This window comes from Macaca thibetana, chromosome 5, assembly GCF_024542745.1.
Source record: "Macaca thibetana thibetana isolate TM-01 chromosome 5, ASM2454274v1, whole genome shotgun sequence".
In the NCBI taxonomy this organism is placed as follows: domain Eukaryota; kingdom Metazoa; phylum Chordata; class Mammalia; order Primates; family Cercopithecidae; genus Macaca; species Macaca thibetana.
Window position 1 is genome coordinate 152566781 of NC_065582.1, and position 144179 is coordinate 152710959.

The following is a 144179-nucleotide window of genomic DNA, read 5'->3' on the forward strand; positions in this document are numbered from 1 at the left end:
TAAATGAAAGTGTATCTTTCACAGAGAAGTTTTGAAAATGACTGATCTAAATAACATTATGTAAAATGATAGTAAAATTGTAAGTTAAATAAAAAGAAACAAGTTCATTTCTTGCAGGACTTTACAAACTCCATAAAATGGAAATTCACAGTGTGAATCTCCAGATAACAGTTAATAGAATGGTTTATTTTCTTTTGGGCGTAGACCCAGTAATGGGATTTCTGGGTCAAATGGTAGTTTCATTTTAAGTTCTTTGAAAAATCTCCAGACTCTTGTCCACAGTGGCTGGACTAATTTACATTCCAACCAACAGTATATAAGCATTCATTGATTTTTCTCCACAGCCTCATCAGCATCTGCTGTTTTTTGAGTTTTTGATAGCAGTCAACCTGACTGGTGTGAGATGGTGTCTCATATACACCACTGAATACTGCAGTCAAAAACAACAACAACAACAACAAAAAAAACCAGTAAAATCGTATCCTTTGTAGCAACATGAATGGAACCAGAGGCCATAATCCTAAGGGAGTTAATGCAGGACCTAAAAGCCAAATACCGCATAACCTCATTTACAAATGGAAGCTAAGGTCTAAGGTCAGGCGCGGTGCCTCACACCTGTAATCCCAGCACTTTGGAAGACCAAGGCGGCTAGATCACAAGGTCAGGAGTTCGAGACCAGCCTGACCAATATGGTAAAACCCCGTCTCTACTAAAAATGCAAAAATTAGCTAGGCGTGGTGGCGGGTGCCTGTAGTCCCAGCTACTCTGGAGTTTGAGGCAGGAGAATGGCATGAACCCGGGAGGCGGAGGTTGTAGTAAGCTGAGATCACAGCACTGTGCTCCAGCCTGGGTAACAGAGTGAGACTGCATGTCAATAAAACAAAAAGAAGCTAAATATTGGTGAGCACAGACAGACATAAATACAGGAACAATAGACATTGGACTACTGGAGTACAAAGGAAAGGAGGAAGGTAAGTTAAAAAAAACTACCTTTCAGGTACTATGCTCATTTCCTGGGTGATGGACTTCACACCCCAAACCTCAGCATCATTTAGTATTCCCATGTAGCAAACATGTAGAAGTACCCCAGTATCTAAAATTCAAGTTGAATTTTTTTGAAAATTTGAGTAGACAGTGTTTCTAAATTTATTTGAATACATTTTTTTTTTTTTCTTATTCGGCATCTCATGATCTCTTGTAACTAGAATTCTTCAGAACCTACAGAAAATACTTTTTCAAAAATCATTAATGGATGCATAAGAAATGCCATTTTAGTTAGCACATATACATGCAGTAAGCATATTCCAGAAAATCTCTAAGTGCTCAATTTTCTAGAGAAAGAGTAAATTAAGTACTAGGAAAGGAAATATTCTATTCAGTTAACTAAACAATAAGTAAGATATAAAAATACACAAGAAGAAACTAAATATGATTACCTTGTACCTTTAAATCCAATAAATATAGATTTGTTGAAGACTTACTATGTGTTCATTTTTATTCTCACATAGCATCTATTCCAAGAGCAAAAATTGAGGCAGTAAACCTGCTTACAACCTTCCTTGAGGGAAACCCAATTGCTAATGCAAAATAGTCTGTGTTTTGTTTCAGAGGCAGTTTTATGTGCAAAATATTTGAAAATGTATTTTATTTGACTTTTATAACTTAGAAGAGTCCTAGAAGTTGATAAACTCTATTTTTTTTTCATGAGACTAGAAACAAATTGACTTCAATATATTTCACATATTTAATAGGATAGAAACAAACACAATACCTTATGTAAGAAAAGGCTGTGCAGTACTATAGGCTATTGAATAAGGATATTTTCAGTCCTGCCTGAAGAGCCTGAAGGTACTTTTTATCTCAGAACAGTTCTCTGAAGCACCAGCTTGTTTATTAGATTTGCCTGTCTGTTATCTACTAGTGAACCAAATAATTCTGCATTTCTTACTCATGGCCCTAATTCTTTAAAGAACTTTCTAGGGGTCATACCTATGCCTTACTGTCTCAGTTTATTCAGGTTGCTCTAACAAAGGCCCATGAACTAGGTGGCTTTTAAAAAATAGAAATATATTTTTCACAGTTCTGAAGGCTGGAAGTCTAAGATCAGAGTCAACCTGATCAGGTTCTAGAGAGGACTCTCCTTCAGGTTGCAGATTGTCATCTGCCCATTGTATCCTCATATAGCAGAAGAGGGCAAGAGAGCTCTCTGGCATTTATTTTATAGTGGCACTAATCCTACCCATGAGGGTTACACTCTCATTACCTAATTATTTCCCAAAGGCTCCACCTCCTAATACCATTGTACTAGGGTTAAGCTTTCAACATTTGTTTCTGATTGGGACACAACCATTCAGTCCATTGTACTTACTAAATATCAAATCTCTAAAATAATAACACTGAACATCGATGATATTTGTTTTAAAAATATGCATGCAAATTACAGTCTCCAGAGCATCTAAATGCATATGTTACAAATGCTCTAATAATGAGATTTTACATATTTAATATGAAGAGAAAAAACAAACACAAATAAAAACTGTGAAATCACAAAGTCAGGGCAATATATATTGTGCGTTACAAATGAACATTATCACCGAGTCTGTTACCTTTCAAGATTTAGCTATCCCTGTGGATTATACTACTTTGGTAAGGTTTCATGAAAAAGGAATTTGAAGTGGGGATTGAAAGAGAATCAGGGCCGACAGAATAGTATTTTAAGCAGGGAGAATATAGATTCAAAGGTGGAGAAAAATGCATGGCACATTGAAGGCATAGCAGGTGGGCCAGCAAGGCTCCTTCAGTAATATAGAAAAACCATAGAAAATACTTTTACCTAGAAATTATCTAAGATTGTTCAGAGATTGATTGTAAGTTATCAAAAATATGAAGCTAAGCTGAATAGATATCATATCATAGGCAGTTCCATATCACTGAAGGTATTTATATAAGAAGGTCAAAGTAGAATTTTAGGAAATTTAATCTGTCTGGTATGTGAATCTTGGCATTGAAGAAACAACACTTAGAGACCATACAAAAGTCAATTTGTAAGAGGCATCAATTGCTAAATTATTGGTAATTAATCAGGTTACATAATTAGTGAATGGTAGAAGCCAGACCTGCCTAATTAAAAAGTCTACATTCTTAAGTTAGATACTGTAATGTCAATTATTACTGGTCAGGGAAGTGAAGCAGAACTGTTCTTATTGGAGATGCTGCAAGTATTGATGCTATTAACAGCTAAAAACTGTGATAGCTCTGTGGGTGGGAAGTCAGTATACAGAAGAGTGTTAAATTTATTCTCAAAGTATCAAGTCTATCCTTATAATAGACTCTCTGATGGAATTTTTACAAAACACCGTAAGAGATGCCCACTAGTAGATGTTAAGATAGACCTATATAGATGTTTATACAGATAAGTCGATCTTTATATAGACAAGGACTTAAAAGTGGGACAATATCATACAAACATGGTCTAGTCTGTATGTAAAAGGAGGCAGAAAATTAGAGAAAAGATCATAATAAAAATTTAACATTTAGATTAAAGTGTAAGCATTATATATGAAAATGTGACAATGAGTAGTATATCTGAATGAATAAGGGTAGACTAAAAATTTCAAGTAGGTCTAGAACTGTATTTTTATATGAATCCACATTGAATGGGTGAGAATTATATAAGTTTATTCTGTTAATAAGACAGAAAAAAATGCAAGTAAGAGGAGCTCTAGAAAAATATAATGCAAAAGCACAAGTGAAAACTAGAATACAAAATGAACCATGTAAAACATACATAAGTCATAGCTTTGCAAAAATAAGAAAGGAATCCATGTGTCAAATGCAAATAAACCTTTAAAATCTGAAGCCATATAATTTTCTGTCCATGTGTTAAACAATATTGGAACCAGATATATTTCCTGGTCCGTATGTTAAACAATTCTTGGATGAAGCATAATTTCGTGTTCTTTGCTAAGCAACACTGAGAGCAACAAAAATAACTCCAATGCTTACTGAAGGAAGTACCAGTTCCTAGAAGGTAAGAAACCAAAACAACTGAACAACTTACTTATAGCTCATTTAAAGATTTTCATCGTGCTGTATGCTTCATCCAAACAATTGTCGTAATAGTAACCCATCTACTTTCTAACCCTGTAACAGGCATCTCAAAATCCTTCAACTCAAGCCCTCAAACTGCAACTAAACCATGCCCATATTTTCCATTTGGAGACACTACTAAGATTTTTGTTGAGATATGGCACTACTTTGCTTCTAATAAGTCTAATAAGCTGTGTTATGTCTAATCAGCAGGTTTTCTCTGGTTGTCTTTTAGGAAATAAACAATTGATTTTTGATGAAGAAGCAGAAAACCATGAGAACATTCATATTCATTAACCTAATGAGTACTTACAGGGTGCCTACCAAATGCCAGGTGGATAGAGTGGCACATGATAAAGTCTGTCCTCTTTGGACAGACATTGGATTTGGGAACTAATTATGAAATAGTAAATAGATGAATAAACAAGATAATGATTACAAATGCTAGAAAAAATAAAATAGGGTAATGAGATAGAATTCCTTGTTAGGACTAATTTAGATTACTAGTACAGAAAGGCTTCTCTGGGGAGGTGAAATTTGAGGATAAGAACAGGGTCAGGGAAGCTTAAAATTAAATAAGATGCTACAATTGCAGATTTATATTTCTATCATAAGCCTGACAATGATGACAGCCATGACCACAAAGAAGAGGAAGGAGGAGGAGGCAGACACAATGTCTAATGTGCAAATTGTGTTAACTCCATTATATGCATTTTTTAATACTTTAAACAACTTTAAGAAATAAGTATTGTTATTATAGCTACTTTGTAAAAGAAATAATGGAAATGTATATGGTTTGGTAATTAATCAGGTTACATAATTAATGAATGGTAGAAGCCAGACCTGCCTAATTAAAAAGCCTAAATTCTTAAGTTAGATACTGTAATGTCAAGAGTTCATTAACACATAAAGAATATAGAGAATTAATTTTCATATAAGGAGTAAGGAAAGGATCCAGTTTCAGCTTTCTACTTATGGCTATGGATTAGAGACTTAAATGTTAGACCTAATACCATAAAAACCCTAGAGGAAAACCTAGGTAGTACCATTCAGGACATAGGCATGGGCAAAGACTTCATGTCTAAAACACCAAAAGCAATGGCAGCAAAAGCCAAAATTGACAAATGGGATCTCATTAAACTAAAGAGCTTCTGCACAGCAAAAGAAACTACCATCAGAGTGAACAGGCAACCTACAGAATGGGAGAAAATTTTTGCAATCTACTCATCTGACAAAGGGCTAATATCCAGAACCTACAAAGAACTCAAACAAATTTACAAGAAAAAAACAAACAACCCCATCAAAAAGTGGGCAAAGGATATGGACAGACATTTCTCAAAAGAAGACATTCATACAGCCAACAGACACATGAAAAAATGCTCATCATCACTGGCCATCAGAGAAATGCAAATCAAAACCACAATGAGATACCATCTCACACCAGTTAGAATGGCGATCATTAAAAAGTCAGGAAACAACAGGTGCTGGAGAGGATGTGGAGAAATAGGAACACTTTTACACTGTTGGTGGGATTGTAAACTAGTTCAACCATTATGGAAAACAGTATGGTGATTCCTCAAGGATCTAGAACTAGAAGTACCATATGACCCAGCCATCCCATTACTGGGTATATACCCAAAGGATTATAAATCATGCTGCTATAAAGACACATGCACACGTATGTTTATTGCAGCACTATTCACAATAGCAAAGACTTGGAATCAACCCAAATGTCCATCAGTGACAGACTGGATTAAGAAAATGTGGCACATATACACCATGGAATACTATGCAGCCATAAAAAAGGATGAGTTTGTGTCCTTTGTAGGGACATGGATGCAGCTGGAAACCATCATTCTCAGCAAACTTTCACAAGAACAGAAAACCAAACACCGCATGTTCTCACTCATAGGTGGGAACTGAACAATGAGATCACTTGGACTCGGGAAGGGGGACATCACACACCGGGGCCTATCATGGGGAGGGGGGAGGGGGGAGGGATTGCATTGGGAGTTATACCTGATGTAAATGACGAGTTGATGGGTGCAGCACAGCAACATGGCACAAGTATACATATGTAACAAACCTGCACGTTATGCACATGTAGCCTAGAACTTAAAGTATAATAATAAATAAATAAATAAATAAATAAATAAATAAATAAGTAATAAAAATAAAAATAGAATATAGAGAATTATTTCCCAGTTCTAGAAATATTTCTTCTATACCAGACTCTTCCTCTAGTTTTTGTAGGTTTTGTTTGACAGGTTAAAGAAAGTGAAAATTTATTCATTTATTACCTAACTGATAGAGAAAACCTATACAAGTTCAGAACAATGTGTAAACAGTTTTCCTTTATTAGGAATTTCTTGTCGTATATCTGTGACCAATCAGGTTTTTTAAAATGCTACAATCACTTTTTAAAAATTGACACCAGACTGTAATTTCCAGTGTATATCTAAAGACACTGGCTCTATTGACAAGATACATTTTGCCATTCATAATGTGTGGTGGCTGTAAGGAGACTGAAAACTTCTCTCAGGGATACTAGTAAACATATTCTGGAGTACTCTTTTCAGTTTGGTTTTTTTTCTTACACTGAAAACTGTTTATGGCAACTTTTGCCTTAGGGGCTGTGTGGAGCAGTGTGTTCATTGATTAAAGAAACTAAAGACATATCAAGACAGAGTGAAACACAAATAAGGAGTTTCAAAGGCATCTAATCATGAGATTTCTTCAGGGCACACACAGTATCTTAAGCTTCTAAACTTCACATAAAATGTCTTTATATAATCGCAACCTCATTTAATTTTTAGAAGGTATAATCACTCGTTGCAGGCTGCACTAAAAATGGAAGTTTTTCAAATGTATGTTGAACAAAGAAAGAATATCTTAGTGAGAATAAAACAAAAATTTAACTTGGTTTTACAAATACATATACATATGACTAATCGCCATATCTTTGTTTTATCTTTCAATGTAGATGACTGAATTTGCTTATTACCAGAGAATATTAAATAAAAAATTTGTTCTTAAATACTCCACTCAAGATTAACTGAGACAACCAAACTTTCCCTCATGTCTTATCCAAATTACAGACTTTAAGTAAAAATTACTTCATCAGTATTGCACATCTCCATTACCGTTGATTTTGATATAACATATACATATAAAATAACAGTCCTCTGGATTTAATGTTATATCATGTACTATATTCTTTGTAGTTATGAGCAAAAGTGCAATCACTTTTTTATTTTAGATGACATATCCTAATATACCCATGACCACAGAACCCCTAAACAGGTTAATGATGTAATGTGATATAGTGGTTTTCTCAGGGTACATCTCCCACCCTCTAGAATGGATGTGTCAGCCAAGCCCTCCAATATGCTAGACATTTCTTGCTCATTTAGACCAATTAGCACAATATTATCCAGATGGTCCATATCACTTTGGACAATGTTATGATACATAACCATATAATTGACATCATTCTACAGCTAAGCTATAAATGTATATTGTTTTCTGTTCTATGTGAATCTGAATATAAACTGTTCAAACCAACGTCTTCATACTGTGTCTTGGAGATCATGTAAATGTGCTGTAACAAAGATATCACATTTGATATAGAGTGAGAATTTGGTGCCACTAAACTGAATTTGTGAATATCTGCTGTCACTAAAGATTTAGAGCTTTACTGGAGGATCCAGCCTGGTGAATTATGTGTAGATATCATAGGAATCCTCACCTTTGTGTTATTTATATATTTAAGGGTGGCATTATTTTAATAATCCCTTTCCACAGCTCCAGAACACAATTGCGTTTTTTATTTACTATCTTGACTCCTGAAGGGGTTGTTTCGGTGGCTATCACTTGACTTGCACCACAATGATAGCCTTATGCCACAGGACAATCATGAAGTAGGCGGTGTGAGTGATTGTGTCAAATCACAAGTATGGTTGTACCAATCGTATACATGGTATATTTGTTTCCCATTGCTATATTAGAAATTATACCAAACTTAGTGTTTAAAATAACACACATGTATTATCTCACAGTTATCAAGGGTTGAAATTTCAAAAACAACTTAGCTCAAGTTTTTGTTCAGCGTCTCATAAGGCTGCAGTCAAGGTGTAAGTCATACTACATTCTCATCTGAAGGCTTGCCTGAGGAGGAATCCATTTGCAAAATCTCCAGGTTGCTTGCAAAATTCATTTCTTTATGGTTCAGAACTGAGGTCCCTGTTTTCTTTCTGGTCATTGGCCGGGGACAATCTCATCACTTCTTGACCACCTCATAAGCCCTCTTATAACATTGCAGTATACTTCTACAAAGCTATCAGAAGTTTCCCTCTCTCTACTCTGACAGAGAGGGACCAGCATCCTATTGCCTTTGCTCCACAGCATAACCTAATGAAAGGAGTGATAGCTCATCACTTTGGTAATATTAGTTTAGTTAAGTTCAAGTCACAGGTTTCACTTATACTCAAGGGGAAGAGATTCCATGAGAGTCTAACTCACTGGAGTCTTCTTAGGGTATATCTGCCACATTTAAAGATCAGATAAATCCCCCTTGCCCTGCACAGGATAGTAAATATATCTTAAGGAAGTGGCCTCTGTATTGTTTTCCAGCAAATACTGAGTGATAATCAGGAGGATTAGGGTGATTAGGGTGTCACAGATATAGTCTATCACTGGATATCACACATGGGGAACAGTGAGGTAAGCAGTTATAATCATAGCTCCTCTCCTCTATGCCCAACTTGAATAAAACAGAAATAAATGTGAGAGTCAAACAGAGATAAATTTTTATTAATTTTTCTTGTGAAAAACTGCTTAGAAAAAAGTTGTTTAGTTTTAATGCCAAACAAATTTTCTGACACTATTTGAATTGAATTTAGCCCATCTCAAAAGGTAGCCTGCTATGCTTACTGCAGGCCAGTGGGACTCAGCAGCACACGTTCTCTCTTCATGCAAGCAGAAAGGACTGCACATGTCCTGTATGTTCTCCCAACTCACCAATAAGCTAATGCATCCCTTTCTTTTTGGTACTAATTGATTAAGGATACATAGCAGGAAGATAAGCCAGGAAAGTGAGTTATCAAATATTGGTTCTTTAAGATTAATAAGTATTTCACCTAATATTCAGTCATGAGTAGAATCAGACAGATACAGATTTAGAAGTTAACACTATTATAATTAATGTTTTTTTTCACGTTGATCAAGTTATATAATTATTCTGCGTTTTGGTCTCTTCTAGCCAAAATGGTGATAATAATAAATATATTTATTTCATGGAATTTTATTGTATTAAATAACTATAATGCATATAAAAATACTTGTCAAGAATAGTGAGTGCTCAAAAGATTGACAAGTAGTTATTATTATTGCAGGTGTATAAACATGCTTTTAATTTGTAATCTCTTTTTGTTTCTGTAATGAAACAGTGTCTCGCTTCTGGATCCATATCTTGGACACATTTCATTTTCTTTTCTTTCTTATCATTATCTTTTCTCTAAGTGAGAATGTGGTGAAAAAGATTAGGCATCATATTTTGCTCATTCTCTCTGAGAGCACAGGTAGTATCATTGCTTTGAGAGAGGCAGACACATTAAAGCTAGATTCTGAGCATCTCTCTTCAAATTCCAAGTATCTGATCCTGAAGAGGGCTATATCATCTGCAATCTGTCTTGTTAAACCAAGTTCTCCATCTTCCTCTATAGTCCCTCTTGCTTTTCCTGTTATGCCACAAACACATGATTCTTCCTTTCTTTCATTTCACAAACCTAAATTCATCTTTGACTCCAATTGCTTCTCTTTCTATTTCTGTATAATTTTTGTATTTAACCTATAAATTCTTCTCAATTTCTTAGATCTATTTATGTTTTTATTTTATTCTCAATGTCTCATCCATGGTTCATCCCTTCACTGGCTGTTTATCTTTCTTGGACTGTTGCAAAGTTTTCTAGTTTGTCAAGATGACACTCATCTCTTCTTGTTTTAGCAGTTTCTCTATGATTATCAGGATAACTGATAATCATCCATGGTTCATAATCTTTCTTGGACTGTTGCAAAGTTTTCTAGTTTGTCAAATGACACAAGCAGTTTCTCTATGATTATCAGGATAACATTTGTAAAACACAATTGAAAACATGCTAAACTATAATGTAAGACCATCAAAATCATCCCAATTATAATAAAATAAATACCATACTCCCATTTGACACTTGGTATTTTTCATAATCTAGCATATCATTAATTCAAGCTTATCACCTGATTTTTTCTTAAGCAAATCTACACTAGAAATAACACAAGTTCTAATGTGTCATGCTTTTTCCAATACCTTCCCCCTTTCATGAAGCGTGCCCTTAAGTCAGCTTTTCCTAATGGTTTTTGCTTTGAGTGAGCATAACGTTCATTGGTATCTCACTAGGCATTGGATACATATAATTGTATCTGTTTCCTATTATAAGAAATGAAGAAAATATCATTCATTTTACAAATGGTATAATGTATGCAAATTACCAAATATTGTGCTTTTAAAATATTAAATAGTGAAAAAAGTAACTTTTTTATTATTTTTAATAATTACATATACGTTTACTAATAACAATGAAGATAATGATATGAGTGATGAAGATATTGAGGAACAGGAGAACACAAAGGAGTAAAAAGAATAAAAAAGAGGAGAAATGTAGTTATTGATTTATTTATCAACAAAAAATAAGTTTTCCTTGCCCTTTATATTATGTGCACACAAATTTTCTATACTCTTCAGACTGAGAGATGTTTATTGCCGAAGGATGAATACAGTTGTTTTATATTTAAATATGTGTGGCATTTGCAACAAGATGATAAATTAATAAATATCAAGATTATCGAATAAAATATATTTTAGAAGGACAAATGGTTTCAATATGTCAGCTATAGTCTATGGATCAATATGAATGCTAAGAATAAAATCATCTATAATATATTTTCAGCTTCTTTTTTAAGGATTCTCAGGTTATAATTTGTGGGAGGTAGCATCATCAGAAATTTAACAGTAGTCATTTATGTTAAAATAAAATATTTATGATAGGTATATTTTTATTCATGAAATAAGATAAATTGAAATTATCCATCATTACTGTCTAGAAGTGTTTGGTTTATTATAATTTATTTTATAGAGTATTCTGTAGGAAATAGAGTTGGCTAGCTTACATTTTATTATTAGATTCACATCATTTTTAATCCATAAATACCAGCTGACAAAAACTTAATGTTATGGGAGAGATAATCAAAACCTCTTAAGAATAAAACCTTTTATTTTAGTATTTGCTACTATTTTTGTGGTTAAAGTCAAATTCTGAAAATCCATTAAACAAACACAGATCTGAATTATTCTCTTTATTGTTAAAAATCACTTTATAATACTAAATATTGACATCATAAAATGTTATTTATTCTTTCATTCATTTAAGCAAGCATTTTTAACATCTATAACATGCCTGAAATTCTGCCAGGAACTGGCAGGAACAAAAACAGCAACTACAAAATGTACATTAATTAGGATTTAGCTGTATTTGAGGAGGCTTTGTTCTATTGTGTTAGAAACATGAAAAACGCACACACAGAAATACCCAAACATATGCACACACATTGAATATGTGGTATGGTCGATGTGTGTGCACTGTGCAATGCACTGAGAACTCTTCTCATTCTTCCAAAACAACATGAATTTCCAAAGACAAAAAGTAGAGACTGTCATTCTGGGCAGGAATAATCTGATGTTCAAAGACACATGAATTTGAATGTGCCTGAGATAGTCTGAGGGATGTATGATATTTCACATGGCTAGAGATAATGCTTGATTTGGGGATAAATGAAAGAAAGAAGAAGTGTTCAGATTTGTAATAGTCCATGGCAGAAACACATTTTGAGAGTTCTAATTTCTCCCAATATACAGTGTTAGTTATATACTGAGTATTATCATCTGTATTCAGAAATAATATTTTGAAATTCATTAGACTTACCTCCCACTGGGTCCCTCCCATGACACATGGGGATTATGAGAACTACAATCCAAGATGAGATTTGGATGGGGACACACTCAAACCATATCAAATGAAACTGAGATAACATATTTAATTTATACCAGAATGTTGGCTATGTATCACGCATAGCTGTATGATACGCGCTAGCACAATTTATATAATTATAAACCAAAGATGTTCTCTTCGCAAAAGCAACACAATTATTGTTTTAGAAAAATGAAAGAAAAATCATTAGTGATGAAAGATGTGTGTGTGGGAGGAGGAGATGTTCAGGAAGACAACTTTAAAACCTCCTGATAAATTCTGGTGAGAAATAATATAAACATAAGAACACCACAGTCTAACAAAGATGTGATACATTCAAGCGATGTGCAGGAGGAATTGGTAGGAATAGAATGAACCAATTACTCTCTTGAGCTGAGTGGATGATAAGGTTCTTTAAGCCTAAATATTTTGAGGACAACAGCAATAGCATTATCTTATTAATACTTTAAAATTATTCATTAGCATATATAAAATGATTTATAATAAAAAGAACAAGACAATTTATATTGTTCTTGGTTGAATATAGTATGTTATTTAACCCTTGCAAAGAACCTCCAAAATAACTTCTATTATTAACTCCCTTCTAAAAATACGGAAATTAATGCTTAATTAGCTAGTAAGTGATGCAACCTAGAGCTCAAACTGAAGTCTGTTATATTTTCAGAGTCTGAATTCTTTTTCTTCTTTTTTTTTTTTTTTTTTTTTTTTTGTATTTTTAGTAGACACGGGGTATTGCTGTGTTAGCCAGGATGGTCTCGATCTCCTGACCTTGTGATCCACCCACCTCAGCCTCCCAAAGTGCCTGAATTCTTAACACTCATTTTGCTGTATTGGTATTTAGACCACATTCAAATTGTTTAATGATGACTTTAAAATTCAAAGGCTAAAAGATTTAATACCTAATTAATTTATGTTTCTGTTCACTGACGTACAAAACTCTATTGAACCAGATTACATTTCTACAGTCTAACTTTTTATATAAAAGTATATTTTTAAATATAAGAAGTTGTTGAAAGCTTCAAGTTAATTTTTTTTTGTTTTCATTGTATTTATCGATAATTCTTTTCCTTATTATTTAATGTTGCTTTTTTGTGGACTTATTTGACTACTTTATGTTTACAATCTCATTGTTGCATGTCTCACTTTTTGACTTCTTAAAATTAGACAGACTTCAAAGAATTGTCATTCTTCAGTAGGTGACCTTCCTTCTGATGGACATTGCCCTGAAACATTCCTGGCATCCCCTAGCATCTTGGAGAACTTGACAACTTTAGAAGCAGTTACTTGGAGTGCCAGTCATAATTCATTTGGCTGGAAATTCTGATGTCAGATGTGATTAGGTACAAGAGGGCAAAAATTCTCTGCCTTTACAGTTTGCATTTTGGTGAATTAACTAAAGAGCAAAAATATTGATGAATGATGTGACACATCTATCTTTATACCTAGGTCAAATTAGAGGAAATATAGACTACTAATGTATGATTTATAGAAATAAATTTTGAGTAATATTTTACCTTGAATTGTCCTTGATTTCAGTTTGTTCACGGAGCACAACATGTACATTATCTTATATAGCTACAGATATATCCTGTTATTATATTAAATTTATTATGTAAATAGACTATTAATATATACTACAAATACAATAGAAGAATCAAAAAGGTACGGCTATATTAAGACAAACTCACTCATTCTGTGGTAATTTGGTTTGACTATATCTCCACCTAAAATCTCATCTTGAATTGTAATTCCCGTAATCCACATACTCCCCACGTGTCAAGGGAGAGATCAGGTGGAGGTAATTGAATCATGGAGTTGGTTTTCCCCATGCCATTCTCATGAGAGTGAGTGATTTCTCAAGAGATCTGATGGTTTCATAAGTGTCTGATAGATCCTCCTGCATACATTCTCCTTCCTGCTGCCTTGGGAAGAAATTGCCTTGCTTCCCCTTTGCCTTCCTGAGGCCTCCCTAGACATACTGAACTGTGAGTCAATTAAAACCTTTTCCTTTGTAAATTACCCAGTCGTGGGCAGTTCTTTACAGCAGTGTGAAAATTAACTAATACATGTGAGAAAGCTTGGATTACTCCATCTTCACTCAAGAGAAAATGTTAGAAATTGTGAGGTGGTTTCTAATAGTTTGAATGTCATGTGTTCACTAGCTCCCCTCTCCATGCACACACTACCCCCTCCCCCAAGCCTCCAGAAACTCAAGATAGATTCACACAAAAAAAAGTTTTTAAAATGAAGTCACGTCAGAAGAGATGACAAAATTCTCATTAAAATAATACATAGAAGTAATGGTAATTGGCACACACTCAACATCCTCTGATAGTCTACTGTGTGGCCTTATCCTTAAGATGATCTAATCACTCTTCCTTTCAACAGAGCATCTAAAGTCAGTGAGCCCCATCTGTCAGTGGAACATCAAACATACTGACAGTTTGACATTCTTCCCTGGAGTCTATGCTTGAGATAAGACAAAAACTAGAGCTCAATGTGGGATGAGAATGAAAAGTTCAACGATAGAAAAGACTAAAGGATCTCTTGGTTAGGAAAAGAGAGGTAACAGATCAACAGAGTGGACATCAGAGATACAAAGAGCCATGCACAGGCCTATTATTCAGAACCCATTTTACTATCCCTCTCTTTCTTTCTCACTCTGTGTTTCTCCATCTTCCTCTCCTCTTCTGAGAGGAAGTACAGAATTGTGTTTTAGATCACGCAACTATGAAGTAAAACTAACTGTATTTGTATTCCAGTTTCACTGCTTCTTAGCAAGTGTGGGTAGCACATAACCTCTACTTACTTCAGTTTTCTGCTCCATAAAATGCCCTGGTTCAAATGTTTATCCTCACCTAGTATTGGAGGTTTCTGAGTATTCATGAGAAGTACTCTAAAATTTGCTACTAAGATAATTAGTTCAGGTAGGAAGTAGTGCTGCTTGTTGTTTTTTTAAGAAAATAAGAAAGATAACTTTAAGAAAATAGACCCACCGAATATTAAATTCCACAGGATCTGAAATTATATAGATGTGAGTAACAGTAAATAACCCCCAATATGCTCTGGAATTTGGCAGTCCTGTTTTCTCTTACCACAACCTGCTTTTGTTCTCAAACTTCCCTCACTAATACCATTTTTGGAATCCATGGGGTGACCATTTTCACTTTTTCCAAACTGAAACAGTTTTGAGTATAAAAGGGTACATTGTAAACAGTTACACTGGCCCAACTGTGACTATTAGCTATCCTACCTTTATTGTGAGATATCACTATGGGGTTAAGTCTCTCTCTCCAAACATATTTATTAAAACAAAAATATGATACATGTAAGGACCACCCATGATATGGTTTGGCTGTGTCCCCACCCAAATCTCACATTGAATTGTAATACTCCTCCCATGTCAAGGGTGGTTCCAGGTGGAGATAATTGAATCATGGGAGTGGTTTCCCCCATACTGTTCACATGATAGCGAATACATCTCACAAGATCTGACAGTTCTATACATTGGATTTCCCCTGAACGAGCCCTCTTGCCTGCCCATGTAAGATGTACCTTTGCTCTTCCTTCACCTTCTGCCATGATTGTGAGGCCTCCCAGACATTTGGAACTGTAAGTCCGTTAAACCTCTTTCCTTTATAAATTACCCAGTCTCAAGTGTGTCTTTATTAGCAGCATGAGGACAGACTAATACAATCTAATTAGCTCACTTGTTTTATATAATTTATTAGATTGAATCATCAATGAGTAGGACTTGAAAGAACCAAACTATGGAATAAGTAAGACTAAATTTGGAGGAGAGGGATTTGATGAAAATAAAAGTGGTGATGTCGGAAGATGGTAAATTCATGTAAAATGTTTATGTGAGAGATTCTGAAATAAAGGCTGCAGCCAGGGATTATGATAAGGAAGAAGAGTTGAGGAAATAATCTTGAAATAAGAGAGCCTGAAATCAGCCTTGAACCACGTCACATTTTAGCCTAGGGAAGATCCTGGTTTTGGTAGGCAACTCTAACCAAGATCTTTCCCTGCAGCAGGGCCTCACCCTAAGGACATTTCCAAATACATATGTCTCAGACTCAATGTTTGAATGAGTTCTTTCCTAAGTGGGTTAACTTATTTGTATTTTATGTAATACATTTTAGGTCAGGTCTGCGGAACTCAAATTGCTTTCCTCATTTAAACTGCCTTCAGGCATGTACTCATATGTATTTCCTGATAAATTCTACACATCCCAGAGCCTTATTTAAGGATCATTTTTTTTTTTAAAGAACTTGGTTTAAAATAACGATGAATTTTAAAAAGAGAGTTTTTTTTTTTTCCCCACATATTTTGCTTGAAACAGAAATGAGACAATCTGAATACTAATTCCAAATTAGGAAAAAAATTAAAGTAGAATAATAGAAATTATAAAGAGTGTAGGAATGGTGACAGAATTTTGTATATTTTTGGACTATAGACCTTGTGTCTCTTAAGAATGCTCAAAGAAAGATTATACCTCACCAGTTTAAATGGGAAAGGAAGGTTTTATTTATACTAATGTAGTTGGAGAGAGAGATTAACTTAAAAGATTAAATTCAACTCCACTGAAACAAAAGGCAGGAAGATTTTTAAACACTGACTGAATTCATAAAAAAGGACTGCAATATGTTAGCAGAAGTTTGTTTAACGTAATTAGGCCATTAGGCTCCTACACTTCTACAGAGATGAGGAGACAGGGGCCCTATCGTTCTTGATTATTACATTTCAAAGTGGTGGCTCTTGGGGCCTTGAGAAAGATATCTCTGAGTTTTGGAATATTTACATCTCAAAGAGGCAGGAAAGGAATTTTTAATTGGAATTTTTTTTAAAGAAAATCATCTAAGAAAAAGGGAGATCAAGAATATTAGCCAGGAACTAGGGAGATTTTAAGTTGGTTTTGGTCAGTCTGTAGTGTGTTTAAACAGCAAACTGTCTATAGGCCAATGTTGCTTCCCGTTTCCTCTCTGATGAAATGGAAAAGTAAAAGGATGAGGCAGGGACAACAAATGTAAATAATCCTCTAGCCACATGCTCAGTTAAGGAACTATTAGCATTTTTGTACTATTTTAACTGTCTCCACATTTTGTGGCCATCTTCTAAAATAACCTTCCTAAACGAGTTTCCAATCAGTCTCTTCCTCACCCTACTTGTATCCCCAATTTCAGTTGTATTCCTTGCTCTTTATTAGCAGGGCTTCTGTGCTTGTGAACGGCTATGAAAAATAGACACACTAAAGTGAGTCTCTCATAATAAAACTGTTTGTCAGAAAAAGCAAACATATATAATTAAAATGAAAGGAATAGTACTACTACAGTAAAGGAACCTAGCATAGATATTCACAAAGGGATTACAAAGATAAATTTGCATATTGTTCAGACTTTGAAGACTACAAAAAATCCTTAATTCTTCAATGTCCAGACACTGATGAACATCCAAAAGCATCAAGACCATCCAGGAAAACGTGATCTCACTAGATAAGTCACCAGGGCCCAATCCTAGAGAGACAAAGATATGTCATATCTTAGATAATTCAAAATAGCTATTTTGAGAAAGCTCAGTGAAATCCAAGATAACATAGAGAAGGAATTAAAAACCCTATCAGATAAATGTAACAAAGAGATTAAAATAATTTTTAAAAATCAGTCAGAAATTCTGGAGCTAAGGCTGGGCATGGTGTCTCATGCCTGTAATCCCAGCACTTTGGAAGGTTAAGGTGGATGGATCACCTGAGGTTAGCAGTTCAAGCCCAGCCTGATTAACATGGTGAAAACTCATCTCTACTAAAAACACAAAATTAGCCAGTCATGGTGGTGTGCACCTGTAATCCCAGCTACTTGAGAGGCTGAGGCAGAGAATCACTTGAACCTGGGAGGCAGAGGAGGCAGTGAGTCATGATTGCACGACTGTATGCCTTTCTGGGCGAGGGAGTAAGATGCTGTCAATAAAAGGAAAGAAAGAGAGAAAGAGAGAAAGAGAGAAAGAGAGAAAGAGAGAAAGAGAGAAAGAGAGAAAGAGAGAAAGAGAGAAAGAAAGAAAGAAAGAAAGAAAGAAAGAAAGAAAGAAAGAAAGAAAAAGAAAGAAAGAAAGAAAGAAAGAAAGAAAGAAAGAAAGAAAGAAAGAAAGAAAGAAAGAAAGAAAGAAAGAAAAAGAGAGAGAGAAAGAAAGAGAGAAAGAAAGAGAAAAAGAGAGAAAGAAATTCTGAAGACGAGAAATGCAATTGACGTACTGAAGAATACATCAGATTGCCTTAACAGTATAATTGGTCAAGCAGGATAAAGAAATAGTGAGCTTGAAGATGGGCTATTTGAAAATACACAGAGGTGACAAAAGGAAAAATAATTAAAAAGAATAAAGCTTGCCTGCAGATTCTAAAAAACAAATGTCAAAAGGGAAATCAAAGAGCTTCATCCTGAAAGATGTAGAAAGAGAGACGAGGACAGAAGTTTAATTAAAGGGATAGTAACAGAGAACTTTCCAAACCTAGAGAAAGATAACAATATTCAAGTAGAAGAAAGTTACAAAATATCAAGCAGACTTGATCCAAATAAGACTAACTCAAAATATTTAATAATGGAACTTTCTAAAGGTAATGGATAAAGAAAGGATCCTTCCTTTAGGATTCTGAAGGATCAAGAGAAAACCAGCAAGGAAAAAGAAACAACAACAACAACAACAAAAAAAAAAAAAAACAGATAAACGAGCTCCAATATATCTGATGTCACATTTTTTAATGGAAACCTACTGTATTAGTTCATTTTCACACTGCTCTAAAGAACTACCTTAGAGTTGGTAATTTGTAAAGAAAAAAGGTTTAATTGACTCACAGTTCCACGTGGCTGGGAAGGTCTCAGGAAAGGTACAATCATGATGGAAGGTGAAGGTGAAGCAAAGCACATCTTACATAATGACAGGAGAGAGAGAGAGAGTGGAACTGCCATACACTTTTAAACCACCAGATCTCGTGAGAACTCATTCACTATCATGAGAACAGCATGGAGGAACCACTACCACGATCCAATCACCTCCCACCAGGTCCCTCCCATGACACGTAGGAATTGCAATTCAAGATGATATTTGGTGGGAAAACAGAGCCAAACCATATTATTCTGCCCTTGACCCCCTTGAATCTCCTTCTCACATTAAAAAACAAAATCATATCTTCCCAACAGTCCTCCCAAATCTTAACTCATTCTAGCATTAATCCAAAAGTCCAAGTCCAAAGTCTTACCTGAGACAAGGCAAGTTCCTATTGCCTATGAGCCTGTAACATCAAAAGCAAGTTAGTTAGTTCCCAGACACAATGGAGGTACAGGCATTGGGTAAATGCTTTCATTCCAAATTGGAGAAATTGGACAAAATGAAGGGGCTACATTCCCCTAGCAAGTCCAAAACCCAACAGGGCAATCATTAAATTGGAAAGCTTCTAAATCATCTCCTTTGACTCTGTTACTCCTACCTGATAGGCAAGGAGAGTTGGGCATGACATATTTAAAGTGCTGAAAGAAAAATACTTTTATGCTAGAATAGTATATCCAATGAAAATATCTTTAAAACATGAAGGACAAATAAGACTTTTCCAGATAGACAAAAGCTGAGGGATTTCGTCAATCCAGACCTGTCCTGTCAGAAATGCTAAAGGGAGTTCATCAGTTGGAAAGAAAAGGGAATTAACGAGCAATAGGAAATCATCTTGGTATAAATAAGCACATGGACATATACAGAATATTATAAAACTCTGTGTTGTGCAAACTACTCATACTTTGAGTAGGAAACACTAAAAGAGGAACCTATAAAAAAATAACTGGGATAACTTTTCAAGACTTAGGCACTATAATAAGATATGAATAGAAACAACAAAAAAAGTTAAAGCTCAGGGGGAAGTTGGTAACAAGTACAATTTTATGAGTTTTCCCTTTGTTAGCTTGTTAATTTGTTTATGCAATCAATGTTAAGTTGTCATCAGTTTAAATTAATGGTCAAAAAGCATACATCAATTGCACAAAATACAAAAAGCAATAAATTAAAACATTCCACCAGAGAAAATAATCTTCACTAAAAGGAAAACAGAAAGGAAGGAAAGGAGAGAAAACCAGAAAACAAGTAACAAAACAGCAGAAGTAAGTTCTTACTTGTCAACAATAGCATTGAATGACAATGAACTAAACTCTATATTCAAAAGATATACCACAGCTAAGTGGATAAAAATAAGATCCAGTGATCTCTTGCCACAGGAAACAAACCTCACTCATAAACACACACATAGACTGATGATAAAGGGATGGAAAAAGATATTCCATGTCAGTGGAAACCAAAACAGACCAGGAGTAGCTATACTTCTTTCAGAAAAATAGATCTCAAGATAAAAACCATAAAAAAGTGAAAGAAGGTCATTAAACAATGATAAAGTAGTCAATACTTCAAAAGAATATAATATTTATAAATATATATTCACTGAACACTAGTGTACTTAGATATATAAAGCAAATATTATTGCAGCTAGAGAGAGATAGATCCCAATATAATAATATCTGAAATCAATAACAAGAGGAATTTTGGAAACCATGCAAACACGTGAAAAGGAAACAATATGCTCTTAAATAAGCAATGGGTTAAGAAATTAAGAAGAAAATTAAAAAATGTATTGAAACATATGAAAATGGAAACACAACATATGAAAACCTTTGGGATATAAGAAAGCAGTACTAATAGGAAAGTTTACATCAATAAGAGTCTACATCAAAAAATTAGATAAACGTCAAATAAACAACCTAAATATGCATCTCAACTAGAAAAACAAGAACAAATCAAACCCCAAATTAGTAGAAAAAAATAAATAATAAATATCAGAGCAAATAAATGAAACAAAAATTTGTTTTTGAAAATATAAGGATAATCAACACTTAGTCCATCTAACTAAGAAAAAATGAAGATCCAAATAAATAAAATAAGAAATGAAAAGGAGACACTACAAGTGATACTACAAAACTTCAAAAACTCATTAGAGTTTACTGTGAGCAACTATAGGTCAATAAATTAAAAAAAAAAAAACCTAGAAGAAATGGATAAATTCCTAAACACATAAAACCTAAAAAGATTAAACTACGAAGAAAACCAAAACCTGAAAATATTAATAACAAATAATGAGAATAAAGTTGTATTGAAAAGTCTCCAGGTTAGGAAAAAAAAAAAAAGGAAAGAAAAGGCTTGGATCCAGTGGCTTCACTGTTTAATTTTACCAGATATTTAAAGAAAAACTACCAATTTTATTCAAACTCTTTGGAAAAATAGAGGAGGAGAGAATACTTCCAAACACGCTCTACAAGGCTGTTATTACCCTGATATGAAAAACAGAAAAAGACACATGAAAAAAAAAAAAAAAAAAGATGAGTAAACTAAAGGCCAATTTTTCTAATGAATATGATGCAAGAACATTTAACAAAATGCTAGCAAACCAAATTTGACATTGTATTAAAAAGATTCTTCATTGTGATCACGTTGGATTTATATAAGGGATGCAAAGATGTTTCAACATATGCAAATCAATCAATGTGATACTTCATATCAATAGAATGAAGGATAAAAATCATATGATCATTTTGATAAATACTGAGAACAAATTTCATAAAATTCAACATCCCTTCAGGATAAAATCCCTCAAAAATAGATATGGGAGAAATATACCTCAATACAATTAAAGCCATATATGACAGATCCACAGGTAATATCATACTGAAAGAAGAAAAACTGAAAATCTTTTCTCTAAGATCTGGAACATACAAGAATGCCCACTTTCACCACTGTTATTCAACATATTACTAATGGTCCTAGCTAAGGCAATCAGACTGGAGAAAGAAACAAAAGGCATCCAAATTGGAAAGAAAGAAGTCTTATTACCTTTGTTTGCAGATGATGTGAGCATATGTTTGGGAAAAAACCCTGAAGACCCAAACCCAAAATTATCAGAAATGATAAACTAAATTCAGTAAACTTGCAAGATACAAAATCAACGTACAAATATTAGTAGCATTTCTATCTATTAACAATGAACAATCTGAAAAAGAAATCAAGAAAGTTATTCCATTTATGTTAGTCACAAATAAAATTAAATACCTAGGAATAAACTTAACCAGATAAATGAAAATTTTCTACAACAAAAACTGGACACAACCATGCACACGCAAACACACACAAAGGAAGTATTTTCCACATTCATTGATTGGAAGAATCAATGTTGTTAAAATACCCATACTATATAAAGCAATCTTTAAATTCAATGCAATCCCTATTGAAATACCAATGACATTCTTAACAGAATTAGAAAAAAAAATCATAAAATTTATATAGAAACACAAAAGAACCAAAGCCATCCTGAACAAATAGAAAAAAAAAAATGAAGGAATCACATTATCGAACTTCATTCACATTACACTACAGAGCTATTGTTATCAAAGTGGCATGGTGCTCTAATAAAAAAAATAAATATGCATAGACCAATAGAATAGAATACAGAGCTCAGAGATAAATCCATACATCTACAGTGAACTAATTTTCCACAAAGGTGCTGTATTAGTCCATTTTCATGCTGCCAGTAGAGACAAACCTGAAACTGGAAAGAAAAAGAGGTGTACTTGAACGTACACTTCCACATGGATGAGGAGACCTCAGAAGAATGGCAGGAAGGAAAAGGCACTTCTTACATGGCAACAACAAGAGAAAATAAGGAAGATGCAAAAGTGGAAATCCCTGATAAAACCATCAGATTTTGTGAGAGTTGTTCACTACCATGAGAACAGTATGGGGGAAACCGCCCCCATTATTCAAATAATCTCCTACAGGGTCTCTCCCACAAAATGTGGGAATTGTGGGGGTACAACTCAAGATGGGATTTGGGTGGGAACACAGAACCAAACCATATCACTCTGCCCTGGGCCCCTCCAAATCTCATGTCCTCACATTTCAAAATCAATCATATCTTCCCAACAGTGCCCCAAAGTCTTAATTCATTTCAGCATTAACCCAAAAGTTCACAGTCCGAAGTCTTATCAGAGACAAGGTAAGTCCCCTCCGCTTATGACCCTGTACAATCAAAAGCAAGCTAGTTACTTCGTAAATACAATGGAGGTACAGGCATTGGGTAAATACAGTCATTCAAAATGCGAGAAATTGGCCAAAACAAAGTGGTTACAGGGCCCGTGCAAGTCCAAAATCCAGCGAGGCAGTCAAATTTTAAAGCTCCAAAATGATCTCTTTTTACTCCAGGTCTCACATTCAGGTCATGCTGATGTAAGAGGTAGGTTCTCATGGTCTTGGGCAGCTCTAGCTCTGTGGCTTTGCAGGGTACAACTTCCCCCCCAGCAGCTTTCATGGGCTGTCATTAAGGGTGTGACTTTTCCAGGAGAATGGTGCAAGCTGTCAGTGGATCTACCATTCTGGGGTCTGGAGTATGTTGGTGCTCTTCTCACAGCTCCACTAGGTAATGTCCCAGTAGGGATGCTGTGTTGGGACTTTGACTCCACATTTCCCTTCTGCACCATCCTAGCAGAAGTTCTCCATGAGCTCCCCATCCTTGCAACAAACTTGTATCTGGGCATCCAGGCGTTTCCATACATCTTCTGAAATCTAGGCGAGGTTCCCAAACCTCAAAAACTGATGTGTGTACACTGACAGGATCAACACCACATGGAAGCTGCCAAGGCTTGGGAATTGCACCCCCTGAAGCCATGGCCTGAACTCTACATTGGCCCCTTTGAGCCATGACTGGAGCCACTTCAATGCAGGGCACCAAGTTCCTAGGCTGCACACTGCACAGGGTCCCTGAGACCAGCTCAAGAAACCATTTTCTCCTTGGCATCTGGGTCTGTAGTGGGAGGGGCTGCCTTGAATGTCTCTGACTTGCCCTGGAGACATTTTCCCCATTGTCTTGGGGATTAACATTCAGCTCCTCATTACTTATATAAATTTCTGCAGCTGGCTTGAATTTCTTCTCAGAAAATAAGTTTTTCTTTTCTATCATATTGTCAGACTGCAGATTTTCCAGACTTTTATGTTCTGCTTCCCTTATAAAACTGAATGCCGTTAACAGCACCCAAGTCACCTCTTGAATGCTTTGGGGCTTAGAAATTTCTTCTGCCAAATACCATAAATCATCTCTCTGAAGTTCAAAGTTCCACAAATCCTTAGGGCAGGGGCAAAATGCTGGCAATCTCTTTATTAAAACATAAGAAGAGTTACCATTGCTCCAGTTTCCAACAAGTTCCTCATCTCCATCTGAGACCACCTCAGCCTGTACTTTATTGTCTATGTTGCTATCAGGCTTTTGGTAAAAACCATACAGTAAGTCTCTAGGAAGTTCCAAACTTTCCCACATTTTTCTATCTTCCTCTGAGCCCTCCAGACTATTCCAATGTCTGCCTGTTACCCAGTTCCAAAGTCGCTTCCACATTTTCAGCTATCTTTTCACCAATTCCCCACTGTATAGATACCAATTTATTGTATTAGTCTAGTTTCATGCTGCTTGTAAAGACATACCCGAGACTGGGAAGAAAAGTTTTAATTGGACTTACAGTTCCACATGGCTGGGGAGGCCTCAGAATCATGCTTGGAGGTGAAAGGCTCTCCTTACATGGTGGTAGAAAAGAAAATGAGGAAAGTGGGCCAGACGTGGTGGCTCACGCCTGTAATCCCAGCACTTTGGGAGGCTGAGGTGGGAGGATCACAAGGTCAGAAGATCGAGACCATCCTGGCTAACATGGTGAAATCCCGTCTCTACTAAAAATACAAAAAAATAGCTGGGCGTGGTGGCAGGTGCCTGTAGTCCCAGCGGCTCGGGAGGCTGAGGCAGGAGAATGGCATGAACCTGGGAGGCTGATCTTGCAGTGATCTGAGATCGCGCCACTGCACTCCAGCCTGGGTGACAGAGCGAAACTCCATCTCAAAGGAAAAAAAAAAAAAAAAAAAAAAAAAGAGAAAAGAAAAGAAAATGAGGAAGATGCAGAAGCAGAAACCCCTAAAAAAACCACCAGATCTTGTCAGACTTATTCACTACCATGAGAACAGTATGGGAGAAATTTCCTCCATGATTCAAGTTATCTCCCACTGGGTCCCTCCTACAACACATGAGAATTGTGGGAGTACAATTCAAGATGAGATTTGGGTGGGGACACAGAGCCAAACCATATCATTAAAACAACATATGTTGGAAAATTGCCAGCCTCTTAAATAAACAGTGCTGGGAAAACTGGCTATCTATATGAAGAAAAATGAGACTAGACCCCTATCTCTCACCATATACAAACATTAAATTATAATGAATTAAAGACTTAGATCTGAGACTCTAAACTATGAACTACTAAAATAAGACATTGGAAAAGCTCCCCAGGATATTGGATTGGGCAAAGATTTCTTGAGTAATACCCAACAAACAAAGGCAAACCAAGCAAATATAGACAAACTGGATCACATCAGGTTAAAAAGCATTTCATAGCAAAGCAAACAATCAGCAGAGTGAAGAGACAACTCACATAATGGGAGAAAATATTTTTGCAAGCTACCCATCTGACAAGGGACTAATAACTAGAATATATAAGGAGCTCAAACAACTCTAGGAAAAAGTTTAATAATTCAATTTAAAAATGAGCAAAATATTTGAATAGACATTTCTCAAAAGAAGACATATAAATGTCAAACATGTATATGAAAAAGTGCTTAATAACATTGATCAATAGGGAAATGAAAAATCAAAACTACAATCAGATATTATCCTACCCCAGTTAAAAATGGCTTTTATCCAAAAGACAGGTAATAGCAAATGCTGGGCAGGATGTGGAATAAAAGGTACTCTCATATACTGTTCTGGGAATGTAAATTAGTACAACTTCTATGGAGAACAGTTTGGGGGGTCCTCAGAAAACTACGAATAGAACTGCCAGATGACCCAGCAGTCCCATTTCTAAGCATAAACCCAATAGAAATTAAATCAGTGTGGTGAAGAGGTATCTGCACTCCCATGATTATTGCACCACTATTCACAATAACCAATATTTGAAATCAACCTAAGTTTCCATCAATAGATGAATGAATAAAGAAAATATAGTAAACATATATAATGAAGTGCTATTCAGCCATAGAAAGAATAAGATTCTGTCATTTGCAACAGCATGAGTGGATCTATAAGTCATGATGTTAAGTGAAATACGATAGGCATGAAAAGACAAACTTCACATGATCTCACTCATTTGTAAGAGCTAAAAATTAAAACAATTGAATTCATGGATGGAGAGTAGAAGGATGGAACCCAATGCTTGGAAGTGTAGTGGAGATTGGGGAATGAGGATGGTTAATGAGTACATAAATATATTTAGATAGAATGAATAGGAGCTAGTATTTGACAGCATAATAGAGTGGCTATAGTCCACAATAATCTATTGCACAGTTAAAAATAAGTAAAAGAGTATGATAGGATTGTTTGTGATACAAATAAAGGATAAATGCTTGAGGTAATGGCTACCCCATTTACCTTGATGTGATTATTAAGCATTGTATGCCATTATCAAAATATCTCATAGGCCCCATAAATATATACACCTACTATGTACCCACAAAATTAAAAATAAAAACAAAAAAATAATTGAAACCATATAATATCTGAGACACGTTCTGGCAGGGATGAGGCTGGAGAAAAAGGTAGGAAGCATGTTATACCTATCCCCATGTGTCAAATTAAGGAGTAACTTTTGGTTTAGGATCTGCCAGAGAAGGAGAAACCAATAAAACAGTGAGAAACCTAAATAATCCATTCTCAGGTGACTAACTTTCAATTACATCCCTAAAGTGGGGAAAGCCTTCTACAACATGACTGAGATATAGATTCTTGTGTTATCACTATCATGCAGCTTCTGCGGGGTATAGATGAAAAGGACAGGAGTAAGGATCAATGGTTAATGAATCAGGGCTGAATAAATCAGGGAAGTTAGGCAGCCAGACTAAGATACTAAATAATAAATAGAGGAAAGGGGAGATGGTGCTTTCCTTTCCTTAGTGGTGGAAGTTACAAGATAGAAGGTGAGGTTAGGACTCACCTCAGTCTCCCAAGAGTGGTTCAATCATTTAATGATCAGGAACTAATAACATTTGAGTCATAGAGGATGCTAAATGCCAGAATGAGGGACTTTGTTTCAAATACCTTTGAATAGAAAATGTGAAGTCAGATTTTAGAGGACATTAAAAGAAAAAACAAACACAATCACAAGTGCTAAATTGATTTGACATTTATTACAGGGCATATGTTCTTTTATTTTTTATGCATATTAAATTATTTTATTCCTGCCATCACTCTAGGGAATAGGTAGTATTATTTCTTTCATTTTACTGTTTAAGGAATTTGGTACAGAGCTGATGAGCAACTTGCCCACGGTCATACAGGTAGCATGTTTTAGAGCTAGGATTTGAACACAAAGAGTTACATTAAAAACAATGTAGTTTTAAACATTATTTCTTGCTTCACATGGAAGAAATTTTAAACTACCCTTTTCTCTGTTAATAGAAACTCAAAAATATTAAAATTTAAAAATGGATTCACTCCCTTCAGTTAAAACGAAAGGATTTTTCTCCCTAAAATTGAAACCTGAATTACACATTCAATTCACCATGTGAGTCCTACACCTTGCAAAACTCTTTTATTCTGATTGTGTTTTAAGCATCTAGATATACATTCAAAATCATACATGCACAAAATCTTTATTTGCTTCTTGTTAAAATGAACATTGCAACAATGATGGCTGCTAGTGGAAAATTTCAGAGTAGGAATGGAGGGCTGCTTACTAAACCAAGCTTTCACATACACAATGGGATATACTATGTTTTAGGAATTTACTCTCCTCTGTCACATATAGCAGTTGCTTGGGGTTATGTCAGTATATTATTAACGACATGGCTGCAATAGCTGTAAGCATAAAGTGCACCTTGCTTTGCAATAAATTTTCTACACTCTGTGAGGTAGTCAGCAGTATAGTTGAACTTAGACTGATGGCAAAAAGACTGGCTTTGTCAACTGTGACTGTGACAGGCAATAAAACTAGAGCAAAGCTGCAGCTCATGGTACATGACATTTTCTAAAACAAAGAAAACCAGAAAAGATATAGTATTTCAAGACAACATTGAAAATGACATCTGGTGTACTTTGCAACCCCAGAGATTATCTTTGTTTCCTTTTCCCCCCTTCTTCTTCCTCTTATCTTCCTATTTTTATTAGCTTTTTAAGTGTGGTGCTTAAATGATCAGTTCATGTTTGAACACTATGTTATGAAACCCGAAGAACACACATATATTCCATACTTAAGGTTTTTAAAATATAAAATTGACTTATAATTTTGACAGATTTTGTCAAGTTTCTTCATTATAATTGATAGTCAAATGATACATCTTTAAGATTCTTGTTCAACATTCAAGCACTTTCTAAATGATGACTCATGTTTTCCTTTGTGATGTATTAATTAAGAGAAGGCGAATTTTTCTAAACTGAAAAAAGTCGATTTTTATAACCCATTGACATTCATTGTACTAAACAATGTTAATTTGGGAAAATAATGAATAGAACACTTAGTGTTAGTCATTTTTAAAATAAGGTAACTTCCACAGGTCAGTTTTAACTTTAGAAAAATGTATGGTCTTTTTAGGAGTAAAATAAAGGCTAATATTTAAAATGTCCCTTTTAACAGAGGAAATGTGCAAGAAAGAAGCCTGAACGGTCCCACTCTTTCTCTTTAAAGAAGAGATATATAATTTAAAATGTCATAACCCTGTTATATTGTCTTTACTATCCCAGTTATAAGATGAAAATAATGTGAATATGTTATTTTTATTTTTATTTTTATTTTTTTAACTTATATACTGGTATTTGTATTTTTATAAAAGAGTCTCCAACGTGTAATTTCTGAGTCAACATGTAGGGATGCATCTGTTAAATGCCATTGTTACTCTGCCAGTTGTTAATCTGAAGCTATTTGATTTCTTCTGTGGAGTGATAGAGTCATGGAACTTCTAGGAATGGAGCAACTGTTTATAAGAGTTGACTTTCTTTGTTCTAAGAGAACATTTTGTAATGCTCTTTTCCTGCCAACATTTATAACATTTCAAACATACAGCAAAGTTGAAAGAATCTTATAGTGAACATCCATAAACCCACCACCTTGGATGTACCTATCATTAACATTTTATTATATTTGCTTTATTACATATCTGTGCATCTATCCAAACCTCCAAACTTCTATCAAACCAGCCGCATTAGTTTCCTAGAGCTGCTGTAACAAAGTACCATAAATTGGGTAACATTTATGGTACTTTGTTGTAAATTGGGTAGCTTAAACAACAGACATTTATTGTCTCATTTCTAGAGGCTCAAAGTCCAAATTTAAGAGGCCAGCAGGGTTGGTCCTTTCTGAGGGTTATAAGACAAGATCTGTTCCAGCATCTCCCACTGGCTATAGATGGCTGCCTTTTCCCTGTGTCTCTTCACACCGTCTTCTCTCTAAGTTTGTCTCCGTGTCCAAATTTCTTCTTTTAACAAGGACACTAGTCACATTGGGTTTGAGCTTATCCTAATGATGTCATTTTAACTTGATTACCAGTGTAAACACCGTATCTCCAAACAGTCACTTCTGAGGTACTAGAGTTTATAATTTCAACATATGGCAGGAGGTGTGGCGGTAGACAATTCATCCCATAAATCCAACTTATTTTGTAATTTGGATTCAGGGTAATTATTTTATTTTTATTTTTTACCATAAGTTACTGGGGTACAGGTGGTATCTGGTTACATGAGTAAGTTCTTTAGTGGTAATTTGTGAGATTTTGGCTCACCTATCACCTGAGATGTGCAGAATCTCTTTAGTTTAATTAGATCCCATTTGTCAATTCTGGCTTTTGTTGCAATTGCTTTTGGCGATTTCATCGTGAAATATTTGCCCATGCCTATGAACTGAATAGTATCGCTTCAATTTTCTTCTAGGGATTTATAGTTTTGGGTTTTACATTTCAGTCTTTAATCCATCTTGAGTTATTTTTTATACAATGATTGATGAAAGGGTCCAGTTTCAGTTTCCTGCATATGGACAGCCGTTTCTCCCAGCACCATTTATTACATAGGGAACCCTTTCACCATTGCTTGCTTATGTCAGGTTTGCCAAAGGTCAGATTAGTTTAATCACTGTGGAAGACAGTGTGGCAATTCCTCAAAGATCTAGAACCAGAAATACCATTGACCCAGCAGTCCCATTACTGGATATATACCCCCCCAAATATAAGTCATTCTATTACAAAGATACATGCACATGTATGTTCATTACAGCACTATTCACAATAACAAAGATATGAAATCAACCCAAATGTCCATGAATGATAGACTGGATAAAGAAAATGTGGTACATATAAACCATGGAATACTATGAAGCCATAAAAAGGAATGAGATCATGTTCTTTGTAGTGACATGGGGGAAGCTGGAAGCCATTATCCTCAGCAAAGTAACACAGGAACAGAAAACCAAACACCACATGTTCTCACTTATAAGTGGGAGCTGAACAGTGAGGACAAATGAACACAGGGAGGGGAATAACACATGCTGTGGCCAGTTGGGAGATGGGATTGGGGGAGGGAGAGCATTAGGAAACATTGCTAATACATGTTCCATTTAATACCTAGGTGATGGGTTGATAAGTACAGCAAATCACCACAGCACACATTTACTTATGTAACAAACCTGCATGTCCTGCCCATGTACCCCAGAAATAACAATACAATTTAAAAGGAAAAAAAAAAATGTAAGTGCTAAAGCTATGACATTCTTCAAAGAAAACACAGGAGTGTGTCTTCATGTCCTTGAATTAGACAATGGTTTCTTCAATAGGACATCAAAAGGACAAGCAAAAGGAAAAAAGAGGTAAATTGAGCTTTATCAAAGTTAACATCAAAGGGCATCATTAAGAAAGTTAAAAAAAAAAAAAAGAATGAGATAGGATGGAATTTTTTTTTTTTTTTTTTTTTTTTTTTTTTTTTTTTTTTTTTTGCAAATTGCTTATCTAGTAAAGGACCTAACATTGAGAATTTATAAAGAACTCTTAGAATTCAACAAAAAGACAACCCAATTTAAAAATTAGAACATTATTTAAGTAGAATTTTTCTAGAAGGAAGGTATATATACATTGCCAATAAGCATCTGAATAGATGTTCAACATCATTAGTCATTAAGTAAATACAAATCAAAACCATAATGACATACCACTTCACATTCATTACAATGGCTATAATAAAAAATGCAGACAATAGCAAGTTTTGGAAACCTCAGATATTGTTGAGTGAACTTAAAATGGTGCATTGACTTTGAAAATGTTTGACATTCACTCAAAATGCTAAACTTGGAGATAGTCACCTTATGACTCAGAGAATAAATTTCTAGTTACCAAAGAGAAATGATAACAAATGTCTACAAAGAAATGCATGTGAATGCTTATAACAGCATTACTCATAACAGCCAAAAAAGAAGATAACCTAAATGTTTATCAACTAGTGAATGGATAACAATATTTAGTACATATATATAATGGAACATTTTTAGACAATAAAAAAATAAAGTGTCAGTACATTCTACCTCATGGGTAAACCTTGAAATATTATGCTAAGTGAAAGAAGCCAGTCACAAAAAATTTCATCATGCATTAATCCATTTGTGTGAAATTTCTAAAATAGGCAAATGTACAGAGAAAGAATGTAGATGAGTGTTTGCCAAGAGCTGGTGGTGGGTGAAAGGAAAAGTTGGAATGAGGTTGAGGGTAAGGAATGACTGCTAATCTCCTCAGAATATCTTTTGAGGCTGTTTAAATAATCTAAACTTAGGTTTTAATGATGGCTGAGCAACAACTCTGAAGATACTGAAAACCATTGATCTATCTGTGCACTTTACATGGGTAAATTTTATGGTATGTAAAATATATCTCAATAATGCTATACAATATTATTGTTTTTGATTATTAAAAATTATAAATGGTCAATTTTTACTTTTTTATCTCTTTATCCCTTTCTTCCTTCAATACATATGTATTTATGTATGTATAGAATAACACTTACATTTAAATGACTTGGTTATTTGCACCTTACTATTAATCCTTATCTTTATCACTGTCCCTTCTAAATATTTGTGATAGGGTCTTTCAGACTTCTCAGAGTGAAATATTTCTGCTTAATTGTTCTATTTATTTATGTATTTATTTATTTATTTATTTATTTATTTTGAGACAGAGTCTCACTCTGTCACCCAGACTGGAGTGCAGTGGCGTGATCTCGGCTCACTGCAAGTTCCGCTTCCTGGGTTCACGCCACTCTCCTGCCTCAGCCTCCTGAGTAGCTGGGACTACAGGTGCCCGCCACCACGCCTAGCTAATTTTTTGTATTTTTAGTAGAGACGGGGTTTCACCGTGTTAGCCAGGATGGTCTCTATCTCCTGACCTCATGATCCACTCACCTCAGCCTCCCAAAGTGCTGGGACTACAGGCGTGAGCCATCGCTCCTGGCCAATTATTTATTTTATTTTTATAAGTAATCGCATTCTTCTAAAACTAGTAGTCATATGAAAATTGAAGGGCATACAAAAAATATTACAGTCTTCATTAGGTTATTATAATTTGCTTTGACTTTCCATGTATAACTTCTATGACAATGTGGCTTGAATATTTTGAAGACTAGCATCTCTGATCAAGGTCGAAAGGTACATAATAATAATATTTAAGTGATGTTCATTTTGTAATATGTGAACCCAGATTAAAGTTAGTGCTGGAAGTGTTAAAACGTTATTTGTAACAAAATATCACATACAGCATTATCTAGTTGACAGAGGTAGAAGACAAAATTTAGAGAAGCTCTATTTAACAAGTTATAATTTATGAAGAGATCCCCATTAATATTAAAATATTGAGCTTATTAGTTAGTTACAAGTCTTTATGAATGATTCAGAATAAAACATCACAGAATTATCTCTATCTGCACATATAGATATTTACAAAGTCAACTGAGTTGACTTACTATTTTTTTATTTTCAAATTAACACATAATCATAGATATTTTGGGGGGTACAATGTGATGTTCAGTGCATGTATACATAGTACAATGATAAATCAGAATAATTACCATATTCAGCACTCTAAATATTTATCATTTTTTGTGATGACAACATTCAAAATATCTTTTATACTTAGTAAGTTTCTCAGCTGTAAGTTCACTACAATAGTTAAAATAGAATAGTTAACCTAGCGTCCTATCAATAACATTCCTTATTTAACTATTTATTTTCTTGTCTTCAATTTCCTTTCATTTTCTCGGTTAATCAGACCTTACTGTTTTTTTAATTCATTTTGAATGGCCTAGCATTTAGAGATTAAACATAATTTATAACCTTTCCAAAGAAGCCATCTTACAATCATGTGGTGGCAATTAATCAGCAGATTATTAATGACCCTGGATGCATATAACCTTAATTAAAAATGTTCTTTGGCATAGAGAAATGAGGTAATAAGAAACAGTAGAATTTCAATGAAGCTTTAAAAAAAAAAAAAAAGAGTATTTTGGACTGCTTACCATGGTCTCTTCATTAAACTAAAGAGAAAAATCTAGAAAAAAATCTAAATTATAACATTGTAATATATATTACATAGATATATACATACATATATATTAGTCAGGGCTCACTAGAGGGACAGAACTAATAGTATATATGAGACTTTATTAAGAATTGTTGACTCACACAATTACAGGGTGAAATCTCACAATAGGCCATCTGCAAGCAGAGGAGAAAAGAAGCCAGTCTGAGTCCCAAAAACTCAGAAACAGGGAAGCTGGCCGTGCAGGCTTCAGTGTGTGGTCAAAGGCCCAGGGGCCCCTGGCGAATCACTGGTGGATGTCCAAGAGTCCAAAAGTTGAAGAACTTGGAGTCTGATGTACGAGAGTAGGAAGTATCCAGCACAGAAGAAAGATGAAGGCTGGAAGTCTCAGTGAGTCTGCTTATTCCACTTTCTTTTGCCTGCTTTACTCCAGCTGCACAGGCAGCTGATTAGATGTTGCCCACCCGGATTGAGGGTGGGTCTGCCTCTTTCAGTCCACTGAGTCAAATGTTAATATCCTTTGGTAACGCCCTCACATACACATCTAGGAACAGTGCTTTGCATCCTTCAATCCAATCAAGTTGACATTCAATATTAACCATGGCAATACACATATGCAAATATGCATTTGTATAAAGCAAAAAGTTACATTGCAACATTTTAATGTCATGGAAGAAAGGGATGCATGCCTGGGAGTAAGGAGGCTTTCTTCTAAAACACACCTGGAGGGGGGCGGATCACGAGGTCAAGAGATCGGGACCATCCTGGCCAACTGGCCAACGTGGTGAAACCCCGTCTCTACTAAAAATACAAAAATTAGCTGGGCGTGGTGGCACATGCTTCTAGTCCCAGCTACTCAGGCGGCTGAGACCGGAGAATCGCTTGAACCCGGGAGGCAGAGGTTGCAGTGAGCCAAGATGGAGACACTGCACTCCAGTCTGACAACAGAGGGAGACTCCATCTCAAAAACAAACGAACAAACAAGCAAAAATCACCTCAATCCCTCTAAAAAGGGTGAGCTTGTAAGAATTCATCTTTAAAATGAACTGTGTGGTTTGCTTTGGTAAAACCTACTTGCAATTGCATTATACTTTCCTACTATGGCCTCCTTTTCAAACAAAGAGTATAAAATATTTTTAGAAGTCAGCTGAAGCTATGCTGGTCAAATCCTTGCTGTGGAATTAGACAAGTCCTAGATTATTTATCAAGTCTATGAGGATATGAGGAAGTGAAAACAAGCTACATTTTTTTTTTTTTTTTTTTTTTTTTTGAGACGAAGTCTGGCTCGGTGGCCCAGGCTAGAGTGCACTGGCACAATCTCGCCTCACTGCAAGCTCCGCCTCCCGGGTTCACGCCATTCTCCTGCCTCAGCCTCCGGAGTAGCTGGGACTACAGGCGCCCGCGACCGCGCCTGTAGAGACGGGGTTTCACTGTGTTAGCCAGGATGGTCTCGATCTCCTGACCTCGTGATTGGCCCACCTTGGCTTCCCAAAGTGCAAGCTGCGTTCTTAAAAAGACTTTGTAACTTTACGGAAAGCTACCCAAAGTATACGCATGAGAACGAATCAGGAGGAAAAATTCTAAACAGATCTGGCTCTATAAGGGGTCTATTTTCTTTCATTATTTCAAGTTTTGAAATACCAAAGTAGTTTATTTTTCCTGCAGTTACTGGAACACAGTAACTGAATGAATAATAATAAAAAAATTAACTTTAAAAAACACAATGGATATATTTACTACATTTAAGTGGGCATCTAAAAAATAAAATCTAGGGTAAAAGTACAGTTAAAATTCTAATAACATAATTTTGAAAACAGTAGTATATAAATATTTTGCTTTTTTTTTTTTTTTTTTTTGAAATAGTGGCCTAGAAAAGCAAGCACAAAAAATAAAAGTTGAGACAAGGAGATGGTGGTCAATCTCTTACATTAAAAAAGACTGATAATATTTAAATATCTTGCATTTTATAAAAGAATACCCTAGTTTTAGAGATGACATTTATAATGTCATCAAATGGCAATAAACATAAGTTCTTATTTAACATTGGTGCTACTGACGTACTTATTGTGATAATTACAAATAGATTAAATTGTGATATTGCAAGCTATAATTTTTTATCTTTTCAAGACCAGCATTTTAACAGAATGTTCAAATTGAATCTTAGTGTGTTTACAAAGCCCATTACTAAATAGTGGATCTGAGAGAGCAACTGAAATAAATGATGAAATTACCCTTATTTCCAAGTCACTTATCTATATAACTATATTTATGGGGCCAGCTTTGTTACTACAATAAACAACAAAATCTTTGAATTTCTAATCTTTTGGCATACAGATGGTCTCTTCCTTCTATCGGCAGAAGAGCTAAGGTAAATATTTAATTTACCTACTAAATGTTGTAGATATTTTTATTATCTGTCGGTTGCAGAGCAGTAAGAGAAACAAACTCATACTTAAATTATTTTTATCTGAATTATCAGTTTTGTTATCAGATTGTGATTCTTTAATGCTGCTATTCACCAGCATGATTGACAAGCATGCTTAGAATATAAACTTCCCCTTTTCCCACTGTCTGCTTAATTTCTACTGACTTTCCGTATTTGCGCACGTGCATGTGTGTGTGTGTACATGCGTTTATACGTATGTGTATGGTGGGGGTATTGTCCTTTTTATCCTAATATGTCAACCCTTCATGGCAATCTGATTTATTTTTCTCTTCTTGTTTTTTACCTTCCAATTAAATTCTGTGTCAGGAATCCAAAGAGAGCAGTCTTCTTCAAAAACTGTGAAATTTTTAACAAATTTACAAAGTCTATTTTGATTAGAGTAACCAATTCACAAAACAAACAAACAAACAAAAAAAACCCAGCATCTCCTTAGGAAGATGACTAATTAGCACTGAAGATTCATTATTATTGACTTTTACTAGGAAAATATACTGCTATAGAAAAGCCTCTTTATATATTTTTATTAGTCCATTCTCATGCTACTATAAGGGCACACTCGAGACTAGGTGATTTATAAATGAAAGAGGTTTAGTTGACTCACAATTCCACATGGCAGGGGAGGTCTAGTGTCTGCAACTTTTCCAGGCACACGGCAAGCTGTTGATGGATCTAACTATTCTGGGATCTGGAGGATCGTGGCCCTCTTCTCACAGCTCTACTAGGCAGTGCCCTAATGGGGACTCTGTGTGGGGGCTCTGACCCCACATTTCCCTTATGCACTGTGCTAACAGAGGTTCTCCATGAGGGCTCTGCCCCTGTAGCAAAGTTCTGCCTGGACATCCAGGCATGGCAATATATAATCTGAAATCCAGGTGGAAGTTCCTGAACCTGAATTCTTGACTTCTGTGCACCCACATACTGAACACCATGTGGAAGCTGTGAAGGCTGGGGGATTGCATACTCTAAAGCAATGGCCCGAGCTGTACCTTGGCCCTTCCAGCCATGGCTGAAACTGAATCTGCTGGACAAAGGGCACTGTGTCCTGAGGTTTCACAGCCCAGGGGGCCTTGGGCCTGGCCCAGGTAACGATTTTTTCCTCTTAGGCCTTTGGAGCTGTGATAGGAGGGGTTTCCCAAAAATCTCTGACATGCCATTGAGACATTTTTCCCATTGTCTTGGTGATTAATATTCTGCTCCTCATTATTTAAGCAAATTTCTAAAGCAGGCTTGAATTTTTCCCCAGAAAATGATTTTTTTCTATTGCATCATCAGGCTGCTAATTTTTCAAGCTTTTATACTCTGCTTCCTCTTGAATGCTTTTTGATTAAAAATTTCTTCCACCAGATATCCTATATCATTTCTCTCAGGTTCAAAGTTCTACATATCTCTAGGGCAGGGGCAAAATGTTGCAGTCGTTTTGCTAAAGCATAACAAGAATCACCTTTATTCCAGTTCCCAAGAAGTTCCTCATCTCCATCTGAGACCACTTCAGCCTGGACTTCATTGTCCATATCAATATCAGCATTTTGGGCAAAGCCATTCAACAAGTCTCTAGGAAGTTCCAAACTTTCCCACATCTTCCTGTCTTCTGAGCCTTCCAAGTCTCTAGAAAATTCCAAACTTTCCCACTTTTTCCTGTCTTATGAGCTCTGCAAACTTTTCCAATCTCTGCCTGTTACCCAGTTCCAAAGTCATTTCCACCTTTTCAGGTATCTTTATAACAGTGCTTCACTCCTGGTACCAACTTACTGTATTAGTCTGTTCTTATGCTGCTAGAAGAACATACCTGAGACTGGGTACTTTATAAAGGAAAGAGATTTAATTGACTCATAGTTTCACAGGGCTGAGGAGGCCTCAGGAAACTTACAATTATTGCAGAGGGCACCACTTCATAGGGTGGCAGGAGAAAGAATGAGTGCCACCAGGGGAAATGCCAGACACTTATAAAACCATCAGATCTCATGAGAACTCACTCACTATCATGAGAATAGCATGAGGGTAACTGCCCCCATGATTCAGTTATCTCCACTGGGACCTTTTCACAACATATGGGGATTATGGGAACTACAATTCAAGATGAGATCTGAGTAATAACACAGCCAAACCATATAAATATTCATTAATTTATTTGTTAAATCCACTTTGAAAACTGATATTTTGAAATATTTTCATTTGTCAGACATAGTTGAATTACAACAGAATATGGCCAGGAGGGCTTTTTCCCTTTCCAAGAGATTTGATGGAGAAACCTTTTAACAGGTGTCTCATGAAATTTGGCTCGGTGAGCCTGAGGTCTCTCAAGAGCCTACAGTATTAATAGAAAGTAGAATACTTATGGAGGAGGAAGGGAGGGGAGAACAAGAAAGGGAACTGGTTCTTATATGCCTGTCAACTCTCATAATAAAAATAACAGCTTGACAATATATGCGATCAGACAGAAGCATTTAGGACTACTGTGAATCTTTAATTTAGTTCTTTTAATTGAGGTGTTTTGCATTATAATTCATTCACAGAAAGTAAAATAAGAAAAAACAAAAAACAAAAACAGGCAGATGTTATCCCCTTTATTCAATTGGAAGAGAGAACTTCCTTTCCCTGCCCCACCCCTTCCCCTGTGTATAATTATTTAGTTAAATGGTTCATATGTATTTCCACTCTTAGGGAAGATCCACTTTTACGAAATAATATTCATTCTGACCCACTCAGTAGAAATTAAATTTTACTGTTCTACCATTCACATTTTAAAGACACAAGACTAAAGATTATTAAGTCAAGCAGCTCACAGATAACTCCTAGATGTATGACTAGAAATCAGGTCATCTTATCATGATATAGAACTTGGAATTACAAAGAGACAATATGTAGCATAAATACTCATAATATATTATAGATATATAAATATGCTAATTAGCCATGTGAACTGCACATTTTGAAGTGGAACCATAAGGCAAACTTATAAAGGCACATGGTGTGAAGTTATGCATTCATTGTAACTCATCACAGCAAAGCTTCAGAGCTGGATTGGGGAAGTGCTGCTTTGCAAAACTTCAGTTGTACTGCTTCCTTAAGATGGGAAAACAAATCTTTGTGAGACAGTAGTTATTTTTCTTTTCTTGCTAGATGTCTAGTGCCTAAACCAATGTTTTTTCTATCATTGGCACTCAATACAAAAATAAATGAATAAGAGGCACAGAGTATAAGTCCACTCTGATTTGTTCTTGCCAGGGTAACTGAGCAATGGAATAAAAAACATGATAAATTGTGCTTAACTCTTTTCAGCAGTATTTCCCTGCTCTTTGCCTGCAGCACTTCCCCTCAACACACTGCCTCTTCCTCATCTAGCCCAGGGTTGTGTTTGAATACTAGCTTTGACTGCCAAACATTAGCTAATCAAGTAATCATGCATAATTTCCAATATTTTTACCACTCACTTCCACCAGCTCATACACACTACACACATTAACTTACCCCTAAAGTTATCTTTAGAAGAGAAAGAGGAAAGCAGATACCATGCAGGAAGCTACTTTTTTTCAATAAAATCCTCATATAGGTCATACGTAGGAATAAAAATGATAAACAATAATATCAATAATTGATATTCATAACCCAGATCATAAAAAAGTTTAATAATAAATAGTCACACCACATTTATTTGTGGGAAGATTATTTTGTTCCATGATAACAGCAAAAACAACAGCAGAAGAACAGGAAAAGCCTTTAAGAACAAAATAAAGCTATGTTAAACAATCTAAATTATGACTGAATATCTAAAAATGTATCATAAAGCTATGATCTTTTTTGGAATTTCATTATTGCTCTACAATTTATAGTATATTTTTATAATATTTTGATGTTACTTTCAACAAAATATATGACAGTTCATTAAATATAATAGTGACTACATATCTAGAATTAGCTTTTTGAAAAAACTTTTAGTGGTCCTTATATTAAAACTTCACATGTATTGTCTTTCAATAGCCTGAACATTAAATAGAATAAACAAACATTTTGAGACATTTTTCTCTCCAAAGGCATATCCTGTTTGCCCTGGTCAGAAAAATCACATACTGATGCAATTAAACCAGGCAATTGTTACCTGACTAAATAGATGAAATACATACGATTGCAAAATGAACTTTGTAAAACAGGTGGCCTAGTTTAATCAGCTTCAAGAACTCTTCCAGAATCTTTTGCCAATCTTATTATGTATCTTTGCAATCTGCATTGTTTTGGTACAGTAGTAAAAGCAGTCTCTTGGGTAGTGAAGTTCATTAAAACTTTGCAAGTTTTTATTCAGGAGGCTAAATTTTGGAAATGTTTTTCAGTACTAGAATTCGGTTAGAGTAATTTGCAAAAGAAAAAGGCATAGGCTGCGTGTTCCATTTAGATATGATAGAATGAATAACATAAGAATTAAGGAATTGTCATACAACTTTAAACTGATCAAAAGTAGATGGAGAACTGAAGATATACAAATAGGAAATTAAAAGGAACAGGTATGAAATAATGTTGGACAGAGTGGTAATCAGGTTCATGACAATAGCATGAATAACATGAAACAATAGCATGAAACACAATGTGGTGACTAATGAAATAAGCAGGGCAGGACTTTCCTATCTCTGTGCCTCCTCTGACTTGCGTACCTGTTACTACCATCCTTACCTATCAGAGGTGGAGTTCTGCTCAGTTTCTAAGCCATTACTCTTGACCTGGGCAGTGAATGCTTTAATGGTGTCAGTCAAATCACACTACCATTTCCATCTCAACACAATTTTGTGGATGTGGTCCATAAGTGCTGCACTGGGTTACTTGTCAGACATTCCTAGGCCAAAAACCTGTGAATGCACAGGCTTTTCTAATACGATTTGTCTTCTGTTTTGGTTAATGGGGCACGCTAGTTTCTAGTGAATATGGGGCCCTAGGTATTTATTATTTCACTTATTTGGTAACATAGTAAAAAATATTAATAAACAGCAAATATGTGGTAAACTCTGTGCTAGATACCGGGAGATAATAATGAACAAGACACAGAGCAGGCCCTTACGGAGATTAGAAATGTAGATGTAATGAAACAGGCATTTATACTGCAGTCAGAATAACTACAGTCAGGCTAGGTATTAAAATCTGTGTAAGCTGTGTAAAGGAAAAAGAAAAACAGACATCCAATTCAATCACATGCATCAGAGGACTCTTTCTAAAGTATATAAGTTGAGGACTGCAGTAGAATAAATTTTCCAGGAGAAAAAGGAGAAATGAGTTGAGGACCTTCCAGGCAGAGTTCTAGAATGTGCAGTAATAGGTCAGACCTTCGTGTAAGAATTTTATTCTTCGATTTATCACTTCTTTAGGGTAACTACAGATACAGCAAAAAGACAAGGGAGACAAAAGAATGAGAGGAGAAGGAAAGAATGAGGCAGACTCATCACTGGGACTGTCAAAAACAAGTCCAGATATAGGTGATGATTTGCCCCAAAAGACTTGCAATAGGGAGGAAACACTAATCTTAGGATCTGCAAATGTCTTATACAAAAACAGAAAAAGCTTTCTTTTATGGGGAAGGATAAGCAGGGATAGCAGGAACTTGAGAAGAACCTGGGTGGGGGTTGGCAGACAGCATGATTGGGGTGGCTCAACCAGACACGTTTCTCTTTGTGTGATAGTTGTTGGAAGGAGCTGTTAACGGGGAAAGTTCTGTACCTTAATGCTTGCTTAGGCTTGGGGTTGAACCAATTTTGGTTCAGGGGTCTGTAAGGAGAGGAGAAGCATGATTAAAGTTTGCTCAAGCCAAGTCACTGTGTACTCAATGGACAATTGGATTGGACAGGATTTAAGCAATATGCCTGCTGAGTATTTGCCAGTGAATTCTTCTTGGTAACTGATTCCTATTCTCCAGCTTTGTAATGAGCCAGCCAACTCTGAATAGACTGATTCCTCGGGCCCACAGTGCCACCACACATAGGACTTTGATCTCTTGCATCCAAGCTCTACAACAATTGATTTCACAAGTTTGCATGCCCTTGTAACACTGTGCACTGGTAAATGTGATGCCTCAGCGGTAGCTTTCCTGCCATACACTACCTGGCTTGACATGATCTTGCTTCAGCTCTCAGCCAACCTTTGCTGCTAAATTACCAGCCTGAATCAAGTCATGCCAGGGACATGCTTCTCTGCAGCTCTCTATTAACATATCACTTTATTGTGAGTAGTTTTGGGAGGCCCTAGAGATCCTCTTCCTTGCTGCCAGAATTATTGCAGGGTTAGTAATTATAATGGTAGAAATAATATTGTATGCGCTGAAATGAGATTTCATATTTATATATGTTGATTGCATATTGGTCTGGATTATAGCTGAAAAGAAGATTCAGAAAAATGTATGCTAATCCAGAGTTAATTTTTTTATATTATCTATTTAATGTAAAAGTACATTTAAGTCTTAATTATTCAGACTAGGTTTGCATTTTGAAGTCATATTTTATCTAAACCTCAAGCTTTTCCCCAGGCCAAGATAATCAAACTTTGGGTAAATACTCAACAAAACCTATAAATTGCAATTTTATTCTGAATTTTTTTAAAGAATTTTTTAAAAGAAATAACACTCTGCAAAAACTAAGGTAATTTTTAAAAGTCTTATTTATTTTTAATAATTCTAGTAAAGTTTATTCTCAGTAGAAAAATAATGACCAAATAATATACCGTATTTTGAAAAAATTCAGTTTTGTTAATGCACGCTCTGACTAAACTAGGTTAACAAAATATTGCCTAACAGAGGAAAACTGCTTTAATGATCAAATAAGAAAGGGTTGTAATTAGCTCTGAAAAACTTTTACATTATTAATTTGTTTGGCAAACCATTTCTTCCTAGGGAAAAATGTTCAGTCTTTCAGACTCCTTTTCTCTGGAATTAGTAATTTTAGATATTATGCCAGTTCAGTTTAGCCTGATACGCTTACGTATTAGACAAATCAAGAAGGGCAAACTAAATATCAATTTGCTGCAGTTGTGTATAAGAATGGCTATTTTGTTGTTGTTGTTGTTTTGCCTTTTAATTTGAACCTGGCTTAAGGTAAACAGTAAAACAAAGTTTATCTAATTTCTATACTTGAAGTTGAGGAAGTAGTTTTTGAAGAACATCCAGAACGAAGAACCATTTGCGGATAGAAGCCAGGACAGAGTGGTGGAGGACAGAAGCCAGGGTGGCGGGAGCAGGGAGCGATAGCATTAGGAGATATACCTAATATAAATGACGAGTTAATGGGTACAGCACAGCAACATGGCACATGTATACATATGTAACAAACCTGTACGCTATGCACATGTACCCTCGAACTTAAAGTATTTTTAAAAAAAAAAAAAAAGAAGAAGAAGAAGAAGAAGCCAGGATAGAGCCATCACTTCTGAAGGCAGAGACAAAGAAAAGGCCAGCTGTCAAGGGAGGGCAGAGCAGGGAACGACCCATAACAGAGAAGCAGGAAAGGCTTCTGACTACATCTCCACTGTAGCTGCTGCCTTCAGAACTTCATTGTCAGTGATAGAATGATAGGAGGGATGAAGAAACATGACTGGAGGTGCTGTTAATATCCTTTCAAATTACAGTATAACATAAAAGGGACTCATATCTGACATAATCCTTACAGACCCATAGCTAAAAGGTTTCAGTTATGCAGGATGAATGAGTTCTGAGGATCAAATGCACAGCATGGTGACGATAGTTAACAATACTGTATTGTATACTTGAGATTTGCTAAGAGGGTAGATCTTAAGTCTTCTCACCACAAACAAATAAATAGTAACTATGTCAGATGATAAGCTAATAAGCTTGCCTGTAATATTCATTTCACAACATATATATCTATCAAAACATCAAATTCTATGGCTTAAATATATGCCATTTTTAGTTTTCAATCATTCCTCAACAAGGATGAGAAAAAAAAAACAACCACCACCAAAATGTAATACAAGCCACATAGGTAACTTCACGTTTGCTAGTAGCTATAATAAAGAAGTTAAAAAAAGAAACCTAAGAAATTTATTTTAATAATGTTGTGTTTAAGTCAATAAATCTCAGTATTATCTTTTCAGCATGTAACACAAAGTATTAACAAGAGAGTTTACATTCTTTTTTTTTTTTTTTTTGGCATAATATGTCTTCAAAAGTTGGTGTGTGTTTTATACCTGAGGCACATCTCAGTGTGGACTAGCTACATGTCTTTGCATAGTAAGCCATATGTAGCTAGTGTCTCTCCTATTGGAAACTCAATGGAGATTATGGCAAGATTTCCCCAAGGTTATGCACTACATTGTGGTTTATTTGCAGAATACTGTTTTGACAACTGCAAAGAAACAAAGCCAAGGTGGGACTGAAATTTGCAAAGAATTTACTAATTAGCAAATTAATTAGCTGACCACTAATTATCTGGAGGACTCTACATTGTTTGATGACTGCTTTTTCTGTTCGTTTTCTATTTTAACTAGGAACATGTCTCGTATTTGCAAAGAAGCACTTCTCAAACTCTTTTATTTTTACTCCCAATACATTGATTTTCCTTAGGTTTTCTTAATGTTCTCAAGTTTCTTTTTCTGCTAAAATATTTCAGAAATATTTTAATATTATCTTTGCAGTTGTTAGATATTTTGTATGAGGAAAATAATATATTCATGTTAATTTTTACAGAGTGGTGGGATTAGTAGGATTGTTCAAAATATATGAAAAAGTTCATAAATTATGATTTCTCTAATTTGGGTATACTATAAGAATTTTATAATATGAAGGAATATTATGGCTGAAGATATTACAGAACGAATCTTTCCCTAAAATGTTCTGTTCCTATTTTCAAGAAGAGAATGCAGCTTCCAGAGAGAGTATAAACACATAACAGGAATGTAGAGTTGTTTTGCATCCTTTGTTTCTCCTAAAATATTGTCTTTAATCCACCTGAAAAGTACAGTGGATTTTAGGGAGAGAGAGAGAGTAGAATGAGAGATGGATTGATTCTTGGATATCAGAGTAGAAGTACTGAATCAGAATCTCTTGAGATTGGGCTCTGCAGTTCTGCAATTTGCATTTTAAATAAGATTTTCAATTGATTCTTATGTGCTTTAATGTTCGAGAACCTCTAGTTAAAGAGAATATTCATGGACATCATTTAGCTATATTTTTGCAGGTCCAGAGAGGGGGTTTAATTTAAGTAGGCAGCCGTAATTTGCAGAACATGTTCTGAGTTAACAAAGACTGATAATTGATTCTGTACTTATAGTACTTTAAGCACTTGCATAATCAAAGACTAAAGAATTAAATGGAGATGCCATGTGGTGTCTTACTGAGGGAATTTCCAAAGCCTTAAGATAAACAGTTTAGTCATCATGATATCTCTTGCACACACACACACACACATATATGTGTATATATACACACACACACACACATGTGTATATACACACACACACATATATGTGTATATATACACACACACACATACATATGTGTATATACACACACACATATATGTGTATATATACACACACACACATATATGTGTATATATACACACACACATACATATGTGTATATACACACACACACATATGTGTATATATACACACACACATACATATGTGTATATATACACACACACACATATGTGTATACACACACACACATATACGTGTATATATACACACACACATACATATGTGTATATACACACACACATATATGTGTATATATACACACACATATGTGTATATACACACACACACATATGTGTATATATACACACACACATACATATGTGTATATATACACACACACACATATATAGAGATCTATAAATAAATAGATGTATTTACTTCCTCCCATCCCTCATCTTTTACATTTATTAGTAACCAGAAAAAAGATCTTTATGTATAAATAAACAATTGTGCTTGTTCAATAAATACTTTCTGGCTTGAGAGAACAGTGTTTCTTATCTTCAAGGAGTGCTACATGGGAGGCATGGGAAGTTAAAATACATTCCATTTAAAGTCATTCAATGATACCTATTGCCTGTAGCATTTAAAACAAACTGTTCTAACATTGACACATATTTCACAGAACAAGGCCCCAAATGGTCTTTCTGAATTTTCTTCTCATTATTCCTTTCATAAACCCTGTGTCTACTTAGCTGCAATGGGCTTGACTACTTCTTAATTAAGTCTTTTTTTTTTTAATTTAGGATACATTTATCAATTGTATAGATACACAATATTTTAAAAAATCAATTGATTATACAAGGATTTAATTGAAAAAAGCAATCTTTCATGATCCTTCCCCCATTTCCTGATCACCAGAAGCAAATGCTTTGGACAATTTAGATTTCTTCTTTTCGTTATGTTACATCTCTAGTTTACAGTAACATACTTATTTGTTCTTTACTTTTATAATGGTGTAGCACTCCTTCACAACCTGCATTCTTCTGCCATCACCATTCAACATACTACTGTTCACCTATTTCCACAGAAATAGTTGTATCATGATTTATGATTATATATTCTCCTTATTATGACTGTTCACATAAGAGGCATGTATAACATTTTATCCACAAGTAACACTAAGTCACATCCCAGCACTTCATAATCCCATTCCAGAAATAAAATCAAAAGGCATCTCTAGAACTTTCTGGCCTGCTGGACAGGCTGCTCTCTCCATTTCTTGCACAACTCTCAAGGTTTAAACTCCGTATATTAACTTGGAGATTGCTCCTGGTGGCCTTGTGTATTTGATCCCCTGATTTCACAGTCCATGTAGTTTCTTTTAATACCATCCCATTTGTTGCACATGTCCTTCTGTACCTTCCTAAAATGGAAAACGCTTTGATACCTATGCCCGAAATGTCTTCATTTGACCCCTATTATTACAGGGACAGCTTAGGCGGGTACAGTACTGGAAATTATTTTCTCTGTGAATTTTGAATGCATTGCTCCACTTTCAGCTCCTCACTCATTTCCTATTATCAATATGATTCCTCCCATCTCAGGTATTCTAGCATTTCTAATACAAAATCCCACCAATGTATCCTCTCTAGAAAATATATTTTAATCTTCGTCAATATGGGAAAGATCAATTATCTAGCTGAGAATGGGACAGGAAATCTGGTATTCTGATGCTTTTAAAACGCTTTTGGCTTGCCTCCTGTTTTAAGCACTACCTTTCTACACTGTCAAAGATAAAAGTTCAGCATGCCTTATCTTCAGACCCAAAAATTAACGGTTTTTTATTTCTTTGTTTTCTTTGTTCATTTTTATAATGAGTTTGGAAACAAACTATGACCTTACTATTCTATATGTAGTCTTTCTTTTTCCTCACTATGAATTATCTATATGTTTCATTGCAGTATTAATATGTGCTACATGTTATCTAGTATATGCACCATATTACCTTTCTAAAATCCAAAAGTTCTGAATTTTGAAACTCATCTGTTGCCAAGGAATTGGAAGAGATGTGGACCTGAACCTAGTGCCATAAAACTTTGAGTATTTGTAGGCTCCTATGTAAGAAATAAGTTGTGTCTTGGATTCCTACACAGAAGGTTTGTGTTTCAAACGTGTCATATATGCTATATCAGTGATTTTTTATCTCTCTGTTTTTCACTTCTTTAATTTTGATTGTTTTTCCCCTACCATTTTTTTTTAGTCTGTGTATATACACACACTTATTGATATAAAAGATAACATTTCAATGTTATTCTGGTAAATATTCTGAAGGGAGACTGGTTTAAGATATTTCAAAGCAAACAAGAATATTTTCTCTACAATGGAAGAAAAGTTAGCAACTGTTGGATAGCTTTTAAGACAAAAGCTCTGAATATATGTATTAATAAATGTTGACAAGTCTAGGTAGACAGATCAATAGATATCATAGATATGATAGATCTTATTCCATTTTTTCCTCAAAATTAAAAAAAAAATCAGTAGAAATCACAAGTTAAAACAAAACTTTCTTCTAATGTTCATTGAATATGTGTATGTAGACTGAGTATTTCTGTCATGACAATTGGACTAATATTCTGTTGCTGAGCTAGAGAAGACAATCAAGTAAATAGTATCCAAACGAATTTGGCCTCATTTTAGCTTATGCCTTTTTATGCAACATTTCATATTAAAAGCACTTAATAGCCAGGCTGTGTACCTAAAACTTAAGAATATGGAGTAATTGATTGTAGCACCTATCGCTACCACTACAGAGGACAATCTATCAATGATTACTAGCAAAATATTATGATAAATGTTTTGTTGAGTATGCATACTTCTAACATCTCAACTGTGGTTGGAATAGTCAGCAGTGTCTTCTTGTTCCCCATTTCATATGTAAAATAGTTTCAGTCATTATTTAACTTGTTACCTATGTTACAAAAACAAACTTTTGTTGTAAAAGGCAATATATATTCTAGTTTATGCATAAATATTACTGTCTCACAAAGAAATCAGTGATCATTCTTAAACTATGTGACCATGAGTAAAGCCCCACCTTAGGTGTTTCATAGCCCTTTATACTTAGTCAACTCTTTTGATAACCTGTAACATTTTACCTACCATATTCTATAGTTTACTCCATAATCTATTGTTAAATAATTCCATAGTTATTCCATACTATAATTACTCCATAGTGATTGCTAAAAATTCTATCATTTACATACTTTGTAAATGTATATTCTTTGCTTACATTATTACTCAAAGGTGATTTTAGCATATTCTTGATTGTGACTTGTATAACATTGTACTTTCTCCAATATTTGTTTTTATTGTGACTCTCAGGCCTAGATTAGAATATTTTGTTGTTATTTTTACATTGTTTCTTAGTATTAACCTTCAAGATAACATCCATATTACAGCTGTTTCTTTCCTTTCTATGTTGCTACCTATATGCAGGGTTTGAATGATAATAAGGACATTTCTTTTACATACTTGTAGCTAGATTTCCTGAGGCAATATAGGGTCAGCTAATGAGATGCACTTGAACAGAACCAGGAAGGTTGACCATTCTTCCTACAGCAATGAAGGCAAATGCACAGGTTTCCAGAGGCACGAATATTTCAAGGTGCTAGACCTTATATTGCATTGTCTAGCTGTCAATGTATGAAGAATAGCCTGGTTGTGATGGCAAGAACAATGATAGCAATGACAAAACCATTCTCCTGATCTTAGAGATTGCAGCCACCAGATTAAGGAATGAACAATCAGGAACAGTCCCCTGAAGACATGCATTATTAGGAAGACAAATAGTAAAGTGGAATATAGTTGCAATGATAAAGTAGAAAGTAGAAAGTAAAGTAGTAAAGCACAGAAATGAAAACAAACATTGTTGAATACTAGTGCTGTCTAGGCTACAACATTCCTTAGTAATGAGTAAATACCCTATATCCTCTGATCTTTAACAATTCACAATGTACAAAAATATTTCCCATTAGTTATTTTTAAGCTTTTCTACTTAAATGTACCAGATAACATAGCAGTACTCCAAATGGAGTGAAGTGGTGCTATATCTGTGGTCTTATCCAAAGTGTGAAGGGTATTTTCCATCTCATGTTTTTTACATTAAAATGAATTTATTTTAAATTATACATTATTCACCATGATGTTCTGGGGTTCCCTTTGCATGAAGTGTGATTCTAATTATACATAATTCAAAACACCTCCATATTACAGGAACATATGCTCCCGAAAAACGTGGCATCATTTGCCCATGGGGCTGTGTATGTCATGGTATACTATCCCATATCCCTGGTGGAAAACATTTAAGACCCTGGTACTAGAGAGTCTTAAATGTTTTATTTTAAAAATCCTATTCAAAGATAATATACATACTAACTACTGATGAAAGTCAGATTTTTTAAAATAAGTTTTGTTATTATTGTTACTATAACTATACTTCATATAACACATTTGTAAGAAATATAGTTAAATGTCTTTTTTATTGTCAGTATTATCAGAGGAATATTTCAATAATTAGTTATAAGAATCATATCATAGTGTAAAATAAAATATGGAAATGTTAGAATTTCTTTTTTGTTCATTTTATTCATATTTTATATTAAAGAAACCAAGAGTATCATATAAAGAGCACCATATATATATATATACACACACACATATATATATAGTTTATACCAGATACACACAAAAAAATAGATAACAGAATGTCTCATGGCAAGATTCTGGATCACAGTAATAGAATTTATCTCCTGGACCCACTATGCAGGAGCTGTCTGATCTTGGACAAACTGTTTACTGCTCTGTTGCTCAATTTCCTCACCTGTAAAATGGAAATAATAGGAATCAGTAGCTAGAATTATTTTGAGGATTAATCCATAGCACATGCTCAGAACAGTGACTGGCAGATATTAAGCTGTAAGGTATTTAACTGTTACTGGTATCACACAAACTTAGATATATTGTACAAACATTTATGTCTTTGGGGATGTGATGACAGTTTATATGCTATAATAATACTAAAATATTAGTACTTTTATGAGATCATAATTTATAAACCAAATGGTACTCGTCAGGTTTTTGCAGGTTTAACACTTGAATTTAATACTTTTGCTTTTATAAACCAAATTTCAATCATGCATAATTGAGTGCAACACAATTGTTACTTTGGAAAATTATCTGTGATTAAGTAAATAAACCAGATAAGATACATGAGTAAAAACATTGACAGATTTTATTTAAATGGCCTAAATGCAAATTCAATAGACTTTTCTTAATATACATAAATATTAGAATAGAATACATTTCTATATAAATGAAGATCCTTAACATATATGCATACTAAAAAATGTAAAGTAAAAATAATATGTATTTTTTTGGTCGTTTTCAATTCATTGCAATTTCTCACTTTTTAAATCACAAAAAATATACTTGTGTGGTACTAATAAGATGCATCATGCCCTGGTTACCACTTCAGCTCACTGCATCTTGGTCTGCAATTTTACTGCTTGCCAGAGTCCAGTGAGATAGAATATTCACACTAGTTGTATGAAGCAAGTTTGTTGCTTACAGATATGCAGTAAGGAACAGCAGAGGCCTAGAATTCACAGAAACCCCTCCTTCAAGGCTAGGGAAATCTGCTCAAGGTGAATGGAGTCTTGTCTGCCGGTCCTTCACTTATAACACCGCTGAGGGACCCTGAAAAGCAGCACACCTGGGTTATATACCCCAGAATTACTGGACTCAGTGGGCTAAAATGTTGTAGGACACTCTTCTCTTGGAGGGAACAGAAACAGAGGTTAGGCTGTTCCAGCCAGTTCAACCTCATCTCAAGATGTTGCATTCCCAGCACAATCTATAGATATTCTCAAGAACCACAAGTGAGAGTGGGGGAGAACATGGTCAGTTCAAGTCCTCCCAGAGATCTATTCTTTGTGTAGCTTTATAGCCCAATAAATATATATGCCTAGCTTTTGAGATCTCATTTTTGAGTTTTGAGGCTAGGTTATATGCTTATAATTTTCATCAATGTTACATTCTAGAGATAGAAGAAAAAGTAGGTTTAACTGCAGGAGGAAGAAGAGATAGACTAATGGAGTGTTAAAACTTACAACAAAGTTAGAGATAATTTAAATCATGTGCTTCATTTTACAGATACCAAAACAACGTATAGAAAAGGTGATGAATGTCCAAGAGATTATATTACAATTTTAATGGAAATGGGCTGGGCACCATGACTCTTGTCTGTAATTTCAGGACTTTGGGAAGCCAAGGCATGAGAATTGCTTGAGGCTAGGAGTTTGAGACCAGCCTAGGCAACACAGCTAGAACTGGCCTCTACAAATAATAATAATAATACTAATAAATAGGTAGGCATGGTGGTGTGCACTGTATTAGTTTGTTCTCACACTGCTATAAAGAAATACCTGGCCAGGTGCGGTGGCTCAAGCCTGTAATCCCAGCACTTTGGGAGGCCGAGACGGGTGGATCACGAGGTCAGGAGATCGAGACCATCCTGGCTAACATGGTGAAACCCCGTCTCTACTAAAAAATACAAAAAAACTAGCCGGGCGAGGTGGCGGGTGCCTATAGTCCCAGCTACTCTGGAGGCTGAGGCAGGAGAATGGCATAAACCCGGGAGGCGGAGCTTGCAGTGAGCTGAGATCTGGCCACTGCACTCCAGCCTGGGCGACAGAGCAAAACTCCGTCTCAAAAAAAAAAAAAAAAAAAGAAAGAAAGAAATACTTGAGATTGGGTAATTATAAAGAAAATAAATTTAGTAGGCTCATGGTTTTACAGGCTGTATTGAAGCATAGCAGATTTCACTTTCGAGAAGGATTCAGGAAACTTACAATCATGGTGAAAGGTGAAGAGGAAGCAGGAATGTCTTACATGGCTGAATCAGGAGCAAAAGAGAGAGAAGCAGAAGATGTTACACACCTTTACCCAACCAGATGTCATGATAACTCACTATCACGAGAACAGAACTGAGGGGATGCTACTAAACTATTAATAAAGGATCCAACTTCATAATTCACTCACCTCCCACCAAGCACCACCTCCAACACTGGGGATTGCAATTTGACGTAATATTTGTTTGGGGACAGACCCAAACCATTTCATTTTCCCCCTGCCCCCTCCCAAATTTTATGTCCTTCTCACATTTCAAAATATAATCATGCCTTCACAACAGTCCCCCAAAGTCTTAACTCATTTCAGCATTAACTCCAAAGTCCAAACTCTGATACAAGGCTAGCCCTTTCCACCTATGATACCGTAAAATCAAAAACGAATGAGTTACTTCCAAAATACAATGGGGGTATAGGCAGTGGGTAAGTACTCCCATTCCAAAAGAGAGAAATCAGCCAAAAGGAAAGGGCAATAGGCTCCATAAGAGTCTGAAACCCAGGAAGATGGTCATTGAATCTTAAAGCTCCAAAATAATCTCCTCTGACTCCATTTTACTCATCCAGGGCATACTGGTGTAAGGGTTGAGCTCCCAAGGCCTTCAACAGTTCTCCTGTGGCTTTGCAGGGCTCAGCCACCACAGTTGTTCTCAAGGGATGGCATTGCAGCTTTTCCAGGCACATGGCACAAGCTGTGGGTGTCTCTCTACCATTTTGTCGTCTGGATGATGGTGGCCCTCTTCTCACAGCTTCACTACGCAGTACCCAGTGAGGACCCTGTGTGGGAACGCCAACGCATTTCCCCTCTGAACTGCCCTAGTAAGGGTTCTTCATGAGGGCTCTGCCCCTATAGTAGGCTTCTCTTCTGCCTGGACATTCAGGATTTTCTATACATTCTCTGAAATCTAGATAGAGGCTTCTAAGCCTCAATTCTTGCACTCTCTGTATCCACAGGCTTAATATCACCTGGAAGTAACCAAAGCTTATGGCTTGTACCCTCTGAAACAGCAGCTTGAGTGGTATCTGGGCACCTTTGAGCCATGTCTAGAGCTGGAGTGGTCAGCATCCAAGGAACAGGGGCCCAAGGCTGTGCAGGGCTGTGGACCCTGGGCCTGGCCCACAAAACTAGTTTTTCCTTCTAAGTATATGTGCCTGTGATGAGAAGGTCTGCAGCAAAGGTCTCTGAAATATCTTCAAGGCCTTTTCCCCATTGTCTTGGCTATTATGACTTGCCTCCTTTTTCCTTAGTAAATTTTTGCAGCATGCTTGAATCCCTGGCCCCCAAAAATGGGTTTTTCTTTTCTACCTTATGGTCAGGCTGCACATTTTCCAAACTTTTATGCCCTGCTTCCCCTTTAAATGTAAGTTCCAGTTTTACATCTTTTATTTGCTCATGCATATGACCATATGCTGTTCGAAGCAACTGCGTAAATTCCTGAATGCTTTGCTGCTTAGAAATTCCTTTCTCCAAATACCTTAAATCATCGCTCTCAAGTTCAAAGTTCCACAGATCTCTAAGGCAGAGGCACAATGCCTCCAAGTTCTTTGTTAATGCATAACAAAAGTGACCTTTACTCCAGTTCCCAGTAAGTTCCTCATTTCCATCTGAGACCTCCTCATCCTGGACTTCACTGTCCATATCACTGTCAGCATTTTGATCAGAAACATTTAACAAGTTTCTAGAAAGTTCCAAACTTTTCCTCCTCTTCCTGTCTTCTTTTTTTTTTTTTTTTTTTTTTGAGACAGAGTGTCCTTCTGATGCCCAAGCTGGAGTGCAGTGGTGCTATCTCATCTCTCTGCAAGCTCCACCTCCCGGGTTTACACCATTCTCCTGCCTTAGCCTCCCGAGAAGCTGGGACTACAGGCGCCCGCCACCATGCCGGCTAATTTTTTTGTATTTTTAGTAGAGACGCGGTTTCACTGTGTTAGCCAGGATGGTCTCGATCTCCTGACCTTGTGATTCACCTGCCTCGGCCTCCCAAAGTGCTGGGATTACAGGTGTGAGCCACCGCGCCCGGCCTTTCTTCCTGTATTCTTATCAGCCTTCTAAACTCTTCCAACCTGTGCTTGTTACCTAATTCCAAAGCCACTTCGACATATTCATGTATCTTTATAATAAGCACTGCCTCACTCCTGGGTACCAGTTTTTTACATTAGTTCATTCTTGCACTGCTATGAAAATAAATAAGGAAAACCTGAGACTGGGCAATTTATAAAGAAATGAGGTTTAACTGGCTTACAGTTCTGCAGGTTGTAGAGGAAGCATATCAGCTTCTGCTTCTGGGGTGGCCCCAGGAAACTTACTATTATAGTGGAAGTAAAGGGAAAGCAGTCATCTTATATGGCCAGAGCAGGAACAAGAGAGGGAGGAAGGGCTAGACACTTTTAAACAACCAGATCTCGTGATAACTCACTTACTCATTATAAAGAGAATAGCACTGAGGGGATGGTGCCAAACCATTTATGAAGAATCCACTCCCAGTCACCTCCCACCAGGCCCCACCTCCAACATTGAGGATGACAACATGATATGAGATTTAGGTAGGGACACAGATCCAAACCATATCAGTGTTTGTAGTCCCAGCTACTTTGGAGGCTGAGGCAGGAGGATTGCTTGAGCCAGGGATGCTGAGGCTGCAGTGAGTCATGATGGTGCCACTGCACCCCAAGTGAGACTCATACTCTGAAAAATAATAATAGAATAAAACATGATTTTAATGGAAATTCTGAAGCATACATAAAGTTACTTGCATAGTATTAAATAATTGAAAATCGCTGGATTTGTGTTATATACTATTACATATCACCATTTCTAGAAATGTCTTCTAAATTAGCAAATAAATGAAAATTTCCTGTGTGGATTAATGTGCACAGTCAAGATTTTTTTTTTTTTTTTTTTTTTTTTTTTTTTTGGTGAGACAACTGAAAAAATTATGTAGGCACATGTGAAATACTCAGCAGCCACAAAAGTCAGGCTTCATGGTAAATTGGATCATTTCAAAAACATGTCTGGATTTAACACCAACTGATGTAAAACGTTCAACGTTCTTTGAAGTTACTGTCAGTTTAGCGTTATTGTTAACATACTATTCTATCAGAGACAGCATCTAATGCTATCTAATCATGTACGTGACTTAGGTTCTCTCTCTTACCTTATACTATCTCTTCTACTCTTCCTAGCGTTTTTGTTCCCTCTTTGTGCCTTCTTCTTTACTGACCCCTGAGTAAGGAATCAGAAATTCTACCACTATTTAGTGACCATTTTATGCAGAATTCTTATATCTGCCACCTTAATTTATTTATACCCTATCAGTTGAGTGGAGCACAGTCTCAACTGTGACATGAATTATAAATAATTTACACTACAAAACATTGATGGCTGCTTCTCATGGAAAAAGCAATAGGCATGAGAGATACTTACAGTGTCATGAACAATCTGAATCAGTGTGTTATGCACCTGACTCAATATATTATGCGCCTTCTCTTGCACAAACATTGTCCCTCCAAAAGAGTCTCTTGGTAGTCTCATCAGCTTTACAAAACTACAGTTTTATTTGTTGATATTGCAAAAGTGTTCAGAATATGGGACCCAAAATGACATTGTCTGAATTTCAATATTGGTGGTACACCATGCTAGTTAAGTTATATTTTCAAGTTACTTGGTTTTTCGATGTCTTGTATCAGTTATTAAATAAGGAAAATGATAGCATCTACCAGGTAAGGTTGCTATGATTATTAATTGCAATAATACAGGGAAAGATTTAGTGGGGATATAGTAAGCACTCAATAAATACTAGTTGTTATTAGGATTATTTGATTTTCTATAACGTTCACTTCATTTCACATGCCTGGTACCCATATAAATAAGTAAAAGAATCACTTGTCTCTTAAAAATAATTTTAAATCATCAATTTGAAATCAGTATGGAATTATAAATAATAAAACATAAAGTCAGAGAAGCAACATAGCCTATCTTAGCATGAATTTCTATAATACTTGAAGTCCTAGATATTCCATTTGTGATTAGTGTGGCAAGTGACATTCTCTATGATTTTGCTACAGGAAATATCTAAAGGGTTCATAGTATTCATTCAGAGATTAGTAACTACTACAGATAGCTAAGAAACACATATACACATAATCAATGGGAGAGGGTAAATAAGAAGCGTGCGAGAGTAGAATCCTAAAGACCACTCTAATGGGCCTTTTGAAATTGAGTATGGAGTAATGCCAGGGTAGGCAAACCCACTGAGCTTGTGGCCAAATACAACTGCAGTCTGTTTTTCTAAATAAAGTATTACTGGAACACAGATTCATTCACATAACTTCTACAGCTGCTTTCTCGCTGCAACAGCAGAATCGAGCAGTGGTGACAAGGACCACATGGTCCACAGATCTTACTCTCTAGCTCTTTAGGGAAGATGTTTGCCAACTCTGAAATAAAAGACGATATATTGAACCTGATTTTGCTCATGTTGAGAATAGGATACAGGAAGAACATAGAGGAAACTGTTGTCTCTAGTTGAACGGAGTAGAGAAATGAAGTTGAATAAGAACTGAGGTAATGTCATTATGTTTGACAATGGGCTAACTGTAATTTCGCTATTGGTTTTAGAAGGCAATCTTGTTAATAAATAAAGCAAATAAATGTAGAATCTAAGATTATGGATGTTGAAATCAGACTGCCTTGGTTTAATCCTAATTGTAACTTACTCTGAAACCTTGGTCAAATTAATTAAGTTCTTTTGCCTGAGGTTCTTCATTTGTAAAACTGGAATAATAATAGCATCTCTCATAAGTTGTTTGTGAAAATTACATGAGTTTATATATGTAAAGAAAAAACCTCTGGCAAACTTATTATGCCAGCAATTTCTAGCTTCATTTATATAAGCATATTTAATGTTATTCATTCACAATTAACCTATCATTATTATATCAATGACTTTTTAGTGACATTTAGTAATAAGAAATCTCATTTAAGAGATTCAATGATAATAAAGCTTTTCAGCAGGAACAGAAACCTAACATACAGTTGTCCCTCTGTATCCTTAAGGAATTCATTCCAGAACCACTGAGGATAACAAAATTCTCAATGCTCAAGTCCCTTATACAAATGTAATATTATTTGCATATAACCTTGTGTGTACTTTAAACTATCTCTAGATGTCTTATAATAGCTAACACAATATCAGTGTTACGTAAATAGTTGTTATATATTTCTTAATTTGTATTCTTTTTAACTGTATTATTATTTTTATTTTTTTCCAAAATATTTTAAATTCATGGTTCATTGAATATGCAGATACAGAACTTGTGGATATGGGGACACTAACTATATTTAGAAGATTAGGTTCAACCTGAGAATGAGACACTAAAGCTTTTTTCTAGTACATTTAATACTTTAACATTTAAATAATACTATTATTCTTACAAACATCTTAAGGAAAGAGAGAGATGAGAAAAATAAATTTGCTGATACTTACTTTGTTTTCTTGTGATGACAGGGGACAGGTTAAGGATGGAATATCCCCTAAATGTCAGTCTGAAGCCTTGACCAAAGTACAGTTGTGGGAAAAATTAAGTTTGCAGAAGAAAATAAATTATTTTATTCAGAAAACAGGAAGTGACAAAAAGATGCTGTTCTTTTTACCCTGTATATAAACAGTTCTGAAATATAAAGTGACCTAAAAACCAACTCAGAAAAATATTTTAAGGATAATATTCAGAGCAACAGATTTAATAGTGAAATGATGACAATTGTTTAAAAATAGAAATGTATGACAATGTAGGGTTGATCTGATTAATTCATTTGACATTCAAAAACATCTTATTGAATATCTGCCATGTGGTAGTAATTATACAAAGCAATGAGTCTAGTCTGTTATTTACAATGAATTACTATAGAAAGAGTAAATGACATATAAAGAGATACCTGCTCTAGGTGGGAATGTAGAAAGTCACAAGAAATCATTAATAATTTCACCATATATCTGATATCAATAAGGTGAATGAGAGAGAAATTTATATATTTTTAAATTTTTATCCTATAATGGAACTGAAGATATAACAAAAGATAACAAGAAGTTAACTAAATGAAAACAAGTCCAGAAAGTGACACATGCTTACTGGGGGAGAACACCAATAGTTGCTTTCATTACTGGTCAAGGGGTGGAAGGAGAAGAAACCTAGTGTAAATAACTAGGTTGAAGAAGCCAGCCGCATCATTGAGAAATCTTTAGCCGTGCTTTATATATAGGCTGTTATGATGGTTTGGAAACTTATGGAGTCCAGCCACAAGGTTTGCATGCCCTTGCAGACTATTTTTTGAGTCTGCTAGGTGGGTGGCAGTAGCACAGTAAGGTTGCACACCTTTTCAAGTGGAAGACAGTGGCCTGTTGAAGGCTTAGGGGACAGGATAGAGAGAGGAGACAAATTCACACAAGGAAATGGAGGTTTTAAGTGAGCAAAGAAGCTGCTGTAAAATGCTGGGAGGGGGACAGGAGAAATGAGGGAAAGCTTTCTCAGGCATGATGATCTTTAACTGCTAAAGCCTGGGAAAAGCCCAGAACACATGAGAGAAATTTTTTTTCTGTTGTTGTTTGTAAACGGTTTTATTGAACTTGAAGGGCGTTATGCTAAGTGAAATAAACCAGTCACAGAAGGACAAATGCTGCATGATTCCACTTACATAAAGTATCTAAAATACACAAACTTATAGAAGAGTCTAGAATGGTGTTGACAATGAACTGGGAGAAGAAGGAAATGGAGAATTTTTCAATTGATATAAAGTTTCAGCTTATGCAAGATGAATTAGTTCTAGAGATCTTCTTTACAGCACAGTTCTTAAAGTCAACAATTCTACATTATGCATTTGAAAATGTGTTAAGTGAATAGATGTCCTGTCAAGTGTTCTTATCACAAAAGCAAGCAAACAAAACAAAGAGCAACAATGACAACTAAGGGACAGAAGGAAACTTTTACACGTGATGAATATGTCTGTTACCTTGATTGTGGTGATGGAATCATGATGTATGCCTATGTCCAAACTCATCACATTTATATATTAAATGTGTGCAGTTTTTGTATATTGGTTATATCTCAATAAAGCTCTTCTTAAAAAAGATAGAGAAAGAACGTGTTTTCAGCTGTACTGGTGTTCTGTTGCAAAGTGTCAGCTGCTGCATGTAGTGCAAGTTAGGGAAGCTCAGTTATATTCCTACAGGCACCTCAGTGTGTCTTCACTGAGTGCAAACAATGACTACTCACATGGAAAACAATGAAATAAGTTCTATTTTATTTCCACTCATTTTCCTCTTTGGAATCTAGTAAAACACAATGAAGGCAGCATTACCACTTCCTTTCCAGCAGAGCTTGGGACATGAGCATGGTAAAGGCTCTGGACATCTCTTTGATTTATAGCCCTGACACCAGCATCAGAATGAGGAATTCCCTTTGCTCCTCTGCTGTACTCACAACTTTTGGTGCCTTAGGCAAACTCTCTCCCCATTGCCTTGACCAGCCTGTAGCAGTCGTTTACCAAGCACTAGATGAAACCTAAAGTATTGCAGAGGACATTTTAAACTGTCGTCTAAAGACATTTAATCTAGAAAAATTTCCATGAAGCTATTTATAGAATCTTTATTTGTAACAACCCAAAACCGTAATACCCAAATCTCATCAACAGTGGAATAGGAAAAACAAATTGTGGCATGTTGATACAATGAATATTATTTAATAAAAAGCAAGCACGCAATTGACATATGCCACCATATGAATAAATCTCTAAAATATCATGTTGAGCAGAAGAAGTCAGAGACAAAATAATACATCACATCTGTTTTTTTTTTTGTTTTTTTTTTTTTTTTTTTGAGACAGAATCTCGCTCTGTCACCCAGGCTGGAGTGCGGTGGAGCCATCTCGGTTCACTGCAAGCTCCGCCTTCTGGGTTCACGCCTTTCTCCTGCCTCAGCCTCTCGAGTAGCTGGGACTACAGGCGCCCACCACCTGGCTAATTTTTTGTATTTTTAATAGAGATGGGGTTTCACAGTGTTAGTCAGGATGGTCTCGATCGCCTGACCTGGTGATCCGCCCACCTATGACTGTATTTATGTTAAGCTTAGGAAAAAATTAAGAAAATCAAAATAGTGACCATAGTGGTGGTGGTAGTGATGGTGATGTGAAGAGAAAAGGCACAGGGAAGCATTCTTCCTGTGATAGAACAGTCGCATCTTTTAATGGTGTTTACATCGGTGTATACAATTGTTAAAAATGTATCAAATGGAACATTTTTGTTCTCTACATTTTATTATAAATTGTTGACTTCAGACAGTCCTTGAAGTCCACATAATAAATGATAATTGTGAAAGCAAACATTCTGATAGCAAATTGCAGGTTTTAATGATAAAAAAAAAGAATGGTTCTGCAGAATTAAAAGTCTCCAAAGTAATAACGCATAGATGTAATGGTGCCCAAAGTATTTTATAAGGCCTATAGACCCAACCCTAAAGCAATCCAGATAAAGGAGGAGTTAGATATGACATGACTTGGAGTATTGATGAGGGTAAACACATGCAGACAAAGCATAAACAAACTGCCTAGAACACGCCAAGAGTAGCCTAAAACATAAAAGAAGACTTAAATTTAGTGGCACATATATTTATAAGTCCTGCCTATTGTTCTCATATCATTTACAGGAATAGTTCCTTCCCTGACCCAGGGTTATTTACCTTGATGGGGATTTATTATAGGATACTGACATGGTTTGGCTGTGTGCCCACCCAATTCTCATGTTGAATTGTAGCTCCCATAATTCCGACATGTTGTGGGAGGGAGCTGGTGGGAAATAATTGAATCATGGGGGCAGTTTTCCCCATACTGTTCTCATGGTAGTGAATAAGTCTCATGAGATCTGCTATTTTTATAAGGGATTTCTCCATTTACTTGGCTCTCATTCTCTCTTGCTTGCCACCATGGAAGACATGACTTTTGCCTTCCCTCTTGATTGTGAGTCCTCCCCAGTAACATGGAACTGTGGGTCCGCTAAACCTCTTTTTTTTTTTTTTTTAATGTATAAATTACCCAGTCTTGGGTATGTCTTTATCAGCAGAACGAAAACAGACTAACACAGACACTGATGACCTTTCAAAATATTTAGGATGACTAACAACAGACCTTAGGTTGACCTTCTCCCATTAACAACTTTCAAAACTCACAGTACACATTCAGGATGCTGAGACAGCCAGTGCTCCTGCTGCAATCAGGAAACGGTCTGCTGATTCTGAAAGTTACTGCAACACTGACCAGATCCTAAGTCTACCACCTCTGCTTTTCTCTGAACCAGCCAATATTTCCCAGAAGTGAAATGAATGACATAAACCAAAATCATATCTAGATATATCAAGAGAACCTGGAAAACTGTATGTGGGCTGACTTTTGTTTTTTGTTTTGTTTTGGTTTTTAGCTTCTTAGCCTTTGCAATATAAGAAAGTACACAATAAGCAGGTTTGAATGGATGTTGAGCAAGCCAAACCAAATATATTATTCCTCACACATATTTTCTTCCCATTCTTAAGCCTCCAAACATCAATAAGAAGCAAACAAAAAATACTCCTATGTAACGAAACCTGGTGATCCTAACATAAACAACATGCTCACCCTCATGTGAAAGGAAGAACAAAGCTCTTAAGTACTGCCTTCATTTCTGAGTAATGTTCACTCATCCTCAGTTAGAATCCATCCTGACATTGTGCAATCAATGACAATGAATTTTCATTTTAATAGCCATCAATATTCTATTGTAAAAGAGTAAGAATAGAGAATAAAAAATGGGAAACTGAGTACTTATAAATATATAGAAACAAAACAAAAGATTAATAAGAGTAGCCAAGGAAATCCTTATTTCTACAACTGAACAATCGTTCATAATCAATATTTAAAACTTGACACTCAGGGATGGTGACACCATGGAGTTTGCTATTCACAATTGACATAATTAAATTTTGCATTTGGTTTTTGATAGTATCAGCCTTATGACTCTAATAAATAAGATAGCATTTTAGGACTGTTATGAAATCTCTCTGGTTTAGACATGAGTTGACATCTAAATTCCTGAGCTTTTCATTTATTTCTGTAAGCGTTTCAAGTCACTCAGGAAATTCTGGCCACATCATAGTCTTTGAAGTCACTTTCTGTACATTAAATTGTGGCAGACATTGGGTTTCCATGGGATGTGATTGAGTCAGCACTCGATCACAATCAAGCACAGGTGATGTCTTGATTAATTTGGTATGCCACTACATGCCATAGATTACTTAGCACTCTGTTTCCTTTTGGCTAAGGACTCACCAATATGCTTAAGCCCAAGGGCATGAGTAAACCAATGTCCAAATACCATCTTTTCAGATCTTTCTCCAGGAACCACTCTACTTCCTCATACCACAACTGTTATTAGTCAACATTCAACCCAGACGCAGAAACCACAGAATAATTTGAACACAGGAAGTTTAATATAAGGAATGATAAACTCTCATAGGGAATTAGCTACTATGGGAAAGAGACAACTCTACAGAATTCAGAAATAGCATATCAGTCACAACCTTTGAGGCAGAGGCAGACCATCTAAAGAAGGAACAGATCTGGAAGAACCCCCTACCTGCGAAGGACTGAGATGCAGAAAGTTCAACTATGGCCCACCAGAGTATGAAATTACCTTAGATGCTGTATAGAGGAAATATCTTGAAAGCTTTCTTCAAACATACTGGAAGAAACTGCCTCCTGAGAAGTATGTTATACTTTAGGCAGTCTTTCACTGCTGGTTGTGATATACTGTTGGTTGTCACGTCCTGGAAGAGCATGTCCAGAGATGTGTCCTGGAGTGAAGAAGAGTAGACCCTTTCATCCACAGTGTCCCTGCAGAGTCCTCTATTGACAAAGTTTAACATCATGCCTCCTGGATAAAAAGAAATGTTTACCAGGTTTAACTCAATTATGGATTAGGAAATGAAAGGTGGCTAGAAAGAAAAACTACCTTTCCAATAAACTACTTGAAATACAAAGCTTGTGTTATTAATTGCAGAAAAAATACAAATGAAGTATAAGTTCATATACCACCTCTAATTTTTTTTTTTTTGTAAAAAATATTTCAATGACAATATCTCCCAAATTAGAATATGCGAACTTTGATTCTGGCAAACCTTTAATGATAATGTAGTAGAAAAAGAAATGAGGCAGGAGCTTTAAGTCCAGGTGTCATATTTTTCTGTCTATAAATAAGTGATTATGGCTTATTTTGAACAACAGAGTATAATTAGATGGTTCCTACCTTTTCTAGGAAATTTCTGGAAAAATAACATTCTCAAATTAAAATATGACAACTAAAATGATACAAAAAATAAAACTTTTAAGTTGCTTTATCAAAGAGGCATGAATAAACTCAGAACATAAAAATGAGTTTGAATGATCATATTTAAAATAATTGCATTAAAATAGATTGGTATCAGGTGCCTTCAATTGAATAAGCCTTGAGCTGTTTGTCGCAATTTTTTTTTTCAGTATTGAGTTAAAGAGTGGATATTATGAAAAACCTATCTACTGCTGATGTACAAAAGGAGTAACAGACTTCATAAGTTATGTTTGTTTCCATTCATTTGAAAGAATATCCAACATTACTTATAAGTTTCCTATAAACCTTCAGTGATTGTTAATAATTGTTGGGATTTTTTGAACTAATATTATGTTTCATAGTATATTCATGTATTCCTAGAGCTTTATGCAATTAATATATTCAATATTCATAAATACCCAGTAAGATTATTTATTCAATGCTAAAATAAATTATCATTGTCATTTTAGAGATGGAGAAATTTACCAAAACCTGACTTTTAAAAGTCAAAGAGCTATGTACTGAGACAGCAATTCCACAAAATTTGGTTCCAGAATTTGATATTTATGCTATTACTATTTCCATGATGAAAAAAAAAAAAACTGAAGACATAAAAAATTTGGAAGTATATTTCTATTTTGATTATAAATTATTTCTTCTAAGCACTACATGGTTAGAAGGGCAAAGTTTTGCAACCTATGATAGTATATTTTAGGTGTATAAAATAATCCGCTTTTGTCTATTGGTAACTATTTTGACAATTAAATTTTGTGTGTAATAACTGGGGCAAAATCTATGATTAGCATTTGCAGCATCAATAAATTGCCTAATTGCAAAGTCTCAATTTAGCTATTGCTGATTCTGTTTAAATTTTTTAAATTCCTGCATATTGAAGAATATATGCAGTCTGAGTCATTTAAAGTGGGATTCGTGTGACCAATGTTTGGATTTCATGAAATCAATCAAAAACATGTTTTATTTCCCTTTGTATTTTGAAACAGATTGAAAATAAAGATTCCCTAATAACAGTGAGTATATATAAAATACCAGAGGGTCAATGCAGTCTGACTGAGAGTACTCAAATATGTTGAACAGAGCATGTTCTATTTATTCTCCCATACTCACCATGGGAACCACTCACTTTTCTTCTTTTTTGTTGAAGCAACTGAAGTATTAGAGTAGATATGGAAGATTTCTCACAATACTTTTCCCCATGGAGTGTAAATTTTCTTCCATCAATAGAAATACTATTGTCAGGCTATGAATATTTTTTCAGAATTCTAACTCTCATTTTCAGATTTCTGATGTTCTTCCAAAAATGAGCTAGTACTGACAACTTTTGAAGTACACGTAAGGCATGCCCTTTTAAGTAAGGACAGACTTCATATAAATATATAAAGATGTATCCATTACATGTTATATGATTATCTATCTACCTATCTATCATCTATCTGTCTATCTCCCTATCTATCTATCTATCTATCTATCTATCTATCTATCTATCCTCAGTAGAACTAAGATAAATTATAGAGAATGGTGACTGGCTACAATAGTTGCCAATAATTTTTAAATGTATTGCAAATCAGTCTGCAACCATTGAATCAATTGTCCCTTTCCTACCAGATTCATGTACCGCAAATTGGAGCTATTTCACTGTAACAGATTTATATAATTAAATATATATATTATATAAAATTATATTAAAAATACATAAACCTGTTGCAGTGAAATAGCTCTAATAGGAGAGAACATATTCTCCACAGAGGTGTAGTGCAAAGTTTGGGTTGTTTCTAAGGAAGAAATTCTTGCATATTCAGTAATCTCCACCTGAGCCAAAATGGAATAAAGAGTTTCCCAGTGAGCTAATCCAGAGCCACAGGCATCCAAGGGGAAGAACTACCTGTTTATCACCCAGGTAGTCATATTTTTATGGTGGCTCTACAGAAAATAATGTGTCATTAATAAAGTGCAGTACTGAGGAATGGCAATGTCCAGTTTGAGGAGAACTAAGCTGGTTGATGTTTTCAGGAATGTCTTTGATCAGTGAGGAAACAATAAATCACAACACAAACTAAACTACCTTTATGGCACAAAATAATAGATGTGTCCAGCTCAAATGTAAGATCTATGCACATTCCACCTAAAGAGTAAAGCTGCCCACATAACAGTTTACTTGGGTTATATTCGAAATTTCAAATTAAATAGCATACCTAGACTTTTTGCCCTTGGAACCCTATAGCCAGAGCTCAGGATAAGTCACTCATCCAAGATCAGAATAAATAACAGAGTTATTTAAGAATATTGGGAACAAATGAGAATTCTTGCTAGAATTAACTCAAATTAAAGTGAGATTTTGAATGTCACCAACCTCAGAATATATTCCACATAAGTATAGTATTGCAATGAAAACCTGTCCCTTAGTATCCACAAAAGAACACGGGTAAATATGTTGGCAACAGTTTCTCCATTGCAGAAAGGACCAGTACAGAAAGGGGTGAAGAACTTCTAATTCACATCTATGATATTATGAAGACATATATTACCGGTTTTTCTCATTATTTCATTGCATTGCAACCTATTAAGTTCGATGATGCAACTTATTTGAATGACATATTTGTTTTGGTGGTAAAATACTATTTCTTTTCTTCACAAATATTTTTAGTTAACTCTGTGGTTTTACCGTCACACTGCATGAGTAAAGAGAATACTTTTAGCATGGTAATTAGAATTTTCAAGAATAATTTATAAAGTAGAAACTGGATATTGTCATAATTGTCAAAATACATACACATGCATATGTAGAAACAGGATTTGAGCTTTTTCTTCCTCCTATCTTCCTACATGGAAGATTACTAATTAAATAGTTCCCTTCCAAGAGCTCCTTTCCTGGTCACACTAACTTTAACTTGTTTCCTTTGCTCTCAGGTGTATGCCCTTATTAATCTCTAAGAGAGTGAAAAAAAGATAGTTGCAGACATGAAGATGAAGATGTTTGTCTAAAGCATTCATTGTGATTAGAGTCTGGGCTCCTGAATAGTGATAGCAATTAATACCTAAGTCTAATGTAACCATTGCTGGACAAGAGTTCTAGTTTTCCAGGTTCTCTAGTATACTTGGGTTCTTCCAGGGCAAATTTCCTTTTTCATGTTACCGGTGTGATATTCAGGCATGAGAGAATAATAAATAAATTATTTTATTTTGAAGTTACTAAGCAAACATATGAAAATTGGGTAGGAGCAGGAAATAATTAGAGCAAGATGGGGGGGAGAGTGAAGTCGAAATCTATGACAAAAGATAGACAATATTGCTCATCCCTAGGAAACAATTTTATTCTTATTTTATTTTATTTATGTTTATTTAACTTCTATTTAGGTTCAGGGTACATGTGCAGGTTTGTTATGTAGGTAAATTTTATGTGACTAGGGTGTGGTGTACAGATTATATTGCCATCCAGGTGATAAGCCTAGTACCCTAGAGTTGGTTTCTCAATCTTCATCCTACTCTCCCTCTCTGCCCTCAGTAGACCCCAGTGTCTGTTGTTCCCTTCTTTGTGTCTATGAAGAGTCAATGTTTAGCTCCCACTTAGAAGTGGAAACATGCAGTATTTGGTTTTCTGTTCCTGTGTTAGTTCACTTTGGATAAAGTTCTCCAGCTTTGTCCCTGTTGCTGCAAAGGACATAGTCTCATCCTTTTTTATGGCTGTATAGTATACCATTGTGCATGTTTACCACATTTTCTTTTTTTAATCCAGTTTACTGTTGATGGGCATTTAGGTTGATTCCACATCTTTGCTATTGTGAAGAGTGCTGCAGTGAACATACATGTGCCTGTGCCTTTACGATAGATTTACATTCCTCTGGGTGTATATTCAGTAATGGGATTGCTGAAGAGTGTTGCAGTGAACATACATGTGTGCATGTGTCTTTATGATAGAATGATTTATATTCCTCTGGGTGTATATTCAGCAATGGGATTGTTGGTTCAAATGGTAGTTCTGCTTTTAGCTCTTTGAAGAATCACCATATTGCTTTCCACAATAGTTGAACTAATTTACACTCCTACCAACAGTATATAAGTGTTCCCTTTTCTCTCTCTGCACCCACACAAGTATCTTTTTTAAAAAAACTTTTTAATAATAGCCATCATGACTGCTGTGAGATTGTATCTCATTGTGGTCTCAATTTGCATTTCTATAATGATTAGTGATATTCAGCATTTCTTCATATGTTTGTTGGCCATATGTATGTGTTCTTTTGAAGTGCCTGTTCACATACATTGCCCAATTTTAAATGGGGCTGTTTGTTTTTTGCTTGTTAATTTGTTTAAGTTCCTTATAGATACTTATTATTAGACATTCATCAGATGCATGATTTGCAAATATTTTCTCACATTCTGTAGACTATTTATTCTGTTGATAGTGTTTTTCTTTTTCTTTTTCTTTCTTTCTTTTTTTTTGTGCCATGCAGAAGCTCTTGAGTTTAATTAGGTCTCATTTGTCAAATTTTATTGTTTTTGCAATTGCTTTTGGTGTCTTCATCATAAAATCTTTGCCAGGACCTATGTCCAGAATGGTGTTCGCTAAGTTTTATTCTAGAGCTTCTATAGTTTTGGGTTTTACAGTTAAGTTTTCAATCCATTTTAGTTGATTTTTGTATATGGCCTAAGGAAATGGTCCAGTTTCATTCTTCTGCATAAAGTTAGCCAATTATCCAAGCATAATTTATTGAATAGAGTGTTTTTTCCCTATGCTTGTTTATTTTTTCTACTTTGTTGAAGACCAAATGGTTGAGGAGTGCAGATTTATTTTGTGGTGCTGTATTCTGTTGCTTTGGACTAAGTGTCTGTGTGTATACCAGTACCATGCTATTTTGGTTACTATAGCCTTTTAGTACAGTTTGAAGTCAGGTAATATGATGATTTCAGCTGTGTTCTTTTGGCTTAGGATTGCTTTTGCTATTTGGGTTCATTTGGGTTCCATATTAATTTTAGAAGTTTTTTTTTTCTATTCTATGAAAAATGTTATTGATAGTTTGATAGGAGTAGAATTGAATCTGTAATTTGGGCAGTATGGGCGTTTTAACAATATTGATTGTTTCTATCCATGAACAGGGAACATTTTTCCATTTGTTTGTGTAATCTCTGAATTCTTTGAGCAACTTTTAAAAATTCTTATTGCAGAGATCTTTCACCTCCCATTAGCTTTATTCCTGTGTATTTTATTCTTTTTTGTATATTTTGAATGGGGTTTTGTTCTTGATTTGGCACTCACCTTGGATGTTGTTGGTGTACAGAAATGCTACTGAGTTTTGTACATTGGTTTTGTAGCCTGAAACTTTGATAAAGTTGTTTATCGGAGCTAGGAGCTTTGGAGCAGACCCTAAAGGGTTTTCTAGGTATAAAATCTTATCATCTGCAAACAGATATTTGACTTCCTTGCTTCCTAAGTGGATGCCTTTTGTTTCTTTCTCTTGCAATTGCACTGGCTAAAACTTCAGGTACTATGCTGAATAGCAGTGGAGAGAGTGGGCATCCTTTTGTTCCAGCTCTCAAGGAGAGTACTTCTAGCTTTTGCCTATTGAGTATGATGTTGGCTGTGGTTTTGTTATAGATGGCTCTTACAATTTTGGAGTATGTTCCTTCTAGGTCTACTTTGTTGAAAGTTATTAACATAAAGAAATTTTGAATTTTAGCAAAAGCATTTCCTGCATCTATTGAGATGATCATATGTTTTTTGTTTTTAGTTGTGTTCATGTGATGAATCACATTTATTAATTTGCACATGTTGAACCAAACTTCCATCCCAGGGATAACGCTTATTTTATCATGGTGGATTTACTTTTTCATACACTGCTGAATTTAGTATGCTAGTATTTTGTAGAAATTTTTCGAATCTATGTTCACTTTTTGATATGCTGCTGAACAGTGTACTTGTACTTTGTTGAGAATTTTTACATTTATGTTCATCAAGGATATTTGCTTGATGCTTTATTTTTCTGTTGTCTCTGCCAGGTTTTGGTATCAGGATGATGTTGGCCTCATAGAATGAGACAGGGAGGATTCCCTCTTCAATTTATCAGAATAGAAATGGTAACAGCTCTTCTCTACAAATCTGGTAGTATTTGGCTCTGAATCATCTGGTAGAAGGCTTTTTCTGGTTGATAGGTTTTTTATTGATGATTTAATTTTGGAACTTGTTATTGGTCTGTACAGGGTTACAAATTTTCCAGGTTCAATCTTGGGAAGTTTCTTGTTTCCAGGAATTAATCCATTTTGTGTAGTTTTCTAGTTTGTTTGCATAGGGGTGTTCACAATAGCCTCTAAGTGTTTTCTGTATTTCTGTGAGGTCACTAGTAATGTTTCCTTTGCCATTTCTGATTGTGCTTATTTGGATCTTCTCTCTTTTTCTTTATCAATCTAGCTGAAAGTCTATCAATCTTATGTATACTTTCAAAGGACAAACTTATGATTTTGTGTTCTTTTGTATACTATTTTGTGCATCTCATTTTTTTTTTCACTTCAGCTCAACTCTATGCTATCTTCAAGAGACCCATCTTGCATACAATAAAACACCCACAGGCTCAAAGTAAAGGGATTGAGAAAAATCTACCAAGCAAACAGAAAACAACACAAAAAGCAGAGGTTACCCTTCTAATTTCAGACAAAACAGAGTTTAAACCGACAATAATCAAAAAAGACAAAGAAGGGCATTACATAATGGTAAAGTTTCAATTCAAGAAGAAGACTTAAGTATCCTAAATATATATGTACACACAACATAGGAACACCCAGATTTATAAAACAAGCTCTTAGAGACATGCAAAGAGACTTAGATACCAACACAGTAATAGTGGGATACTTCAATATCCATGGACAATATTAAATAATTCATGGGGGCAGAAAATTATCAATGATATTCTGGACCTAAACTCAAAACTTGACCAGATGGAACTGGCAGACATCTACAGAACTGTTCACCCAACAACAAAAAAATATACATTCTTCTCATCTGCACATGGCACATGTCTGAAATCAACCACACAATTGGCCATAAAACAATTTTCAGCAAATTCAGAAAACCAAAATCATACCAACCACTCTCTCAGACCACAGCACAATAAAAATATATATTAATATTAAGAAGATTGCTCAAAACCGTACAGTTACATGGAAGTTAAGCAACCTCCTCCTGAATTACTTTCAGTTAAACAATGAAATAAAGGCAAAAATCAAGAAATTCTTTGACGCTAATATAAACAAGATATACCAGAATCTCTGAAATGCAGCTAAAGCAGGGTTAAGAGGAAAGTTTATACTTTCCTCATAACTCATACATCAAAAAGTTAGAAAGATCTCATATTAAAAACCTAACATCACACCTAGAAGAAGTAGAAAAATAAGAGCAAACCAATCCCAAAGCTAGCAGAAGACAAGAAATAACCAAAAAAAAAAAAAAAAAAAAAAAGAAAAAAAAAAACAGAACTGAACTGTATGAAACTGAGTTATTGAAAATATTTTAAATGGACACAAACTATCATAGAAAATATTTTAAATGGCCACAAACTGTAATACTAATAGTAAAAAAATAAGCAATGTAAACATTATTCAAAAATAACATTTGAATTTCAGAATCTCCAGCACCTTATTTTGTTAGTATATTGCTTTTTGCTGAGGATCAGAATATTGAAAAAATGCCAGTGATTATTAACAGATGGTTAGGTACCAAGCTCAAACATAAACAACACCATTCTTTAAAGCTGATGTTGACAGCCATGAACCTATTGATACAGCTATTTTTAAAATGGAGTATTTGAAGAGAAATTTTTCAGCTATGTCATAGTTGAAATATGTTTACTTTCTATATTAGTTGTTGAAATTTCTGAAAATTAATATAGTGATATGCAAGAACAACAAAGACTGAGTCTACAGCTTCACAGTGTAAACAGGGGAGTGGTTTAATCAGGAAGCAATCTTTCATACTAGTTTAGAATCTCTGAAATCAAATTATCAGGATATAGACTTGGCTGCTCCATTCACTAACTGTAAGATATTGGAAAAGATTATTCATTTTCTATACTTGAGTCTCTTCAACTCTAGAATGGATATTATAATGGTTCCTACTTCATGGGTAAGTTTTGAGTATTAAATGTGATTTATTATATAACCTGGGACTGTGCTTAGCAGTCCTAGATACAGAATAACAGTGATTTAAGTGATGTAAACAAACAAACATGCAATAAAGCTCATTTATCTTTCATGTAGAAACTGGAAATCATGTGGAATCTGGCAGTCCAGTACTAATATGGCAGTCTGCTTCATAAACTACTTGTCTATCCAGGCTTTTTTGCTCAGGAACAAATCATGGTGCATACATCTACTCCTTCTGCCTCTGTGTCTACATATCAGGTTACAGGAAGGAGATAAGGGAAACAGGACAAAGGATCCCCAACTACTGTCTTTTAAGAAAGGTTCCGGAAAAGGTCCATGTGACTGCTGCCCAACTTCGCTTACCCCAGTGACCAAAATTTGGTCACATAATACACTTCTCTGCAAGAAAGCTGGACAGTGTGATATCTGTTGGTTTGTTTATGTGCCCAGCTAAAAATTGGGAGTTTAAATTCCATAGACTACAAAGAAAATAGAAATTTAGGGAATACCAGTCACTGCAATACAATAGCTTTCAGCAGAAATTAAGCACTCAATTAGATGCTTGTAAAATAAGTATAAATTACCTACTCACATTATGCTGGACTAACATGTAGTGAGTTAACTATTTGAATTAGTCCCTTTTTGTTAATTACACTAGTTAAACTTGCTAAAGAGTGAAAACAGCATCTTTTTTATTCTCTCTTTTTAGCCTTAAAAATATTAAAAAAGAGCAGTTACCTTATATCTTTAATGATGAACACATACTTAAGTTGAGTATTGACGAGAAGTTTTGGAGGGTAATATCTATTAAAGTAATAAACAGATGTAGATGTGAGAAATGCATTGCTCTCTGGAATTCAGGTTCCAAAGGGGAGTTCATTTAGGAAAAAGAACTAAAAGCATATTCAATCAGACTTTTCAAAGAGATCATCATGAGCAGAGCTATATCTTAGTAAAAAAAAAAAAAAAAAAAAAAACCAAAAAAAACAGGTAGTCATTATTGCAGAAAACTGAGTTTAGAAGAATAGTACATTAAAATGGATACCGATTTCCCCAGGTGTATATAAGTTATATTGTGATGTATCCTTGTATGTGTGACAATGTTTTGTAGCCTAAAATAATATAATACACTTCCATCAGAGGGCTATCTTTTTCACAAGAATTTGATAATCATATTTGATTATCCAAAATATTTGGCCTTTATATTTCACATTGTGAAATCAGATGACTGGCCCTCACTTGATGATTCTTTATTATCCTTAACCACTGCAGAGGAGGACAGAAAGAGGGATGTGATTAATGTTTTAGTCAATGAAATGTCACATAGCAGAAGACAAGCATAGTGATTGCAAAGCAAACTGTTATTTCTATCTTAGGCTTTCTATTCATTATTTATGTAAGATATAGGTATTCTATTGGCTTATTATTACTCAAAATTATTAAATGTTAATAGTGAAAGACAATGAAACCAAGCTATGATATCTATGATATAATTGTGTATATTCATACATAATTTATATAGATGCATCTCATATTGTGGAGTGAATGGTATAAAGAAAAATATAGAAGGAAAGCAGTAGAATAGAAAACAAAGAGCTTGCTAGCTGGGACTAATTTCCAAAATTCAGATTTAAAAAGAAAAAGCTTTTATTCCAAAAGTTTAGCAACCAAGTCATCTGCTGCTAGAAAATGGAAGAATGGGTGTGTTTCTAAAAAGACACCACAAAAAATTAGACGCTTTTTATATGAAAACAAAAAAAGAAGTGGCAGATTTCGGCATCTCTGCATAATACCACTTAAACTTTCAAGAGTACATTTTGGGCAAAAATCTGTTTCCTTAATTAAGGGCAGATATAACATGTGAATAAATGATAATACTCTCAAACTATGGGATAAATAAAGTTAACCAGCTGTATTTAACCTAGTCTTAAAAGGACAAAAGAGATGAACATCTGCTAGGACATCAGTTAAAGTCTAGATTCCAGCTATGGTGATTTTATTAGGCAAGCAGGATCAAAGATGACTAAGTCTAAGCAATATTCTAAATGAAGCTGCCCACAGATGCTCTAAATTAATCAAAATATCCTGTGTTCATTTTTGTGAAACCAAATGCTTACCCACATAAAAATAAAAGAGAAACCAACCGTACATTCATATCTAACATATATTTGCCCTAGAAAAAATGTTTTTAAACCATCAGGACAAATGATGTAATTTTTTAATGTAATTTGACATTATGATTATATTGTACAAGTGTAGCTTTAAACAATTGAATTGGGATCATTGTGAATAATACATATATTTTTAAATTACTAATCTCCAACTCAGACCAAAGGAATAATATTTTTTTAGAACAAGGCCATTAGATGCAGATTTTAATAAATTTTCTTTTTTTTTTTTTTTTTTTTTTTTTTTTTTTTTTTTTTTTATTTATTATTATTATTATACTTTAAGTTGTAGGGTACATGTGCATAACGTGCAGGTTTGTTACATATGTATACTTGTGCCATGTTGCTGTGCTGCACCCATCAACTCGTCATTTACATCAGGTATAACTCCCAATGCAATCCCTCCCCCCTCCCCCCCTCCCCATGATAGGCCCCTGTGTGTGATGTTCCCCTTCCTGAGTCCGAGTGATCTCATTGTTCAGTTCCCACCTATGAGTGAGAACATGCGGTGCTTGGTTTTCTGTTCTTGTGATAGTTTGCTAAGAATGATGGATTCCAGCTGCATCCAAGTCCCTACAAAGGACTCAAACTCATCCTTTTTTATGGCTGCATAGTATTCCATGGTGTATATGTGCCACATTTTCTTAATCCAATCTGTCACTGATGGACATTTGGGTTGATTCCAAGTCTTTGCTATTGTGAATAGTGCTGCAATAAACATACGTGTGCATGTGTCTTTATAGCAGCATAATTTATAATCCTTTGGGTATATACCCAGTAATGGGATGGCTGGGTCATATGGTACATCTAGTTCTAGATCCTTGAGGAATCGCCATACTGTTTTCCATAATGGTTGAACTAGTTTACAATCCCACCAACAGTGTAGAAGTGTTCCTATTTCTCCACATCCTCTCCAGCACCTGTTGTTTCCTGACTTTTTAATGATTGCCATTCTAACTGGTGTGAGATGGTATCTCATTGTGGTTTTGATTTGCATTTCTCTGATGGCCAGTGATGATGAGCATTTTTTCATGTGTCTGTTGGCTGTATGAATGTCTTCTTTTGAGAAATGTCTGTTCATGTCCTTTGCCCACTTTTTGATGGGGTTGTTTGTTTTTTTCTTGTAAATTTGTTTGAGTTCTTTGTAGGTTCTGGATATTAGCCCTTTGTCAGATGTGTAGATTGCAAAAATTTTCTCCCATTCTGTAGGTTGCCTGTTCACTCTGATGGTAGTGTCTTTTGCTGTGCAGAAGCTCTTTAGTTTAATGAGATCCCATTTGTCAATTTTGGCTTTTGCTGCCGTTGCTTTTGGTGTTTTAGACATGAAATCTTTGCCCATGCCTATGTCCTGAATGGTACTACCTAGGTTTTCCTCTAGGATTTTTATGGTATTAGGTCTAACATTTAAGTCTCTAATCCATCTTGAATTAATTTTCGTATAAGGAGTAAGGAAAGGATCCAGTTTCAGCTTTCTACTTATGGCTAGCCAATTTTCCCAGCACCATTTATTAAATAGGGAATCCTTTCCCCATTTCTTGTTTCTCTCAGGTTTGTCAAAGATCAGATGGCTGTAGATGTGTGGATTTATTTCTGAGGACTCTGTTCTGTTCCATTGGTCTATATCTCTGTTTTGGTACCAGTACCATGCTGTTTTGGTTACTGTAGCCTTGTAGTATAGTTTGAAGTCAGGTAGCGTGATGCCTCCAGCTTTGTTCTTTTGACTTAGGATTGTCTTGGAGATGCGGGCTCTTTTTTGGTTCCATATGAACTTTAAAGCAGTTTTTTCCAATTCTGTGAAGAAACTCATTGGTAGCTTGATGGGGATGGCATTGAATCTATAAATTACCTTGGGCAGTATGGCCATTTTCACAATATTGATTCTTCCTATCCATGAGCATGGTATGTTCTTCCATTTGTTTGTGTCCTCTCTTTTATTTCACTGAGCAATGGTTTGTAGTTCTCCTTGAAGAGGTCCTTTACATCCCTTGTAAGTTGGATTCCTAGGTATTTTATTCTCTTTGAAGCAATTGTGAATGGAAGTTCATTCCTGATTTGGCTCTCTGTTTGTCTGTTACTGGTGTATAAGAATGCTTGTGATTTTTGCACATTAATTTTGTATCCTGAGACTTTGCTGAAGTTGCTTATCAGCTTAAGGAGATTTTGGGCTGAGACAATGGGGTTTTCTAAATATACAATCATGTCATCTGCAAACAGGGACAATTTGACTTCTTCTTTTCCTAACTGAATACCCTTGATTTCTTTCTCTTGCCTGATTGCCCTAGCCAGAACTTCCAACACTATGTTGAATAGGAGTGGTGAGAGAGGGCATCCCTGTCTTGTGCCGGTTTTCAAAGGGAATTTTTCCAGTTTTTGCCCATTCAGTATGATATTGGCTGTGGGTTTGTCATAAATAGCTCTTATTATTTTGAGGTACGTTCCATCAATACCGAATTTATTGAGCGTTTTTAGCATGAAGGGCTGTTGAATTTTGTCAAAAGCCTTTTCTGCATCAATTGAGAGAATCATGTGGTTCTGTTTATATGCTGGATTATGTTTATTGATTTGCGAATGTTGAACCAGCCTTGCATCCCAGGGATGAAGCCCACTTGATCATGGTGGATAAGCTTTTTGATGTGTTGCTGAATCCGGTTTGCCAGTATTTTATTGAGGATTTTTGCATCGATGTTCATCAGGGATATTGGTCTAAAATTCTCTTTTTTTGTTGTGTCTCTGCCAGGCTTTGGTATCAGGATGATGTTGGCCTCATAAAATGAGTTAGGGAGGATTCCCTCTTTTTCTATTGATTGGAATAGTTTCAGAAGGAATGGTACCAACTCCTCTTTGTACCTCTGGTAGAATTCAGCTGTGAATCCATCTGGTCCTGGGCTTTTTTTGGTTGGTAGGCTATTAATTGTTGCCTCAATTTCAGAGCCTGCTATTGGTCTATTCAGGGATTCAACTTCTTCCTGGTTTAGTCTTGGAAGAGTGTAAGTGTCCAGGAAATTATCCATTTCTTCTAGATTTTCCAGTTTATTTGCGTAGAGGTGTTTATAGTATTCTCTGATGGTAGTTTGTATTTCTGTGGGGTCGGTGGTGATATCCCCTTGATCATTTTTAATTGCGTCGATTTGATTCTTCTCTCTTTTCTTCTTTATTAGTCTGGCTAGTGGTCTGTCAATTTTGTTGATCTTTTCAAAAAACCAACTCCTGGATTCATTGATTTTTTGGAGGGTTTTTTGTGTCTCTATCTCCTTCAGTTCTGCTCTGATCTTAGTTATTTCTTGCCTTCTGCTAGCTTTCGAATGTGTTTGCTCTTGCTTCTCTAGTTCTTTTAATTGCGATGTTAGAGTGTCAATTTTAGATCTTTCCTGCTTTCTCTTGTGGGCGTTTAGTGCTATAAATTTCCCTCTACACACTGCTTTAAATGTGTCCCAGAGATTCTGGTATGTTGTATCTTTGTTCTCATTGGTTTCAAAGAACATCTTTATTTCTGCCTTCATTTCGTTATGTACCCAGTAGTCATTCAGGAGCAGGTTGTTCAGTTTCCATGTAGTTGAGTGGTTTTGAGTGAGTTTCTTAGTCCTGAGTTCTAGTTTGATTGCACTGTGGTCTGAGAGACAGTTTGTTATAATTTCTGTTCTTGTACATTTGCTGAGGAGTGCTTTACTTCCAATTACGTGGTCAATTTTGGAGTAAGTACGATGTGGTGCTGAGAAGAATGTATATTCTGTTGATTTGGGGTGGAGAGTTCTATAGATGTCTATTAGGTCTGCTTGCTGCAGAGATGAGTTCAATTCCTGGATATCCTTGTTGACTTTCTGTCTCGTTGATCTGTCTAATGTTGACAGTGGAGTGTTGAAGTCTCCCATTATTATTGTATGGGAGTCTAAGTCTCTTTGTAAGTCTCTAAGGACTTGCTTGATGAATCTGGGTGCTCCTGTATTGGGTGCATATATATTTAGGATAGTTAGCTCTTCCTGTTGAATTGATCCCTTTACCATTATGTAATGGCCTTCTTTGTCTCTTTTGATCTTTGATGGTTTAAAGTCTGTTTTATCAGAGACTAGTATTGCAACCCCCGCTTTTTTTTGTTCTCCATTTGCTTGGTAAATCTTCCTCCATCCCTTTATTTTGAGCCTATGTATGTCTCTGCGTGTGAGATGGGTCTCCTGAATACAGCAGACTGATGGGTCTTGACTCTTTATCCAGTTTGCCAGTCTGTGTCTTTTAATTGGAGCATTTAGTCCATTTACATTTAAGGTTAATATTGTTATGTGTGAACTTGATCCTGCCATTATGATATTAACTGGTTATTTTGCTCATTAGTTGATGCAGTTTCTTCCTAGCCTCAATGGTCTTTACATTTTGGCATGTTTTTGCAATGGCTGGTACCGGTTGTTCCTTTCCACGTTTAGTGCTTCCTTCAGGATCTCTTGTAAGGCAGGCCTAGTGGTGACAAAATCTCTAAGCATTTGCTTATCTGTAAAGGATTTTATTTCTCCTTCACTTATGAAACTTAGTTTGGCTGGATATGAAATTCTGGGTTTAAAATTCTTTTCTTTAAGAATGTTGAATATTGGCCCCCACTCTCTTCTGGCTTGTAGAGTTTCTGCTGAGAGATCTGCTGTTAGTCTGATGGGCTTCCCTTTGTGGGTAACCCGACCTTTCTCTCTGGCTGCCCTTAAGATTTTTTCCTTCATTTCAACTTTGGTGAATCTGGCAATTATGTGTCTTGGAGTTGCTCTTCTCGAGGAGTATCTTTGTGGCGTTCTCTGTATTTCCTGGATTTGAATGTTGGCCTGCCCTACTAGGTTGGGGAAGTTCTCCTGGATGATATCCTGAAGAGTGTTTTCCAACTTGGTTCCATTTTCCCCCTCACTTTCAGGCACCCCAATCAGACGTAGATTTGGTCTTTTTACATAATCCCATACTTCTTGCAGGCTTTGTTCGTTTCTTTTTCTTCTTTTTTCTTTTGGTTTCTCTTCTCGCTTCATTTCATTCATTTGATCCTCAATCGCTGATACTCTTTCTTCCAGTTGATCGAGTCGGTTACTGAAGCTTGTGCATTTGTCACGTATTTCTCGTGTCATGGTTTTCATCTCTTTCATTTCGTTTAGGACCTTCTCTGCATTAATTACTCTAGCCATCAATTCTTCCACTTTTTTTTCAAAATTTTTAGTTTCTTTGTGCTGGGTACGTAATTCCTCCTTTAGCTCTGAGAAATTTGATGGACTGAAGCCTTCTTCTCTCATCTCATCAAAGTCATTCTCCGTCCAGCTTTGATCCGTTGCTGGCGATGAGCTGCGCTCCTTTGCCGGGGGAGATGCGCTCTTATTTTTTGAGTTTCCAGCTTTTCTGCCCTGCTTTTTCCCCATCTTTGTGGTTTTATCTGCCTCTGGTCTTTGATGATGGTGATGTACTGATGGGGTTTTGGTGTAGGTGTCCTTCCTGTTTGATAGTTTTCCTTCTAACAGTCAGGACCCTCAGCTGTAGGTCTGTTGGAGATTGCTTGAGGTCCACTCCAGACCCTGTTTGCCTGGGTATCAGCAGCAGAGGCTGCAGAAGATAGAATATTTCTGAACAGCGAGTGTACCTGTCTGATTCTTGCTTTGGAAGCTTCCTCTCAGGGATGTACTCCTCCCTGTGAGGTGTGGGGTGTCAGACTGCCCCTAGTGGGGGATGTCTCCCAGTTAGGCTACTCAGGGGTCAGGGACCCACTTGAGCAGGGAGTCTGTCCCTTCTCAGATCTCAACCTCCGTGTTGGGAGATCCACTGCTCTCTTCAAAGCTGTCAGACAGAGTCGTTTGCGTCTGTGCAGAGGTGTCTGTGTGTCTTAGTTTACTGTGCCCTGTCCCCAGAGGTGGAGTCTACAGAGACAGGCAGGTTTCCTTGAGCTGCTGTGAGCTCCACCCAGTTCGAGCTTCCCAGCAGCTTTGTTTACCTACTTAAGCCTCAGCAATGGCGGGCGCCCCTCCCCCAGCCTTGCTGCTGCCTTGCCGGTAGATCACAGACTGCTGCGCTAGCAACGAGGGAGGCTCCGTGGGTGTGGGACCCTCCCGGCCAGGTGTGGGATATGATCTCCTGGTGCGCCTGTTTCCTAAAGCGCAGTATTGGGGTGGGAGTTACCCGATTTTCCAGGTGTTGTGTGTCTCAGTTCCCCTGGCTAGGAAAAGGGACTCCCTTCCCCCTTGCGCTTCCCAGGTGAGGCAATGCCTCGCCCTGCTTCAGCTCTCGCTGGTCGGGCTGCAGCAGCTGACCAGCTCCGATTGTCCGGCACTCCCCAGTGAGATGAACCCAGTACCTCAGTTGAAAATGCAGAAATCACCGGTCTTCTGTGTCGCTCGCGCTGGGAGTTGGAGACTGGAGCTGCTCCTATTCGGCCATCTTGCTCCGCCCCGTGATCAGATTTTAATAAATTTTCTAAGAGATTCTTATTCTCATCAAAGTCTGAGAACCAGTTTGTACACTAAAGTACACCTGATATTCTATTATCACCTGATATTATGCAATTTTGGTTAAATTGCTACTCTTCATAACAAATCATTGTCATGCATAGTTGTTATATGTATTAGAGAGTTATTGCTGCAATAACACTGCATAACAAATGACCCCAAATGTCAGTGGCTGTACCAAAACAAACCTTCATTTTTTTTTTTATTTTCATATAGGTGTATTTGGGACCCAGGCATATTTGCTTTAAGGTCTGGATTGGCTGGGCTTGGTTCCAGCCTTCAAGTGCTGTCGAAGTCTTTTTCATGTGCCCACTCTGGGGTCCACACTGAAGGGGCAGCAAATCCTTATCCTATGTAGTTTCAGAAAACAGAGGCACAGAAAAATAAGTGTGTATGCACACACAAATTGAGTGTCTCCTATTGCTTCACAAGTTGGTTTTCTTGTCTGTTCCATCACACTGCATCTGTTGGTCTAACTGCCTACTATCATCCGCACACCAGGATTTTTCCTGTTGCCTCTCTCTTTTTTTTCCAATTCTTTTGTAAAATTTTATCTCCTCAGAGATGTCCCCATCTTCACCCATTCCAATTTGCTCTTTAGCCTATCTTCTAATCATATTTTCTTCTTATATTTCTTCTCATGACTTATAACATGTTTCATTTTTTTTGTGGGCTAAAATATAAATTAATATATAATTTATACAAATTTATAAATGTTTTTATTTGCTTTTTTCAACTTCTCATGCCAAGGTTTGGATGATTGATTTTAAAACTGTTTTCCCCAACATAAAATTAATGGGCTTTGAGGTTTAAAAATCCCTTTTAATCACTACTTTAACTGCATACAAACATTTTGTTAGGTTTTTGTATTCACTAACATTTAGAAAAAATATTTGCTAATTTTCACTGATTTCTTTTTCACCCATACATATTTAGAGGGGAGTTTTGTATTTCCAACTTTTGATAGATTTCTAGTAATTTGAAGTAGTTTTTCAGTTTGTTTTTATTCATTCAGATTGTGATCTCTAATTCTTTGAAACTTATTTTATGCTCCATCTTGTAATGTATTTTGGTGAATACTCCTTGAGTGCTTTAAAATAATGTATCTTATTCCATTGTTGAATGTAGTGCACCATATCCATAAATGTTTATGTGGTCATGTTAGATAATGTAATCCTTCTACATCTTTAATGATTTTTTTGTCTACTCGTTCAAGAAATTACTGAGAAATTAAAATTAGTGATATTATTATTATTATTATTATTATTATTTTATGAGACATGGTGTCACTCTTTTGCCCAGGCTGGAGTGCACTGGCACAATCACAGCCCACAGCAACCTGGAAGTCCTGGGCTCAATCCTCCCACTTCAGTTTCGTGAGTAGTTATAACTACATGCAAACACCACCACATCTGGCTAGTTTTTACCTTTTTTGTAGAGACTGGATTTCACCATATTGCACAGGCTAGTCTCAAACTTCCAGTCTCAAGTGATCCTCCTACCTCAGCCTCCCAAAGCACTTGGATTACAGATGTGAGCCACTGCACCTGGTCAAAATCTTAAATCTAGTTATTTTTCTTTTAGCACATTTAATTATTCTCTTATGCATTTTAAACATATGCTATGAGAGGCATACATATATAACACAGTTATGCCTTCCTGATGAATTGACCCTTCTATCATAAAATCTCTCTGTCTCTCTAACATCTACTTTTTAGATATTTACATAGGGTTCTCTCTATAGCTTTCTTATCATTACTATTTGCATTACATACTGTTTCTCATTCTTTAACCTTCAATTTCCTGGTATCCTTATAATTAAATTTTGTCTCTTGTAAACACAGTATTGTTGGATGTTGTTTTTTCATCCAGCCTGGCAGCCTTTGGCTTTCAAATGTAGTGTTTAGTGCCTTTGAATTTAATGTAGTCAGTGAAATGACTGGTATTGTCTATAATTTTATAATTTATTCTTATATGTTTCCTCCAGTCTTGTATCTTTTCCTGACTTTGCTTGACTTAATCAAGTATTTATTTACTTATTCAATAGTCTCATTCCATTTTCAAATCAATTTTTAATTTTTGTGGGTACATATTAGGTGTAGATATTTATAGGGTACATGAGATATTTTGGTACAGGCAAGAAATGCATAGCACACATCATGGAAAATTGGGAATCTATCCCCTCAAGGATTTATTTTTTGTGTTACAAACAATCCAATTATATTTTTCAGTTAGTTAAAAATTTACAGTGAAATTATTATTGACTATTACCCTTAAATACTAGGTCTTATTCATTCACTCTGCATATTTTTTGTACATATTAACCATCCCACCTCTCTCCTGCCCCCTCACTACCATTCTCAGCCCCTGGTAACTCTCTATTTTCTATCTCCATCGTTTCAATTGTTTGATTTTCAGGTATCAGAAATAAGTCAGAATATGTGATGTTTGACTTTCTGTGCCTGGCTTATTTCACATAGCATAATGACTTATGGTTCTATCCATGTTGTTCCAAAAGACTGAATCTCATTTTTTTATTGCTGAATAGTACTCCATTGTGTATAAGTACCATATTTTCTTTATCCAGTCCTCTTTTAAGTGTTTAATCCATATTAATTTGATTTTTGTATATGGTGAGAGATAGGAATGTAGTTTCATTCTTCTGCATGTGAGTATCGAGTTTTCCTAGAACCATTTATTGAAGAGACCATCTTTTCCACCAATGAATGTTCTTTGCACCTTTATAAAAAATGAGTTTATGTAGAGTTCGGATTTTTCCCTGTGTTCTTTATTCTGTTTCGTTGGTCTATATGTCTGTTTTTGTGTCAGTACCATAATATTTTAGTTACTATATCTCTGTAGAAAAATTTGAAGTTGGTTTAATAGATTCCTCCAGTTTTGTTATTTTTGCTTAAAATAGCTTTGGCTATTGGTCTTTTGTAGTTCCATATACATTTTAGAAGTGTTTTGTTTCTATTTCTGTACAGAATATCATTGGTATTTTGTTAAGTATTGTATTGAATCTATAGATTTATTTGAGTAGTATGGATATTTGAACAATGTTGATTTTTCCAATCCATGAATATTTTTTGTTTGTCTTCTTCACTTCCTTTAATCAATGTTTTATAGTTTTCATCATAGAGATCATCCATTTCTTTGGTTAAGTTAATTGCTAGCTATTTAACTTTATTTGTAGCTATTGTAAATGAGATTCCTTTATTGATTTTTTTCTCACCTTGTTCACTGTTGGCATATAGAAATTCTATCGGCTTCTGTATGTTGATTCTGTATCCTGAAAGATTACTGATTTTTTTTGTTTGTTTCTAATAGTTTTTTAGTGGAGTCTTTAGTTTTTTTCAAATATAAAATCGTATCATCTGTCCACAAGGATAATTTTTATTTCACCTTTTCAATTTGGGTGCCTTTTATTTTTTTTCTCTTGCCTGATTGCTCTAACCAGGACTTCCAGTACTATGTTGAATAAAATTGGTGAAATTAGACAGCCTTGTACTGTTTCAGGTCTAAGAAGAAATGCTTTCAGTTTTTCCCCATTCAGTATGATACAATTAATAGCTGTAGTTCTGGCCTATATGGTTTTTATTATGTTGAGGTATGTTTCTTATCTATGCATTTTTTGAGAATTTTTATCATGAAGGGATGCAGAACTGTATCATATGCTTTTTCAGCATGAGTTGAAATTACTATATGGTTTTGCCTACATTCTGTGGATACATCACATTGATTCATTTGCATATATTGAACCATCCTTGCATTACAGGGATAAATCCCACTTGATCATGACAAATGATCTTTTTACTGTATTGTTGAATCAGTTTACTAGTATTTTTTGAGGATTTTTGCAACATTATTCATCAGAGATATTGGGCTTTTCTGACAGTGTTCATTTTATTAATTATTGGTCTGTTCTGATTTTGGATTTCTTAATGGATAAATCTTACTAGGCTCTACGTGTCTAGAAATTTATTCATTTCTTTTAGATTTTCCAACTTATTAGACTGTAATTGCTCATCATAGCCACTAATGATTCTTTGAATTTCTGCCATATTATTTGTAATGCCTCCTTCTTCGTATCTGACTTTATTTATTTGAGTCTTCTCTTGTTTTCTTAGCTATTCTGGCAAAAGTTTGACATTTTTTTCATGGATATTTTATATTGTTTTCTTTGTTTCAAATTTAATTCTGCCCTAATCTTTATTATTTGTTTTCCTCTACTAAATTTAAGTTCACCTTGCTCTTGCTTTTATAGTTCTTTAAGATGCATTATAAGGGTATCTTTTTGAAGTTTTTCTTCTTGTTTCAATTAGGCACTCATGGCTATAAATTTCCCTCTTAACACTGTTTTTCTGTATCCTACAGGTTTGGTTGTGTTGTGTTTCCATTGTCATTTGTTTTAAGACATTTTTCAATTTCCTTTTTAATTTCTTCATTGACTCAATGGTCATTCAGGAGAATATTGCTTAATTCACATGTTTTCATATAGTTTTCAAAATTTTTCTTGTATTGTGGTGAGAGAGGATGCTTGATATTGTTTAACATTTTTGAAATGCATTAAGACTCATTTTGTGACCTAACATATGATCTATCCAAAAGAATGATCTATATGCCAAGAAAAAAAAATGTGTATTCTTCAGTCATTGGATGCAATGATCTATAAATATCAATTACGTCCATTTGTTCTACAGTGACGACTAAGTCCACTTTTTCTTTGTTGATTTTCCATCTGGAATATCTGTCCAGTGTTGCAGGTGGGGGTGTAGTAGTCTCCAGCTGTTATTGTGTTAAGGTCTATCTTTCTCTCTTTAGCTCTAATAATATTTGCTTTCTGTATTGGGGTTATTGGGGTGCTGCAATGTTGGGTGTATATTTATTTGCCATTGTATTATATTCTCTTTCTGAATTGAGCTCTTTTTTATTATATGATAATCTTCTTTGTCTTTTTATACAATTTTTGTTAGAAAATCTATGTATTTTCTCACATAAGTATAGCTGCTCTTTCTCTTTTTTATTTCCATTGGCATAAAGTAACATTTTCCATTCCTTTATTTTCACTTTTGGTGTATCTTTATAAGAGAAGTGTGTTTCTTGAGGCAAAATATCATTGAACCTTGTTTTTTCATCTTTTCAGCTACTATATGTCTTTTAACTGGAGAGTTTCTTCCATTTACATTAAATATTTTTATTGATAAGTAGGGAGTTACTGTTGTCATTTTATTATTTGCTTTCTAGTTGTCTTGCAGGCTTCTCTTTCTTTCTTTTCTTTCTGTCTTTCTTTCAGTGAAGGTAATTTTCTTTGGTAGTATGCTTTAATTTTGCTTTTTATTTTTTTGTGTATTTGCTATATCTTTTTTTTATTTGAAGTTACCACAAGGCTTGCAAATACAGTTTTATGACCCATTATTCTAAACTGATAACACTGATTCTATAAACAAACAGAAAAGAGAAAACAAATAAAAATTCTACACTTTAACTTCATGCCCCCACGTTTTAACTTTTTGTTGTTCCCTTTTATGTCTTATTATGCTATCTATGAATTAAAAAGTTATTATTTTTGATTGTTTCGTTGTTTAGTCTTTGTACTTAAGTCAGGAGTATTTTAGGTGTCACAATGACAGTGCTATAGTACTCTGTTTTTCTTTGTGGTTACTACTATCAGTGAGTTTTGTACCTTCAGGTGATTTATTTATTTATTTTTATTGCTCATTAACATATTTTTCTTTCAGACTGAAGAATTTTCTTTACCATTTCTTGTTGAACAGGTCTGGTATTGATAAAATCCCTCAGCTTTTGTTGGACTGGGAAGGTCTTTATTTCTCTTTCATGCTTAAAAATATTTCTACCAGATATACTATTCTAAGGTAAAAGTTTTAATTCTTTAGCACTTCAAATATATGTCATGTCATTCTCACCTGGCCTGTAAACCTTTCTACTGAAAAGTCTGCTGCCACACATATTAGAGCTACATTGTATGCTATTTATTTCTTTGCTTTTACTGCTTTTAAGATCCTTTCTTTATCCTTGACCTTTGGAAGTTCGATTATTAAATGTCTTGAGGTAGTCTTCTTTGGGTTAAATCTGCTTTGTGTTCTATAACCTCCTTGTACTTGAACGTTGATATCTTTCTCCAGGTTTGGGAAGTTCTTTGATATTATCCCTTTGAACAAACTTTCTCCCCCTATCTCTTTCTCTACTTCGGATTTTAGGCCAATAACTCCTAGATTTGTCCCTTTGAAATTATTTTCTATACCTTGTAGACATGCTTCATTCTTTTGTATTCTTTTTTCTTTTGTCTCCTCTGACTGTGTATTTTCAAATAACTGTCTTCAAGCTCACTAATTCTTCCTTCTGCTTGATCATTTTTGCCATTGTGAGGTTTTGATGAATTCTCCATATGTCAATTGCATTTTTCTCCTCTAAAATTTCTTCTTGATCCTTTTTATTTTAATCTCTTTGTTAAATTTATCTGAATACTTTCACTGTGTTATCATGAATTTCATTGAGTTTCCTCAACACAGCTCTTTTTAATTATTTGTCTGAAAGATGATATATCTCTTTTTCTCCAGTATTAGTCCATGGTGCCTTATCTTGTTCATTTTGTGGGCTTGTGTTTTCCTGGATGGTGTTGATATTTGTAGGTGTCTGGTCATTAAAGAGTTAGGTATTTATTTGTTGTAGTCTTCAGAGTCTAGGCTTTTTGTAACTCTCCTTCTTTGGAAGGCTTTTCAGGTTGCAGAGAGATTTGGGCCCCAAACCCTATAATACTGTGTTTTTTGCAGACTTGTAGAGGTACCGCCTTGGTGGTCTTGGATAAGATCTGCAAGAATTCTCTGGATTATTGGGCAAAGACTCTTGTTATTTCCCCTTATTTTCTGCCAAACAAATAAAGTTCCTCTGTTTCTGCTGAACCTGGAACTGGGGATGTGGTATTTCAAGCACCCCTGTGGCCATCAACACTGGGACTGTGCTAGCTCAGACCTGATGCCAGCACAGCACTGGGCTTTGCCCAAGGCCAATTCCTTCAGTATGCTGAGTTCCCCCAGCTTCAGTCATGTTCAGAGATATTTTCTGGTAGTCAGGGATTAGAGGGAAAACTTTAGCAATTTACTTGATGTTATATACCACTGCAGCTAAGCTGGCATTCAAACCACAACATGAAGTCATTCTTACTCTTCCCTCCCATCCCTTTCCACAGGCAAAGGAACCTCTCCCTGTGGCTGCCACCACCACCATCAGTACATGGGTGGTTCTGCCAGGCCACCAGTAATTGTTCACTTAAACATCAAGGGGACTTCTGTCAGCTTGTGGTGAATGCCGTCAGACCTGGGACTCACCTTTCAGGTCAGTGGGCTCTCTGGCCGAGGTCACGTCCAGAAATGCTGTCAGAGTACAGGCCAAAACTGAGGGACCTTAACAGACTTCTTGTTGCTCTATGCCACTGGCAAAACTGGGTATCTGGTACACCAGAATACTTCAGCCCACAGTGGTGAAGCTTGCTAAGAATCTCAAATTCTGATGGGTAGGATGGGTGATTCCCCTCTGGCTAGGGCTGGTCCAAATGGTCCTCCATTCACAGGTGCAGGCTGAGCCCAAGAGAGCTTTTCCTCCTCTGCAACAGGGCAGCACAGAGTTCAATGTGAAGTCCCCCAGTCATTGTGTTCTTCCACTCCAAAGTCCAAAATTCTGCCTTCATGTAGCATGGCCACTGTAGCATGGCCACTGCTGGGGTGGAGTAGGGGTGGTGTCAGTGATTCAACACTATCTCTCCTGCTCTCCTCAATGCCTGTTTCAGTGATATAAAATTAAGACCAGGTACTGTAATTGTTCACCTGCCTGACTTTTGGTTCTTGTGATGGTGTTTTCTTTTGTGCAGATAGGTGTTAAAATTTGGGTTCCAGGAAAGGGAGGAAGGACAGGTGGACTAACAGTGTAGGTTTCTATTCCACTATCTCACCCTACTTCCTCTATTTTAACTCTTATTCGATGTTTTTAGCTGTCACTCTTTTTATTACATGTTTAGTGGTAGATCAAAGGATTATAATACACATTCTTAACTTATCTGAGTCCATCTTAAGTTAATATTCTATTACTCCCTGTATAAAATAAGATCTTAGAAGATACATAACAACACAATGAATAAGAGCATACAGACAATTCTTGTTTTGCACAGTTCTGGTATGTAAGAATTTGTTAACACAATTTCATTGACATCAAGTGACATTAACTAAACATTTAATATTGTAGATATTACAGTATATTGACTATGAGTAAGCTACACATTTAGCTGGCTCTTTGTTTCACAAATCTCTATGTAAATAGTATATGTGCTTCATGCACATATGATGTGCACTGGTTATAATAAGTTATAACCAGTCTTTTCACTTTTTTCAAATTATTTTTGTGTTTGGTCACTGTGTATCTGTTATTCACAGACAGCAAAGCTTATAGTCAGATTGTCTACTTATATTCTTGCAATAAGCCCACATGTCATTTCTGAAAAATAAATAATCCAAAGAGTCATTTGACTAAGAAGTTGAAAAGGCAGCAAAAAACCAAATGTGATAATGTGGCAAATATACTTTGAATAAAACAAAAATAAAATTATAGAAGAAATAGCCAGTTATGGGGATGTTGACATTGCTACTGTTTAAGAGTCTCAATCTACAATCAGAGAAACTTGAAAGTGAATTTATTAACAAAAATGAAGAAAAGTGTTTGAAACAAAAAGGATAAATGTATCTCAGAAGAAGAGACACTTACAAAAATATATTTTTTAAAATTCTTACATTAAAGAAACTCTTGGAGATAACTTACAATATTGAACTTGCAAAGATTAAAATGTTGAAGGCTGATCCACACTTAGAAAAAGAGTATGACAGTTTGCCAAGACATAGGAAAGATTTTCATGGCATATAAAAATAAGATATGTGACCAGAAGACAAGTGACATTGATACTCTTCTTAATACCTTTGTTTCTTACGAAGAAATAAAACACTTTAGTGTTTCAAATCACAGTGTAACAAATATATGTTGTTTAAAATTTTTAAGTTCCATATGCATATCTGGTTCTAAGCAAGTTTTTAATATTTTGACACAATTTTAAAAGGTCAGAGAATAGTTATTTTTTTCCCATTGATTTTTAAATTCATGTTGCACAGTTTCAGATTGCAAAATTAGTACTGCATTTAATTCATTTTACTCCCACTTCTAGACACATTCTATGTGATTGTTGTTTTATTTCTATATGACTTCATTTAATTTATTTTAATCCCTTATCCACATACATTTTATGCTGCTGTTGTTTTATTTCTATGTACATCATATTTAGTGCCTTATTATTATTTTTGCATTAGTGGAATTACTTTTATTATCTTTTAAACATGTAACATTTAACAAAATTGTAATGAAACTGTGTGTTTATCAACATAACTACTATTTGGGTTTCTCTTCATTTTTTAATGAGATCCAAACTTTTATCTGTGAACGTTTTTATTTAATCTAAATTTTCTTTTTACACATGAACAATTTCTAATTAAATTTTGGAGAAAATTTTTACTAAATATGGATATCTAAGTTGACTTTTCTCTTTTGGCACTTTAAAGATGCCATTTATTGTTTTGTGACCTTTACTGTTTTTGATGTGAGTCATTGTTCATAACCTTTTATTCCTATGAGTATAATGCCTTTTTTTGTTTGTTTGTTTGTTTGTTTGTTTGGAAGAGGTTTCTGATATGGTTTGGCTCTATGTCTCCATGCAAATCTCACCTTGAATTCTAATAATCCCCATATATCATGGGTAGGTCCAGGTGGAGATAATTGAATCATAGAGGTGGTGTCCCCCATGCTATTTCTGTGATAGTGAGGGAGTTCTCCCAAGATCTGATGATTTTATATTGGGCTTTCCCCTTGGCTTGATACTCATTTTCTCTCCTGCCGCCCTGTGAAGAGGCACCTTTTGCTATGATTGTGGGTTTCCTGATGCCTCCCCAGTCATGATGCACTGTGAGTCAATCAAACCTTTTATCTTTATAAATTACCCAATCTCCAGTATTTCTTCATAGCAGCATGAGAACAGCTAACAGAGTGACTTAGCAGGTTTTTTTTTTAACTGTTATATTAAGCAACTTAACTGTTTGCCCAAGTATGCCCTCTATATTTATCTTTCTTGGACTGTACTGAGTTTCTTAGACTTGTGGGTTTTTATTTTTCACTAATTTTGGAAAAAATGTGAATTATTTCTTTAAATATATATCCTTCTCTATTTAAAATTTTTTTCTTCTTATTCTTCACTGTCCATCGCTCAATGTATGAAATTATTCTATATATTTTTCCCATTGTTCAAGTATTTATCTAGGGAAGTCCTAAAGTCTAATATTTAACAAAATTTATGTGTTAAAACCTAATCCTCTATGTAATTAGGAGGTGGGAAATTTGGAGGTAGGGCATTTGGGAGGTGATTAGATAGTGAGGGCAGAACTTGCATGAATGGGATCAGTGTCTTATAAAAGAGACCTTAGAGAGTTCCTTTGCCCTTCTATCATGCCAAGTGATAGTGAGAAGACAGCCATCTATGAGGAAGTGGATCATAATCAGATGCAAAATCTATCAGCCTTTTCATCTTGGACTGTCCCTCATCCCAAATTGTGAGAAATATATTTTTGTTGTTTATAAACCATCCGGTTTATGGTATTTTGTTATAGCAGCCAAAATGGACTAAGATAGGGAGTTATGTCTGATACTAGCTGCTCCATCATGGCCAAAAATAATGTTTATTTGATTTTACATGGTTTTATTTTCTTCTTCTCCCCTTTAGAATGTATGACATACTAAAGGGGGGAAAATCATCTATCTTATTTTCAACTATTTTCTTGTCATCAATATCGATGAATAATACATATTAATTGATTAAAAGGATTTTAAGCCATTATTTGAGGACATTGTTTTATGATTCCATTATCAGTTGATCCAAAGTATGAGTAAAGATATTAAAAATACTTCAAAATTCTCTAAGTATCTGTGCTGAAATTCATTTAGTATCGTGTTAAAGCTGTTCTCATTGTTCAGAACTGATATCTATTTATATTTATGGTGTACATTGCATTCCAATGATTATTAAATATTCAAAATATCAACTTTGGCTGTAGCTACACCTAAAATATTGTGCTAAAGTTAAAAGAAAAAGTCAAGAAAAACTTAATAGAACTGGAAAAACTGTTACAAAGAAATTTCAATTATAAAACATTGGAAGATCTTTATATCGGTGTAGACTAAGTCATGTTTATCCTGTGAAGATGACTGTGAAGGAAGATGATTTAAAGGTGAAAGCATATTTGCAAAATTCATGACTTACTATCTATGATATAAATCTTCATTTATTAAATCTAATAATAGATTTGTGAAACTGAAATTATTTTATAAACCTCAAAAAAGGGGTTTTGAGAAACTTAAGGAAATCCAGTGCAGGAACAGTCCAGTAAAATAGCACGAGTTCATTTTATTTTTTGGTTAAATGTAATATATATGTGGTTATATTTTATGAGAAGTGAGTAGTCAGATCCAAAAATATAATGTAAGTTTGAATTTTTAACTATTAATGAAAGGAGATAACTGAGTAGTTGAAAAAATAGAATGGAACTATTACATATTTCATCAATAATTGCAAATAAAAATATTTGAATTTTTTGATTATAAAACATTCTAATTGAAAGCTATAGTCCAGTATCATATTTTCATATTTCCTCATCAATTATAGAAAATATATAGGAAATTTTATTTTGTTTTTTATGTTGAATTTATTCAGAAACTATATGTAATAAATGATTCAGAAAATATATATTTATATATTATGTGAAAGATTTATATATATATATATACACACATATATAATATTTCAAATTTTATTCTCCTTTAAAACTCTCATGCTGTGTATCTAAGATCAATGAATTCAGGGTACCTTTATAAATTTTTATAAATTATGTATTAATTTATATTTTAGCCCACACAAAAAGTAAAACATGTAAGTTTATTTGTTTATTCTAAGATTTTTTTATTATATTCATTAGGCAATTACAGTAAAGTAAATTTTAAATAATTCTATTGTCTTATAGTATACCAATTTTTTTCAGCCTTACGTATTTTTTGATATTTAGCACTTACGATTTTAAATCAAGGGCCTTTTCACATGAAGTTAGGTTACTTAAAAAATATATATTTTTTATTTACAGAAAAATCAACTTTTTAATTTAATGGAAATTAAGTTAAGAACTTAATGTAATTTCAGTGTATGTGTCCCTTTAAAATTCGTATGTTGAAATACAATAATAAATTTATATTATTAAAAGGTGGGGCCTTTTGGGAGGTGATTAAGTCAGGAGATCTCCACCGTCATGAATGGACTAGTGTTCTCATAAAAGGAGTTGAAGGAATCACTCTAGTGCCATTTTTGCTGTTTTGTCTTCTGCCATGTGAGGACACAGCAACCAGGCTTCAACTTTGAAGCAGAGAGCAGCTCTCTCCAGACATTGAATCTGCTGGTGCCTTGAGCTTGGACATTTCAGCCTCCAAAACTGTGATAATGTAAATTTCTGTTTATATTATATTTATAAAAAGTCTAGTCCCATGTACTATTGTAGCAGCCTGAAGGGACTAAGATACTATATCTACATTCTATTATTTTTTCAAATTGTGAATTTGAGAAGATTTAACTAAAATTTAGAATATATAATTACTATTGTTCATTGTTGAGAATAAGATAAAATCTTATAGGTAGGTACGAATATACAGATAACAAATTTTTAAATATCTCTATACTACTGTACATTGAAAGAATCTGAATTGTCTTAGTAGTCAATAATTTATTATTAGAATTTTGAAGCACTTTGAATTTTCTCCTGCTAGTACTGATATATCTGTTCATTCTCAAGTTGCCAGTAACTTTACATTTGCTTTTCTGTTTATAAAACTTGTATGTAACTGAGTGCAATTATGCACCTTTGTCATCCCAGCTACTCGGTAGGCTAAGGAAGGAGAATGACTTGAGCCCAGGAGTTCGTGACCAGCCTGAGCAACATAATGAGACACTCTCCCAAAAAAATTAAAAAATAAAACCTCTAGAAACAAAAAAGTGTATGTATTATTGTATATAAAAGTTGAAACAAAAAAAAACTATAATATTCCAAAGAAGGTGAGCCTGTAAAGAGAAAAACACCATATATGTCAAAACTTAAAGATACCCACAGTTAACACATTTTGCTGCTACGCATAATATATACACACACCTGAGCAACTATTCATTTATTCAGCTTTTCCTACATATAATAGATATTTCTTGAGTACCTATTCTATGATAGGTATTGTTCTCAGTTATAGAGGTATAGCACGAGTTAATCCTCCTTAAGCTTACATTTTAGTGAGAAGAGACAAATTAAAAACTAAGAAGTTCATGATAATAAAGAATGATGTAACGCCTGCCAAAAAGTTAAGGAAGGGATGGATGTGCATTATAATGAGGTAGGAAGGGCTAACATAAGTTGAGAATTTGGAAGGCTTCTGGGACCTAGGTGAGTAGAGTAGAACTTGAAAGATGAGAAGGAGCGAGACATGTGAAAAACGAAAGACAGGCAGTTCAAGGCGGTGTAATTGCCCATCATCTCATTGTACCATAATTTATTACACTATCACCTATAAATACTCACATACCTCACACTCTTCTCAGAGATATCTGTAATTACTTTTGTAGAATCAATTCTTAGAAGTGGCCTTTCTTGCCCTAATGGGATTTAAATTTAGAATTTTAAGCACATTTCACTTCAAACAGTACATTCATTTTTATTCTACCAATTTCAGATATTTTGAGATCAGTTTTAGCATGAGGTTGTAAACATTATATGTTACGAGTCATTCTTTGTAGTTTAATCTGAAAGGTCAAAACTGATTTCTCATTGGTTTAAATTTCGTTTATTTGTTTATGAGTGAGATGGCAACCCTTTATAGATACATGGATTACAAACAGCTCTGGAGCCAGCCCTTCTTGGTTTAAATTCTAGTCCCTCTAATTACAGGATGAATAACTTGGATAATCTGTTTAACCCCCATGCCTTTTTGTCAGTAACTGAAAATTAGAAATAAGGGTAATAGTAGTGCTACATCACAGGATCATTTGTGAGTAAAAATAAAACAATAACATTAAAATATTAAAATATTAGAAGTACACTTGGCTGAAAGTAAGCATTAACTTATGTTAAAAATGCCGTAGTAGTAGTAGTAATAATAATAATATTAATTGAAAATCTGTGTTTATTCTTTTACTTCATATTGCTTCTTTTAGTTCTGTATTTTGCTGGCTTTTTTTTTTTTTTTTTGAAACATAGATCTTTAAACTTACTTTAAATATTAATGTATTGGTTTTAAATTTTCTCGAAGCTGCATCAGTTTTCCAAGTTGGTTTTTCATTTAAAACATTAATTATGGAGTATTTTTTCAATAAAATAAGTTTATAGTTTCTAAGTATCAATATTTTCATTTGTAGTTTCTGACTTTAACATTTTAATAAGTACTATGATACAATTTTATTTCTAAACTTCTTCACTTGACTTTCTACTTAATGTTTTTATAAATTAAAATATAAGATTGTTGGAAATCCATATGGATCATATTTTTCTGCATGATCTGCTTCAATATCTATGACAATCATTTCAAACTTATTTCATATATTATATGATTAATTGATGGATATTTTCATAATGAATTATTCTTGGATTTTTAAAATGATACCATTTGTTAAGGCAGAAAATTATTTTGTTACATAAGTTTATTTGCAAATTATTTAAGAATGGAATAGATATATATAGATATATGTGTGTATTTATATATACATATATGTAGTCATACATTTTAATGGTCCATAGTATTATTTTTTCCTTTGCTTTTTAGCAAGTTTTAATTTTATACTTATACTAACCTTATAAGTAAAAAAGCTGTCTTTTTTTCTATTCTAAAGGTGTTTTAAAAGCCTGGAAATCTGTACTCTTATAGAAGATTTGAAAATACTCTTCAGACTCTAAATAGTCTCTTTTATAATCTTTTAAAGTATATTGGTAGTTGACTAGCCTAAAATATCTTCTGAATTTTATTCAAAGAAGTCAACTCAACCATGACTTGTTTACACATAATAGGTGCCCAGTAATAAATTAGTGGTCTAAAGAACTATTATTTCAGCAAAATATACACTAATTACTCTCATATTTAACTAGTATGAGCTAGTATACATTACTAGCTCATATTTAACTAGTAAGAGCTAGTATACATTACTAACATTTTTGCTAAGTAATACACATGTCAATCATTTTGTAATAGAGACTTTTCATCATCTTAACACTAGTTCCCTTGTCCCTTCTACTTAGAGCTTTCTTGGAAGCATCACTGAGTCTTTACAGTAAATAAATGTGGTAATATCTATTTTGGACTTTCTGAATGTAATCACCACAGCTGTGTTTTATTTTTGGGAGGGTTTCATTTTTCAGCTTATGAAATTGTAGGGAAGATGATGAGATAAGTAGAAAGTAAGTAAAAGCTCCAACTCAAGGATGGGAAACATTTGATCCTGCTCCCAAACGATAATGATAAAGAAAATTTGTTTTACCCCTGATGGAATGGAACTTTCAGATAGAAGCAATAACAAAGGTTTTCAATCATTACGTTCTTCACGCATATTACCGTTCTGAAATTATTTCAGTAAAAATCTCATGATATTCAGGGATATGTTTTACAGATCTCTGTAACTGTACATAACTTTTTGAAAAGTTATCATATTTGTGAAAAACGAACAATGACTTGTATGTTATTCTAAATTAACAAGTCAAATGGCATGATATATAGTGATTGAATGATTAAATAGAGAAGTATTGGCCTGGCGCAGTGGCTCACACTTGTAATCCTAGCACTTTGGGAGGCCGAGGCGGGCGGATCACGAGGTCAGGAGATCGAGACCATGGTGAAATCCCGTCTGTACTAAAAATACAAAAAAAAAAAAAAAATTAGCCGGGCACGGTGGCGGGCGCCTATAGCTCCAGTTACTCAGGAGGCTGAGGCAGGAGAACCCGGGAGGCGGAGCTTACAGTGAGCCTAGATTGAGATCGCACCACTGTACTCCAGCCTGGAGCCTGGGCTACAGAGTGGGACTCCATCACAAAAAAAAAACAAAAAAAACAAAAAAACAAAACAACAACAACAACAACAACAAAAAAAAAAAAAGAGAAGTATTGCCTATTATTTTCCAGAAAAAAAATAAAATGAAATGCATGTCAGAAAATTTATTTTGGCAATGATGTTCCCACGTCTACTTTGTGCCCTTCACATGTAAGCTTGTTTTATTATAGAATCTCTTGTGCCTTAATCATATTTTTCTATCAAAAAATTTGGGACATAATTATTTACATTAATTTATGATGTATCAAAATAGCCCTTAAACTATTTCTGGTTTTAAATGATCTTTCGAAACTTTGCCATTGCATGAATAAGAGTTGAAGCTTATGTTCCTTCCCCATGAACCTGGGCCAAGTTTTGTGATACTCCAATAAGATTCTGGCAAAAGTTGGTTATATAACTTCCAAGGCTTGGTTCTTAAAGTCAGTATAGTTCCCACCTCACTCTCCCTCTATCTTGGAATAATTGTCCTGGGAATACAACCACTATACTCTAAGCTTACTTGGATGGGTAGTACAAGCAACATGGATTGGAACCAAAACTCCAGGACCTTAGCCCCAGTTGAGACTTTAGCGCGAACTGAGATCTTAGTTCACAGCCAACACCCACCTGCCACCCCTGTAAGCAAACTGTCTCATAAGTAGATCTACAGTGTTCAGTTGAGTTGCTTCAGGTGATGCTGTGTAGAATAGACAGGTCTTTGACCTATGTTGTGTCCAAATATGCATTTGTGCACAAAATAATTAATTGTTATTTTAAGTTGCTGAATATTGAGGCAGTTTGTTTCTCAGCAACAGATACCCAGAATAGTTGAAGTGAGAAAAATCTTTTGCCAACTTTCACCAAGTTAAGTATAGCCACATAAATAAATTCAGATGTTTGGAATCCCACGATCAATGAATTAAGTTTCAGTCTCCTGTTAGGGAATCTCCACATCTGCCATAATTTTCATCAACAGTCCATCTCCTACCTACTTGATACATGGAAATGTGGGATATGTGAGGCACTTTATATCATGTGAAGAATCAAAATCTTAAGGCTGAAACAAAAATTTTGACTTCACATAAAATTTGCAAAAACATAACCAACTATAGAGAACTTTACCTGAGTCCCATGTTCTTGGAAATCAGCTATGGTGACAAAAGCCACACTTCTTACCCCAACTCCTTTTTACTCTTGTACAAAATTTTTATTGCAAAGAATCTCTCTCCCTAGATGACTCAGAGAAGACAATCATAAATACCCCTTTGTTTACCTATGATGAGGTCAGACACAGACTTTCAAATACTCATTCTGTGTCTCATAAACATTTAGTTGAATTATTAATACTTATCTCCAGCAATGAATCTGGAGAAAATTCTTGCAGTGGAACTTAAACAACACTTCCTCAATGGTCCCTCCCTGCTGATACCAGGGGAAAATATACCCAGGTCAGCCGTCCAATCTCTCCACTTCATCATTCCATTTCCCCACACCCAGTTCTTTCTAGCTTTGTTTATTTCTCATAAAATAAAAGTTGTTTTTTGCCTCACTTTAATACTACTCCAGATCTCAGGGAAGCTGGAGCTTTCTTTCTATGGCAGTAGTACTTATCCCCATATCACAACAGTTACTTTCCCCTATTGTAACAGTCTTTTCTAATAAAACCTCTCCTTTACTTAAGTCTGGACTTGCTTTCATGTGACAGAACTCATGGTAATATTTTAAGAGCTCCCTTTTCCTAGGTCAGGAATATCGAATAAAGGATCCATTCTCTCCGATACCACATCCTGTCTGATTCAATATGATCGCTACATCCACAATAGATTGTGTACTTCTTAAAGGCAGAAAGGTTAATGTTTTCTTTGTTGGAGCATTGTATGATCAATCATTTGAAATCGAACCATGCTTATAGTAATGGGGAAAGAAAAATAGGGAGAAAAGATAAATATGGCAGTTTGATAGGCATTTCTCTGAAACATTGATCTGCAAAGATTCTGCCCATGGTTAAAACTGCTTTGTGCATTCAGTAATTTGTCCAGGAAAAAAGAAAATAAAACATGTAAATAAGGTAACATTGTGTACCAGGAATAATGTATGAGCAGCCAAATATCCTAATCAGCAAATGAGACTTAATGACTTGAATAATTTCTGTGGTGTTTGAAATATGCCAAAATATAATGAATTCATCTGAAAGAATGCCTAATAAAAGACCAATATCCCCTGACAAGTGTGTTGGAGAAGACTAATGTTACTATGCAACAGGAGGTGGTTCTGCATAGGAAAAGTACTATCCACTACCCGTTGTGTACAAAATTTCAGGACAGGTCCTAGTCACTACTTACAAAGTGTTTGAAGGCAGGAAAGTAGTGAATTCCCTAACCATTTAATGCAACCGTTAATTTGCGTGACCAGAAATACACACAGATATATTCAATTTATATCAATTTAACATGAACAATTTAATATGTACAAAAGCATGCTGGTAATGTTTAACTGGTAGCTTTCTGAGAAGACAAGAACAAGTTAGAAATCCCATAAACCCCTGAATTTCAAAGTTTCTTCCATTTTCTCCCTTTTGTGTTTGTAAAATAAATTATTTTGTTTCTGTGATATAAATATGCTTACTGTTGTCAATTTCAAATTACCAACTGGAGGTCAATTGTTCCCAGACAACACTCAATATATGTGTGCCTTTATTTGTGTGTGTTCATGCATTTGTGTGTATGTGTGCATATAAACATACTAAGTATATAAGTGTATATATATTCCATGTATATTTGTATATTTATATATTCTGCACATACATTCTATATGAGTGTGTTTCATATAAATATATCAATAAAAGAAAAGTGTTCATCTAAAACAGTAAATACAGTGAAACATTTTGGTTTTGTCTTCAGCTTTATTGAGGTATAATTGATGAATATAATACGTATATATTTTTAAGATGTACAATGTGGCGCTTTGATATAGATATACATTCTGAAATTATTGCCACAATGAAGCTAATTAGCACATTAACCACCTCATATAGTTACTTTTATTTGTTTTGTGATGAGAAAATTTAGGATCTACTCTGAGCGAATTTCAAGTATAGAATACAATATTATTAACTATACTCTGAGCGAATTTCAAGTATAGAATACAATATTATTAACTATAGTCACTTTGCTCTACACTAGATCTCTTACTATTTATTTTGGTAATTATTCACAGAACTTATTTATCCTGTATAACTGGAGCTTTGTTCTCTTTGATCAACATCCCCTCATTTTGCCTACCTCCCAGCTCCTGGAAACATCATTCTATCCTCTACTTTTATGAATTCAACATGTTTAGATTCCACATATAAGTGAGATCATTTGGTATTTGCTTTCTGTGCCTGGTTTATTTCACTTAGCATAACATCCTACAGTTTCATCCATGTTGTTGAAAATGACAGGTTTTCTTTTCTTTTAAGGCTGAGTAATATTCCGTTTTATATTTTATAATTTTATTTTATTTTATTTTATTTATTTATTTATTTATTTTTGAGACGGAGTCTCGCTCTGTCGCCCAGGCTGGAGTGCAGTGGCCGGATCTCAGCTCACTGCAAGCTCCGCCTCCCGGGTTTACGCCATTCTCCTGCCTCAGCCTCCCGAGTAGCTGGGACTACAGGCGCCCGCCACCTCTCCCGGCTAGTTTTTTTGTATTTTTAGTAGAGACGGGGTTTCACCATGGTAGCCAGGATGGTCTCGATCTCCTGACCTTGTGATCCGCCCGTCTCGGCCTCCCAAAGTGCTGGGATTACAGGCTTGAGCCACCGCGCCCGGCCTTATTTTATAATTTTAAAATAAAAGATAATTCTAAGAGTGCTACCTGAAAACTATGCTGAGAACACTGTTATTTAAGTTGAATGTGTCCACATTGTAATTAACGCATATTGTGCAGTGTTTGTTGTTTTGTTTTTATAATTATATACTATGGGAGTTTTGCATTTTTGTATCAATTTTAGGTGTGCAACATGATGTTTTTATATACACATACATAGTTCATTTATTACTACAGTCAAGTCTGTCAACATATCCCTCAATTCACATAATTCATGTGTGTATGTATGTATTTTTGTGCGGTAAGAACATATAAAACCTCTCAGAAAATTTCTAGTATACAACACAATACTATTAATTATTATCCTCACACCGTGTATTAGATTTCTATATGTATTTATCCTATATAACTGCAGCTTTGTATTTTTGACCTAAACATTATATTTTCTTTATTCATTCATCTGTGAATGGACACAGGTTTATTCCAGATCCTGGTTGCTGTAAATAATGTTGCAATAAATGTGGGAGTGCAGATATCTCTTCAAAGTGCTGATTTCATTTCTTTTTTGATGTATCCCCAAAATGGGATTGTTGGATCATACGGTAGCTCTGTTTTTAAATTTTTGAGAAACATCCATGGTGTTTTCCACAGTTGTTGTCCAAATTTACATTCCCATCAATGGTGTATAAGGTTTTCCTTTTCTCCATATCCTTGCTTAAACTTTCATATTTTGACATTTTGATAATAGTCATGCCAACAGGTATGTGATAATATCTCATTGTAGTTTTGATTCACATTCCCTGATTATTAGTAATGTGGAAAACATTTTTATATACCTCTTGGACATTTGTATGTCTTTTTAGGACAATTTCTATTCAGGTGTTTTATGTAATTTTGAAATTGCCCTGTCTATGCCATTTTGAATAAAATATCAAGCATGATTTTAAGATATAGGAACAAAAGGAACTAATTGCCTTTAAGTAAACTTATCAGAAAAAAAGAATAAGAAAGTTTTGTAAGTGCTATACTTTGGTAATGCTTTTATACATATATAAATTAATGTGCTAAATATACTTTACTATATGTTTTAGTAATTATATTTCTAAATATGCAGATGCAGTCGTTTTATTTCTTTCTGAAGTGCCTCACAGATTTTTTTGCTGTATATAAATCTATTGAAAATTTTTCTATTATTTTTGTCTGAATTAGTGTAGTAAATTTAACGACATATAATGGTAAGATAATCAGACAGTGATAAAAATGACTCTTGGATTTGCCTTCCAGACAAAGACATGCAGAGCTTAGAAAAGCCAGCAACGAGCTATAGCCAATAGAGCTTTACTGCACGTAATTAAGTCACCATTGGCATTATTATAGTCAAGTGCTTTGGGAAATTGAGTTGATTTTTTTTTTAAAGACAGGGAAATGGATAAGTCTTTGGGAGGTATATGGTAATATGTTCTGTAATAAAACATATTCATCCAGATGATTGATTTTAAATGGATTTAGAAAAAAAAATGACTATAATTCTATTGCATAAAACCTGAGCAAGAAATGCATATAAAATTAAGATGACTCATGAAAAAGTTACACTTACCATGCAAAAATCAAGAGAGCACTTTTTTTTCTATTTTTACCTGTCAAATAAGTTAGAAAAATCTAATGATATCTTTTTGTCGCTTTCTATCTAAGTGTACTTTCATAGAACTAAGAGTTAAATTCAATCTCTAAAAAGAGTAAATAACTGATCTGAAACAAAATAATTTCTTTCACAAAGACAAAAGGAAAAAATAGAAGTAAAAAGAAGTTCTTCAGAAGCTACCGTTTGTAAGAAATGATCATTGAAAATACTCAATGAATGGCAAAGAAAGCATCCTTTTGTAGTAATCCTTGGTTAACATATTTATATCTCAAAAAGGTACATTTGGGCAGGTTATTTTATATTTCCACTAATTACTAGTTTGTAGATTTTAGCTATCTCATTTTATTGAATTGTCTTCTTAAGAATGTTTATGAATTGACAAATAAAATATTATTTCACAAAGTTTCACCAAAAATATTCAAAGAAAAACAAAGGGCAGTTGAATGTCTCTGCAAAGGTTTTATTTTTGTTTGTTTGTTAAGACATGGTAATACAAAAAGGTCTTAATATAAAATTGATCCCATAAAAAGGGGATAGGCTGCCTTATATATGTAATATATTCTGGAAAATCATTTGGGATCAGTAGGACTTAGTCATTATTAAGGACTTTTATTCTTAACCTCCTCTCTAACCTTTTACCTCTTCAACACTGCTTGGTTTCTGTTGGGAAGCAAACTTTCACTTTCATTCAGTTGACAGCATTTTGGAGTTCTGATCCTCTCCAAGAATAGGGCTCTTAGTCAGCCATAGTAGAATAATCTAGAGTACTTAATAGTTTTTAATCGTCTTTGAAATGCGTAGATCAACTACTTTAGAGTTTATTGGAAATGGATTTGTGAATATCTAATTTTAGCATTTCCAGTGATTTTACTCATATTAATGTTACAAAACCACTAGCCTAGAGGAAGATTGAAACTACCTGTCTTGTGCTCATTACAAATTTTGTAAGAATGGCTCATTAACCTTCTTCCTAAAACCAGCTTTAATACGAGCAAAATCGTTTAATTAATACAAAATATGACATAGATGGAAGACTGTGCTTTTACCCCTTTTTAACTTGGATGTAATTAATATTTAATTATTTTTGGTTGAAATGTTTAATGAAAATTGGTCATTTGCAAGAATGTAGCATAAGAAAATTAGTGACTATCATAATTGTCAGAGTTCCTAGATTTTAATATTGTCTCGAGCACTAATTAGCTTTTTCACCATGGGCAACTCACTTAAATTTTCTTATTTAAAAACTCATTTTGATTATAGAATTTATACATAAACATGCTATTCTCATAAAAAGCAAAATCCAAATGTTGCATAGGATCCTTTAACAATCACTCTCAATATCAATCCTATTCCAGAAATAGCCATAGTCATTAATTTGGTTTATATCTATCCAAATATATGTGGATAGGTAGGTAAATATACTAATAACCATAAATATAAATATAGATACAAATGCATACATTGTAAAATATACTTTATAGAGAGCATGCTACTGCACATTGTGTCTATAACTTGGTTTTTCTGTTTAATAATAATATATCTTCTAAATTTTTCTATATTAGTTCATTGAAAGCACATTATTCTTTTTTTTTATTTATTATACTTTAAGTTCTAGGGTACATGTGCACAACGTGCAGGTTTGTTACATATGTATACATGTGCCATGTTGGTGTGAAAGCACATTATTCTTAACTGCTGCATCATATATTATAATATGAATCACATACAATTTATTTGTCCACATCTATACTGATAGCATTTAGGAACCTTCTTTCTTTATATTTTTGTTTTGTTTCAATTTTCCTTTCTATTATTTTATTTTTTGAGACATAGTCTCTCTCCGTCACCCAGATTGGGTTGCAGTGGCGCCATCTCAGCTCACTACGACCTCTGCCTCCCAGGTTCAAGCGACTCTCCTGCCTCAGCCTCCCAAGTAGCTGGGATTACAGGCACCTGAAATCAAACCCAGCTAATTTTTATGTTTTTGGTAGAAACAGGGTTTCACCATGTGGGCCAGGATGGTCTCAATCTCTTGACCTCAAGATCCACCCACCTCGACCTCCCAAAGTGCTGGGATTACAGGCCTGAGGCACTACACCCAGCGTTTATTGTTATTATTAATCCAACTAATATATATTATTCTTGTGTAAACATTGTTGTTGACATATGTAAATGCGCCTCCAAAGTACATATCACAGTCTAGAATTATTGGTTAAAACCACGTATGTATCAGATTTCAATAAAAACAATTTTCTTCAGAAGTTACTTTACCTAATGAAGATCCTGGGACTTTAACTGTATGATTACATCACTCAAGCTTGTTCTTAACTGGATCTGCAACAAAAATTATTCCAAAATGATCAAACAAGCCACAATATTACTCAGAAATTTCATTGGTAGATCCTGAACTTTTTGTGGGATTCATTTGCAACTCACTAATGTGCTTATGTCTTACTTAGTTAAGTAGTATAGCTACTACTTCACACTTTCTGTATTCAATATTAAGCACTATGTCATCGATGCATTGACCTATATGACGAACTCTTGAAATTGGAAAATATTTACATTCTCTCTGTATTAAATTATGGCAGATATTTCACATATGTCCAAGGCATCAAATTAAAGTTATAAACTATGTTTGCCAGATGAAAACATGATTATTTAAGAAATGTTTTGTCCAACTGTATATATATAGGTTTAAAAAATCATTTTCCAGTTCACCAGCTGTATTCCACTTGCTATAAATTGTATAGACCTGCTACAATAAAGAGATCATATTAGGAAGAATAGTAAGTTATTCTTATTTTATTCATTCTTCCATTTTCTATTATTTGTGTTGGCTGAATTAGATAATTAAACATAAATATAATAGCATTCAATTATCAGCATTATTCAAAATTTTGAGTGTGGAAGAAAGAACCGGATTTGCAGCCATTCAATAATCAATGTAACTTTGGGTTCTACAGAAAGTGCCTCACAGTAAGGTTAGTCTGGTGCAGGAATTTCTGTATTTCTATTGAGATTATCTCACTCTTGTCATTGCTTCTGTTCTTGCAAACCTCACTTATCATTCAGAGTCCCTTAAAAGTGGGGTGGATTTTGTTGTTGTTGTTGTTGTTAAGCTTAAGTCATGTAATTAACCACTGGCAGAACTGATAAGGTAAGAGCAAGGATCTTTCCCATTTTCTAACATAGTTGGTGGCACATAACTGTATGCACCATCCCCAAGGGAAAAACAACATGTTATCAAATAAAGGAATGCAAGCTGGTGCCCATGAAGTAAACAATGTCACCTACCAATGTCACTTTGTCATGCTGTTTTCTTTGCTCAAATATTTGTGAGATCTTAAATGTATGTCCATTTATATAATTTAAAGCCCATGAAATTTCACCAAGCATATCTGTGTTTTGAAGACTACTAGGGAAAGTTAAGACTTGTTTTCTGATTTATTTTTGCAGAGAAGGAGAAGAAATGGAATGGGCTCCAATCATTTAAATGATGAAAAAACTTTTTTAAATACTATTTTACATCAAACTTTGATTTATAGCTATTAAATATTTAACCTTTTTCATATAAAAATTGCAATATGTACTGTTATGTCAGAGGCCAAAGTGATAACATTTGTTAATCCCAAAGCCAGCAGAAGAACAACTTTTTGCTTCATTAGAGCACTGTCCCACTTGTTCCCATGGGTGGCAAGAATTTTTTTTTTTTTTTTAGATGAAGACTCTCTCTGTGGTCAGGCTGGAGTGCAGTGGCACGATCTCGTTGCAACCTCCACCTCCTGGATTAAAGCAATTCTCCTGCCTCAGCCTCCCCGAGTAGCTGGGACTACAGCTGCACGCCACCACGCCCAGCTAATTTTTTGTATTTTTAGTAGACACGGGGTTTCACCATGTTGGCAAGGATGGTCTCCATCTCTTGATCTCGTGATCCACCCACCTTGGCCTCCCAAAGTGCTGGGAATACAGGCATTGAGCCACCCCGCCCAGCCCAAAAATGTCATATTTTTAGGTGCACAGTGGTGATCCTTTGCATGCTTACTGGCTTATATTCTATTCGTTTTGTACATTTGCATTTTTATGCCAAATTAAATAAGGTATGTTTATATATTTCTGAAGAATAAAATTCTTTGTTAGCATTCAGTTTTCTGCATTCCCTTGTGAGTTCAAAAGCTGAAAATTATTTCATTAGAATTTACTGAAAATGTTTTTGAGACCAGTTAAAATTGCTGTATAAAATTAATGATATTGAAGACCCTTACACCATGTATTTTTATAGTAATAAATATTTCCCTAAGTAATTCGACACATGAGTGTGATTGTAAGAAAAACTTCTCCCTTATTTTTATCTAAAGATATGTTTCAGCTATAAATAAAAGTAATGCTTTATCTGTAAGTAATTCATAGTTAAATTATGAAATTTAGGTAAGCAAAATGAAGAAAAACCTGCAATCCCAATTCATATTCCAAATTATTAACCTCCTGTAGAGGATGGATGTCAATAATAATGAATATATTTTATAAATACCATTATTCCAGTATGATCTCGCTACAGCTAGTCATACCAAAAATATCATCCTTCAAGAACAGCTGCTTTTAAGACTTGGACGCATATATTATGAAACCAAAAGGATCTAAGGTTATTTTGAGTCTTACACTGTTTAATAATGTGTTAAAAGCCCTCATATACGTTTCTTCTTTATCCAGTAGTATTCTAAAGAATGTGAGGCAATAAATAACCTTTGTATAAGATTTAACAAATTATCTTTTGATGTTAAGAACAGGCAGAAACATAAGTCATAGAGCCATATTAATATATAAATCATAATATCTCATTGTATAAAATTATTTAACCAATCCTTCATTATGAAAACTTTAAGTTTTTAACAATTTTACTCTTATAGACATTGTTTATGAACATTCTTGCATAGACACATTCTCAAACTTGTATACATATTTTCATAGAAACCTTTCACCATAGTAGATTTGCTTTGTCAAAGAGAATTCGGTTCTTCATTTCCTTCTAGAAATATTATAACTTTTCCCCCAATCGTGGAAAAAAAAATCCTTCCTCCAAACACCTTCTCAGATAGTGGTATTATTAGTTCTCTGCATGAACTTTCATCACCAGACATTCAGATGCAGCTATTCCCCAGCTGCTAAGAATGTTAGCTACTAGAGGATTATAGCTACTAACTTTTCTGGAAAATTGATGAGGCCAAGCAGAAACTACCTGATCAAAAATTTATGATTAGCACGTTTCTAGAGACGTTAAGCCAATGATTGACTCAACTGAAGTGGGGGTAATAAAGTTTAGTTATCTCATTTTAAGATGAGGCTAGCTCCTTAGTGCAGTTTATATAGCGGAGATTCTCATGAGACCAGACTGAAGCTATTCTCCAGCCAAAGCAGCTTATCCTCAGCTTTGTTCCCTTGTACTGCCTTGCTTCTCTTAATCCTCTTTTTATAGGAGAATTTTACCAACAAAGTACCCAGAACTCGTATCTCAAACTCTGATAGCAAATGAAGACCCTCACCATTGGTGGGAGGTAGAGTATTGATAGTCTTTAGGAAGTTGTAGCAGTGAGACTTCTAAGAGTTCTAACTGTGGTAAATGGAGATGGGAAGCAAGTGAATGTGATGTACAACCTGGTACATTGCTGTTAACATTTGAAAGATAAAGGGAAATATCAAATAAAAAGACTAAGGATTTTGGTGGTTTATTGCTAGGTAACAATGATGCATGAAGCAGTCTGTTAATTATCCAAGTGTGAGAGTCAGAGAAGTCTTGTTCAGTATTTAAGAAGTCATTCATCTTCTGCAACTAGAGGACAGACAGAGTTGAAGACCTAAGTGTAAGCAGGGTGGCCATAACTTCAAATAGGGTTCAGTTCTCAGAGAGGGAAAGAATCCCAAGCCAAAGTCAAGATTTGGGGAAGAAACAGGTAGGAGACGTGGTTAGATGTCTTTCAACACTTCAGGAATGATTTTGCATTTCTCCACTCCTACTAATCTACTTGGGAAATTGGAGTTCTCTGTTCTCATAGCTTTAGGCTCTGTCATTATAATGCCTCTGGGTACAAAAAAGAGAAGCTTTCTTCAGAAGGAATAGTGAGAATTCCAATACATTTGAAGATATTACTGCTATCTGGCTATTTGTCCCACCTTATGGCAGCAGTTTATCAGGCACAGAAAGAAATTATACCAACAGAAGCATGTGTTACTTACAAGACCACCTTCTTAGACAGCAGAAGTATTTATTACAAATATAGAATGGGGTTGGAGGAGGCCACAGGCTGTTTCTCTGGTAAACATTACTAAGCTGAACTCTCAGACAACAGCTGCATCAACTGATAGCCATATGAATAAACCATTTTGAATTACCAGGCTTGTTCTGCCTTCAGTGATTGAAGCACAGAAAATATTTTACTATAACTTCATGAACACTTTAAAGTAAAAAAGTCCAGCCACACCCTTCAAAAATTCCTGACCTGGATCACATGCAAAGGGAACCACATCAGACTAACAGTGAACTTCCTAGCAGAAATCTTACAAGCCAGGAGAGATTAGGGGCCTACTTCTAACATTTGTAAAGGAAAAAATTTCAATCCAGAATATAATATCCCTCCCCCTAAAAAATGCACTAAAAGAATGCATTACTACAAAACCAGCCTTATAGGAAATCCTTAAGGGAGTTCTAAACATGGAAAACAAATGCATGCTACCACAAAAACACACTTAAAAACAGAGACCACGGACCCTATATAGTAAAAACACAATCAAAGCTGCAAAGCAAACAGCTAGTATTTGCACGATAAGATCAAAGCTTCACATATCATTATTAACCTTGCATGTAAATGGTCTACATGCCCCCAGTAAAATGGAACAGAGTAACAAATTGAATTTTAAAAAGACCATCAGTCTGCTGTCTTCAAGAGACCCATCTCACATGTAATGATACCCATAAGTTCAAAGTAAAAGACTCTAGAAAGATCTACTATGCAAACAGAAAACACAAGAGACCAGGGGTCGCTATTTTTATACCACATAAAACAGACTTTAAACCAACAATAGTAAAAAAGGACAAAGAAGGGCATTACATAATGACAAAGTGTTCAATTTTGCATGAATTAATGATCCCAAATATATATGCACATAATATATAAATAAATATATATATATCCATATATATATACATCCAACATTAGAGCACCCGCATTCATAAAACAAGCACTTCTAAACCTATGAAAAGACTTATGCAGCCACATTATAATGCGGGGATCTTTAATACCTCAATGACAGCATTAGACAGATCATTAAAGCAAAAACAAAGATTCTGGAATTAAAATTGACCAATTAGTCAATTTGATCTAATACACATCTACAGAAATGTCACTCATTTTTACATACAGCATATTTCAAGATTGACAATATTCTCAGCCATGAAGCAATTCTCAATAGATTCCAAAAAAGTATCAGAATCACAACAAACACATTCTTGGACCACAGCAGAATAAAAATGAAAAACAATAATAAAAAGATCTCTCAAAACCACATAAAAGCATGGAAGTTAAGCAACTTGCTGCTGAATGATGTCTAGGTATGCAATGAAATCAAGGGAGAAAATTTAAAAATTCTTTGAAATAAATGAAAATAGAGACACAACATACCAAAATACCTGGCATGCAGCAAAAGCAGTGTTAAGAAGAAATTTTACAGAGCTAAATGCCTACCTCTAAATGTCAGAAAAAATTCAAATTAGTGATCTGACATCTCCCCCAGAAGAAACAGAAAAACAAGAGCAAACTAACGCAAAAACTAGTGGAAGAAAGGAGATAACTGAAATCAGAGCAGAACTGAATCAAACTGAGACCCCAAAATCCATACAAAGTTAAAAAAAAAGTTGAGTTTCGAAAGGCTAAACAAGATTCATAAGGCTGCTAGCTAATTAAAGAGAGATTCAAATAAGTCCAATCAGAAAGAACAAAGATGACATCACAACAAACCCACTGGAAATACAAAAGTTCCTCAGAGACTATTATGAACATCTCTACATACACAAACTAAAAAAATTAGAAGTAATGAATAAGTTCCTGAAACCAACAATCTCTCAAGATTGAATGAGGAAGATAATGAAACACTGAACAGATCAATAACAAGTTCTGAAACAGAATCAGTAATGGAAAAGCTACCAATGAAAATAAACCCCAGACCAGATGGATTCATAGCTGAATTCTAGCACACAGACCAAGAATAGCTGGTACCAAATCTACTAAAATTATTTTTAAAACATCATGGAGGAGACACTTCTCTCTAACTCATTCTACAAAGCCAGAAGTACCTATATATGAAAACTTGGCAAAGAACGAGGAAAAACAAACAAACAAAAAAACTGCAGGTCGTTGCTCCTAATGAACACAGATGTAAAAGTTCTCAATAAAATATTAGCAAATCAAATTCAACAACACATCAAAAAGTTAATTCACCATGATTAAGTAGGCTTCATTCCTGCGATTCAAGGTTGATTCACCACATAAACAGAAATAAAAACAACCACCATATAATCATCACAATTAATGTGGAAAAAGCTTTTTATAAAATCCAACATCCCTTTATAATAAAAACCCTCAAGGGACTAGGCATTGAAGAAACATACCTCAAAATAATAAGAACTATTTATGATAAATCCACAGAAAACATCATACTGGATGGGCAAAAGCTGGAAGCATTTTTCTAGAGGACCAGAACGAGACAATAATATCCACTCTCACCACTTCCATTCAAAATAAGAGTGAAATTCCAAGCCAGAACAATCAGGAAAGATCAATGACATTGAGCACCATTTTATATACCTGTTTTCCACTTACATGTCATTTGGGAAATGTCTATTCATATTTTTCACCCATTTTTAATCATATTATTAGATTTTTTTGACTTAGTCGATTGAGTTACTTATATATTCTAGTTATTAATCCCTTGTCAAATAGATAGTTTGCAAATATTTCTCCCATGCTGTGAATTGTTTCTTTACTTTTATGATTGTTTTCTTTGCTGTGCAGAAGCTTTTTATTTATTTATTTATTTATTATTTTTTTATTTTTATTATTATTATACTTTAAGTTCTAGGGTACATGTGCATAACGTGCAGGTTTGTTACATATGTATACTTGTGCCATGTTGCTGTGCTGCACCCATCAACTTGTCATTTACATCAGGTATAACTCCCAATGCAATCCCTCCCCCCTCTCCATGATAGGCCCCGGTGTGTGATGTTCCCATTCCCGAGTCCAAGTGATCTCATTGTTCAGTTCCCACCTATGAGTGAGAACATGCAGTGTTTGGTTTTCTGTTCTTGCGATAGTTTGCTGAGAATGATGGTTTCCAGCTGCATCCATGTCCCTACAAAGGACACAAACTCATCCTTTTTTATGGCTGCATAGTATTCCATGGTGTATATGTGCCACATTTTCTTAATCCAGTCTGTCACTGATGGACATTTGGGTTGATTCCAAGTCTTTGCTATTGTGAATAGTGCCGCAATAAACATACGTGTGCATGTGTCTTTATAGCAGCATGATTTATAATCCTTTGGGTATATACCCAGTAATGGGATGGCTGGGTCATACGGTACTTCTAGTTCTAGATCCTTGAGGAATCGCCATACTGTTTTCCATAATGGTTGAACTAGTTTATAATCCCACCAACAATGTAACAGTGTTCTTATTTCTCCACATCCTCTCCAGCACCTGTTGTTTCCTGACTTTTTAATGATCGCCATTCTAACTGGTGTGAGATGGTATCTCATTGTGGTTTTGATTTGCATTTCTCTGATGGCCAGTGATGATGAGCATTTTTTCATGTGTCTGTTGGCTGTATGAATGTCTTCTTTTGAGAAATGTCAGTTCATATCCTTTGCCCACTTTTTGATGGGGTTGTTTGTTTTTTTCTTGTAAATTTGTTTGAGTTCTTTGTAGGTTCTGGATATTAGCCGTTTGTCAGATGAGTAGATTGCAAAAATTTTCTCCCATTCTGTAGGTTGCCTGTTCACTCTGATGGTAGTTTCTTTTGCTGTGCAGAAGCTCTTTAGTTTAATTAGATCCCATTTGTCAATTTTGGCTTTTGTTGCCATTGCTTTTGGTGTTTTAGACATGAAGTCATTGCCCATGCCTATGTCCTGAATGGTATTACCTAGGTTTTCTTCTAGGGTTTCTATGGTATTAAGTCTAACATTTAAGTCTCAAATCCATCTTGAATTAATTTTCGTATAAGGAGTAAGGAAAGGATCCAGTTTCAGCTTTCTACTTATGGCCAGCCAATTTTCCCCGCAGCATTTATTAAATAGGGAATCCTTTCCCCATTGCTTGTTTCTCTCAGGTTTGTCAAAGATCAGATGGCTGTAGATGTGTGGTATTATTTCTGAGGACTCTGTTCTGTTCCATTGGTCTATATCTCTGTTTTGGTACCAGTACCATGCTGTTTTGGTTACTGTAGCCTTGTAGTATAGTTTGAAGTCAGGTAGCGTGATGCCTCCAGCTTTGTTCTTTCGCTTAGGATTGTCTTGGCAATGCAGGCTCTTTTTTGGTTCCATATGAACTTTAAAGCAGGTTTTTCCAATTCTGTGAAGAAACTCATTGGTAGCTTGATGGGGATGGCATTGAATCTATAAATTACCTTGGGCAGTATGGCCATTTTCACAATATTGATTCTTCCTATCCATGAGCATGGTATGTTCTTCCATTTGTTTGTGTCTTCTTTTATTTCACTAAGCAATGGTTTGTAGTTCTCCTTGAAGAGATCCTTTACATCCCTTGTAAGTTGGATTCCTAGGTATTTTTATTCTCTTTGAAGCAATTGTGAATGGAAGTTCATTCATGATTTGGCTCTCTGTTTGTCTGTTACTGATGTATAAGAATGCTTGTGATTTTTGCACATTAATTATGTATCCTGAGACTTTGCTGAAATTGCTTATCAGCTTAAGGAGATTTTAGGCTGAGACAATGGGGTTTTCTAAATATACAATCATGTGATCTGCAAGCAGGGACAATTTGGCTTCTTTTTTTCCTAACTGAATACCCTTTATTTCTTTCTCTTGCCTGATTGCCCTAGCCAGAATTTCCAACACTATGTTGAATAGGAGTGGTGAGAGAGGGCATCCCTGTCTTGTGCCAGTTTTCAAAGGGAATTTTTCCAGTTTTTGCCCATTCAGTATGATATTGGCTGTGGGTTTGTCATAAATAGTTCTTATTATTTTGAGATATGTTCCATCAATACTGAATTTATTGAGCATTTTTAGCATGAAGGGCTGTTGAATTTTGTCAAAGGCCTTTTCTGCATCTATTGAGATAATCATGTGGTTTTTGTCTCTGGTTCTGTTTATATGCTGGATTTCGTTTATTGATTTGCGTATGTGGAACCAGACTTGCATCCGAGGGATGAAGCCCACTTGATCATGGTGGATAAGATTTTTGATGTGCTGCGGCATCCAGTTTGCCAGTATTTTATTGAGGATTTTTGCATCGATGTTCATCAGGGATATTGGTCTAAAATTCTCTTTTTTTGTTGTGTCTCTGCCAGGCTTTGGTATCAGGATGATGTTGGCCTCATAAAATGAGTTAGGGAAGATTCCTTCTTTTTCTATTGATTGGAATAGTTTCAGAAGGAATGGTACCAGTTCCTCCTTGTACCTCTGGTAGAATTCAGCCGTTGAGTCCATCTGACCCTGGACTTCTTTTGATTGGTAGGCTGTTAATTATTGCCTCAATTTCAGAGCCTGCTATTGGTCTATTCAGAGATTCAGCTTCTTCCTAGTTTAGTCTTGGGAGAGTGTAAGTGTCCAGGAAATTATCCATTTCTTCTATAGTTTCTAGTTTATTTGCATAGAGGTGTTTATAGTATTCTCTGATGGTAGTTTGTATTTCTGTGGGGTCAGTGATGATATCCCCTTTATCATTTTTTATTGTGTCTATTTGATTCTTCTCTCTTTTCTTCTTTATTATCCTTGCTAGCGGTCTATCAATTTTGTTGATCTTTTCAAAAAACCAACTCCTGTATTCATTGATTTTTTGGAGGATTTTTTGTGTCTCTATCTCCTTCAGTTCTGCTCTGATCTTAGTTATTTCTTGCCTTCTGCTAGCTTTTGAATGAGTTTGCTCTTGCTTCTCTAGTTCTTTTCATTGTGATGTTAGAGTGTCAATTTTAGACCTTTCCAGCTTTCTGTTGTGGACATTTAGTGCTATAAATTTCCCTCTACACACTGCTTTAAATGTGTCCCAGAGATTCTGGTATGTTGTATCTTTGTTCTCATTGGTTTTGAAGAACATCTTTATTTCTGCCTTCATTTCCTTATGTACCCAGTAGTCATTCAGGAGCAGGTTATTCAGTTTCCATGTAGTTGAGAAGTTTTGATTGAGTTTCTTACTCCTGAGTTCTAGTTTGATTGCACTGTGGTCTGAGAGACAGTTTGTTATAATTTCTGTTCTTGTACATTTGCTGAGGAGTGCTTTACTTCTAATTATGTGGTCAATTTTGGAATAACTGTGATGTGGTGCTGAGAAGAATGTATATTCTGTTGATTTGGGGTGGAGAGTTCTATAGATGTCTATTAGGTCTGCTTGCTGCAGAGATGAGTTCAATTCCTGGATATCCTTGTTAACTTTCTGTCTTGTTGATCTGTCTAATGTTGACAGTGGGGTGTTGAAGTCTCCCATTATTATTGTATGGGAGTCTAAGTCTCTTTGTAAGTCTCTAAGGACTTACTTTATGAATCTGGGTTCTCCTGTATTGGGTGCATATATATTTAGGATAGTGAGCTCTTCCTGTTGAATTGATTCCTTCACCATTATGTAATGGCCTTCTTTGTCTCTTTTGATCTTTGAGGGTTTAAAGTCTGTTTTATCAGAGACTAGGATTGCAACCCCTGCTTTTTTTTGTTCTCCATTTGCTTGGTAGATCTTCCTCCATCCCTTTATTTTGAGCCTATGTATGTCTCTGCATGTGAGATGGTTCTCCTGAATACAGCAAACTGATGGGTCTTGACTCTTTATCCAGTTTGCCAGTCTGTGTCTTTTAATTGGACTATTTAGTCCATTTACATTTAACGTTAAGATTGTTATGTGTGAACTTGATCTTGCCATTATGATATTAACTGGTTATTTTGCTCGTTAGTTGATGCAGTTTCTTCCTAGCCTTGATGGTCTTTACATTTTGGCATGTTTTTGCAATGGCAGGTACCGGTTGTTCCTTTCCATGTTTAGTGCTTCCTTCAGGGTCTCTTGTAAGGCAGGCCTGGTGGTGACAAAATCTCTAAGCATTTGCTTATCTGTAAAGGATTTTATTTCTCCTTCACTTATGAAACTTAGTTTGGTTGGATATGAAATTCTGGGTTTAAAATTCTTTTCTTTAAGAATGTTGAATATTGGCCCCCACTCTCCTCTGGCTTGTAGAGTTTTTGCCGAGAGATCTGCTGTTAGTCTGATGGGCTTCCCTTTGTGGGTAACCTGACCTTTCTCTCTGGCTGCCCTTAAGATTTTTTCCTTCATTTCAACTTTGGTGAATTTGGCAATTATGTGTCTTGGAGTTGCTCTTCTCGAGGAATATCTTTGTGGCGTTCTCTGTATTTCCTGAATTTGAATGTTGGCCTGCCCTACTAGGTTGGGGAAGTTCTCCTGGATGATATCCTGAAGAGTGTTTTCCAACTTGGTTCCATTTTCCCTCTCACTTTCAGGCACCCCAATCAGACGTAGAGTTAGTCTTTTTATATAATCCCATACTTCTTGCAGGCTTTGTTCATTTCTTTTTCTTCTTTTTTCTTTAGATTTCTCTTCTTGCTTCATTTCATTCATTTGATCCTCAATTGCTGATACTCTTTCTTCCAGTTGATTGAGTCGGTTACTGAAGCTTGTGCATTTGTCATGTATTTCTCATGTCATGGTTTTCATCTCTGTCCATTCGTTTATGGCCTTCTCTGCATTAATTATTCTAGTTATCAATTCTTCCACTCTTTTTTCAAGATTTTTAGTTTCTTTGCACTGGGTACATAATTCCTCCTTTAGCTCTGAGAAGTTTGATGGACTGAAGCCTTCTTCTCTCATCTCGTCAAAGTCTTTCTCCATCCAGCTTTGATCCATTGCTGGCGATCAGCTGTGTTCCTTTGGAGGGGGAGATTCGCTCTTATTTTTGAATTTCCAGCTTTTCTGCCCTGCTTTTTCCCTATCTTTGTGGTTTTATCTGCCTCTGGTCTTTGATGATGGTGACGTACTGATGGGGTTTTGGTGTGGGTGTCCTTCCTGTTTGTTAGTTTTCCTTCTAACAATCAGGACCCTTGGCTGTAAGTCTGTTGGAGATTGCCTGAGGTCCACTCCAGACCCTGTTTGCCTGGGTGTCAGCAGCAGAGGCTGCAGAAGATAGGATACTGCTGAACAGCGAGTGTACCTGTCTGATTGTTGCTTTGGAAGCTTCCTCTCAGGGGTGTACTCCACCCTGTGAGGTGTGGGGTGTCGGTCTGCCCCTAGTAGGTGATGTCTCCCAGTTAGGCTACTCAGGGGTCAGGGACCCACTTGAGCAGGCAATCTGTCCGTTCTCAGATCTCAACCTCCATGTTGGGAGATCCACTGCTCTCTTCAAAGCTGTCAGACAGAGTCGTTTGCGCCTGCAGAAGTTTCTGCTGCTTTTGTTGTTGTTGTTGTTGTTGTTGTTGCTGTTTAGCTGTGCCCTGTCCCCAGAGGTGGAGTCTACAGAGACAGGCAGGCCTCCTTGTGCTGCTGTGAGCTCCACCCCCTTCGAGCTTCCCAGCGGCTTTGTTTACCTACTTAAGCCTCAGCAATGGCGGACACCCCTCCCCCAGCCTCGCTGCTGCCTGGCAGTTAGATCGCAGACTGCTGTGCTAGCAATGAGGGAGGCTCCGTGGGCGTGGGACCCTCCCAGCCAGGAGTGGGATATAGTCTCCTGGTGTGTCCACTTTCTAGACCCTTGGTAAAGTGCAGTATTGGGGTGGGAGTTACCCAATTTTCCAGGTGTTGTGTGTCTCAGTTCCCCCGGTTAGGAAAAGGGATTCCCTTCCCCCTTGCGCTTCCCAGGTGAGGAGATGCCTCGCCCTGCTTCAGCTCTCACTGGTTGGGCTGCAGCAGCTGACCAGCACTGATTGTTCGGCACTCCCTAGTGAGATGAACCCAGTACCTCAGTTGAAAATGCAGAAATCACCTGTCTTCTGTGTCGCCTGCGCTGGGAGCTGGAGACTGGAGCTGTTGCTATTCGGCCATCTTTGATGCAAATTTTTGTAAATTAAGAGTTGAAAAGCAACCAGAATTAGAATATTTGAATCCTATTGCCTCTAATGATAAGAGGCATGGCCAAGGAAGAATGGATGAAAATTAATAGAGAACAATTGCTTACTTACCAAAATCATTTACATATGTAAAGTTACTGTGATTATTTAATTAAAGTATTGAAATTTTGAATTTTAATTCAGTATTTCAGATAAGCTACAGTGTTCAGACCATTTTTTAATGTGATGTACAATTCCTTAATGATTCTGAAACATCTCAAGTTGATTTATACATAGCTCTGACATGAATTGCAATAATACCCTTAGATTGTTGCTTTTTATTCACATATCCAATTAATTTTAAGAAATAAAAATATCTGACTACATTTTTTCATTAATAACAATTATACTACTGGTATGTGAGTCCCTATTATATATTTTCATTCAAACTGATACTAAATATTGACTTCTTAGTTTCATAATACCCACACAAGATACTAGTATTATTAAATGAAAAAAAAATACAAACATGGAGTAAAAAATTTAACTACTATCCATATAAAAGACCAACATTAGCTTTTATTTTTAGATTTATTTAATTGCAAAGCCCAAGAATTTTATCAACATTCTATACAAACCAGAGGTCCAAATTATTTCAAACTATAAAATTCATAAACATGATAGAGATGAATGTTCTTAAAATATATAAGTATTTAAATTATAGAAACAGTACAAACAAGTTGCAGATAATCAAATGACAAAAAATATGAACTGTTGCTCAAATTCACTAATAGATACTATTTTTAAGAAACAACGTACACACACTATTCACGCATAAACAGGCGCATTTGTGAAATATAGGATAGGTGAAAATATATGTTCATATTTATACATGATTATAAGAGCATGAAGAGATTTGGACAGATGCTCACTAAGTTATTAATATAGTTTTGAACACCACACTTTCCAGCTCTTTTAGTTAGCAAATTGAGCTGCTTTAGTCTTCCTCTTCCTAACTCTGAATTCTTTGTTCCTTGTCTTTAATTTGTTCTCTATCTTCACTCACTCTTTAAGTGACCTAACTAATTACTACAACTTTAAATACTACCTATAATACAATGATGGTCAAATACATTTCCTTTCATTATTTTTCTTTTAGAGTACGCAAAAGCTGATTTATTGAGATCCTGATGAGTTTGAAGTAACTAGAACTCTGATCTAGTAAGTGTAACATTAATAGTAATACTAATCAAAATAAAACAACAATCATAGTTACTTTTATATTAACAGTATTATGTAGATCATATAGGGACTATTCAAGATAAATCTTTGTGATAACAAATATACAGAGAGATCTAGATAGCTTAATATTGTGAAACTTGAAGATTTCTCAATGACATAAAAGCCTATAGTTTTTGCAAGAAACACCATTCCCCAAACATTTAATTTGTAAAATTTGAGTCTTATCTTTATGCTAATTTAACATATTTTTGAAAAATTTCCTTTTCTTAATTTTTGGTTTCTCTGATTTATTACCCTTACTGAAATTATAAGGAACTCTGGAATTTTGCTTTAAACAAATGTCATTTATTTATGAGAAATGAGTGAAATGAATGAAAAACTATGTTAAAGATAAGGGAAAACCAAGTATTTTGTTTTAAAAGCCAAATGTGGAATGACTAAAGTATACTAGTTTTAATATAAATAGAACATTTAATATATACTGCTTCAACGTGATCTGTATGTTTTTTCCATAAAATCCTGCCTACCTAGAGAAAAAAATAAATATTTATTCTGAAATAGAATATGCAAATACTCCTTGCAAAATTGAAGTGAAAATTATTAGGGTATTTTAATTTTTAATACTGTTCTTTGAGACACAGTCTTGCTCTGAGGCATAGGCTGGAGTACAGTGATACAATCATAGTCCACTGCATCTCATCCTCCTGGGTGCAAATAATTTTCCCCAACACTCAGCTAATTTTTATTTTTATTTTTATTTTTTTCTGGGGACAGGGTCTCACTATGTTGCCCAAGCTGATTTTGAACTCTTGCGCTTAAACATTTCTCCCATCTCGGCCTCCTAAAATGCCGGGCTTTATAGGCATGAGCCACTGAGTCAAACCTATTAGAATATTTTAAAATGTAAAAAAGAATTTATTTTTCTTTTTCTTATAATTGATATTTATCAAAACTACTAAATGTTATTTTTCACAGAGAAAAGTTATGATCATATACTACCAGATTTCTAAAACCACTTTTAATAAATACCTCCATTTAGATTTTCTTAGAAATTTTTTTCTTAAATGACAATTGAATAGAATAATTTCTTTCTGTAATATCTCTAACATTACTTTGCACCCTAGGAGCAAATCATGAATGCTATTAGATGACTATTGAAAAATACTAGTATTATTTGTGGGGTTCCTTAATTTTTCTGTGCCAGTTGGGTTCCCCCCAAAAAAACAGTTTCCTCCCAATATAGCAAGACCTGATCTTTATTTCATATTGTTATAGTGAAGATTAAATTAATTAATACCTGTAAAGCATTTAGGACAGCGTCTGAAAAAATACTTCTTTGGGTCACTTATTACCTCAAAGATGACTTGTATCACAGTTCTCCGCCCCTTTGTGGCTGCCCCTCTTTCTAACAGCACTTTCTAAGACAGTCTTACCTCCAAGTCACTATCTATTATTTTCTTGTAACTTCTAGTAACATTTACTACTACTCTAAACTATCAACCTGCCTGGACTTTAAGATGCATTTCTACCAGGTCTCCAGGATCCTCTTCTTGTTCTAGGACAAATGTCGCTGAGAGCTTGAGAATGAGAAGAGAGAAGTAGCTATTATATTTGACAACATAATAGTGTTTGATATTCTGGCAAAAATTGTTACAGTGTAATTCACCACACACAAGAAAATTAGGTAGCTTAATAGTGAAAGATATTTATATTTTATCAAATAAGCAATATGAATTTAAATTGTATTCTGAGAATTAAAAGGAATATGGAAAGAAGGAAAGCTGAAGTGTTAATTGCGTCCTATCTTTTAGGTCTGGTGGAGTTTATTGTCTATTGACCCAAAGTCATAAGTCTCTCGTGGCTCTTTCTGTATGCGTACCATTCATATTATGATAAGCATTTCTACTCTACTCTTTGTTCCTTCAGACTCGGGGTGAGAGGTGCTCCAGCTTGCACTATTCCTGGCACATGGCACTGTCCTTTGTTGGTTTTCTTAAACTCACACTCTTGCAAATTGTCAATTTTGAATGTGCCTTTTTTTTTTCCTTCCAGGACCCTGACTAATATAAGATGATTTTCAGAAAATGGAATGTCAGTGGATTCATCTCAACATGGTCAGATGAATGATTCGTCCAGGGACAAATGAAGTTGGTAGAATTTCGGATAATATTCAATTGTCAAGAAAAAAAAAAGTATAAAAAGTAATAGGCCATAACTGAGATGGGCGGGGCTTATTCTAGATAAAATAGTCAAGGACTGACATATGGGAAGAAGGCCACCTTCTGAGAAGGCATCAGCCATTTAGGATGCTACTTCTTTAGCATCTGGAGCAAAATATTACAGGCAAAAGGAATAAAATTGATTCTAAAATAATCAATAATATGGAAATTGTACAGGAGAAGTTGAAAGATTAGAGAGGCAGGAGTTCAGTGAGAAAAAAAAAAAAAAAAAAAAAGTAGAATGGATAAGGTCAAAGGCTTAAGCCATAGCGTATCTGACAGGCTAATGTTGACCATTAAAGAGAGTTTCAAATTCTAACAGTAATAGGAGACTATTAGATGTATTTAATTAAGAAAGGATGTGCACTGATGAGCATTTTAAACAGATAGCTTGCTGCTATTTAGAGAACAGATTGCAAGAGGGAAAGACCAGCAGTACAAATATTGGCTAGTCTGCTACTTCTATAGTACAAGTGAGAGATGATGATAAAAAGAGGATATTCGTGGTGGAGTAGGGGTTTTTAAATTTATTTTGATGATGGAGCTACAAGAGTTTCTGATGATAATATATGTGTGGTTAGAAAATAAAGGCTTAATCAACTGGGCATATGATGATCCCATTTCCAGAAATAGGAAAGATTGGGGGAAAATAGATTTGATGGGAGGAAAAAAAATCAGAAGTTATATTTCAGTTATGTTAATTTTTATGTTAATTTGGTTATGATAAGTTTTACTAAATCAGACAAGAATAGAAGGAATCAATGATGTGTCTTTGCTACATCTGAAAGAACTGATTGGCATAGAAACTAGAAGAGATTCCAGAAGAAATCTATTTAGAGAATTTTAAATGGACTAAAGTTAGGACTAAAAAAAAATATATTCTATATTGCAGTTGAGGGAAACTGTGCATCCCTCCAGCAATTCTGGAAACCCCATGGAGCATGTTGCCTACTGTACCTAATTCTGGTTTAAGGAGGCCAGACAGGTGGGAGTGGTATAGAGCAGGTAGAGTAAGAGTCACTGTAGCTTCCTATCAATAATAAAAATGTACAAGACAATGAACATGGCTGCTATACCAAAGAAAAGTGAACTTCTACTCAGAAGAAAATTCTCTGAGTGACTGCCTCTATCTCTTGTACCTCTTTCCCGTAACCCTATAGCCTTCCAACTTCCTGAGCTACAATATAAAACTATAGGAAACTATCAGCTTTACTATAAAACTATAGGAAACTTTTGTTCAGCTTTTCCCTGAATCCATAGAAGCTTATTGATTCAAGCCTGTCCCATCATTTTGCCAGTTTTCATTTAGAATTCTTTCCCTACTATTTTCAAAAGTGTCCTTAGTGTTTTAAATACTGTTCTTTGCACCTTATGTTTCAAGTATTAAGCACTTTTCTCACCTGCACTTCTCAGCTGAATTCAACAGCTGGATGCCATTCCATTCCACTTATAACCCAAGCTTAGAATACCCTCATATGCAGGGAAAGGGCAGATATCATATAACCTCTGACTCTCACCTTCGATGATTTTGTGATCTGAGCTACTGCCTGTAGCCTAGTATGCATTATAACTAAGCTGTTAAGGTATATTCTGTTGTTTTTCACTCCTACCGATGGAGTTGACTATATATTTCTAGTAAAGAAAAAGTTCATTTTAAAATCCACACACTAAACATCTCTGTTCTCTGTTGAAAGATACAATTTTAGCATCAATTAAAATTTAACTTTATGTATGTAAGATATTTGATCTTAGTGATGTGTTTCTCTTCAGACAGTGACGAGACCCAAGATTTGTTTTACTCCAAAGTGAGAAATTATCCTCAATAACAACAACAACAGCAAAAGCATTTCACAGTGAGAATCAGAAGAATATTTGCATTAGGCAACCCTGGGTGCTAGATATTTATTTTTTCTTTTTCACATGAACTGTAAAAACTTACCACAAAAGACTGATCTCCACAACCGCTTATACTCTAGGTATGTGAACATAAGCACAAACCCAAAGGTCATTAACCAGTCACTGCTGGATATTTTATCAACATCACAGCTAATGATGTTGTTCATAAGTACCTGAATCTTATGCTTCCATTTTCCAGGATTATTTTATATTGCACTGTTCTTGCTAATACTCCAAAGACTTGTAGAAAATATAAAGGTAAGTTTTCAGGGGGAAAAAAGAACAACGGAATGAAGAAGCAAACAGGGAGATATTTTAACTCCCTGCAATAGTAGAATCAGGAAATCAAAGGTAAAGCATTACAGACTAAGGGCTACATGACTCCTAAGGGGAAAATGCATACATTTCTTTTCTTTTGCACTGAGATTAAATTTGCTGATTTTTTTTTTCATACTGTGTGTTCTTTCTCCCCCAATCCTCACATAAAGTATTTCAGTGTGACAAATTGCTCTTTTGTGTTACATTTTAAACAGGTAGATGACTTTCATATGTAGGCAAAGTTGATTCTAGGAAATATTCTGAGGTAAGAGAAATATGTTTGAGAAAAGATGTGTTCTCTTCTTCTTAAATTTTCCTCCCTGCATGTTTTTATTTCATCCTAACCCAGAGTCCTTAAATTCTCCAGCCTCAATGTTAATGCACAGGTTACTTAATACCTTTGAGTAGAGACACATGGGGAGCCCATAAACTTAAATATAAAATGTGAAATCAGATACAGGATAGCTGTGTAAATGTGTTTCTCGCATCTGCTGTGGGTCTATATTTTACTGGACACTCCAGATGCTATATCTTTGGATCCACAACTGTATTCCCACTAAGATCATACTTTCCCCAGATTTCTCCCAGTCAATGACTCAGTACAATGTGAATACACAATGGACTCATTACTGGGTGTTATGAGAGTTTTCCAACAGGCGACTGTGGCTCAAGGACTCCTTCTTTTGAATCCAAACCTCTGTTGAAATCATGCTACATCAGAGAATTTTCCTCCTAATCCTTTTTTTCTTCCCTATCTCCTTCTATGTGTATCAGACCAGCATTATGAATATATAGATATATGATATAAAGAATATATAGATGTATGATATAAAGCATCTACTATTCTTTTCTTTCTTCCCCCTACAATAAATGTCTTGAAAGTCTAATTCTCTCTTGCCATCTGCCACTCCGTGGTCCTAAACAAATGCAAATGATACCAAATATTTAAGAGAAAAGATAGCAAAATGAAGAAATAGGTGTTAGTCATTCCTTGACTGGCAGAAAAAGTAGACATTATATTTAATGGTAGGAGGATCACTAATAGAGCATGATACCAGATGACATCTGAATTGCCAAGGGTTTATCTTGCAGATGCTTGGGGGAATGGTGGAAGTCCTCACCTTTTCAGATGCAATGATTCAGGCATTTTACATATCTGAAGGCTGACAAGTCATAACAGGATAGCCATACTGGCTGTTTAGTGCTAATTTGAATGAACTCATTGAAGAGGGTAGGAAGTTGTATTGATTAACAAACAATAAAATGCTGTGACAACCAAAAAATATATTTGCTTAAGAGCAGTAAATACTGACTATCCAGCTGACAATCTGATAGTGTTGCAGACGTTCAAATACATTTTATGCTCAGCCAAACAAGATCTGTTATGCAAAAGTCAGGCCTTAGTTATGAAAACCTGACCATATGTAACTCCTCAGGATACTGGCTTTGTGAATTGCTTGAACCCTCAGAGCTTGAAGATGTACCCCATCAGTCCCTATTAGACCCTAACAGTACATTGTACAGAAGAGGCCTTTTTATCACTAGGAGATAATTGCTTTCCTCAGAAGCTGCACCCAGCAAAATTATAATTAATTCCAGTATAACCTGGCTAGGAGCATACTGAGGCTGATAAAGGAAGAAAGAAATTATAAACAAAAGAAGTTGGAATTAGATATCACGTGCTGGCAAGGGCCAAGAAAGTTATTCTGAGTTTGGATTTTTAGAGTGTTTAATCAGGGAACCAGAATGTCAAACATGACAAGTAAGAAGTAATAAGTAATTGACCAGGGGACAATTTATCAAAGCAGAAACTCCAGAGATTGAGACAAACTTACCACTAGGTGAGGCTTAGAAGCTGAGTGAAGTAGAACTGTCCAAGGTGCTCTGGCACACAAGGAAGAAAAATAGAAACCCAAAGAAGTAGTCATGTAGAAAATGTTTATAATGCAAAGCAAAGAAAACAACAACAACAAATACCAGAAGAATATATTTTTACAGGATAGGCTCCAAGGACACACTCTTTACTAGGACTATCAGGAATATACTTATAAGAAGGATATCGATATCATTAAGAAGTTCAGCAGTGACTGCTCACTGCAGGTTCAGTTTGAAAATAAGAGAAACAGTCATAAAATAAGGCTCATTAAAAGCCATTGAGATTAATGAGCCCTAAACTAATAGAGGCCAGGTGGCAACATATAATGTCTAAAACACGAAAGGTCAAAATTACTGTAATAACCAGTACAACTGGAGGAAAATGATGAGACATTACTCCTGCAAAGTTATAGAGATAGTTGATTTAGCATCCCTGGACAAAGTAGATTGCAGTCAACAAGGATGCTACTAAACATATACAATCAAATAAGGATGAGAATTAAGGAGCAGGAAACTGAGGGCTGTTATCCCAATAAAATGCCACAATAATTTGTAGAGCACCTTGAACTCACCATTTTTAGATCTGGATCCCAGTGGCTAAAAAGGAGGCTGGATATCTAGAAGGTAGAACCCTGTAACACCATGACAGATACATACAGAAAATGGCTTTATCCACCTGCTTCAGGGATTGAACGCTGAAAACAAAATACCCAGACATTTCAAGGACTATATGGATATAGGGTGAGAGTTGATACTGATATCCTGAGTCTCACAGTGTCATCATGCCTCCTATTAAAATGGAAACTAGAGGGGGCGAACTAAAATAAATTCCTATCTGATGTGCTTCATGTGAAATCATGAGTATTTTGGAACTATCAGTGGCTTTGAAGTACATATTTGAATATAATGAGAAATTGAAGTAACCTGAACATTGACTCAGGATTGAGTTATCATAGAAGGTAAGGTTAAATAGAAACCTCTGAAATGTCCAGGAGAAAAATTGTTAGCAACCTACCTCAAGCTTAACCATGTAATAGCCACAATTTCAGCTGTTGTGCCAGATAGTTTTTGTTATGCAGTAATTGATTTAGAGAGTACTTTCCTTTTCATTCTAATCATAAAAGAAGATCAGAGAGTTTATGTAGGAATGGACAAGAATGTTCGTTTTCAGCTCTGCCTCAGTCATATTAACTCCAATGGTAACTGTTGTAATATGAGTGATAGACACAGATGCATGCATGTAGTATGAACACTCCAATATTACTGAATTGTGACACTGTACCAGTAATATTCTCTTTACAAATTTGACTTAATGGTATAAGTTGCAATCTGCTATGATATTCAATTTTGTAGACATTATAAATGATCAATTTATAGCACTGGTGATATATATGCTGGCAACATGTTGACAGTAACTCATTATTTTTTATTTAATCTTGTTTTATTCTGATTTTTTCTCCTATTTTTTGTTTTGATTTGTTTGTTCATCTGCTTTTTTTCTTTTTTAACTGAAGAGTCAAGGAGGATGTGGTTTAAATTATATAGTTCCCTATTAATGTAAAAGCTAAATTCTTTCCTAGAAAAGACTGTTAAAAATTTTTTCACCCCGACCCCTGGTAAAGTACATAGTAGGTACAACTAATGTTGGATTAAATCTTACTATAGGAATAGTAAAAAAAAAAAAAAAAAAAAAAAAAAAAAAAAAAAAGAGAGAGAGAGAGTGCATAGAAGATAAGGGAATGTTTGAGTATATGCCAGTTCAGGTTTTCATAACTTTATATTAATAAAATATTTCAATCTATGAAAATACGTTAATTTTAACTATTTTGCAACTGAGAATGATTTTGTACAAAATTGAAGTATAACTGCTTTTGTCAATATGTGAATTCTGATTAAAACATTAAGATATCTCTTCAATGGAATTAAGTTTCAGATATCATTTTGAAATTCAGGTAGAGTCTATCATTATAAAAATCATAGTTATTAAGGATGAACAAGGGAGATTACAGGAAACTATCTATTCTGTTCAACACAGGGTTTACTTTTTTGTCTTTCTGAACATCAAGGAATGAAATGAAACTGACCAGAAATCTTTATCCAATCCAGATAAAGTTCAGTGGAACAATGACTTGGAAGGTTATTAAGCAAAAGAATGCACTTTGTTAAATCTTACAAAGTATTAGACTCACTAGTGTGATCTCAAACCAATCTGAGGGTGTTAGAAGAATCTCAGGTCCCAGGGATCCTCCAAAATATGCAGCATAATCAAAGTTTATGTCATTAGACATGTATATTATGTTAAATATTATAATTATATACCTTTTTGAATAATCATAATTACCCTTAATACATATTATATTCCACTATTAATAATGATGAAATTGACACTCAGAGAAAGTGTTTTTTCTAAAAATCATCTAGCTATAAAATATTAGAACTATTAATTAATCCCTTCTTTACTGAATCCACACCACTTTCTCTTCTAATAGCTCATGCCGTCTGAAAGCAAAATAGAAAAAAATACTTTTCAAATTTTAAAGAGATATTTATTTTCAATTAATCATTGAGGTTGACTTTGAAAATACTATTATGCAATATAATCTGAAATTTCATCAGAGATAAATTCTTCAAATCTGTGAATTCAAACCTATGGAAATGTTTAGACATAAATTAATAATGTCTAGTGTCACAATCTAATATCATAATCTACAGTTATTTCCTTTAGTGCGACAATTCAGATTTGCCAATACATAACTTAAAAATTTAACATATTGGTAAAAGTAATGTCTATTGTAGTGATGGAAACTATAACTTGGCTTTTGAGAAATGTTTTATTAGTGGGAAGTTTCACACAAAGCTGTTTTCTGAAATAGGCAATACAGTAAAAAAAATTCTGACTTTCCTTGATTTAAAGTGAAATGCATTTGGTTTCATATTTTTTTCACTAGTTTTTTATCACATTCTTACATGAATTGAGACAAATTACCTTTATTTCCTTAAAGAATGAATGACTTCATTCTGTGCTACTGTTTATTTGTGTAGCCCACCAGGATCTCTTAATTTAGCCTAAGTGTGAGCAGTTCAGACATATATCCACTGTGATAAAGAAATTGACACTGAGATTGTCACTAAGATGCTCCAAGATTGATGATCCTTCTTAAGCATAAGACATCATTATCAATTCAAGGTCACCCAAAAGGAAATCACCAACCTGTCAAAAGTATCACACTGCTACTTTTCTCAAAAGAAACATTACCTACATTATGCTCTGGTTAGTGAGTCGTTTTCTGTATGTAAAAATAAAATAAAGACTATATAATATAAAGAATTTTACAACAACGAAGCTCACTGATGATTCTTAAAGAATAAATAATATCTCTTTTTTCTTCCTTTTACATTTAATCTGAAAACTCAAGATGGAGTACAATATTTTTTATTGTTCACTTTAGTTGTTATTGGGGCAATATTAGATTGGAATATTTGATAATAAAATAAGGCCTAATATGTGGTGTAAACACTTTCTAAAGTAATTCATCACTGCAAGTTCTTGCACGCATATATTACATTTAATAAATTTTAAGATATGTAGATCATTAAAAGAAATACAATTTAAAATTCACAAGATAGGTTTACAAAGTGATATTTTATGTGAATATATATATATGTGTGTAGATATATACCTGTATTTGTGTATGTCTGTGTGTGTGTTATTTGGAACAGATACTAAATTTTAAATTTTATCTAACTTTACTTACTTTTAGACAATAGAAATATATACACAATATAAATTGTGTATATATATGTGTGCGTGTATATATATACATACAATTTATATTGCATGTGTATATATATGTGTGTGTTTATATATACATGTGTGTATATATGTGTATATATATATACACACACACATACAAATTGTGTATATGTCTGTGTGTTTGTGTGTGTGTCTGTGTACAGACAGACAGCGATTTTCCAAGCAGTATGGAGTTAAATTCATTCTAGGAAGAATTGAAAAAATTTGCAGCCTAATAACTATTGCTTCACCACACTGATTATTTATATGCTCAAAAAAGCTTATTTTCAGGTCATTTGCAGCCAAACTACTTAAAAACTTGAAGTGCAAAGAGTTTAAAAAAAAGGTTTGTAAATAATAAGGTTCTGTTTTAGGCATCTGCAAATAACTCTTTAATATTTCTATGAAATTACATTAAATACATTATTAGTTTGAGTTAATCCATACCTGCTGATAAGTACAACCATTTGGAATTTGGAATTTAATTTTGTAACTCAGAATGTTATTTTAATTATGAGGCAATTGTGTCTTTCATCAGCAGGTAGTTTTTTGTGTTTTTGTTTTGAGACAGAGTCTAGCTCTGTCTCCAGGCTGGGGTGCAGTGGCGCGATCTCAGCTCGCTGCAACCTCTGCCTTCCCGGTTCAAGCGATTCTCTTGTCTCAGCCTCCCGAGTAGCTGGGACTATAGGCGCCCGCCACCACACCTGGCTAATTTTTGTATTTTTAGTAGAGATGGGGTTTCACCGTGTTAGCAAGGATGGTCTCAGTCTCCTGACCTCGTGATCCACCCTCCTCAGCCTCCCAAAGTGCTGGTATTACAAGAGTGAGCCCCCGCGCCCGGCCATCATCAGCAGGAAGTTTTTAAAAAGGTTCAATTTTCCATTATTAATGCTGTCAGTCAAGCGTGCTAGTTTATATTCTAGTGACTGGGACTTGCTGGACCTCCTTCATTTCTCCACCCTTTATTTGAGAAGGTATGAGCTGTGGAAACACTTTTTGTGCTACCAGAAAATTGAAGAACACATAGCACAACTGGATTCTTTAGGAGGAGGGACATCTCGAAAAATAATCTAATGATTTTAATCCTGTCATGTTTGCCAGTTTTTAATTTAATCAGTACATGAAGGATGTTTTAACTGAAATTAAGAAAAATTATTTTGTTAAAAATATCAAGCTAGGGTTTTATTTATTTCATTATTTTATTACAATATTAAAAACTAATTTGTGAACCACCACTGTATATCAGGAAATTTAAGAGGTACAGAGTATTCATTCTCCTAACAGAATAGGTTTCTGCACTTGTAAAGTCAAATTTCTGTTACTGAATCACATATGCAAAATTCTAAGGAAACAAACAGAATTAACTACCCAATTTTTTTAACCAACAAACTTTAATTATTATAACAGCAAAATCAAGGCAACTGTAACTCATTTAGGAAACCGGAGAATATCATTTACATCATTACTGTCTGGTATTTCACTTATCATAAAATATTTATCCAGATTTTGTAGTTAAATTTAAAAAAATTATGTATCCTACTTGTCATCACAATAACACCTATGTCTCAACTTCCATTTACAGTATCCTCAATTTATATCGATCCTCACCATCTCAATAACAACTCTGTACCATATCCCATTTCACAGCAAGGAAACTAACCCTATTAAAGGCAGAGGTATTCTCTTCAGATACAACTCCTAATAAGAACTATACCCCAAACCTGAAATCAGATCCACTGATACTTGATCTCGTATACTTTTGTACTGTAAAGGAAGATTTTACTAAGATTTATACAGTGTAATATCTGTTGTTGCTTTATTAACCACATTCTATTTAAATATATAGACCATGGATTCTTAAACTATAATACAAATGTGTTTATATCTAGAAATATTGTATACATGAGATTAGAATTTTTGAACCACTTATATTTAGGTATATGTATTTTAAGTGATCAAACTTTTGAATAAACAAGGACGTAATTAAAGATATTGGAATTGCTATTTTTCCGGCAAGGCACAGTAGCTCATGCCTGTAATCCAAGCACTTTGGGAGGTTGAGGCGACTGGATTACCTAAGCCCAGGAGTTTGAGAACAGACTGGTCAACATGGTGAAAGCTCATCTCTCTAAGAAGTACAAAAATAAACCGAGTGAAGTAAGGCATACTTGTAGTCCCTGCCAGCTACTCAGGAGGCTGAGGCAGGAGGATTGCTTGAGCCTGGGAGGTGGAGGTTGGAGTGAGTCGAGATCGCACCACTGCACTCCAGTCCGTGTGACACACTGAGACTCTGTCCTCCAAAAAATTACTATTATCCTGAGGGTGGATGGATTGTCAGTTTTAATTTTGGGGAGCATACCAACCTACTTCACACTAGGGCTGAACAGAAAAGATAAACCCTGTTTAACCTGTAACAGTTATGGCTCTTTCTCTATCTTTTCTTTTTTTTTTTTTTGAGACTGAGTCTCACTCTGTCGCCGGGCTGGAGTGCAGTGGCACGATCTTGGCTCACTGAAATCTCCGCCTCCCAGATTCAAGCGATTCTCCTCCATCAGCCTCCAGAGTAGCTAGGATTATAGGCATCCGCCACCATGCCCAGCTAATTTTTGTGTTTTTAGGAGAGACAGGGTTTCACCATGTTGGCCAAGCTGGTCTCGAACTCCTGACCTCGTAATCTGCCTGCCTCGGACTCCCAAAGTGTTGGGATTACAGGGGTGAGCCACCGCGCCGGGCCAGCTCTTTCTCTGACCAATATTTGGTGTTTCTTATGAGATGTCTATCAAATGTCTATTTCTACTGCGGAGTATTGATAGCAAAACAAAAAATTCTTATGGTATTAGCACCAAAATCTACTTCTCAATATGTGTGGATAAGTGTCCTAGGTGGTCTTCTTTCTCTCTTTCTTCTCCTCCTCCCCTGTCTCCTCTTCCACCTACTCCTTCTTCTTCTCTTAAGAAATTACAGAAATGCAGAATGAGTGAAAAGCTGCTGTAAGCAGGCTTACTAGAGTCTGCTGATGTTTTGCAAGGACAGTGAACTTTGATTCTTATTGATTACTTCTTGTCCATTCATCTCTTCTCTCCTAAAACTCTCTGTCTTCTTTTGCCATCTCTCTACTACTTTGTTTTTTTTTTTTTTTACACTGTATCATTTTATTGGGATGTCCTTGTCTGAATTAAGAGTCATCTTCCTAACAGAAGAGAATTGAAAGATGACCTTCACAGGTCACTAGCAGCCATGAGATATGAGATACCATGGCACGCTTTCAGAAAATATGTGAAGTGAGTCAATATCAACTAAAAAGAAGGACATCTTTAAATTTTGTTTTAATAGTGCATTTATCTCTCTATAAGATCTCTTTGATGTTTATTATTACTAAAGCCTCATAATGTTCTTATCTTAAAATCATCAATGAGATTATTATTGATTTATGTATACTAAGGATAAGATAAATTATTTCAAAAAATTGGTGCTAATTCTTGTAGGTTTGGATTTGTAGTGATTGTTAGATGTCAAGTGCCTTCTCTTCAAATAAAATTTGTATTTTAGTCACTTATAAACATTATATATATGTGTATATGTGTGTGTGTATATATTTATATGTTTCCCTAATGTAATATATAGGTTTGTTCAGTTCACACAAATGTCTTACATTTATTTTTAAAATAACACAAGAATCAGCCTGCATGTATTTTTAAACTACTAGAGTTTAATTATGATAGAATTAAAAGAAAGAAAAGCAGAGAGAAAAAGAAAGAGAATGAGCTAGTATGCAAAATATAGCAATTTAAATAGTGTGTGCTCTTTGCCATCTAGTGCAACTGAGTATGTCTCCTTATGGTTATAATATGGTAAAAATGTTTCTGTTATTTCTTAGCCAGTTTTAGTACCAAATTTCCACTCTCCACACTGATGTGGGTAGTGTTTGAAGATAAGATATATGCTATTCTTATTTCCTTGGCCCTCAAACACAAACAAGAAAACAGTTTCATTTAGTACTCAACTAGAAAAAATTTTGAGGAAAGTGACTGTGTTAATTTAGTTAAGAATTTTCATTGCAGTGCCCAATGTGATGCCTTGCTATCAGATTTCCAAAAACACATTTTACTTCATGAGATACTTGCCTAATGTTATGTATACATAGCAATTCTATCAAAATACAACCCCATTTCTCCTTTGATGCATCTGAGTTGCTTTTCTGGAATTTTCATTTTGTTTCATTTAGACTGCAAGCCATTTAGAGCAGAGGCTATGTTTTCCGTACCTTTATTACTTCTATAGCCCGTAAGACTATTGTAAACATGGTTTGTGGCTCAGCAAAAACAAATTAAAACATATTAATTAATTTTTAAGTGAGAGGGTAGAACTATTCATGGATTAACATACTCACCTTGCAAATTCTTGAGAGGATACATAGTGTTTTATTTTTACTAGAACAGAGGCAGGAATAATAATGGAACATTCTCAGTGAATTTAATTTATGTATCCCAATAGCCTATATTATAATTAGTTACCTTTATAAATGCTACAAATAACTTCTTATTAAATGGAGAATATATTAAGTATGTATTTCCTGAAGTTAAAACACTCCAAGCACATATTTAATAAGGATACTTCTAACGCATACATATCACAATATTTCCTCAATACCACAACCTGGATTGTAGAAACAGCAACTCCAATGTCTAAGTAGAATAATAAATGACCTTATCAGTGTCTCTCAAATTCTTTGTCTCCTCAGCCCTTTGACTTTCATTTTGGCAGTGACTTTCTGGGGGGTAATAATAAAATACCTACTATTATTTCCAAAACTACTAAACATGTTACTGTACTGATGCTACTCCACAAGCTGGGGGTGGAGTAATTAAAACTGAGGACTCTAAGGACACTATGCAAAATTATGTCTGAGGGAATAACGGGAAACCTGGCCCTGCAAAATACCTCTTCAGTTGGGCGTCAGCTATCACTACCCAAGCTCCTCAAGTGCCAGACCATTACCGTGATGCCACTACAGTGTTCTTTGAATAGTGATGTTTTTCTCATGTTAATAACAATCATTTTTACAATATTAACCTTGGGATGAATGAATATCATTATTCATGTATATATGTATGCATTCGTGTACACGATAGAGACTGCATGGTCTAAAACACTTGCAAAATAATTTTTGAAATCAATTTTATGGATAGAAATTTCGCATCTACTGTCATACTTCCTAAAATTATTTTAAATAAAAATTGTATCACTAAAACTGTATTCCATCGACTGAAGTTAATATAATAAATTTTGTTTCAATGATCCAATTAACACTATAAATATACCAAATTCTTGTGTGAAGTAAAATTCATCTCACCACATAACATTACATTATTAATATTGCACACAGTGTGAGGCAATCTTAAAATAAGTCTAACATCTGGACTCATCCATCCTTCCTTCCTTCCCTCCTTTCTCAGGGTAAATTGCTTTCCCTCCTCTTGTAACCTCATTTCTCTTCATGAGTTTTATGCCACCTGTCTCTTTGGAAACTTTATTTGGTAGAAAAGGGTAACCAAAAGTCTGTAATCCATGTCTTCTTTCTCTTTTGAACGCTAGCAAAAAAGAATGATCTCACTGAAATTTCCTTTTAAACAAGACTCCTTATTAAAACAGCAACAACAACAACAAACTAATGAAAGCTATTGGCAAAAGATAACAAAGAGTTCTTAATTTTGAAGTACTATTAATGGAATTTAACTGGTCTCCAGGTTGTTTTTATGAGTAGGCATACCTAGTATTTTTTTCTGAAAGTTCTGTTCAATGCATTGATGATTTCTTACTTTTTGAAAATATAGCTTTAGAAAAATAAATCTCTATATTGTTCATGTTTTTTTTTTTTTTTTTTTTTTTTTTCGTTTTCTCTGTTGTCTTCTTCTGGAGCTTCTACCAAGTAATATTGGACCTTCTTGATTTGTTTTCACATTGCTTAACTTTTACCTCACTTTTTATTTAACTCACATTTTATTGCCTTTTAAAATGCTGCTTCTGCTCCATTATCCTCTACTGTTCTGGGAATCAAAGCGTGTATTGGCAGGAAATGTTCATATTTTTCCACATTTTGATTTCTCTGTTGTTTTCTCTTTCCTTTTTAAAATTTTTATTTGTGTGTGTGTCTGAGTGTGTGTGTGTGAGTGTAGTCTGAAACATTACTATTGACTAACCTGTAAGTTTAACTGATTCTCTACTCTGCTTTTTTTTTTTTTAAATGATCTCTTAAAGCTGTTCAAGGAAATTACTCTTATCTATTTTCAGAGTGGTTCTATTAAATGAGACTTAGTTCACCTCTTTCCTTTGTAACCTTGGCCCTTTTAACTGCTAAAAATGTGATTTTGTAATAGTCTGAATTTTTCTTATTGATTTGGGTGGGAGGAACACTCTTGCAACTTCCTTTTGTTGCTGTTGCTTACTTATAGAAAAAAATAATAAAATTAAAAATGTAATATGTGATTACAATGTAGAGATCATGAATAGACATGCACTGCATAGATGTCTTCATGCTAAATGAACGGATTCTTATGATTAGAATTAAAATCTCCAATGACAACTTCCTTCCTTCCTTCCTTCCTTCCTTCCTTCCTTCTTCTTCCTCTCCCTCCGTCTCCTCTTTCTTTTCTTTCTCTTTCTTTCTTTCTTTCTTTCTTTCTTTCTTTCTTTCTTTCTTTCTTTCTTTCTTTCTTTCTTTCTTTCTTTCTTTCTTCTTTCTTTCTTTCTTTCTTTCTTTCTTTCTTTCTTTCTTTCTTTCTTTCTTTCTTTCTTTCTTTCTTTCTTTCTTTCTTTCTTCTTTCTTTCTTTCCTCCCTCCCTCACTCCCCCCTCCCTCCCCCATCCCTCTCTCCCTCCCTCCCTTCCTTCCTTTCTTCCTTCCTTCTTTTATTTTTTCTTTCTTTTTATTTAACTTTTATTTTAAGTTCAGGAATACATGTGTAGGTTTGTTATATAGGTAAAGCTGAGTAAAGCACATTAGAAACAACATTTAAACTTTCTACAGCCTATAAGTGAAAGTGATAATTCTAATGCTCCTTAGCTCATGCTAAGCAATTTCATACATCCATGGTTTTGCAGTTGCTGGTTGTTAGGGGGTGATGGGGATACGTTCTGCCTCTAAGTATTTACAATATTGAAACACTTTCAAAACAAAGATCAAGCACTCAGAGAGTACTCATCCTTCCCATTCCTTCCACACAAGTATTGTTTTTATCTTAATAATACAGCTTGCCATTATTAGAAATCATCTTGTTCTTTTACTTGATTACAATCTAACTACAAGAGAGTATAAGCTCCATCAGAATAGGAACCCTATATTTTCTTTATCGTTTTATCTTTAGTGATTAAAATAGCAGTACCAATAATAGGTATTTAGTATGCACTTTCTGGTGATGAATAGCATACATGCAGTATGTGAGAGATATGGATCAGAGAGAAAAGGGGTATTTAAAAGGGTTAATGTCTACAAAACTAGACAAAAATATTGAAAGAAAATTACAGACTAATATCCCCCATGAAAGTAGTCACAAAAATCCTGAACAAAATATAATCAAAATAAATTCATCAAAATTTAAAAATGTTAATACATCATGACTAAGTGGACTTACTCATAGAAAAACTAGAATAGTTAAGGATTTTTTAAAAATGTAGTTCACAATATATACAGAATAAAGTGAAAAACAGCATGGTCATTTTTTTTTTTTTTTTTTTTTTTGAGTTGGAGTCTGGCTCTGTCGCCCAGACTGGAGTGCAGTGGCACGATCTCGGCTCACTGCAACCTCCACCCGAGTTCAAGCGATTCTCTTGCCTCAGCCTCCCAAGTAGCTAGAACCACAAGAGTGCACCACGATGCCCAGCTAATTTTTGTATTTTTAGTAGAGATGGGGTTTCACCATGTTGGCCAGGATAATCTCGATCTCCTGACCTCGTAATTCACCTGCCTCGTCCTCCCAAAGTGCTGGGATTACAGGAATGAGCCACTGCTCCTGGCTGTGCATGGTCATCTTAATAGAGGAAAAAAAAAATACTTGGATAAATTCAACCTCCATTCAGGAAAATTTTCTCAGGAAATTTGCACTAGAAGAGAATGTTTTTCTCAGTGTGATAAAAGGCAACTACAAAAACACTATGAATAAAATTATGCTTAATTTTGGAAGATTAAATGCAAAATTTTTTGTGGAAATTTATAACTTGATATTAAAATTTATATGGAAGGCAACAGTATTTAAAATTGTCAAAGAAATTGTGAAAAAAAACTGGTTAAAAACTCATATGACCTACTTTTAATACTTATGATATAACTACAATAAGTAATAGAGCCACAGTACTGGAAAAAATATACCGACGCAAGGTTCAATGGAATATAGTGGAGCATCAAGAAATAAATCCACATATGTATGGTCATTTAATTTTAATAGAGGTACAAAGGCAATTCGGTAAAGACAAATAGCATTGGGAAAGTTGGTGCTGGAACAAATGGTACTGAAATAATTGATATCTATATGCAAAGAGGAATCTTGATCTATAGCTCATACCATAATGAATATATTAAAATGGATTATAAACCTAAATATACAATGAAAAACTGTAAAAACTTTTAGAAAACAAATAGACAAAAATATCCATGATTTTTGGTTAGGCACAGTTCTTTTTAGCATTTTGAGAGGTAATATAACTGTTCTATGTATTTTACATCTACATGGCTTACTAATATGTCTTATGATAGTAAAAACTGTACTCTTACAAGACTGTAATTTATAATACATGTTGTACCTCAATAGAAAATATACTGCCATCCAGTCTATTTTAAATTCAGTTATAACATGTAGTATACAATTAATGTATTCATACTAAGAATTTTTTTTTCAAAACTATAAATGACCCAAAAGTCCATACATAGAAAAATGGATCAGCAAATTATGGTGTATTAATAAAATAAAATACTCTTCAATAATAAAAATGGATGAACTATCTAAGAGTGTACAAAATCTCGCCTTAATGTCAATCTATTCAAATTCATAAAAACAGATGTGCCCACATAAACATTTATTACTTTTCTTGACTGAATTTCTAATGAATTTATAGGCTTATTTCAGAAATATCAGCACAGGGTTTCTGTTGGAAGAAGTGTCTTGATATACCAACAACCAGAGGTGTCAAGTGAGCCTTAAAACTAAGTCAGAAGCAGTTAAACAGCTTTTGTGGCTATGCAAACTCAAGTGTTATTAAAATATTTGAATTTCTCTTTTCCGTTACCCTAAGGCATAAACTTAGGTCTTGCAGATGGCTGAGCTAATTAGGTTGCAGAAAGAATTAAAACAAAACAAAACAGAAAGAACAACTTCCTAAATAAATAATTGTAAATATATATTTTGTATATCTATTATTTTCCATTATTAATAGTGACAATGGTAACATCAGTTCATAATTTCTAATATGTTTAACATATGATACTTGGGTAAGATAGCCAATGGTATTTACTTCTTGTCATAAATTACTGCTTAATTGCAATTGGTAGATTGATAACTGTCTTTCTTGTTTTTCCGTACACTGGATACGTAAAAGGCCTTTTATTGGTCCATGAAGAGGCAGACCACATATCTCATCAGAGAAAAAGTTAAAATACATAAAATTAAAAATTAAAATGAAACTAGCACATTCATATTTATCTACAAATATTAACTTCTTCTTTTTTTTTTTTCCTTAGTTTAATAGTGTTTATTCTGAGCCTTTCAGATAATGCAGAAGTCACTGGGTTTCTAACTGTGGCACAACAGGTAGCTCTGCTGCTGTTCCTATTTCCCAATATTCACAGCTTTGCCATATGGTTTCAAGTACATCAGGGCCTTTTAAAGGGCACCTTCCAGCTATCCAGCCTGTGGTGGGCTCACCACAGCCCTGCGGTGGGCTCACCACAGCCCTGCGGTCTGCAGATGACTAAGAGGCCTGCTGTTTTCACATCTTCACATGCTCTCAGCATCAGCAGATTTGCAATGCAAGAAACATTGCTGCAAACCTAGAGAACTGGCTGTTTTCCAAGTCTTTGAATTTACTCCTCTGGATGTATCATTTATGGAAATTGATTCTCTTATTCATGTCTGGGAGGCGCCTAGCAACTCTCTGTGGAATGTAGCCATAGGAATAGCATAGGAGAGGTCATTAAAGAGGCAGAACAGTTGCATGTGTGGTGAAGAACAAGGAAAGGTAAAATTTTCTATGCAAATATCAAACAATTTCTTAATTTTATTGAATAACTCACAACTACTCAGTATCAGACCGAGGTTTACTGATTATCAATATAGTGCTTTTTTCAATAAACTACAACGTTGTTATCTAAAGGCATTTCTGTTAAACATCATCATTGCTATTATTTAAGTCAAATCCTTTCCAAATGAGAGTTTACAAAGATCATGACTTTCCTGAGTCAATTTGACTTGAGATATTCGTATGAGTAATTAAAATGATAAGTTCTCATCCCTTGTATAAGCACATGCAGACTTGTCCTGGAATAAGAAAGAACAAGAAACAAGGTGATTGTTAGAAGCACCCAGAAAGTCATAAAAAAGGATGAGTCTGTGTCCTTTGTAGGGACATGGATGCAGCTGGAAACCATCATTCTTAGCAAACTATCACAAGAACAGAAAACCAAACACCGCATGTTCTCACTCATAGCTGGGAACTGAACAATGAGATCACTTGGACTCGGGAAGGGGAACATCACACACCGGGGCCTATCATGGGGAGGGGGGAGGGGGGAGGGATTGCACTGGGAGTTATACCTGATGTAAATGACGAGTTGATGGGTGCTGACGAGTTGATGGGTGCAGCACAGCAACATGGCACAAGTATACATATGTAACAAACCTGCACGTTATGCACATGTACCCTAGAACTTAAAGTATAATAATAATAAAAAAAATAAAATAAAAAAAGATAAAACAGAACTACCATTAAAAAAAAAAAAGGATAGATGCCATATCTATTTCTTTTGTCACTGTATGCTCAGTATCTTAGACAGAATATGACTATTAGCAATAAAAAAAGTATAAAAATTGAATAAAGTTCAGAGACATTTTTCAAGTATCTGCCTATGTGTGAAACTGGATGAGTGCAAATAGCTGGCAAGCAAGGAGATATATCTACCTGATTTATAAAATAAACAGGAAATAAAAAAACCTTTCTTTATTTTCAAAAAAAAAAAAAAAAGAAGCACCCAGAAAGTCAAAGGGTACCTATAATTTCCAAAATGGCTTCCTACCCCCCAAATTTTTACATTTATTAAACAAAAAATAATTTAGACATTATATTTGGCACTGAAAATATAGCAATAAAAGGAAGCTGTATTGTTACTCTTAATAGCTTATTATCTCAGGAGAGGAAAGATAAATAATGACAATTATATGTAGTCAATTCTAAAAATGAGGTAAGCCCAAAATGCATATAAATGAGCACTAACTTATACTACAGGGTCCTAGTAAATATTGTCAAAAATAGTATCTTATTTCCTCTCTCTTATTTCAACTATTGAATTATGAAATTATCCTATTAAAACTCTTCGGTCAGCTCCTTCTTTTCATGTCCACTTTCAGTATCCTAGTTCAACTCATCTTTTTTATCTCAAGTATATAATAATCTGTTCATATTGTCCTACATTCACTCTGGCATGTATGCTGTCTGGCCTCTAGGCAACATGTCAAATTGTGTTTTGAACATTTGTATATGATCATAGCATGAATTTGTGTAAAAACATATGGAAATATTTCCTCTGATTTTAAAAACTTTATTTTTTATTATAGTCTGTAAGCTCCTGCATAATTATGCCCTGGTGTTTATCTCTAGACTAAGTTCACACTATTTTTTTTTTCCTCCCTGCTAAATTTCTTTCCAACCACTTTGAGTTTCTCTCTGTTTTGCTAATGCTCAAAGTTCCAGTTTAATCATTGAAGTGTACAGTTTCTCTCTTCTCGCACTTTTCTTAAATTTTTCCCACTCTGATTTTGCTACTCAATTATCATGTCTCATGGCTTCATTATCTCATTGATTAATTAATTTATGTTAAATAGCATTTATCCTAAATACCCTTTGCAAACCTTTCCAAAAGGCTAAGGCATTTTGTTATACATTTGCATAGTATTTTGCAATTTCCCCAATAATAGTAATGCTTGTCGCATTACATATTTATATTATGATTATTAATCATAATATAAATAGCCTTCACTAGAATATCAGCAACATATAGGCATATCTCTATCTTTATATTCTTACTTTTTTTCTTTATCTGTCATCAACACCTAATATTATGCTACATACACTCACAACAAATCTTTGTTGAATAAATAAATGTTCCAAATTATACAAAATAAACTAAGTTGGTAAAAAGAGGAAGAGACTTTTCAGGAAGAAGAAGCACTTATATCAGTATTTCCGAAGATTATGGATACAAATATCTGTCAATAGATTCAGGAGGCCAAAGTAGTAAAATGTGGACCTGAGTGTTAGTAAAGTGCTCATTAATGAAGGATGTTTTATTCTACGCTAACGAGTTTGGATTTTATTCTAAAGTCAATGAGAACTAAATGACAGATTTTATAATTTGGTAAGTTACATGTTTTAGATACTAAGGTACTAAATATATTAGAAGTAGCAAGATTTGAAACTTTAATTAGTGTTAGAAATCAAAAGACAATGTATGGTAAAAGAGAGTAGGAAATCTAAGATTATCCATGCCCTTCTGAACTGGAATCTTGATATATATTTTTTCTTTTAGGGAATTAAGCATTCCAAATTGATTTCAATCATAAAACAAGTATTTATATACACACACATATATGAATTTTAAAATTTTCTATGTAAATATATTAAAAAATATACATACATGATTTTTTAAAAAAAATATTTGACCCTGTCTACTCATTATCTACAGGTATATTTCTCTCTTACCATTTATAGTCAACTTCTTGAAAGATAGGTACATATCGTTACCTTGCATTCACCCCTCAACTGACTTCTGTATAATTTTCTACTCACCACTAGTGAAAATGCACCTGTCAAAGTTATTAACATCACACTTATAACAAATCTAATTACCATTTGTAGACCTCACCTTATTTATCATTCGAGTTCTTTTAAAATTCTCAGAAGTTCCACCATTGGAAATAAAAGGAAAAAGATTTTGCAAAGGCAATTAATAATGAGTCATCAGAGAGAATGAAGCCACAAAGGAAATCTAAACTTTCAAAAACTTGGGAAAGATCGACAATGTCAGACATACCAAGGGATGACTGAAAATATTCAGCTAGTATGCCACTGGTGAACAACACAGGTTGGTGTCGGGGACTGCTGGAACAGATAAGTGGGAAATCAGCAAGTAAATACATTAAATGTGGACGAATTGATTTGGAAACTAGGAACCAAATGGAAGGTTGATATGGGTAATAGCTAGATACTCAGAACTAGAGTTGATGGAACCATATTTATTGTGGCTCTAATTATTATTATTATTGCTATTACTCTTTCTTGTCCAAAATAGAACAAAACATGGGAGAGTGGATGAAGAAATTCCCTGAGGAAATAGAAACCAGTTAGGTCAGAAAGTAGATATAGACCTTCAATAAGAGAAGGAACTCTGTTTCCACTGAACTGTAAGCAAGGAAGCATGATGAAAGACGTAGGTAGAATTTTGAGGTCTAGACAGAAGTAATGTGAAGTTTCTCCATACCCTAATTTCCAAGATAAATAGAACATGAATCATGTTCTGAGAAATGTGTTGGGTTGAGTTATAAGAATAAGGCTGGAAGCTAGAAATAGGAAATTTATTTGGAAAACAGCAAAATTTCAAGGGAGTATTCAGGTCTTATTGCAGTTCAAAGTGTATTTTGTATGATTTTTAATAGCAGTGATTAGCATTTTGTGTGCAAATAGAAAGTTGTATGGTAGCGTTGAGCTCAGAATCAGGTTTGTCTAAAAGGAAATAATAATGAAAGAAGTATGGTTACATGATGGATAATAGGTAGGTTACAATAAGGAAAAAGGAAAATAGACCTTATTTTAAAAAGAAAACATGAATTAAGGAAAAATTCATTTTAATTTAGTCTGAAATCAGGAATTACAGAGAATTAAAGGAGTAGAGAAGAAATATATAAATTCATGATCAAGAGTTGGATATTGAAGTATGTACTTTCTAAATTTGAACAATTCCTAGATATAATAATTTTATACGGTAGTAGATTATAGTTTAGATATCTAGGAAATACTTGTTAGTAACTGAGATCAATTCCCCATTTGAATGTGTTGTATTTTGTAGAAAGTTATCCAGTTATATCTCTTGTGGAGATTTGCCATTTATAAAATGTTATAAATATACAAACTTACTTTTCATTAAGTATCACTTGCAATTTTGTAACAAAATATTTTAGTAACAATTAGCACAAAATAATAAAAATATATATTTACTAGACAAATTGTTCCAGCAAAGTAACTGTTAACAAACATTTGTAATCCGCTAAGGAATTCATAATAGTATCGTTAGCAACATAAATTTGTGATGATGAAGACACATATCTGCTAAAGAAACATCAGCAATATTTCAAAAGTTAGTAGTTTTGAAACAAAGATAATGAAAATGTTCAGCTGCAAGAGTTGTTTTTGTATATGACTTTGTCATGCATGTTTTTTTATTCAGATCAAACAATTCTTCTAAATTAATGTTGCTAATTTTTAGTTTCAAGTTTTCTTTTGCATATTTAAAAATTGGACGAAAATGTATTTCTGTTAACAGAAAAGCAAAGTCAAAATAGTTAAATAATGCAATAGGATATCATCAGTTACTTTCTATATTGTGAAAATAAATTTGCAGTTATAATTCAGTTTCATAAATCAATATTCTAGATAAAATTACCTAGGTTTATAAGTTAATATGAATATAAATTTGATTGAAGCGTGGTATCACAGTTAAAGCAACATTCTGATTAAACATCTGTCAAACAGGAATATACATGGAATTGATTGTGGTGAAAATGTAATATATATTGGAATCTATACTTTTCAAGTTTTCAAATGTTTAAAAATATTCACAAAATAAATATATATTACTTATTTATAGAT